Source organism: Rhinolophus sinicus, linkage group LG04, assembly GCF_036562045.2.
Source record: "Rhinolophus sinicus isolate RSC01 linkage group LG04, ASM3656204v1, whole genome shotgun sequence".
Taxonomy (NCBI): Eukaryota; Metazoa; Chordata; class Mammalia; order Chiroptera; family Rhinolophidae; genus Rhinolophus; species Rhinolophus sinicus.
In genome coordinates, this window is record NC_133754.1 from 82,317,181 (window position 1) to 82,461,359 (window position 144,179).

At 35.8% G+C, this 144,179-nt stretch overlaps 1 protein-coding gene and 1 long non-coding RNA gene across 3 annotated transcripts; one reads left to right on the plus strand and one right to left on the minus strand.

Moving 5' to 3' along the window:
- Positions 1-12,734: 12,734 nt before the first annotated feature.
- Positions 12,735-57,106, minus strand: NEIL3 (nei like DNA glycosylase 3). 2 transcript variants are annotated; one of them, XM_019749439.2, is made up of 10 exons: positions 56,839-57,106; positions 44,652-44,767; positions 35,283-35,417; positions 34,734-34,947; positions 32,433-32,507; positions 30,596-30,762; positions 23,128-23,297; positions 21,254-21,668; positions 14,582-14,756; positions 12,735-13,217 (listed from the first exon to the last, which is right to left on the minus strand). In XM_019749439.2, the coding sequence occupies exons 1-10, from the start codon at positions 56,992-56,994 to the stop codon at positions 13,038-13,040; spliced, it is 1,803 nt and encodes a 600-aa protein (XP_019604998.2). In that variant the 5' UTR covers positions 56,995-57,106; the 3' UTR covers positions 12,735-13,037. The 2 variants fall into 2 exon arrangements, with proteins under 2 accessions (XP_019604998.2, XP_074187667.1); XM_074331566.1 differs by lacking the exon at positions 32,433-32,507 and having other exon boundaries at positions 12,938-13,217; positions 56,839-57,068.
- Positions 57,107-57,184: 78 nt separating this feature from the next.
- LOC141571056 (uncharacterized) lies at positions 57,185-58,749 on the plus strand. Its single transcript, XR_012495555.1, has 2 exons — positions 57,185-57,327; positions 58,132-58,749. It is a non-coding gene; the product is annotated as an uncharacterized LOC141571056 (long non-coding RNA).
- The last annotated feature ends 85,430 nt before the right edge of the window (positions 58,750-144,179 follow it).

The window sequence follows — 144,179 nt, forward strand, 5'->3', positions numbered from 1 at the left end:
CTGCTCCTTTTATATATGGAAAACACTGACATAAACTTAGATTCCAGCCCCCCCAATGAAAATATCATGGAAAGCTCTCTTACTCTTTGTAAGCAGTTATATATAAGTTTCCACTACCCCCTCCTCTGTGATGAAGAAACACACTGTAGGAAAAGAAAAGAAAGGAGGCTGGTTTGTTGTGTCTACAAGCCACAGGAGTCATTTACCAGGCATGGTTAGTCCTTGGTGAAGACAGGACAGTCACCCCAGGACGTTGAGATAAAGTTGCCCTGCAAGAATCAAATCAAGAGGATTCAAAATGTAATGGATGAGATTAATTATCTGTAGAAATGACATACCCTAAGGAATAGCCAAAAAGATTATGTGGAGAAATTTAGAAATGCCCTGAGGAATTTGACAATAGCTAAAGCTTGATTATACCCATATATTTCCAGCAACAATCTAATCAAAGTAAATGGATGAAGCTGTAACACAATCAAGCAGTAACTTAATCAGTTATAGTGAATAGATTAAGTACCCTCATCACAATCAATTGCATTGTAACCCACCTGAAGAAAGAACGTGCTACCTGAAGGTGGGGCGTCTGTAAGGAAATGGGGAGTCATGAAACCAGAGTGTCTGCAACTCTAGCTCCCCCCAGTGTAAGAAGCGCAGCCATAGCTCTCCATTTAGCAAACAGCTAGAACCTGGGCTGCTTCCTTAATTTGGATCCAAAGGCTTATTCACATCTAGATTTGCCTAGGAGGAGAGGGAGCACCTATCAGCAAAGCAACAGCCCTTAACAGTTTTTAGGCAAAAGGATTGCATTTTTAGAATTATAATAACAGCCAAAGAGCAGTCAGAAATTGATAAGGTAATAAGATACTATTAACTCAATAAGCATTTATGGAATTCCTGCTGTATTTGCCTAGGAAAGAGCTGGGAATTCAGTGCTGAGTAACAAAAAATCCATGTCTACATGTAGCATTTACTTCAAAAAGGAAGACAGACGCATATTAAGCAACAAATTATACAATAAATTATTTTGTGACAATTGTCATTATTTCTAGGAAGGATTTATTTGAACAGAAAGAAATTGCAGAGGCCCCTGAACTGATTTGAGGTTTTGACAGTTTGTATGAGAATCCCTTTGGTTGATTTTTATGCATATCTTATCAAAGGGGAAAAGATGGGGAGAGCCAAGAATAAGTACAAGTTGGAGTAAAATTAGACTAATTTTACACTAATTAGACTAATTCACAGACTAATACTGTGAATTTTACACTAATTAGACTAATTCACAGAATAATACTGTGAATAAAGCAGGTGACCATAAGTAGAAATGATCTGTGACGAAACAATTACCCATCCACATAGAGACTATTTGAACAGACGACCACTAACGTTCCTTTAAGAGTGGCATCAACAGAAGCTTACATAGAAATCCACATTCCAAAGATGATGTACTATTTAGAAATGAACTCCTCGCAATCTTTTTAGAACAGGTAACAGCTTTGAAGATTTTACCCCATTGACATTGACCACGGATCAAAATTATCTATCTTTGCTCCCAAAACAAAATGAGAGTGATGGAAATGTGTTTCGTCTGCAGCCGCCCCATGGTAAAGCGCTGGACAGGAAGCTACGCAGATCAGACCAATTTGGGGATGCAAGAGCATAAGGCATGAAGGTGGAATGATTGCAAAGTGATGCTGAAATGGAGCAGTCTCCTGTAATTTCCTATCCGAGGCAGAGACGAGTTATTGAAAAGTTTTAGATCAAGCATGCATATGCTCTAAGTGGGCCTCACGGACAGTCAGGCAGAAGCTGCATTACCCAGGCCCGTGTTAGGAGTGAGTGCCAGGACATAAAATATGGAGGTGCTAAAACACCGCATCGTGTAACATAGAAGGGAGGTGCTGGCATATGTTAGCTCCCCAGTCACCGATCATAACGGAAAGCGAGCAGGAGCAGATGAAGCAGCAAATAGGTGAATCGAAAAACTGTACCTCCTTGCAAAAATACAGGTAAAATATTTTGCGAAGAAGCTCCAGCAATTGTAAAGAAAACCAATTTACTGACTGTGAACCGGGTGATAAGGCATTAAGCATTGATTCTTTAAGCATGTATTCCTGAAGCTTTTATTGAGAAATTATTTGTTTGGGGTGTTCTGCTAACTGCCACGGTGGGCGTGGGGTGGGAGTTGCCATCATCTGCAAGATTTGGTGACAAAGCAATTCAGCAGAAAGACAATCAGCACATGAAAACCTGGTCAGATGGAAAGGAGGGAGGGAGGGAAATTCTATGGCCCTATGTATGAAGGGAAGGGTTAAATTCTTTCCCTGGGTCTCATGCTTCTGAAATCTTAGCTTCAGTAAAACCTTGTGTTCTTCCTGGGTCCCCTCCCCTGTGAATTGTTCATTGGACATTCAAGACAGATGTGTCACAGTCCGAGATGAGTGCTATTTGTTTTGTTTTTGTCTAAAAGTCTACTGGGGAATTTTAATCAAGGAGTCTTTACGGAATTAACGTGCAAGAGTATCTCATTTTAAACAATCCTGTAGTGAACCAACCACTGACCCAAAAGAGAGAGGGAAGATAAGCAGGTTTCAAACTGATCGACAGGAAATACAGCTGAGAGCAAGGGTAGGACAGCAGTGAAAACAACCAGCAATCTGCTCAAGTAAAACGGGTATATGCAAATAATTAATGTTAAAACCTGGACAGAACCATGGTATTTTAGACTTGGAAATGGGTTTTAGAAATCTTCCAATACAACTTCCTTATTTTATGTTTGAAGACCCTAAGGTCCAAGAGAATTTCAGTCTCTTGACCGAGTTACATTTTATTTAGTAGCAATTTATTATTATTTAGTGGCTGGACTGGAATTAGAAACCAGGTAGCCTGATTTCAGTCCATTCATTGCTCTTTTCTCAACTTCACATTCCCATTTCATTTCAAATTAATTTACCTAACTATTACAACACATTTCAAAAATAGAGGAATCATGTGTTTATTCTAATTAGTAAATTAAAATGTTTTCTAAAACACATGCAAATACTCTCCTCCAGACCAGGGGCTCACAAACTGCTGTTTGCAGAAGGGTTAGATGGAGGGCTTGTGAAATCAACATTCCTGGGCCTCAGTCCTGGAAAGTCTACCAAGCCTTGAGGTGATGCTGATATTGCTAGTCCATGGTTTTATTGGCATGTGTACTAGCAGTGCTCTAGGAAACAGACAGTGGCTACAGTAAGCCCTCTCTTGACATTTGGGTGAGAACAATTAATAATTTCCCATGCATGAACAGCATGAGAATTACCACTCCCACAGTTGGTTGATTTCAGCTTCAGTTATCTTTCACAGGTATAACACAATAGCCTCTTTCTATGGCAAATAGGCTTTTAACCCCCACACCCACCACCCCAGACCCAGGCTCCTGCTAATCTCTACTGGCAAACTCCTCACCTCCAGCCTGACCACCTATGTGAAGCCATTCTGGCATCTTTCAGGTTGCCATTGCCATGGAAGTCCCTTTGCCTATGTTTTTCTTTGCACCCTGTATCAATCTCTCCATTACAGCTCTCGTCATACTGAACTGTAACTGCAATCGTTCTTCATCTATACTTTCAGCCTAGCATAGCAACAGGCACATAAATAGTTGTTGAATGAATGCTTATAAAAATGAGGATAACTAGAGAGAAAACAAATATAAACTACATCATATAATAGAACTAATTCTCGAAGTGAAATTCATGTGTGTTTGTCTTTGGTTTTGCTGTGTGTTTTTTTGTTTTGTTTTTCAGTTTCAGGTGTACAAAACAACACAATAATTAGACTTTTACATCCCTCACAAAGTGATAACCCCCCAAGTCTACTACCCCTCTGACATCATACGTAGCTATTACAATACCTTTGACTATATTCCCTATGCTGTACTTTATATCCCGTCATGATTCTTAATTATGTGTTTATTGTCTATCTATCTATCTATCTATCTATCTATCTATCTATCTATCTATCTATCTATCTATCATCTATCTATCCATTCATCCATCCTACCTATCTACCTATCTTTCCATTTCATCTTTGGCAGGCCAATAAATAAAATGAAACCTAACTTCTGTCAAGAAACAACACAAAAAATGTGCTAAATGTAAATTCACATGGAACAAAATCTTCAGTGCAAGTATTCAGAAAGTACCACCCAAAAGTTTAGCCCCATAGGTGATGGTACCTTCAGTTATCACTGAACCGTCTCCTTTAGAGGTTTAATTCCTAGAATTTTACCACAGGGGGCCCTTTGATAGAACCTGAAGTCCCTTCCAACTACGTCCACCCATGGAGGAGGTTGGTCACTGAATTTATTTGATGACATCCCTAGAACGACCTAAGCACCTCACAGTGTGTCCATTTCAGTTTTAAGAGCTCTGATTTTGGGAATTTTGTTTTTTTAATTAAAACTGTGTCTCTTAATCCTGTTTTCTTGGACCTATAGGAAACAAACATAACTATTCCTTTTTCATATCAGCCCCTCAGATTTCTAAAGATAGTCATTGTGTTCTGCCCAGCACGCTCTCTTTAGTAAAAAAGAAACAGAAAAAAAGGAGACTATGTTTTTTGTTTTAATTTAAGAAATACTTATCAAGTACATTAATTCGAGTGTAACTATGTATTTACTGTATATATCATTATTCAAACATAGGTCTGAAGATAGTCTCATTCAGAACGGATATATGGGAATGTGCAAATCAAATCTGAACTAAAAATATAAACAAGTATGAATGGTGTTCATTAAAGGAATTTTATTAACTGATTTCTGTATTATCCTATTTCAATTCCAAATTTATAAGAGATTTTTGGTAATTGCTAATATCCTTGCTTTCATATTTTTCACTTATAGAACTACATTAATGTGAACATTATGAGTAATATCAGAAGAAAATTTGAAATGGTAGTATGTCATCAGACGTTAGAATCTGTCCCTAATTTTGTTTCATGGTGACATTCCCACCCAGTTCAAGACATAGCTAATAAACCTCCCTCCCACTCGAAGTTTCCCTGTCTGATAAAAAATGGAATACTTGAGTTTATGCAGCTGTTCAAGAGCTAATTATCTGCAATCATTTCTGATTACTTAATAGGCCATGGTAGGATGTGTGTTTGCTACTATGTTGAGTTTACACATTAGGCTTTAATGTGCTGATATGGTTAATTGTTGTCTCACTGCTGCCTGCTAATAGACCATTCCCGAAAATGAGACCATATCTCAACAGAATTTGCTTGTTTATTTTAAATAAGTAATAACTACCAACTCAGATCCTAGATCCAGTGTTTACCATTTTAAGAATTCACTTTTTAATGCTCTATCATTTCTAATGCATTTAAATTATTAAAGTTTGGAGACAACGAGTTATTAAACTAATGAGTCAATAACCAACTCAGATACTTAGATTTAACATTTTTCCTGCTCCCGTACAGTTTCCTAAATTGTTTTCTGCCATTGGTAGCAAAATAAATTCTTTTTAAATGCTGCCAAACAAGCTGAATGTAATAACATAACAGCGAGGAAAAAATATGTGCGTATTAAAAGCAGACAAGTACGTATTAATATGTAAACCAAGGTGCCAATGCTAGTAACTGGGCGTGACACAAGGACGCTAATATGGAAGGTAGACATGAAGTTGTTGTAATGACACCTCTAATTTGCTTCGCAGCTTGAGATTTGATGACAGCATTTAGTCCAAAAAGCTAGTGTGTACTTTTAAAAATGTGGAAGGCTCTTCTTGTGTGGATTCTCCATACACTTATTTCTGATGGCCAAAAACAGATATAAAGTGTCTGTATAGGTGCTTTAGGTGGTTCTCTTCATCTTTCCCTCTCTGTTCACAAGGTCTAGTTTTCTGTTCTATCATCACTTTTTTCATTTCTTCATCTCTTTTAAACTTTCTGTCTTTTTCCTCCCTCACGACTCTTCTATTAGACAAGCCACTAGGATTCAAATAATAAATAGAAAGTATTTTGACCCCTAAACCCTTGGCTTTCATTCTTTAACTTCCAAGAACAATAGGATCCTTGCATTCTCTGTGTTCCAGGACTTTATCTGCCTTTGTAAGCATTGGATTCACCCATTTTAAAGTAGATTTCAATGAATGGGATCCTGCGGACTGCTTGGGCCCATCACGCTGGGTAAAACTGTGCTTTCCCAGAAACAATGTATTTGCAATGTATCCATGGACTTAAAGCCATAATCTCTTCTGCAGTCAAAGAAAGGGATTAGGATAATTGTAATTAATATTGATTTATACTCCCTCATTGTTGGGAGATGTGATTTCTACCTAGGATGTAATGTATGCCTGGATAACTGAATCTTTGGATCACTCGATTCTTCCTGAATTAAGTCTTTGAGATCACTCAGTGCTTTCATGTTTCTTATTTCCAAATTGTTGATGTGTCACTGGAAACATAAAACTCACCCTAGCATCTTCTTCCTAATACCTTCTTTCTTAAAGTTTGAGACCCTCCATTCCCAAAAGGTAAAGTGTATTTCTTCCTGGGCCCATGCTTTCCTCATATGTCCCCCCCTACCCTTAGTCCCTTCTGTCTGTGGTGACATTCAACTACTTCTTTAAGACTACTCTGAAACCTCACATGATAACAGTTATGACGGTAGTAGGAGTAATATGAATAATACAGATAATACTTGTAAGATGAACTCAAGTGTTTTAACTGACAGAGACTGTGCTAAGTCCTTTAACTGGATACACTTTATCCTCAAAACAGCACTACGAGATGGTACCATTGTGATCACCATTGAACTGATGAGGTAACTAAGACATAGCACATAGTGGCCAAAGCTTAATAAAATAGCATGTCCAAGGTCACATGACCAAGGTCAAGGTTAGGGGTGGGGAAGATCTTTGAACTGGCTGTCTGACTCAATCTTATTCCAGAATTGGAGTAATTAAACCCTATCCATACTTTCTCCCACAACACTGGCAGAATAGATTCCGTTCCCCCTTTGTTCAAAAGGCCCTCTGTTGGCATCATAATCTAGCAAAGGTGCCTGTGTGCTTTGGCTTATTTCTCTGCCCGCGGGCTCCTTAAGGGGAGAGAGTGTCTTACTTACTTTTAATTTACATGCTCAGAACAAAGAACTGGCCCTTCTTAGGAATTCCATTTGCAGCAGCAAAATGGAATTGATTCTTCCTTTACAGATTTCTCTTCCTTTATTTTCTTTGAAGCGCCCTATGATCTAGCCAAGCAGGACTATTTGCTATTCCCCACACATTCTCTGTGCCGTTGCTCTTAGATATCTTCACTTCACTGCCTGAAACGCCCTTCTACATATGCAAATCCTCACCAAGGTGAAATTCCACCTGCTGCCTCTTTCCTGACTCTCCTCTACTCATGAATCAGATGGAGCTTTCCTTCCCTGTCACCGTCCAGTCCATGCTGCTTAGCTTATAGGGCTGTTGTCCCTTGTCATTTTCTACCTCATTTGGGTATTGGCAACATCTTCTTTAAAAATATTTGTCATTGATTTTTTTTTTCATATAATAGATGCTCAATAGAGATGAACTGAATTAAAAACTAAGGAGTTATTTAAACCAGTGGACTTGGTTTCCTGTAAATTGAAGAGGTTCAAACTTGTGGGCGTTGTGAGGAATAGTATTTTTTCTTCTCTGTGTTATTAAATACGGTGTAGCACTAAGGCAGAGTTATTTTTATATCTTCTTTCCTTTTCAGGGAATGCATACCCTTTGATCTAATTAGTTTTGGCCTGTCCATTTGTAAGAAAATTGCTATAAAACTCCAAAAAAGGAGACTTGAATTTAAATTACTAGGAAGATTTAACAGCCTTTAGACACCGAGCAATTTCTTTCTTTTATAATAAAGCAGAAACACTCTTTCAATGACATTTAAGTGCATTCATGTTTGAATAGTGGTAACAAGGTTAAAAATGCTCAATAGACTGACATTATATTAAACCATCATCTATTAGATTCAACAAATGTTTACCAAGTTTCTACTGTGTGTAAGGCACAATACTTGATAAGATGCTGTGAAGAAAAAAGAAGAGTTCTTTACAATACCTTATGTATGTGAACATCAGGAAATGCAGTAGGGCAAATAACGTAACAGGAAGCAGACTGCAGTATATGCTCTAGAAGAGATATAAAATGCTATAAAGATACAAAGAAAAAAGAGGTTACATCTTTTGGGAAACTAATTATAACATTCATTCTTTCATTTCACATACTAACTTGTGGGTAATGATGACCTAGACTATGTAATGACAGGTACTGTTAAAAAAGTACATGAAAAGAATGAATTAAAAGTCTTTAATGAAGTTAAATAAATAAAAGCAATAGAAAGTAATAGAAAGTCAAAATAAATTTACAGAAATTTTAACATTGCATAACTATATGGTGTCAGATGGGTGCTAGACTGATTGAGGTGATAACTTTGTAAGTTATGTAAATGTCTAATCACCATATTGTATACCTGAAACTAATATAATATTGTATGTCAATTGCAATTGAAAAAAATTAAATTTAACATGACAAGTTTTAGAGAAAAAATTACCATAATCTTATCATTATACCACAACAATTTTCATCTGTATATGTCAGATATTTATCCATATCAAAGGCATGCAATTTTGAGTACAGCCTTTTCTTTAATACAAGGAAAGGAGAACAGCCTATTCAGAGTGTTGGCTTTAGAGCTATGCAAACTACATTCAAACCACAGCCTGTGTGACACAGGCATATTTCTTACTAACCTACATCAAGGCAGATTTCCTAAACTGGAAAATTAGAAATAACAACAATAAAAAGCCGATTTCACAGGTGCTCAAGAGGATTAAATGTAATGATCTATGAAAAGTGTCAGCAGGTGTCACCAAATGAGGACTCAAGAAACAGTGCCTCTTAAAATCATTATCGTCCTAATTTCACCATTTATTTTTCTCAGGTTTCCTCCCCATGATTAAAAGCCTTTACATTCATATGACATTGGTTTGAAATACCGAAAAATAGGCAGATAAACTCAAAAAAGATGAATACCAGCAGACCACACAGCATCTTCCAAAATTTCAGTCCAAGGTTGACAAAATGACAGTCCTGTCCTGGTCCTGCTGCTGGGAGACAATGACAGTACCGCTTCCGTCCACCAGGGGGCAGAGGAGCCACAGGTACCGTGGCTTCTCCTGCCCCCACCCCCCAGTAAAAGGTGGCATAGAGGCACCAGGCACCCCAGGAAATCACCTCACGGTGCCTACGGATAGTACCAGAGGGATTGACCAGCAGTCACAGCAAGACTGGAATGAAGCAGACAGGAACCCATTGCCAGGGCTCTGAAAACTAAATTGTCACTGGGACTAAAGCCCACAATGTAAGACAGAACGTACACACTCAACTGAAACAGGATACCGTGTTTCCCTGAAAATAAGACCGGGTCTTATATTAATTTTTGCTCCATTAGGGCTTATTTTCAGGGGATGTCTTGTTTTTTCAAGTATGACAATCTACATTTATTCAAATACAGTCATGTCATCTTCTCCTGGAACATTGTCATAACATACTAAATGCGTCCGTCTGGCTGAGATCAGAACAGGGGCTTATTTTTGGGGAAACACAGTAATTATTACTAAACAGGAGATTTAAATAGGACCTAGAGTCTCCTGACATAATAACCAAACATTCAGCATATAACCAAAAATCACCCATCATGCCCCAAACCAGAAAAACCACAACTGAAGGAAAGAAACTCAACTGATGACAATACTGAAATCAATCAAATGTTAGAATTATCCAACCATAATTGTAAAGCAGTTATCATAAAAGTGCTTCCAAAATCAATTATAAATTCTCTTGAAACCAATGGGAAAAGAAATGGAAAATCTCAACAAAGAAATAGAAGTTATAATAAAGAACCAGTTATGAATTATAGGACTGTAAAATAACTATCATTGAAATTTAAAAAAAAAATTGCTGGATGGTCTCAAGAGTAGGGTGAAAATGACAGAACAGAGTCAGTGAATGTAAAGCCAGATCAATAAAATTTGCTCAATTTGAATGAGAGAAAAAAAGAGGGAGAAACGGACTGAGAAAAATGAATAGAGCCCAGAGATCTGTGGGACAATAACAATCTAATAATTTGATATTGTTTCACTGGAATCTCAGGAAAGGAGGAGGACTAAGAAAGTGTTTGAAGAAATAGTGTGTGAAAATTTCCCAAATCTGGTAATAGATATTACATCTATATACTTACCTTTTTACAATTAGTATTAATATGGTATCACTTCCCATAAAATGTGGAAAACTTGCCATTGTATAGGTCCTGGGACCACTCTGTCCTTTTGCTACAATTGTCATATGTATTATGTCTACATACATTATAAATCTCACAAGACAATGGCCTAATTTTTGCTTTAAATAGTCTTCTGCATTTTAAAGAAACTAAGAGGCAAAAATAACGCTTGTATTTATTTAGATCAGGGGTATCCAAACTGCGGCCCGCGGGCCAACTGTGGCCCGCAATCCATTGTTAATTGGCCCGCAGCAAATTCCAAAAATATATTTAGTTTACTTAAATAAACCAGGTGAGGCAATACTTACTTCACCTCGAGTGAGTGACCCAGCTGTTTGTGTATTTTACCGCATATGGCCCTTGGTAAAAAACGTTGAAAAAAGTTTGGACACCCCTGATTTAGACATTTCCCATTTCCAATGTTCTGTATTGAAAGATTTGAGTTTCTATCTGGTACCATTTTCCTTTAGCATTCACTTCAAAGAGCATAGCTATAATAGCTGCTTAAAATCCTTATTTGCTCATTACAATATCTCGGTCATTTTGGAGTCGGGTTTGATTTATTGTCTTTTCTCTGAAATTTGGCCTTTTTTTTTTCTGCTTATGTTGCCATTCAGAGTGACTCCTGAATATTGTGGATATTATGCATTACAGACTGGATTTGGTATATTCCTCTATTGAGTGTTCATGTTTTTGTCTCAGCAGGCAATTAATTTGGTTGGATTCACACTGCGAGTTTTCTTGGGCAGCAGATCAAATCTGGGTTTGGTTCTTTTATCTTTAGCGTCTCTGTGTTCAGTCTGTCCCACCAATGTGTGTGTGGTTCAGGGGTCAGTAAAGACACGGGCAGAGTTTAAACACAGAACTTGGGGCTCCCCCTATTGGAATGTTTTCTGAAATTTCCCTCTTTCCATTGTCTGTGGTCGCCCAAACTGCCTGCCTGCTGGCTCCTTACGCCAGAAAGTCTGCTGGTTTTCTGTCGGAGGTTTGGTCATCCTGCTCGATACTGACTGTGTTCTGCCCTCAGGATAAAAACTGTAAAAAAAAGGGGAAATCATCTCCAGCTGCTGCCATCTCCCAAATCTTACATCCCTCCAGAATCTGCCTGCTTTTCTTCACTCTCCACGATTGTTTGTGAGTTTGTCTGGAATCTAGAGTTGGGTTCAGCTAGAGCTTAATGCACAATGAATACAGAAACCTCCTTGAGATCTTAATGTGAAATTTTGTTAAAACTCAAAGCTAAGTTTGGAAGAATGTCATTTTTAAAACACCCATCCTTTCTAAACGAGACCCTGTTTTGTCTATCCATCTGGCTCTTTGATGCTTCTCAGTAAATTTTTTTTCATAGAAATCCTGTATATTTCTTGAGATAAGTATCCAAGTGTATCATATTGAAATTGCTTGTGTTACATTCCCCTATATTTTCTTGTAATTAATTTGCTAATTTTTGGAGACTGGAATTTATAGAAGCCTGATTTGCAACAGACCTCTCCCCTCCTTGTTGAACAATTAATTTTCAGTTTCCTTCTGAATGCACACAGTGAACTTCCCATCAGGTCACTAAGATCGTCAATGGTCCAATCGTTTCTCATTTGCCCTGTACAGTCACTGCCCTATTGAACTCTTTGGGTTAAGATCACTGATCTTAGGTTGGTTCTAATTCTGTCTCTTCAGTGTAGAGCTCAAACACATATAAGACTACGAAATATGCTCTATCCTTGCTGGTAACTTCATATGCTGTTAACTTCTAGAGATGTGCATGGAATATTTCGTGATAGAATGGGAAAGGGGTTCAAGCCGTCTTCTGTGCTGTCCATTTTTCTTTAGTAGATTGAACCAGCTCTGAGTGGAATTTTCCAAAACTCTGCAGAAATACCTTAAGACTGAAGTTGTTCTGTTCTTTTGGGAAATAATCATAGTTACCTGAACTAAACTATTAAAACAAAACAAAAGGGAGTTAAGAAAAAACTACAAATTAAAAAAGTAACACATTATTAAGTTTTTGAAGCAGACTTATTTTTTTAAATTAGCATATTAAAATCAAGATCAGAAAAATTTAAATCAAGTTTTCTTTTAAAGATATACAGACAGCTTCTGTTCTTAAATGTCACTTTTATATTCTGAATCCCCATAGCTTTCCACAAAACTACATTTGAAGTATTAGAAGTGTTTGACATATCACTAGCATCTAACAGGAACTTCAAGTTTGCTAAATAAAATTTTAAAAATTAAGAAAATATTCTTTTCCATAAAGGAGATCTCATTTCTTAAATTTAATTTAATGAAAACATAAAGCACTTTTAATCACATGAGTAGTGGCAATACTGGAGAGAAATATTCATTTCAGACAGGATACCTTATTAATTCATTATAATGCATAATCCTCTCCTAAACAACAACAAAAAAATCGCTGCTTCCCCAAAGAAGTTACGAGACCAAGAGCATACTAAAAATACTTTATTGTCATTACTAAATGCATTAAATATACATACTAAAGGGAATATACTGTGTATTTGATGAAACACATATATAGCATTCATCAAGGTAAAAAAATATAACACATAGCCATAGAATGAAAAGATGGTACACATAAAAAAAAAAAAAAAAAAAAAGAACAATTTTCAAATGTTACAGTAACTTTACAATATACCATAGATATTCTACAACTTTTCTCTTAAACAACAGGGGACTCAACATACACAGGGTGAAGAGATTAAATGCCAGATATTCTACAGGAGAAAATATTAGCATCTTGGAATGTTTACTCCTGGCCCATTTTCTGCCCACTGGAAAAAATTGCACTGTTTTTCCTTACTAAGAGGACACACAAAAAAATTCTTTCCATTATTAGGTCCAATCTTCAACACAGTTCTCATGATGGAGCGTTTGCCATGGTTGCAGAATGGAAAGGACAGATCTGCCCACTATGGGGAAAAACAGAAAGACTGTAAAGTATAGATGAAAGTTAGAAGGATGTGCCAGCTAAGCTTAGGTGCATTTGATTAATGCCATACTGTCTTCATCACTCTTACTATTACTTTGACATTGTAAAACAGATATGTCGTAACTCGTTGCCCTCAAAAAAGCTTATATCCTATAAAAAGGACGTCTTGCAATTTTGCTTGAATCACACAGAAAATTGACTTAATTCTGAACTTCCCCTTGTCTTGCTGTAAAGCAAAAACCAGTGTTTCTGCTATAGAAACTTTGTTAAAACTATTCAGATCAAAGATTTGTCATGATTCCATTACTAAACTTCATTAGTCTCTTAAGAATCCAATACAGAATTACTTGAACTAATTTTGACAGATTCCACTGTATTACTCTTATTTATTTTTTCCTCAAGAGAGGTCTAAGAATCCGGTAGTGCTATTATGAATATTGCTAGTCACATTTTCTCCATTGCATCTATAAAAGCTTCTTGAGGAGCCAAGCTGTAAGTTTAGTGGAATAGTCACACCTTGTGCAGGGGTTAACATCTACAATCATTACCAAATTTTCCCAGGGAAATTCCTTCGGAAGATATGTCGAAGACAGCTATTTTCTCTCTCAAGAAGCCCACCCAGAGAATTTTTGCTCCAGCACTGAAGCAGATCAATATTTTGTTTTTTCAGCGATGCACCAGATGAAGCAGGTGGAAGAATACGTATCTTTAACATTAGACTCACACTCAGCAGAGTGAGCTGCTCACACTGAGAAATGCAGAAAGTGTGACTAGAAGGACCCAATTCTTGGCTCCTATCGCACATTCATTTTCAGGGGCACATTCACAGATCAAAAAGGCCTGGGGAATCACCTATATCTACATTGTTTTGGTGCCATTACTTTTCTTGGGTCAAACTCGTGTAGTAGGATTCGCTAAGTTTATACTGCACATCCAAAGCATGTAAATTATCTTTTCTTATATATCTCTATCCAATGTATAAGCAGAAGGTTTTGATGTAGCATTTAAGTTAAGAGGAGCAAATTTGTATCTTGGGTGTTTGGCCACCTGGGGAAAAAAATCACTCAATACCTTTCCATCTTTATAAACTAAGGGCAACACTACTATACTGTGGTTACAAATACGATACACTCTACCAATCTAATAGCTATTATTTGATTAATTTCTATTTTTTTGATGAACCTCCTTGAATTTTAATTTATTCAACATTCAGGCTTTAGACCGAATGTCAATATGGCTATTTAAAATTTAAAGGTAAAACCGGAAAAGGATTGGTATTTGTCAGGTTTTAATAACTGAAATATTCAATTACACTATAGCAAGCTTAATAAATCTTACACTTACTTCAAAAAATCCACATTGTGCTTCTCTAGGTAGAGGACAAGCATAAAACTGCCGGCCCTTGTTTTCGCCATCCTTCCTCACAACTCGGAGAACGCAGAGGCGGTTGTGTTTACTGCAGTGAGGTCTGCAAGCAGTTAATGTACAAGTGCCATCTGTCATATTAAATTGAAGTTCACTGTAATGACAGGTTACAAAGTAACTATAGCATAATAGTGCTAAAGGGATCATTCACAGCTCCTCAACCCCAGGCTAGTATCCTGCTTGTACAAAGAAACTATCAAAAAGGAGACCACGGTCAACTTTAGGTAATTACACAAACTGCTAAGTCTTTTTCGTTCTTGGTTTTTCCCAGGTAATTCAAACTTACTTTCAAAGTGACCTATGTACCTAAAGCACGTCATTTAAGTTTCTAAAGAATGAACAGAGGAATTGTGCATCCAATATGTCCAGTTTCCTTAGTTTCCATTTGTGATACTCAGTTCATCTCTTACCCAAAATTACAGTGTGCCCACTTTTATTTCCTCTAAAAATATTTTCAAGTCCAGCTGCCCCCTCCCACACTGCAAAGTAACTAGAGCCACAGTCTTCTCTAATTAGTTTCTCATTGGTAGTAAACGCTCATCAGTGGCTCTGACTAGGACAAAGAGATCACTCTTTCTACTGTCTGCTTTAAAAACAATTTTCTATGCTTTTCTTTGATCAAGGCTACTATAACAATTGCAATCATATTTCAGCCAGAACAGGCTGCCTGGCTGAGCAGAAATGTGTATTTTGTAAAGCTGGTAAGGAAGCTTTTTTCTCCCCCACGATTAGGATCAAAAATATCTCAGGTTATTCCTGCACACAGTGTACAAAGGCCAGAAGCCAGCCTTCTACTGCAGTTGTGTGAGCGGAATTTTCTCTTTGAAAAGGAGCTTCATGGTTATTTTTAATTTTTTATACTTTTAATATTTTTAACAATGCTTTTATAAGGCATTTAATATTTTTAATAATGCTGTTATCAGGCATTATTAGTCTTTTTAATAAACTAGTTGAAGCGAAAAATAGCTCACATTAATTAAAACCATAAGTCCTTCCCCTTAATGTCCCTACTTTGTAACTTTTTAATGATAAAAATGTTCATCCTTTCTCATTGTTTAATTAATTTCTAAGGAAAAAAATATCATTCTTATATCAAAAATACTTATAAATCGAAGGTAGTTCCTTTTTCCCTGAGTCCTAAATTAGATGCTTCTCTATTTATGATGGGGTTATGTCCTGATAAACCTATCATAAATTGAAAACACTCTAAGTCAAAAATGCATTTAACATACCTCACCTACCGAACTGCATAGCTTAGCCGAGCCTACCTTAAACATGCTCAGAACACTTACATTAGCCTACAGGTGGGCAAAATCATCTGACACAAAGCCTATTTTATAGTAAAGTATTGAATAGCTCACGTAATTGTGCGTATCTCTTTCACACCACCGTAAAGTTGAAAAATTGTAAATCGAACCATCGTTAGGTGGGGGATTGTCTGTACATTCTTCACATACTTGTTCCTGTAACGATGCCTCAAGGCATCACATCTAATTAAACTGTTCACAGATATTTTTCTCTCAGTTTTATTGAAATGTAATTGACATATAAGCGATCTTTTATTTGTGATGAAATTGGTTTAAACTCATTTATAAAACAGATGCTTAACTATGTTACTTTCGATGGACTCACACATTCTAATGCTTGGGATGGACGCAAACATTCTGAGGGGAGTTTCTGAAACTGTCTGTGCGGCAGGCATTTGTAAGAGGAAAGCAGCTATAGGCATCGCTGCGTAAGTCATTATTGTGAAATACTTTGCCGGCAAGTATTTTGCTGGTTAAGTTTTTCAGAGTGGAGGATGGTGGCTTATATTTTAGAATCACGGGTAATACCAACTTGAAATAGGGAAGCTGAGAGGCTACAGGCTATTCTTTTCCACCAAACCTCTACATATTACCCCGCCCCACAAGAGGCAATATTAAAACTTTAGCTTTAAGAGAAGCTAAATATACACATGGTTGTAGGGAAGTCAAGAGATTTCAAAATTGGAGCAAGTGGGTCATAAACAGTGCTTTTACATTTTTTAAAGGAGAAAAGAGGTTAAGAATATTAACAGAAAGGAATGAAATGACGCTCTCATTAAAAAAAGGGACACACGCAAGGACAGTTTTATATATTATTTTGAAAGTGGCTGTGTGAGATAGCAATTAGTTAAACATTTTCTAACCCATTGGCTTCTACCTAGAAACATCCAGGGTTGCACATATCCAGGAAGAGGTTTAGAGTCTCTTACTAGTAAAGCTCTTCTGGGAAGGGGCCTAGGTGGAAGGTAGGCTTAAGGGGGGAAGAAAAGGCCCCAATGTCTCCTACTTCTGTCTTCCATTCCATTTCTTCCTTGGAATAAAGTTAAAAACAGACATATGCCATCTGAGTCCTGTACTCAGTGTGGTCCACCAGCATCATGTGGGAACGCCTTAGAAACACAGGCTCCTGCCCCAGATCCTGGGCAGAATTAGAATCTGCATGTTAACAAGATTCCCAGGTAGTTCATGCGCACATTATGTTGTGAAGCACTGAGGAAACATAACCAAGATCCTGATGCCACCTTGATCACATCGGCTCTCAATATGCACAGCTCATCTGAATTTTGTGATAGACAATATTATCCAAAACAATTAATGTTCTGATTAATTGAAGACATCTTGGTCCCTCTTTGTTTCCATCACTATTTAAAATTTTTCTAAACTATAGCAGAGCATTTCCTTAGGTAAACTTAGCATCTGGAATAGTTTAACTTATTTTAATAATTAGGACTATCACTTTGAATATTAAGACTGGATGATAAATGATCTGTAATATAATAATATATCAGGGGCTGGCAAATCTGTTCAGATAACACATGTTATTTTCTGGTCTTACGTTCTCTGTTGCAACTACTCAACTCTACTGTTGTAGCATGAAAAGCAGCCATAGAAAATATGCAAACCAATGGGATTGGGATGTGTTCCAATAAAAATTTATTTACAAAAGCAGGTGCAGGCTGGATTTGGCCCTGGTGGCTGTAATTTGCTGAGGTAGAGGTCATTAGAACTCAGAGCAATGTTTGATGCATAATAGGTTCTCAATAAATAGTTATTAATAAATAAACCAATAACATTGAATAGAGATCAGATAAAAACAATGATCAATTACCAAGCACAGGTATGTAATTTTAAAATGGATATTATTTTTTCAGTGATCAATCTATCACTGTTTAACTTATTTTACATTGTCTAAATTGTTTTTTTAATGAATCAGTCTCATTAAACGTAGATTTTGTAGTTCAGTGGTATTTCAAGATTAAAATAAACAGAGGTTCAATGAATCATCCTGAATGGTCCCAGGTAGTTCTGAAATCCTTGGGGACTAAACACTCTACAAGGTGACCCGGAAGCATGTGTAATGTGTCAGTGCTTCACTGCTGATTACAGGTATAGCTATGGCAACCCTGATGGCAGCAGACATGAGAAAATGTTACTGATTCTGCTAGTTTGGTTTCACTCATCTACGTGGTGAGTCTTTGTATCAGCTCAGGAAAAAGTTCAACCTGAAACACACGCATTCTTTGAAAAGGATATGTGATTTGCTCTGTGTTTACCGGAAGTGTAACAAAGACTCAAAACTGTACATAGCAGTTATTCTTAGCTTCTTGAAAATTGGTTCAACCATCTAATTTATAATCCAGTAGCTGGATAAACTTCAAGTATATCTAAAGACCCATCCGAAAATATGCCTTATCAACATGTAGTGATGAGATCAGTCATTAAGAGAACGAAAAGCAAATTAATTACCAAATAATTATTAAAGAAAAAATAAAGTGGCTATAAATTCTGAGTGGGCCACCTGCTTTAATCGCATTATGTTGTGAGCTTCTGAAAGGGATCTCGTCCACAAGATGAACACTGTAGCTGCAAGATGAGGAAAAAATGAAATAAATGACAGTAATTTGCAATTTATTCCTTGTAAAGTAGCTGGGTGCAGAAGGGTTGCTGGGTAAGTGTATTTCATCACTTGACATTTATTTTGCTAGATGATCTTGATTGATTTTAGAGTCTTAGTCCTGGGGTTCTTATATTCTACACATACACATGCTGCAGTATTTCTAAGTAATGTTGTAGGCTGTGATTAATCATATGACCCTATTACTAATGGCTTATGAAGAAATCACTTAAATTTAAGGTTACATTAATGTTTTTCTTAAATCCCTAATTTATTAATTAAATTGTCTGGGACTTTCTACAAAGCGCTAAGGAAATAAAAATATGCCAAGATATTTCATCAGGGTATAGCAAATGCCACAATATTTTAAGATTATCGCATCTACTTCTTTCCACTTAAGCTACAGAACAGAAGAGGCTGTTAAAAAAGATTTTCTTACAGGATAGCTGCCCAACTCAGACTCTCTTAACTAGCTCCTTCACGAACTTTTATCATGGGACATTAATTAGGGTTAGAGTGAAAAGTGGTATACTGAGCCACTCAAAGTTTGGCCCTCAGACTTTAATTCAAATGTGTAACATTTGGGAGTATTGTGGACAAAAGTTAAACCAGTTATTATAAATGATTATAAACAATTTTTTTAAAGAAATCAGTCAAGGAAAAATTATCAAGATTAACTAATGGTACACCTGAAACTAATTAAAAAAAAATGTTAACTAATGGCAAATTTGGAGTTGGGATAGGAAACTTGAGATAAAAGCATCTATTGACCAAACCTCTCAGAAATCGCTTGTGACATAAGCTCTAAGGATTCCCAGAGGTTGGTCTGAAAGTGTACACCAAGTGGTTCCTCATCTCACTCCAGAAAGAAGAATCTTTGCATCAGCAGAGGCAGAGATAATCAAGAGAAGAAGCTAGCAATCAGAATCCCTTTAAGATTACTTTAGATCCCCTCCACAGTAACTCTCTCCTTGTCTTCCATTGGCAAGACAAGACACATGGTAAGAAGATTCTTCACCTTCACTCCATTTAAAACACTCTTTATTGCATTTAAAAATGTGGGGTATACAGAACCTCCTTTCTGAAGGAAAAAAAAAAAGGCAAAAACAAAAACAAACAGCTTGGAAAAGAAAATTGTGGAGAGATGTCTCTCTGATGAAGGTGTCCTGTTAAGATAGCTGGGAAGTCCAGAAAAAGGGACTAAACAAGGTGGGGAAGGAGTGTGGGAAGTTTTAGGAGCTGCCAGTAATCATTAAGGATCCTGGAATAACACTGTTATTAAGTTTTCTGTATCTCTGATGAGAGCAGTTGGGGTCCTCTCCAGGATGTGCCATTGGCAATCTCATAAAACATGTCTGGTTGGGCAGTATTTATTAATTGGAAGTACAACTCTAATTTCAGATACAAAAGCAGCACACATGCTCTTTAGGCCATTTTGGTTGAAACAAAAAATACCATCCCAGATGGTTGTTTGAGATATAGCCACTTTTCTTTAGCAGAAATGTCACTAAAAGAATCTCAGATCCCTCTCTTTAGAATAGAAGACACTTACTAAACTGTTATAAATGATAATCTCCCTTTCAGAAGATCTTTTGTTGGAAGGAAATTAAATAGAAATGCTAACAGTGGTGATTGATAACCGGTAAGATTATGGGGGATTTAAACATTTTTCTTTATACTTTCCAAAATTCTGTATTGAGCATGTATATGGTTACAGTCAGAAAAAAATAAATAAATAAATAACTTTTTCCAGATGTAGGAGATTGTGCTTTTCATTGCCTTGCCCTCTCATACATTATAAACTGGAGAAGGCAAGGGAAGCTCATGACTATAATTGTCTCTCAGGGTTTGACTTATTGAACCACAACCAACTCAACTTCCCTACCATGGATGATTTTTCTGCCTTCTTAAAACTTAATGCATTGAAATCATATGGTTCTCCATTTTTTCTGCCTGACTTATTTTGCTTAGCATTATAATCTCAAGATTCATTCATGTTGTCACAAATGCACTATTTCATCTTTTCTCATGGCAGACTAGTATTACATTGTATATACCACAACTTCTTTATCCAATCATCAATCAAAGGACACTTTGGTTGTTTCCATGTCTTGGCCACCATAAATAAAGCTGCAACGAACATCAGAGCACATATATCTTTACGGATAAATGTTTTCACATTTTTTTGGGTAGATACCCAAGAGAGGGATTGCTGAGTGATACGGTAATTCTATTTTTAATTTTTTGAGGAATCTCCCCACTGCCTTCCATAGCAGACGTACCAATCTGCATTCCCACCAAGAGTGTAAAGTTGAGAACCTTTGATTTTGCTGATATGTGGTATATGAAACTGAAAACAACAAAGGAACAAGACAAACAAATGAAGAAACAAAAGGTCATAGACACAGACAATAGTTTAGTAGTTAGCAGAGGGTAGGGGGTGAGCGGGGTGGTAGATGAGGATAAAAGGGATCAAGTTTCTGGTGATGGAAGGAGAACTGACTCTGGATGGTGAACACACAATGTGATATATAGATGACGTATTACAGAATTGTACACCTGAAACCTATGTAAATTTACTAACGATTGTCACCCCAATAAACATGAATTTAAAAAAAACCAAAAAACTTAATGCAAATACCTTAAAGATCCAGGTTAGAAGCATCATACCTGTTAGAGAGTCCACCATTGCAACTTTCAAGACCTGGTGATGAGTAGCGAGTTGTTTTCTGTTTTTTATATGCTGGACTAAATAATTTAGACTGAGAGCAAACTGTGGGTGATGCTGTGTTAGACAGGTGTGTTACATTGTGGGCTCTCTCCTTGGAGGGGTGTGGTGTATCATTAAAACAAACGTTGGTGGGAGGAGCGTTTTGAAATTCCCCATCTAGTATCTGGTTTGGGCTTTTCTTTCTTTCCGAAGTACCAGATTTATTGCTAAAATCGGTCAAGACGAGGGTTGTAGCTCCAAATGCAGTTTTCCTGTTGATCTTTACTTCTGTACTTAGTTTTCCAAAGTTATTACAAGGGTATTTCACCAAGTTGTTAAAGGCAATAGAATTTTCTTCATTCTTGAGTATTGAATCTGGAAGGAGAAATAAAGACTTCTGCAATGTTCCTATAAATATAATATTGACTATTTGAAACATTTTTTTTTTTATTTGACTAAAGCATTTAGTTCACTTATTACAGTGAACTAATATATGGAACTAATAACACAAAGTTAGCTTGGGCAGGTCACAATTAACAACGTTCTGGTTAGGGAATGAAGAATTATAAAACGTATAAAATTTCAACAATTTGTAGGGGCTCAGAGTTGGGGTTTAACAAAGATTTAGATTTGTTTCATATTATGTTTAAGTATTTAAAGGTTATTCAGCTATCACTTTTGTTATTATTAGCCACAGAGTTAAAGCAGTAGTAATTGAGAGGTGATATCTCAAAAAGCTTTAGATCAGCAGTTAGTGGCCTACATCTGAACTGTCAGGAATATTTCTGTGAATGACAAGACAAAGTGAAGGGCTTATTAAAATTAAGAAAAGTTGAATTTCAAAGACTTAACATTTATTACAAATGTTTCAACAAAGCATCCTAGGATTTTGGAATCTGTACTGTAATATATTCTAAATGGTAGTTAAGCTACAGATCCATTATACTCAGAAAAAAAGAACAAGAAAATAGTGAGATGTGTCAAGGCATTTCAGAATGTTGAAATAAATGTGGAAACCTAAGACTGTAGTTTTCCAAAGGCTCTTATTGAATGATACTGAAGAGGGAGGGATAGAAATAGGAGATGTGGTCCCTTCCGCTCCTAACAAAGCTGTACAAGGGGCGAGGCTGGCCCTTCTGGCTCGGAGAACAAAACACGACATGATAGCCAACACAATGTGGGGGTCCCTAAGTCAAGAATGAACTTTCTCATCTCTAATTGAAGAAAGAAAGAACACTCTGAGAACACAATAGAAGCCGCATCAATGAGATGGCTCATAATCACAGGTTTCCTCTGAGGTTTTACATTCTCTGAACGCATGAAATTGTGAGCTATGAAGAGTTATTTTGAAGGATTTCAATGAAATCAGTACAATTGTCTGGGTAAAGATTTTAATAACAAGGGTAGGAAGGATAAAGAAGAGGAAAAAAAATTCAGCAGTTTTCTATTCCACCTGCGAAGATATTCTTACAGAAATCCTCCCTTTCAATTTATGAGACACTTGGACTGAATTACAAACTCAAAAGTTGCTGAAATCTGCATAAAACAAAGCTTTATTGAATAATTCATCAGAAACAGTAGAGAACAGATGTGATCATCTCAGTTTTTTGAGATACAAAGGCACAGACTCTTTTAGCACCAGCATGTTTTCCCTCCCTCTCAACAGATTATTAGTGAGGTTTACATGCAAAGGCTGGCAATTCTTCTAAACCTTTCAGAAAGAAAGCATTTTCTTCAGTTATGAAATATCAGGAGAGAAGAAAATATACACCTGAGTGGGTATAATCAAACTTCTTTAAAAGGGAATGAACTCAAAATCCAAATTCAGTCTTACCAATAGGCCTTGCAGTCAGGCAAGCATCACACGCCATAGAGGAAGGCATGTTTATCAGCGTGCAGCTCACACATGTCCACTGCTCTTCACATTTCCGTGCTACGTCGCCCCTAAGATGATCCCTGCTGCTAGATGTCCAGCTGACGGTGCTGTTTCTAGTTGGCAGCTGCCTATAAAAGAATTTTTAAAGTTAATAATTAATGCTGTTATAAGTGCCTTTTTCTTACACATCCATTGTTATGTTAGAAACTTACAGACCCATTCATATACCCAAAAGCTACCAGTTTATGATTGCTTACAAGTTCTAACTGTCTCAGAATAAAATGTTTTCACTTGGGTCCCAGTGATTGCTGTCAAAGACAAATGCCAAATAAAATATTTTATTCAAAGAGTTGTATGTTTTTTTGTGTTTGTTTGTTTGTTTAACCAATTAAAATTATTGGACATAACCACTAGAAAGCATTTCTCAAAAAAGGTTTTAGCTAAGTGGTACTCTTCCCAAAGCAAAACTGAAATATCTTTATTGAACCAAATTAGGGGGGAGAAAAAGTTAATTAGGCAGAAATTAGAGTATTGAAAGTAAAATGAAAAAAGTTTTAATGTTTACTTCATGTGCCCTGAAAACTTCATGTGCCTCCGGAATTTCTCAACAGTATCTACTAAGTTCCCTCTCAATTAGTTGATCTATAACGATGCCAAGGATCCTTGTGTTATTTCTCTTCAAGGTACAACTGTTTTATGTTGAATAGCTAATTAATGGATCGGTAAGGAAACAATAAAACCAACCCTGACTTTTGGCCACAAACGTAAATCATGATTCTCGACTTGGAATTCTTAACTGTTTCTTGTTACACAAAATGCCTTTACAAAGTTCTGATGTCATCCTGCACGTTAATACGCAGCCCGAAGTCTACAGAGCACATCATGTGGTTAAGCAACCATGACAGTGTCATGGATTCCTTTCATGATTCCAAACATTAATATTGAAAAAAGCTCCTCTGAGAAAGGCCAAGTACCTTACATTTCAGAATATGGGTTCTTTGACTTTCAGAGATAGCCTTGCCTTCTGTAACATTTTGCCCCTTACATATGTAATAACACCAGTTTTAAAATTCAGATCTGTCTGGTAAAATAATAAATAGCCTAGGAAAGTCTGAAAGGAAGACACACCTCGTTATGGTTCTTTATCTTTACTTATCTTGATTTAATGGTGCTCAATAACTCTTATTCCTGGGGAACACCAGGGCTTCTGTAGAATTGATTTACTTGACCTAATCCCTGCCCTTTACTTACTTACTCCAAAAGACAACATGATGCATTTATTCATAATGAAGTAAACACAATCTAACAACCTTCAGATTTTCAATGCGCTCTAACTTTTCCCCATGTTCATCTTCTATCCTTTAGATTTCACTAACTATAAGGGGATATGTATTGTTACATATAGAAGCTTTAAAAGCATTTTTTCCTTACTGTTCTATTTCTTAATCACCTACAAATTAATTCTTTCCTATTTCCATTTGGACATGTAGCAGGAATTTCAAATTTAACGTGTCTGCAGTAGGCTGAATAATGGCCTCCCAAAGACAGCAGGGAATAATACCAGGAACCCAGAAATGTTACTTTATAAAGAAAGAGGATCTTTGCAGATGTAATCAAGGGTCTTGACACGAGGAGATTATCCTGGCTTATCTGTGTGGACCCTTAATCCAAACACAAGTATCCTTATAAGCGAGAAGCAGAGGGAGATTTGAAACACACACAGAAGAGAAGTGTAACCACAAGAGGTAGAAATTAGAGTGATGTGGCCACAAACGAAGGAACACTGGTGGCCACCAGAAGCCAGGAAAGGCAAGGAATGAATTCTCACTGAGATGGGCCAGAGGGAGCACAGGCTTGCTTCACCTTGATTTTGGCCCAGTAAAACTGACGGTGAGCTCCTGGCACCCAGAGCAGTGAGAAAATAAATTTCTATTGTTTTAAGCTATCAGGTTTGAGGTACTTTGTTATGGCAGTTACAGGAAATCAGTGCAAGTCAAATTCATGATTCCCATTCCCCCTCAGTAGGCAGCTCTATTAGTTTGTCTCAATTCAGTAAATGGCATCACCATGCACGCAATTGATTAGGCCCAAAACCTATGAGTCATCCTAACACTTCTTACCCTCCCACCCAATCAGCAAATCCTGGAGGCTCTGCTGCAGAGGCAAATTCACCAGCAGCTGAGGCAACTCCCAGGGGCAGGGAACATGGAGAATGGAAGCAGTACTCTAGCTGCATGCTGGAGGCGGACAGCACTGTCTGTGGCTCAGTCCCAGGCTCTGTCTAAGCAAGGCGCATGGGCTGCCAGCACAATCTCACATCTGCTCAGTGCCCAGGGACAATGTGCCCTGGTGACATCAAGGAGCAGCAGGATTTTAACTTCCAGGACAAGAATCTGAACTAGATGCGGTCGCATTCCTTGCTTACCAGGAGCCATTCTAACCCAGGCTGCAAGGCCACTCAGCACATGCACCACCGTACTACCCACCCAGGACCAGCCTGGTAGAGGCTGGAAATTGGGGCAGCTGAGGGAGACCTAAGGGTTGGGGTTCTCTAAGGTGGTGGTTCTCACAGTAAGGTCCTCGGGCCAGCAATAGCAAAACCATGTGGTAACTTGTTAGACAGACAGATTCTCAGGCCTCTCCACAGACTTTTGAATCAGAAACTCTGGGATATGGCCCAGTAAGCTGTGTTTTACAAAGCCCCCCAGGAGACTCTGGTGCACACGGAAGTTTACGAACCACTGCCCTAGGAGCTCCCTCACAGACAAGAAGTAGTGCTTGAGAAAAATATTACATTATCAATATCCAACTGTGAAGCTAAAGGACAGTTTTCTTGTTTATCCCTAATACAAAATATAATAATATGGGTGGTGGTGTCATATGACAAAGGCAAGGAGGATGCAGTCATAACATGAAGGAAGCCATTAGATAGTTGCATCACACACTTAATGAATAACTTTATTTTTCTGGTGTTTGTGATATTTAAAAATTGTATTTTTTTTTTTATTTCTCATTCTAAAATAGTCACAGTAGGATCAGACTTTGTATTCATAATGTTCATTTGTCTTCATAAAGAAGGTCCCCTAAATTGTATAAGTCTCAGTGCTTAACCCTAACTCAACTTCTAAAAATATCCTAAATTCAACCATTTTTTTGTTTTGTTTTGTTTTTGTCGTGCTTTTTTTTTTACCACCCCACTCTCTTTCAAGTCTCCATCATTTACCACGAGCACTACTGTTGAGAGGACTCTTATGTCACAGCATCACTCTGGTTACACTGCAGTCACTTTTCCACACAGCAGCCCAAACGATCCTCAGACACAGGTCACTTTATGTCACCCCTCTGTTCAAGAACATCCCTTGGCTTCCTAGCTCACTCAACATCAGAACTTCCCACGCTCGCCAGAGTGATCTTTTCATATATAAATCCATTATTTCCCTCTATCTCCCATCCCAAGGCATCACATCATATTCAGAAGAATCTCAAAACGTGTTACCATTGCCAGCCAGGCTCTGCCTGCTCTAATGCCTGCCAAACAGAGCAGACCCCTCCGCACTCATTCCTGATGCTCTGGTCAGTCACACTTGTCTGCTTTCTCTTCAAGGACCACGTCAGAAGCTTCATGCTTCCCAGGCTGTCGCCTTCCTCACGCTCAGACCTTTATAAGTCAGCAGATCTTTTCACAAATCTCCTTGGGGACGTTATCTGACCACCCTATGGAAAATGAACTTCCCTGTCACTATCTGTCCCCTCACTGTGGTTGATGTTTAGTGCACTACTTATCGTCAGTACCTTATACGTACATGTACGTATAAGTTTGTTGCCATGCAGCGGCCTACCCGTCTGTCTCCTCGTAGCTGCCCCTAAAGAAAGGAGAGTCTGTGAGACGGATTCTTTCAAGGACTTCACTTCACCTTTGTGCTTACAACTTATGTCTCCCTGTTTGGCCCCAAAAGATGCCTGGCTAGTCAATGACGGGTAAGATTCCCCACATGGGGGCGGGACAACCCAAGCCAGACACAGCGCATGGGGACCATCTGGGGAACTCGTGGAATCAACAGAGGTGGGCACAGCCCCCCACCTTCCCCCGGCTAAGCAGAGCCTCTGCCTCTGTGGCTGCATTCCTTCCCACCAACTTGCAGGGGAAGTGATTCAATGTTGTGCTCTCCATCTATTCATATGCATATAGGTTTTGTCCCTTGGGGAAGTACTCATCCTGAGACTTGCCACTGCCTGCAGGCAAGGGTGATTGGCTTGAATCAGTTTTAAATCAGTTTCCCATTGTAATGTATGGGATTCACAGATCTTGAGATTGACAAGCTTTACTTCTTTTACTTCCACACCTAATAAAAGCCATGTGTTGGCCCAATTCAGGGCTCAGTCCTTGAAACTTGAGTCCCTTGGCTCCGCTTGCTCTCTACTCTTGTCAACTGTCTTTCTTAACCTTGTGCTGCCCTTCTCGCTTCCCACTGCTCTTGTGCTGGACGCAACATAGGTTTCTCTTAAAAAGATCACCTCTCACTGGATTATAGAATTATGTGAATATTCTATAAATATAGATGTAATGAATAAACGTCATCCCTCCATATCTATTAAAACTACTTTCTGGGAGGTGACCATGATTTCTTCTCAGTTGTCATATACAGTGGCCATGTTCTCGAGCATTCCCCTCTCTAACTCCCTCAAATTTAACCCTCAGTCCTTCTCACCTCTCTTTGACGACCTCCTTTCCTTCTTTTGATCTCTAAAGGGAAGGCAATCTCAAGGCCCCCCTGGAACTTTCCTTGCTTCTCTCCATACATACTCTCAGTGATTGCAAATACTACCAAATTCATCTATAATCTCAGTTACCCCAAAGTGGGTAATAGGGAGGGGCTTGATTCTCAGAAACTAAGGCATAAAAAACAGGTGGGGGATGACAGTGTCTCTAAGGAATCTCTGCCCTTTTAGTGGAGACTAGTTACTGTATGGGAAGCAACTGAATTTTTTTCTTTTTTTTTGTCTAAACAAAACAAATTATTTTGAAAAACTACCAATGTAAATGTTTATAAAACTAAAATAAAGTTATGCAAAATAAAGTAGCATTTAATGCTCCCTTCTCCCAGGCTTCCACACAGCCAAGTATTTCGCTGCGTGTCCTCCTATTTCCAACTATATCATTTAGTTTCCTTTGCTTACTCTTTTCCTCCCACTCTGTAGAAATGGATATTCTCTGAAGTTCAAACCCTGGTTATTGTCTCTATACTTTCTCAGTGAACTGATCCCATTTTAATACTTCAACTAACAACACCATGCCGATTAACCTCGAGCCATTATCTCCCAGCCTGTGCTGTGGCCCATAAGGTATCTCTTACAGATATGCACATGCTACTTCACATCTCCAAAACTCAGTCTGTCTTTTCCACTCTATCCTGACTTTCTCAGACCCATAATGTTAAAATGTCTCTCTATTATTATTTGGGTCCGAAACTTTTGGCATTACCTTAGATACTGAATCTGTCACAATTCTTGTTGACTTTTTAACTTTTTAAAGTACTTATTTTCTTCTCCATTTCCAATATCTGAACCTCAGGCCTGGTAACCATCTCTCACCCACTAAACTGTACTAGCTTCTTCACATGGGATTGCATCTCTTCATTTTCTCTCTTAACTATGCTATAATCAATTAAAACTCCTTAATCCACTGATTTAGGGCAGACATGAACAGTTCCCAGCACTACTAATGATTCCTACTATTTGCTCTCATCCTACTTATAAAACTAGCTTTTACTATTAAACAGCTTAAGTCTTCATTTAGCCTGACCGATGTTATCATCATGCCTCCAACATGCCATGCTTATTCATGATTCAAGGTTTGTGGCCAGGCTGCTTCTTTCCAATTAAATTTTTGTTTTCTCATCTATTTAACCCAAATTCTAACTATCTTTTTAAAGTAAACTTCAAATTACACTTTATGTATGAGTTCTTCCCAACCTTTTCTGTGTGTGTACACACACACACACACAGAGTCTGACAATTAAGTTCTCAAACTTGCTGCAACGATGTAGCTAACCTTTTTTGATATCAGAGAGATTATTCATTATGAATTTGTACCAACTGGACAAACAGTTAACCAAGTTTACTATTTGGAAGTGCTGAAAAGCCTGCGTGAAAAAGTTAGACGACCTGAACTTTTTGCCAACAATTCATGGCTCTTGCATCACAACAATGCACCAGCTCTCATGGCACTGTCTGTGAGGGGGTTTTCAGCCAGTAAACAAATAACTGTATTGGAACACCATCCCTACTCACCTGATCTGGCCCCCAATGACTTCTTTCTTTACCCAAAGGTAAAGAAAATATTGAAAGGAAGACATTTTGATGACATTCAGGACATCGAGGGTAATACAACAATAGCTCTGATGGCCATTCCAGAAAAAGAGTTCCAAAATTGCTTTGAAGGGTGGACTAGGTGCTGGCATTGGTGCATAGCTTCCCTAGGGGAGTACTTCAAAGGTGACCGTAGTGATATTCAGCAATGAGGTAAGTAGCACTTTTTCTAGGATGAGTTCGCAAACTTAATTGTCACACCTACCTCTAACATCCCTGAACTCAGGTAGTATTTAATGTGCTTCAGGTCTGTCTTGATTATTTTGGCTTATAATCACATATACTGACATGCAGCTACTTTACATTGTTAATACTTCTCCCAGCCCTCCCTAAAGGGACCTATAGCCTTTTACCAGGGTAACAGTGCACTGGAGAAAAAAGAAATAATCAAGTGTTTTGGAGACTATAAACTGGTTCTGAACTGACCTAATTCCAGGAGACCCAAAATGTCACTGTTGTCCACCAGTCTGAGGGGGGGCTTATGGAGGTTGGGTGATCAATGGAATTTTAGCTCATGTTCATCTCACAGTGGGTCCAGTGAGTCCCTGAACCTAGCCTGTGGTTATTTCCCCAGTTCTGGAAACCATAATTCGAAGACATACTCAGCTACTGGCAGAATCTCCAATATGTGTTTAATAAATAGTTGGTTATTTCACCAGTAAGACATAAATTCTATAAAGAGATCTTGCTCATGTATTATAATATTATTTCTAAATAAAGTAAGATATAAAAGTTTTGAAGATAGTTGCATTTTTCCAATTATTTGACATATCTACCTCTCCTTGTAATCACTTTATAAATGAGATTAAAGCCAAAGGCTGGATATTAACATCTGAGCTAAAGATTTTCTATTGAATTCAGAAGTGGTTCAAAATCATCCTTGGTTCATTCTGGTTCTTTGATGATGTTATTTACTATTTCCTTCCAAGGGTTCAAATACTTTTGAGTTATGTCCTCTTATTAATAGCTTGATAGTTATTCAGTTATGTTCTCTTATTAATAGCCTTTTAGTTAGAGAATTTGGGCAAATTGTATACCTTAAAATTAGATATCTTACCTTATGTCAACATGTTGAGGGTTTTCTTTTTGACAGTGAGGACAGAAGTATGTCATTCTGTTATTCTCCCCTAAGCGACACACAGTTATTTTGCAGTAGCACTGACCACAAGTAGGACGCTTGTAAACCTTATAGAGTTTAGAGACAGCAGATCCTGCTTTACGGCACTAAAAACAAACAAGCAACATTATAACGTGATCTCCAAAACAGTGTGGCTAAGGAGACAAAGATAAATTCTTGAAAGTCATTTCTGAAAATACTTTTTTAAAAATTTACTCTGGGTGGTGAACACACAATGCAATATATAGGTGATGTATTATAGAAATGTACACTTGAAACCTATATCATTTTACTAACCAATGTCACCCCAACAAAGCTAATAAAAATGTAAAAAACATACATACATTTGGATATATCCATATAATCATTCCTTTCATTTGATAAAAAGTTAGTGACAAGATTCAGCAATATTTGTCAAATATGGTATGTGTGAAATAAGCCATTATTTTATAATTTGTTGGTATTCAAAATTGTTCTTTATATAGCTTTACCCTCTTATCTAAATGGGATATAAGAGTTTCATAATTTAAAATATCTTTCATGCTTTTAAGTTTCTTTAAATTAAACATAATTATGTAGTTAAAACAAAAAGATTAGATTGACTTTAAATCTGATTGTTTTTAGAACACTGAGGCTGTTCACTTTGTTTCAGCAGCCAAAAAATTTATGTCTAGGAAGAAAATTTCAAAAGATCATCTTCTTTGTTGACCTGACAAAGGAGAGCTTTTAGTTTTTAATCTTACAAATTCACTAAAAGAGAAAATTCAAATGCCCTCCTAGCAAATAACATGTTCCATTTTGGTATAAGTTCTGTTTAAGAGACATTTGATATTCTCTGTCACAGCTTTATTCTCCTCACATACATTTAAATCTCCTAGAAAGTGGATATTTTGAGTTTAATATCAGCAGTGTGAAAATTTTAAATATGGCTCACCATATATAAGCTAAAAATTACACAAACAGCTTACATTAATTTAAGCAAAGTATTGTAATACACAACTTAATCTGGATGGAAAATGCTTAGTTGACTATAATCATGTTTCCCTGGGAGACTAAATGAGCATATACAATATTAAAGCATCCATAGTAACTCAAGAGAGATATGTAAAGCAAGAGGATCATTAACACTTGACGCCAGTTAGTGAAGAATTGTACAATACCTGCCTTTCTGAACATAGCAAACATAAAAATTTTGAATACAGAAAATGTGCTGTAGAGAAAAAAAATATTTGTGATACTTTGTTTAAAAGATAAAATGTGTTTATTGAACTCTATACATGCATATATATAACTTTCAAAATTGACCATTTAGTAAGTACTTATTTCATTCTCAGAACAGTCTTTGTGGTAGAGAAATATTGCTATCCCATGTTACAGATGAAGAAACTAAACCTAAAATTATCTAAATAATCTAAATCACAAGGATGTTAGAAAAATCTGATTGAACTGAAGTCTATTTAAAGAATTGAGTCTATCTCTGGATGCTTCCTATATTTTACTTGTATATGTCCAAAAATGGAACAAGAGTCTAAGTCAAATGCTAACATAGTTGTTCCTCAACTGATTATAAAGATAACTTAATATAATTATAGTTAGACAAGATTGGACTGACCTATGACCTAACACTTTAAGATTTTAATTAGGCCCATAACATATCCCTCTCCCTTATTGTACCTCTATACTCTTACCACTAGATGGCTATAAGCAGCTTTAACATTTTCGGTATAATCGAAAGAGAAAGAATTGACATTTTACATAATTGAAAATTTTTTCTTACTCTGTAAAAAAGAATGCTGAAATCACGTATCATTTTCACAAGGTGATGGGTCTGTTCATCTGTTAACTGACAAACCTTAAAACAGAAAAACAACTGAGGATAGTTTCATAATTTGTTCATTACTGCAGAAAAAGAATACCACTTGCCAGTTCTAATGGAACTATAAATAGATTTAAAATATATGCATATCTTCTAGAACTCTATTTATCATATATCTATTTAGTGTCATTAACAGTGGTTTTATTTTTAAGTGATAGTATTACAGATAAAAAATTCTTATTTATAAATTTTAATTCTGAATTCAAATATTTATTGAATATCTCTTCTGTATCAGACATCTTCAAAGTCTGGCACTGTCAGCCACCTTGAAAAATCTTGCTTTGTAAAAAAAAAAAAAAAATCTTGGTTTGCAAAAAAAAAAAAAAAAAAAAGAAGAAGAAGAAGAAAAGGAGGGAATAATAGGCAGGCACAGAAGTAGATGACCAAGGTCATTATCAAGCTTTAAAAAGATATAAAATATATGCATTAATATCGAAGTACTTGTTAGCACATAGAAGTCTTAAACAGAACTTACTGAAGAACATTTTTTGTGTCACAGCCTGGCATAAATTTAAGTGTTACCCTTGCAGAATTAATGATCATTTGACACACGTGGTTTCAATAGTAATTTCAGAAGAAATTCTGTTTGATGACTTACCCTTGTGGTATATATATAAATATATCTATGTCTATATACAATGGAAACTAATTTATTAATGACTATAAAATCTAAAGTCATCTAATCAACAGAATCATTCTAAAAGTATTATTAGATATTTTTCAATTATTTAAAGTTTAAAACTTACGTATTTCTAAAACTCATTTATTTCTTACTATATCTTATATATTGTATTCAATCACACCTTGAAACGTTAAACTACTTTTTGAATAATTGTGCATGTGTTTTTAGGGGGCTAATAACTAAGCTTCAGAAAGGTTATTAATTTTTTAAGCCCTGAGACATTATGGGCAAAGGGTCTTTTACTAGATGAATGGATGGCTGAATGTACAGATAAAAAGTAAATTATCAGTTTATCATAGATAATAATGACAGTCTAGGTAACAATTTTCTGGGTTCTTTTTCTTTATCGAAAACATTTTCCATAGATGTCTAGGTGATTTTTAAAAGCTTATTGTTAAAATTCTGTTTCATTATTCCCATATTATAGAAATTGGATTAACTTGTTCCAAGGGTCAAAAAGCAGAACGTGATCGAGAACTATCATTAACTGTTCCTTTTAAAACTTATTTCCTACTGATTTGGATTTTACAAACACTATCTAGGAATAATTACACAAAATAAAAAGGTAACTTTGGACTCATGTAAAATTGACTTAGTTAATAGATACTATTCGGGTCTAGATAAAAGTCCTAATGTAGATTTCTTTCCTGGAAACTAAAATATATGTATTTGTCTACCTGGTTTAAATTCTAACTTCTTTGACCTTCTCACAACCTTGTCCTGTTAATCACCACTGTTTTCTACAATTTGCCTTTTTCTCTCTACCAGTATTTTTTTTTTTTTTTGTCAACATATAAGTTCACGTCTCTTCAGTTGAAGAACAAGAAAAAAACAACAAAACCCAGTCTTTGCCCTGACATCTTCCTCTAGAAGTCTAGTATTTTCCGTTCACGCCAATCTAAGCTACTCTAATGAGTACTTCAAAATTTGTTTCCAGTTCCTCATTAATTCCTTATTCCTTAGTCCCTGCTACCTGACTTCCATTCTTATCATTCCAGTGAAACTGCATTTCCTAAGGTCCCGAATAGCTATAAACAGGAATCATATGAGTGTGTGTTGAGTGTGAATTTAAAGTGCCAGATACAAAAAGAAAGTTGAGCTTAGTTCATTCATATATTCAACAAATATTTATTTATTGCTGCCATGTGCTAGACACTATATGCTAGTTGTTTGAATCTTCAATGAACAAAACAAGACACCTTACTCTTAAGAGACTGCATTCTAGCAGAGGAGACAGATTTTATACAATAAATATAACAAGATTAGATGATGTTTGAAAGTGATCAGTGGTAGGAGAAAATAGGCAGCAAAGCAAGTTATGGACGATTGGGAGTATGAAGGGGGTGCACACAGTTTTAAAAAGTTTGGTCAGGCTTGGCCTCATTGAGAAGCTGGCATAAGCAAAGACCCCTGAGGACTTTTTGGGGGAATGTGTTACTACAATACAGCTTAAAGTGTTCCATGTTGGTCCCTTAACAGTATTTAAAAATAGAGTCATCTGAAAAATACGTATAACTTACTTTAACCGCTGGGTGGAGACCACTGTCAAAAAGAGCTTCGTTTTTGATAATGTTGCCTACCCCAGGCAACACTCTTTGATCCATTAACACATCACAGAGCATCCGCCCTGTCTGCCTTTTCACTTCCCTTTCCACACGTGAGAAACTAAATTTAGGTGAACAGACATCTAATTCTTCCATCATTCTTATTCTCTGTTGGCTTTCTGTTGAGTTTCTACAGAAAGGAATATAAAACACATAAATCGTAAGTCTGGTTACAACTTCCCAAGGGTCATTTACAATGAGTTTTGATGGAAACTATAAACACTTCATGCTAATCAGGGTATAAGAGTTATATAGCCAAACAAGGAAGACCCGAACAAACTATATTATTTGAAGTCTCTTTTAAAATAGGCTTTACCAATTATAAACCATTTTTTTTTAAATTTCATTTATTGATTTCCATGTGACATCCCAACCCAAATGCAGATCCAACTCTTAGAGTTTTATAGCTGAAGGACTTTTTATTTTATATTTTATTTTATTTTATTATCTTATTTCATTGTTTACCTGAGTTCTACTGATGAGTCAAAGAAACAAATCAAATCTTTGGTGAGCTGCACTTCCAACACAGGAGAAACTCCATTTTTATTTTTATGTTCAGATGGATTAATCATGATGAACCCTTTCATTCCAAAATGAATCCTGAAACAAAATCAAACATGTTTTTGAGTGGCAGAAAGTAGTATGTCATGTATCAAATTTTTGTTTCTTCACATCACTTTTCGGATTATGTGCCAATGTTAGTCAGGATAGACACTTTTAAAGGGCAAACAATGGTAGCTAATATTATTATTATTATTATTTCTATTATGGCTTTGTATCTTTATAAAACTAGAAGATATGACAATCAGTTTTTCAACCCACAAATAAAATAAATTCTCAGAGAAATAATAAGGCCCCCCAAATAAGCCCAAGAAAACACACCCCTGTTTTTCTCTTTCTCAGATGAAATAGCGTTTATTCACAGAACAGTCTAGTGTCTCTCAGCTTTTTCTCAGATTCAAAGGCTTGGGATGTGATGAGGTTAAATTTAAGTTGCCTGTAGTTTGTGTTTTTATAAATTCTGCAATGTCACTAACATTTAAAGTCCTTATTTCTAGCTACAATGGGTTGGAAATGTTTGCCCATTCCAAAATGATATCTACAGTTTGAAACATTTACTCTTTTATTCCCTCCTGCTTCGGTATATGCAGTGAAATGATGTTTTGCAAAATCTTACGCATCAAAAAAAAAAAAAAAAAAGACAAGTCAAAATGATATTGTCTTCAATACTTTTAGTTTTCTTCTACCTTTATCTGTATTGGGAAGAGGGGATTTATAAATATTTACGGTTAACATGAAAGCCACAATGCAGTGATGAAAAATTCATAACCTTTCACTTTTTATAGGATTGATTAGCATGTCCAGTAAAAAAAAAAAAAAGGCAAGAAAGCGGTTCTGTGAGATCTCTGATGATGAAGATCAAAAATGATTCTCAAGATGAAATACTGTGTTCTGCCTTTCAAATCCTTCTCCTTATAGCTTCGTTGAGTTAATAAATATGGCTCTTTTGGCAGCAAATGTTACTTCTCTGTGCTTCTAATTCCAAAGCACTATGTTATAGTATTGTACAAGGTTAACCAGTCTAACTTTAAAAATGTGGGTTTTAAACTCTGTGTGCCCTACTATCAATCACAAGTGCATTTTACATGCTCATAGTTCTTGACAGGAAAAATGTGTGCCTGTAAGTACTCCATAATTTAGTTTATGGAGGTTCAAACCCAGTGAAAGGTGTACAACTGTCATGCCCAGAAGCCATCATATCTAAAATCTTTTCAGCTGCATGGCTCATAAAGTGGATTCTAAATCACTTCCTATAATGAAACTGCATCCACATAAAAAATGTCAGAGGTTAAGACCCAATTCAAATGCAGGAGTAGCCCCAGTAAGAATCCTGAATCAATAAATATGCCTTTTCTGGTCTTATAAATAAATCTATCCAATGTAGGGGAAAATGTGCATAAAATAACTACTTTTTTACTTTATTTTTATTAAATAACTACATGCTATGATAACAGAGCCCCAATAAACCAACAAATTTTCTGTGTTTATTGTTAAGTATCTGTAAATGTAAACTCAGACAGATCTGTCAATATCATGAACATTTTTCAGGCACAATAAACACCTGTACTGTTGTAACAATTGCCATATTGACCTTTTATAGGCTTATATTACATTTACATTCAAGAGTTAGATTTGCTTTTCAAGATTCCTCATTATAATAACTTAGTTTAGGAAAATTTTAATTTGATCCTTGTTTCTCTCTCTTGATGCTCTCAAGCTCCCTGCACACCCTCCAATCCAATTGGCTATTGAGATAATTCATTCTGCATATACAACTCTGCCTGCCAATGGCAGGCATTAAGTCCAGCCTGGAGTGGTCTCTGTCCCTTCTTCCTCAGACACAGGTGATTCAGGAATGGACACCTGATCACACTGGACCCATCAGTATCCAAGCTGGATTCATTCGAGTTCTCCTGGTGAATTTATGGATTTTGGACACAGAGAAATCTGTTTGTTGTTAGTTTGGGGAGAGCTAATATGGGAGCTGTCTATGGAAATGTTTCCTGACATGGACCCAGAGAAGCCAAGAGAGGCCTGTCTGCACAGAGGAAGACCATGGCAGATTTCAGTGAGGAACAGAGTCAAGAAATGCAGAGAATCCGCATAGTGTTTAGTCTTTGCTTCCATTTCTTCCTGCAAACTGACCGCATCATTTTCAGGGATCATAACACACCCCACATTCTTATAATAATTATTGAATTTCTTTGAGTTGAGCTTCTGTCACTTGCAACCTAAGATCTAATATAAAAATTATGTCCAAATTAAAAATTGAAGTGATATTAAGAAATTCCCTATAGTTAGAAATAACTTCCTAAACCAAATCAGCAAATAAGAGCTGATACTACTTGAAACATCAGTCACATTCTTCCAGGCTCCTGCTATCAGAATAATCTGAACATCCTTAAACAGGCACAAATAGCATGAACAATAGTATTGTCACAGGTTCATATTAATGACAACTACACATAAGGCAATTGCTTAAAAAAAATTATCAAGCAGTCAAAAGTGTCCTAGGGATAATAAAGAGTGTAAAAGAGTTGAATGTAATGATTGCGAAACTTATGCTAGGAATTCAAAGACAAAGCTATAAAAAGATACGACGTTAAGTTAAAAAGGAAAAAGGGAGTTCTGCTTGTACTTAGGCTATAGAAGCTAATAGTGCATATAGCTCCCACCCTAACAAGGAGAATTCACATTACTTCTAAAAATCACAAATTTTCTTGAGCCCATCAGAGACATGAAATTGCAGGCAGCCAGGTGAGCTAAATGCCAATGAGTGACAAGTCCTCCATGGAAAGACAGACACACAAATTGTGACATGTGTGGCAGAGTACAGGAAGAGGAGACAGCTACCATAAAAATGGATAGGAAGAAAACAGCTAAAACGTTCAATCAACTTTTAACTGGTATGCTGGCTGGTATGACAGTTTAGAATTCCTGGCGCCCCTAACACAAGGAGAGTATGCACTTTTCCCTGGGTGTCCACATTTAGTTGTACTCCAGAAAGATGTACGTACGTCACAGCAGGGGACCTGAAAGAGCCATCCTCGGTGGCATGGCACCGGTCTGCATGAAACTCTGTCTGCTTCTCAAATACTTCCCTCATGTGAAGCAAAAGTCTTAGAAAGTCTTAAGCTGCTGTAGATGAGGGAGAGGTACAAACAAAAAGCCATCTGACCCCGAAGGAGTAACAGGAAATCTCCTTCCCATACAGTAGGTCTTGCACAAGTAACCAGCATAAGCAGCATCTGCCACTGGGGAGGGCAAGAAACCCTTTGCCACCAGGTCCAAACTAAGTGCACTGCTGCTGACGACGCGCAGAAGCAAAAGCCATCTGTCCCCAGGGATGAAGCAAGGAATCAGCTTTGGCACAGAGTCCTGCAACGATACGAGGAGACGTCTGTTCCCACTGGGAGACAGGAAGGAAACTCTCTGACCTGAGACTCCCCACATATAGAAGGAAGAGTTTGGCTGCCTAGGGTGAAGAGGGACAGTTGCCCAGAGAAAACTGCCACCTGAGGTCCATGTGCACAGGGCCTGCCTGAGAGTCAGGCTGCTCTAGAAGAGTCAGGAAACTCCATTTTCCCCATCATGAACCTCTCACTGAGTAACAGACAATAGCAGTCTACCACTGTGGGGAGTGGCAGTGACAAGAGTGCGGAAAGACTGCCTTATGACATGAATGTGCAGGGTCTGCTGAAAGCTGAGTGGAGCAGAAACACAGGGAAACCACCCCCAGCCACACCAGGCCACACTCAAGCCATGAAGGAGCAGTAGCAGCTGGAGTTTTTGATGCCACTGATGTATCAAAGGCAACTACAACACAACAAATCCCAAACCAAACTCAACTACTTACTAGACTCACTCAACTACACACACTAATGATATTATAGAAGAGGTATACTATTTCTAGGCTTAAATACTATTTACCTTGGTCTCTATTATTCTTGTAAATGTGATCTATGGAATTCAAAAACATTATGACACACACACAAATAAGACAATGATAAAAAAAAAAAAAAATGTCAAGAGATAAAGCAGTCAACAGAGCCAGACCCATAGATGTCCCAGATGTTGGAACTATGAGGCAGGTAACTTAAAATCGATTTAAAAATTGAAATTAAAATTATTAATTGAGAAAACCATGCCAGGTGAGTCTGCTGTGATAAAGTCTCCAACCTTCCACAAGTATTATATTGCTGCACATGGATTTTATGTTAATGTGTTTCTGGGCTTTTATAACCTTTCATAGAGGTATGAATAAATACTACATGATCAGAGCCAAATCTATGGACGGGTCATTCTCTTATTGTGAAAACAGTTCAGATGCCTTTGCTTTCCATTCATGACAGATTTCTATACGCCTTCAAAACAGATTTAAAAAAGCAACAGTAACCAAGATCCAGCAAATCAACATCTAGGAATTTATACTAAGAAAACATCAAAATGGTAAAAAAAAAAAAAAAGAAAGAAAAAGAAAAAGAAAATGTGCCCAAGGATGTAATCTGCAGCTATTTATTAGAGTGAATAATAAGGAAAAATGCTAATCAGTAGTGGCTGATTAAAAAAATGATAATAGACCCATATGTTAGCAAACTCTGCATAGATTAAATATAGTAGTATATATGTATACTTTGACATTGATCAATACAATATGTATATTACATAAAAAGCCAAATATAAATTAAAACTCCCATTTATATAATTATAATATACAATATCATATAATCCATGTATATGTAATATAAACATATGTATGAATGTATGGTACATAAACAATTTATATTTTATCTATGATATTTACAAAAACTATTAAAAGTGCTTTTTTTAGTGTAGCAATTATGGGTGGTACTTACTTTTTCCTTTAGATGTTTTGGGACTATCTTAATGTTTTACAATTGGTTTATATAGTAGTTTTAAAGAAAAATTGCAATAAAATGAAGTGTATTATGAAAAGAAACAAGAAAAGGAAAGTGGCAGAATGAGTGATTCTGTAGGCTGTCAGGTGCAGAAGGCAAATTAATAAATGAGGTAAAGATTTTCATATTTTCTCCAGTTACACATGAAAGCATATGGTAATTGAAATAGAAAATACAAGTTATTATTTCAAAAAATAAAAATGTTTAATTTACTGCCTGTAGATTACTTTCACGGTCAGATTTATTTATTTAAAATTGAGGTATAACTGACATATAACATTATATTAGTTTCAGGTGTACAACATAATAATTTGATATTTGTAAACATTGTGAAATGATCAGCACAATAAGTCTAATTCACATCCATCACCTTCCAGTTACCAAAATTTTTTTTTCTTGTGTGAAAACTTTTAAGATCTACTCTCTTACCAACTTTCAAATATGCAATACAGTATTAATTACAGTCACCATGCTGCACACCCCATGACTTATTTTATAAATGGAAGTTTACTTTTTAATAATGGTCAGATTTCTTCAGTTGCAAGTGATAAGAGAACCAACTGAAAAAGGCTTAGGCATTAAGGAATATTTAGTAACTTACGGACTCATAGGAAGTGTTGAAGAATCTAAAGACAGGCAGGAATGCAGCTGGAACTCAGGAACAGATGGAAAAAGGGACTAAAACGTCTCTGGGTTTTTCTGTCTGCTGTGTGCAGGCTGCTTTTATTTTCTAGCACCTCACACTGTCTTTCCTGACAAGCCAAGTGATATGGCCGTCTACCGGTTCCGAGGCCTTACAACCCCAGCTTCCCTACATCACAGAGCCTAACAACCCTCCTCAGCTCCTGATCAGAAAGTCTCACAGAAGAGCTCAAACTGACCCAATGGACTGTGTATGAGAGAGAAAGATAGTAAGATGAGGTTAAATTCAACTTGAACTCTGTGGTTATTGTGGCTGGAAAAAAAGTTTCCTGAAGGAATGATGTCCCCAAAAGACAAGTAGGCATGCTGGGCAGAAAACCAGTAGGTGTTTACTATTCTAAGGTACAGAAATTTCATTTAGAATCTTTATCACACTTCATTTTTGTCTAACATTGTTATGTGACAGATTACAAAAACTATGTTAAACTGTAAACCCTCCTGTAAGTAGAATCTGATGGATTCCATAAAGACTTCTGAGCAAATTAAAAAGAACTGTTGCATTATCTCTTGCATATCTGTTTAGAGGATTATATCACTGAAACTGCAATAAATTACAAAATCGATAATGTATAAAGCTTCTCTAAAATGGCAAAGCCTCTAAAATATTTCAGATATAGTTTCTGAGTATGTATGATAATTGCAAACAATCAGAGTCATATAAATCACAAACTGGAAACAGCAAAGTGTTTTAGAAAGAGAAATTCATTAAAAAAATATATCTTTTAAAAGTTAGTCCAAGATGTAACAGCTGTGTTCATTTGATTGAAAATGGCAGCTTGTAGGGTGGGTGTGTCTGGATGAATAGACCTGCAGATGAATGCACACATAGCACCCATAATATATGCACTCACAATTTATAGAGATTTGGTAGTGGGATTGTATAAATTTATTCTTGTTCTTTATTTCTCAGTTTGCTCTGATGAGTATTTATTATGTATATAACAAAAAAAATTAGAAATGGCTTTTGTTTTGTTATAGATGAAGAGCTTCTGTAAAGTGTTCAGAAGTAATATAGGTATTAATCACACATAACACAACTGTGCTCCTAAAATAAATGTCTATCAAATAATTTGTAACATTCTATGGCACTAGTGAGCACTTTAGTACTATGATACATCTTTTAATAATAGAAATAATCACTCTCTAATTTGTGTCGTTCTGAAGTGTGAATTTTTAGGTGGCAGAGTCTGTTACAGAGGGCTATGCCTGTATTCTCCTTTCATAAGAAATGAACCCCAGGAAGATTCATGGCCAGCCCTGTAAGAAGCACTCAAAGCCACGGGCAATTTTAATTGTGAAAATCTTCGTCTTAAGGGAAAACTATAAGTGATCATTAAGCACGTTTCCTGTTATATGCTTTCTAAATTGCAGGCCAGCCTCGTGGGTAGAAAACACAAGTCAAAAGCGAAGACCACATTTCTATCTCATGCTCACAGACCTGCAGCCTCACACAACAATCACATTTCTTTGACAGAGTCATCCATTCTCCTAAGAAGCAGAGGTTGGGAGTGCAATTTTTTTTTTTTTTTTTTTAATTATGTTACGTTGTGAAAGGGGCTACAGTTGATTTTAGGTTGCTCAGCTGCTATTCAAACAGCTGATCTCCCATTGACCTCGAACTGTTTTTATCAAATAGTCATTAAGGCTATAGGAAATGGAAAGGAAGCAACCACTGCACTACTCCCCATCCATATAGTGAGATATGTGCTCTCTGGGGAAGGCACTAGTTCGCTTAGTTTGAAGAGGCATTGCCCTTGTTTAGAACTTCACTTCCTGACAGCCCTGCACTGAGAAATGATTCCCCTTTATCAATTTGCTGGGAACACTTAATGAAAACCTGCCTCTTATCCTACAGAAATAAATCTGTACCTGATACCAGAGAATCAATAAGCTATCAATGTTTTCAACTATTCTTACACAGATACCATTGTGTCCCACTCTGTTCAGAGCAAAGAGTTTTTTCAATCACATCAATCTACTACAATAATGCAACCTGCCGTAGATCACAATTGCATGAACCAGAGGCATACGAGATCTGACAATTCTGTGAATTTGTTGCGAAAATGTTGCTAAACTTTTTTGATATCAGAGGGATTATTCATTATGAATTTGTACCAATCGGACAAACAGTTAACCAAGTTTACTATTTGGAAGTGCTGAAAAAGCTACGTGAAAAAGAAGAAAACGACCTGAATTTTTCACCAACAATTCATGGCTCTTGCCTCACGACAATGCACCAGCTCCCACGGCATTGTCTGTGAGGGAGTTTTTAGCCAGTAAACAAATAACTGTATTGGAACACCCTCCCTACTCACCTGATCTGGCCCCCAATGACTTCTTTCTTTACCCAAAGATAAAAAAAATATTGAAAGCAAAACATTTTGATGACCTTCAGGACATCAAGGGTAATATGACTACAGCTCTGATAACCATTCCAGAAAAAGAATCCCAAAATTGCTTTGAAGTGTGGACTAGGCACTGGCATCAGTGCATAGCTTCCCAAGGGGAGTACTTTGAAGGTGACCGTAGTGATATTCAGCAATGAGATATGTAGCACTTTTTCTAGGATGAGTTTGCAAACTTAATTGTTTGACCACGTAAGCTGATATTATCAACTACAGCCATGAAGTGACAGTGGTTTCCAAGGACAGTAGCTGCTGCTGATGAAGAGAGAACACCTCCAAGGAAGGCAATGACATAAGCTCAGAAGTCCTCTAAACTTGCAATAGATTAAGATGCAATAAGTAACAATCATATCATCTCAGATTATCCCAAAGTACAGTCACAAATTATCTCTTTGTGACCATTATTTACCTTTAGTTAGAAGCATGGCTTCCAGTCACAGGACTTTTAAGAAGATAAAGCTGTTCAATATGTTAAAGAACCATTAAAAAGATTCAAGGAAGCAGTGCCAATCTTTACAGCTTGCAATAGCTTAGGCTAAACTCAGAGAAGGCTGAGATTTGATAAACATATTAACCCATAGGCCTTTTTCATTTTCCTGCAAAAATTAAATAGGTGATCATGCTCTGGCAATTACATACATTTTGACATTTTCATCATTAAGTCAAGCAAGGAAGTAGATTGAGTGACCTTCTCTGCCAACATATTAGCAGTGACTTCCCATCAGCACTGTGAAACAGTGGAGAACCTGTTACTTCTGTGGAAAGTTTTTGAATTCTATAAATAAGTTTCCAAATTCCGTGCAAAGCTTCAGAGAAAGAAGATAGAAAAACATAAAAATCTAGAGATACATTTAAATCATGGTAGGAACTGTCATGAACATAAAGAAACTGATGTTTCTAATGCAATAAACATCTGATGAAAATAAAAGGGGAGAATAGCTGTGTAGGGAGTTTGGAGAAGAGCAAAGCAGAGCTGTGCTGCTCTAATATCTTTTGAGAAGCCCTGTGAGCCTACCATATATATTTTTTAAAGAAATAAATTGACTGGCCCGCCGAGTAACAATGACATCACAATTTATTCTTCTACTGCTTACTGCTTTCTACTATAGAATCTCAACCTCTTATATTAGAGCTCTCTTAAAAATGGAGTACTTTCTACATGATTAAATGTGACACCCAGCAAACTGCAGAAAAAGCCTTCTACCCATCTTTAAACACAGAGGATGTATTGTATAGGTTTACCTTACCGTAAAGCTTTTGGCCCAAAGTACATAAAGAGCTCCTTCCCCAAAGTTTCCACGCCACTGTAAATGTGTCCATTAAACAGCCTCAAGAAATTCTGGCTGGAATCTTTATTTTTAGCCTAGTAGAAAAAACATACATACATACATGTAAACATACACACAAACTGTAAACAAAATTATAATTCAATTCTTAAATATATTTATATTACTTCCTGTCCAGGTGCATCCCATTGAGAAGAATCATCTCCAACAATCAAATAATGTTATCAGATGTTTACATACATTTTGTCAAATTACTAATATGCAGTCATTTAAAAAGAGAGAGGTCCAGGGTAGCCAGTTGGCTCAGTTGATTAGAGCGCAATGCTCATAATACTAAGATCACCAGTTCAATTCCCACATGCGTCAGTGAGCTGCGCCCTCCACAACTAGATTGAAAATGACTTGGAGCTGATAGGTCCTGAAAAAACGCACTGTTCCCCAATTAAAAAAAAAAAAAGAGAGAGAGAGAGAGCGGTCCAAAATATTTAAGTTAAAAAAAAAAAAAAAAATGCAATCGGCACCCAATCAAAATGAGTTTCTTCCAGGAACATAAAGCTTTGCACATATGAAAATAAAGCACAGAAAAATGATGTGAATGTTTTAAAACTAGCAACTAGGATACTGTCTTCCATTTCTAGAAGTATAGCCAGGGTCCCCAAAAGAACATTCAGATTGGAAGAGCTAAAAATAGATGAGGGTAAAGGGGTCAAATATATGGTGATGAAAGGAGAACTGACTCTGGATGGTGAACACACAATATGATATGTAGATGATGGATTACAGAATTGTACACCTGAAACCTATGTAGTTTTACTAACCACTGTCACTGCAATAAACTTTAATTAAAAAAAAAAGTATCTAAAATAGGAAAACAAAATATTCTGACCTGCAATGATGAACTTGTAAACCAGTAAGGAACAATAAGAAGCTGAAAACCAAGTAAAAGTGGGAGAGAACCCCAAGGGTAAGCAGCGCCCTATAGCCAGTTGTTATCAGAGAGGCATTTACAGGGCCTAAGGAATGAGAGCTCCAGTTTTAATGGTCTTGTGGGGCATAGGGAATGATATATAGCCTGGGGCTTCCCTATGTAGATAAACCTAGTATGGGGCCTGTTCTCTCTCGCCCCAACACAATGTTAAGAATAAAGGAAAACGAAACTCACTATCCCTTCCCCGCATCAACGTGCAAAACCAAACAACACTGTTGGGATTACAGTCAATGTACTGAACACTATAAAGAAGACCAAGGAAATGCTAAACATCAAGTATCAGCCCTTCTGTGGGCGAGGGAGAGGAATGGGTTGGGTTTAGATACTGGTAATGCCCTTTTTCTCAAGCTAGGCAGTATGTACACTCGTGTTCTTTATATTGCTTTTTTTATTCTTAAGATATATTTTTAAATGTTATTTAGTTTGCACTGAAAATGTAATGAAAAATTTAAAACTATTATAAATGTGTAACTATTACAGAAGATACTATAGGTCTTGTAATTTACACATTAACTCTTAATCTAAGGTAATATCTACACATACTTCTTTTATTTTTCTCAAGTGGACCAAATGATTCTCAGAAGATTCAGGATGAAGTCTTGGTGGTGGTGCTGGTGGGGTGGTTGGTGGGGAGGGTGGTCAGGGAGATCATTATAAACCAGCTTTAGATATAGTCCAGGAGCAAATGACAACTTTCCCTCCACTTAGGAAGATATTGCTCAGCAATTCTCAAACTTTTGGTTTACAGACATGTCACTCTAAATATTTAAGACAATATGTCTGCTCTATTATTTATTTTATTAAATTGGCCCTTGTTTAAAAAGACACAACTGTTGTATTTAGATCAAAGGGATAACAGGTATTAAAAATTTTCTTGAGAATTGCCAGGGACTGAATTGTGTCCCCTCAAACATTCATATGTGGAAGCCCTAACCCCCAATGTATATTTGAAAGAGGGCCTTTAAGAGGTCATTAAGGCTTAATGGGGTCATAGGATGGAGCCCTGATGTAACAGAAGAGACACCAGAGGGCAACCTCCCCCTCCTTCCTGTGTGCTCGGAGGAAAGACCACGTAAGAAGAAAATGGACTTCTGCAAGCCAGAAAGAGAGCACCACCAGAAAACCAAATGGCTCAGAACCTCGATCTTGGACTTCTAGCCTCCAGAACTTTTAGAAAACAAATTTCTATGTTTAAGCCACCCAGTCTATGTATGGTATTTTGTTATGGCAGCTCGAATGGACTAAGAACAGACACTATTTGTCCACTAAATTCATTCACAATTATAATGGCTGCACTCAATGCCAGAATTTCCCTGATTTCAGGAAAATGGCTTTATATCCCTTCTTTACATAATAAGAACTGGGGAATTCATCACAGGCTCAGTGTCCAATGAACAAATGCACAGGAGTGAATAAAAGTGCCAGCCTTCCCGTTTTGCACAAACCACAGAGAATCTGTGGGAGAGTCTAGCATCAAGAACTGTGGATACACATGTCACCATGTCCTGAGAACATCTGCCTCTGGCTTCTCTTCTCTTCCTTGAATGAGCTGTAGGGCCCATCAGTGATTATCAAGCACTGGCATGGCAGGCTTGAGTACTCACTGAGGAAGAGATATGTTTACACTTGCTTGTTTTATAAATGAATATGTTTGAGCCCTGAGTTGAGAAGCACCAAGACTCTTGATGTTTTTCTGTCTAACAAAAGACTTTACTCCAGCACTTATATACACTTCAAGCCAAGTATAGATTAAGATAGTAGGTTTCAAGGTAGGTTTCCATGACAACCAATCAGCGGGCAAAAAGTTCTTATAAATTAGCCAAGACACTTTTAAGATGATGATATACAGAACAGATATAGATCTGTATGAGTAAACTTTGCCTCAACATAAATTCGGTTTTATGTTTTTAGGACCTCGAATTTAACATCTTGGGACATTTAAAACCTTCATTTCTGAATTAATGGGTCAGAGCCTTGTTTCCCCACCACTCCAATGTCAACAATCTCTTGTCCTCTCCCAATATTCTTGACCAGCAACATGCCGTCTGATGTCCTCTGGCTTCTGTTAGGGTTGCCAGCAGAGGCTGGGTAGAGAATCTAATCCCATTTCCTACTCACAGCCCCTGTTACCACAGCAGCTTTCCCTACTTCTTGGTTGGGAGAATCTTTGCTACCACTGTCAACCTAGTGCTACAAACTCCCAAGTTAAATCTAAAACTCAGCATCTTCCCAAGACGTTGAAAAAGGTCATCAGGGGCAGTCTGTCACAGCCGTCCATCCCTGTTACACCCGGAACATTCCCTTTCTGCGAGATAAAGAGCCCTCACAGCCAGTGCTGGGTTTATTGCCTTGTGACGGGATATCTTTTCCTGCTCCAGGTTTGATGTATATTCCTGTTCTGTTTAAGCACCTGCATATCAATGGCCCTCAGGCATGTCCCCACTTTCTGTATTTCAGACCCCAGGGGGAAGGCTCAGGGTCCTTCCACTACAGCACAAAGTGGGGTGCATACTGTCACACTGCCCATGTCCACTGTGGATCAGATCCACTGGCCACTGGGGACAGACACATTGTGAGGGCCTGGATCTTGTGCACTCTCTCTCCTCTTGTTGTAAGTAAACACTGTACCCTCTTGAACTTGGTGTGCACGTTGTCTCTTCTCAGCAACTTGGAATAGGGCACTGGTGTTTCCCAGTGGCTCTTCCCTGCCTTTTGACCTTGGCTACACTCACATTCTATTCTATATTCTTTGGCACAGCCTGACCTCCCCCTGACCTCCCACAATATCTGACAGGCCGATTGAAAACTTCTGTCAGTCACATCACTGCTTCTTACAGTGCTGCCCTATATCTATTTGCCCCATTTTGCTACTTCCCAAAATGGGAAACCACATGACTGAGTTTCTCTCACTCCATTACTTCTCTGTTCCCTGCTCAGATGTCTTTTCCTCTACTGAATTCTGACTTTACTATGTTTTATAAATGGCCCCTGGCAAAGAGACAGACAAGGTAACCTTGAAACAGACAGTGCTGTCGCAACACCTAACAAAACAGTAAATGAGTCCCAAATGTCTTATGTGAACTCTGCTCACATGGCTAAATTAACAACTCTGACAAGAACTTACACCATTTAGTTTAAAACTCACAATCAACAGCTATCATCGTTCATGTCATTCACTTGGCTGTGTCTACAACTTTGACGTTCTCTGACAACAGAGGTGCTATATGCCATCTGGAAAGACATCCATGCTCATTAAAAATGCACCATTCGTGGCTACCTAATTGGATTCACTCATTCAGAAAAGTTTATTGACCTTCCACTAAGTATGAGGCCTTTTTCTAGATGCTAGGGATGTATCAATGAACAAAACAATGAAAAAACTCCTGCCTTCATGGAGTTTATATTCTACCGGGGGGCGGGGAGAGTAAGTAATGAACAGAATAACAGTATATTACGACATTTTGAAAAGAAATTGAGATGAGAAAGAGAGATCAAAATTAGGGGAGGGTGTAGAAGATTGCAATTTTAGATGTGGCAGTCATAATCTCATTGGGAAAATCATATTTTAACACGTCTTAAAGGAGTTGTGAGTGAACCATATCTAGGCAAGAGCAAAGGCAATGCACAGCCCTAGCGCGGAGCGTTTCCTGTGTATGGAGGGACAGTTAACAGGCCAGGTTGGCCAGAGCGCAGTGTGCAGGGACGATGGCAGACAGATGAAATCTGACATAATAAAGATCAGATCATGTAGCCCCCAAGGTCCACTCTAAGGACTGGCTTTTTGTCTGACAGAAATGAAGGAGAGGAAAAGATATGATCTACATGCTGTTTCTGGCTGCTGGGTAGAATTCTGGCTAAGGGGATCAAGGGTAGAAGCAGGGAAAGAATTTGGAGCACTACTGCAACAATCCAGAGAAGAGATAAGGAGACCTGGGTGAGCACTGCTGAACCATCATCTTCCATAACCAATGCTGCGGGTAGGTTAAAATAAAAAAACTTTTTATATCCAGGATTACTCACTCAAGGCATCACAATTGACCTGAAGCAGACATCTATATACTCTCCAAATTACTGCCAACTATCAGAGATCTTACAAAGCCAAGTAGATCTAACCATGGGAAATTGGGCCCCTTAGCAAGAGAAAGTCTCAGTGGCCGGCCCTGCAAAACTTCACGGTTACTGGACCACTTATGAACAAGACAAAGAGGAGTAGGTACATGCCTTTGTAAATAAATTCTGTTGGGCATAAGACAATGAATCCCAACATACAAAGGCCAATATACTTAAAATGCACGAGGCCGTTAAATCTTTTCACACAGCTGTCAGTGCAAAGTGTAATATGTCCTGGCTGACAGAGCCTCAAAAGGAACCGCAAGCCAAGCCGTTTAAGGTGTAATGTATGTGTTACTTTACTGGTGTTTTACCCTGTTCTCCATAATTAAAAACAAACCACAATACAACATTAAAAAAAAAAAAAAAAAAAAAAAAGGAATGTTGAAACAGCCATGGAATTAAAGGCTCTACAAATATTGAAAAAAGACATTTATGGCCTGCTGAAGGTGACCATTACAACATCGATGTCGGCCGAAGGGCAAGTGGAGGAACCGTCACCGGTAGAAAAATAGCCACTGGACACCTACAGACCTGACACTATCAATAACTTCAGCTCAGAAGAAGCTGTTCCTGTTCCAGCTGCTGCGTGACCTTGGCTTCACTATGCTTCAGAATGAGTTTTTTAATACTTGACGAGGTGTTTGGGAATTAAAATGAAATGTTAGTATAATCTCTTCCTTGCTCACATATAGAGCTTGTAATTCTCTTGGTACTAGAATATCCCCACCTGGGAAGTAGAATGATCTTGAAGCTTTCTACCGAGCGCGGGGTTTGCCACAACCACTCTCATAGTGCCTACGATACTGAATAATGCTTTGTCTGGGGCTTGTTTCTCCCTGATGTGTCTATAAGCTCCTTGGGGACAGGAACTGTGGTGTTTAAATAAAATCCCTGAGAGCCCCACACAATGCCTGGGGGTCAGTGAACATTTTTGGAATTAATCAGATCCCTCCTCCTTTCCCTGCTAAAATGGTGTGGCTTTAAAATACAGACTCACTGTCTCCCCACCCACCATCCCTAGCTTGCTTTACCTTTAACACCTCAGTCTCTTATTTTCTAATTATCTGCAATGGAGTGAGGTTTAAATATAAGAGGACCACACTATCATTACTACCAAAAGCTATAATAGATGGAAGTAAAATACTGTATTTACCAGAATCCCCCATAAAGTAAAAAGAACTTTATGGGAAGGTTTCAGAAGGGATTTAGGAAGGAACTAATGTACTTTCAGCAACCAGTCCTAGCATGCCTTGATTTTTATTTGAGATGTTTACTTAGCATTTAACGGTTGCTTTAAAGACATCTACTCTAATACTTCATTTGTGCTTTGATAAAGATATTTTTATTCAGTGGTTTATCATGCAGGCACTTGACCCCAGGCCTGATTCCTAGTACCCTATCATTTCCAAACTAATCAGCTCTGGATAATAAGGACAAAATAAAATTTTAACTTACAATCGATCCTTTCAAGCATCTGCATAGATTTTTAACTGCTTTTTTAAAAACTCTATTTTAGGGGCAAATTCTGGTATACCAGTGACGGTCTGTTCCGTTTATTTTGAGAGCTATTGTGTACGAACAAACTGGGCAAGGTTTTGCAATAAACCTAAGGTTTACAAGATATTCACTGGCCCTGCTGGAGAATCACTTCTTTTTGTATAAGCTTCAGCTGCCCAGACAAATTTAAAAATTAATTTCCACAAGCCTATTGTCTTTGCTATAACTATACGAAATTGCCTGATATATACTTGACTTTTTCATCTTGATCCTTATAATCCTGTTACTATATTATTTGAACATTTCATCCCTTTTTTTTTTCCTGAAATAGAGATGAAAATCTCCTTTGCCACAATTTTAAGTATGATTGAGAAGGGTTCACCTTCCCATTTTCAAGTGGCTTAATAATATGAAATTGTCAAAACAACATGGATCTTCAGAGACAGCATATGACTTACTGTGCTGATAACCATTTATCCTGCCTATCCATGGGTGAAAAGGAAGATGAACTCTTCAGAACAAAATAAGACTTTTCCGTAGATAAATATTTCAACTCTAGTGTAGTCACTTATTTTCCCCATAGAGAAAAACATGCCATATTTACTTTCATAGTCTCATCCCTTTTTTTTCCCTACATTTTAAAATTTTATTTCCTAATGCAACACTTTTCTTAATCAGAGGTCACTTATCTACCAATTTAAACCATCAAAGAGCCTAATTTTAAAATGGTCTCTAAGCACCAAAATAGAGGTCTTTTAGGTCCATTCATCAAAACAGTCTACAATTTTGTAAGAGCCGAACCTTTAAGCATTAACCCAGGGGCTAAATGCTTTGTACATAATTTGAGGACACAAATGATTACAAACTCCTCATGAGGGAATAGGGCGTTCCTCAGATTAATGAGACTGGTAAGAAAGCTCTGATCTCAGAGAAAAAGGAACAATTACTAGAATGTGTCCTTTGTTAGGCACTAAACTAAGAGTTTCAGATGTCCTCTAATCTAATCCTGAGCAAATAAGCAAAGATTTGAGTATAAGCATCTACAGATAAGGAAATAACAAATGAGTTGGAATTCAAAAATCCAACTCATTTGATCAGATATTTTTATCTCTACACTGTACTGAATATGGCAGTGTTAGACTAAAAGCTACAATGAACGTGGAAAATCACCTCCTTTAGTTTTCTCATCTGTAAGACTTACCTGTTGTCAGTTATCTATTGGTCCAAGATTTCATATAATGTTAAATACTGGTAATAATGATCTGAGTCATGAAGGGGAAATCATTATTAGTACCCATGTGAGACGTTAAGAAAGTATGCAGGTATTGTGCATGTTCTACAAAATTTGGAAATATCTTTGGATTTAAAGGAATAGGCTTCATTTAGCTAGAAAATGAATCTCTGTGGATTAGCTCATTCCTTCATATAATGGCAATAACATGAGCTACGATTTTATTTTATTTTTTCCACTATGAAGAAGGGAAAGGAAGGAGGAAAACGTTTACTATGTGGCTTCCTTTTTTCCTTGTTGTAGGAATTTTCATAAAACATACGTAACAAAATACAGATACTAATAATGACAGATTCTGAACTGAATTTATTTTTAAATCCTTAATCGTTTTGCGCTATTCAAAACTTTGCTCTTCTCCACCCTTTCAAATGTTTATTAAATGCTCACTCTGTTCATGACACTGTGAAGGACATGCAAAGATGAATAAGAGTAGCTAGCATATTAAATATGTATCATATCTTAAGGAGTGACAGAATAGCCAGTGGTCATGTTTCAAATGAAATGAATGCTTATATTATACATAAACAGTTTTACATCCTGTTTTGTGAAATGAGTTTGAAATTATATGCAGATTACACAACTGATTTCACTAAAATATTATATCCATCCAACAGTTATAATGGGAGGATGACTCTTTACAGCTTATTAACCAGACATGTTCATTAATATTCCAATATTGCTTCTTATCATAAGGTCCACAAACTCCAACAGAGTTTTATGCAATGTGCTCATACAGTTGCATCATTTTATGCTGACAAGACAGTGGATCAAATGTCAGACATAATATAGTGCACACATGACTAACAGATGGTAGGGTCTTCTATAACCAAGCTTCCTTCTTTAAAATGAGGACCAGTTGTCATATGTAGACATGCATTCAAGTGTGTGCTCTATGAACTTCAAATAGGAGCGAAGAGGACAAAGCAAAGAGATCAAGGAATGGGTTCCTTATGGCAGTAGCTACTTAGGTGAACATTTATCAGTTGATTTTTCAGAACAATGATTATCTGAAGTTTAAATATATTTTTTTAAATGCCCAATTAATATTTTATGATTTTATGTTTACTGCAATGTAAAGAATATATATGCAGTTATTAACTTATTTTAAAATGCTGCCTTGTGAAAACTAGTGATTTCAAGGCCATAGCAGAAACATTTAAACAGCTTTAACTCTCTGGCATAAATGTTTAGGAGACATAGGATCATCTGTTACAGTGATAACAGAGGTTTGTGACAACCTACCGTGTTTTGATGAAATTTATGAATCCAACAACCCTCTACAATACAAAGATAATTATTTTACAAAGATAACCATTTCTTTAGACCAAAGGCCCAGAAAGTGAAGCCATGGCAATATTTAGAACTTTCCCAATAATCACAAAGAGATTATTAATTCCATGTTGATTTTCAAATTCAGTTCCCATGTAACTGGTATGGAATAGGTCTATGGTTCTAATAGATTTATCCCAATGTTTCATACCTCTTTATGTCAAGTTTTTAAACATAATAGCTTTAAGTGCAGAGCTTTTTATTTAAGGAGTATAGCTTGTTTAGTATTGCTTCCAAGTGATGTTAGTAACTGCCCAGGCATTAATGAAGCATTTGTATTATATAACCAAGCTGCACTCTTTTGTGCAATCTGAACATGGGGATGGAAGCCATTAGAAGAGAATTATCAGAGTAGGTAAGAGAATGGACTAAACTAAACAGAACTAAAAATGGTGGCAAACAGCCAAAACCCAAGTTCTCATTTCACTGTTAAAAAATAATCACTACAACATACTGAGCGATATGCTTTTCCTGACATTGAATTAGCCTCTTTCCTTCTGAATCTTTTATAACTGAGAGGGAGTGATGGTTAAGAATGCAGACTTTGGAGGATAAAAGAAGGAAGACCAAACCCTGGCCAACTCCTTACTAGTCATGTGATCTCGGTAACTTATTTAAACTCACTCAGAGCCTCACATTCCTCATCTGTAGAATCAGGTTAATTCTTTATCACAGGGTTATTTTTCATTAACCAAATAAAATGTAAAAATTCTTCAAAAGCACTTTATGACTTGCCACTAGAGATAATCACAACAAACTTCAAGAAAATGTTCATGTTATTTTGGTGGTTCATGTTATTCATTGAATACCAATGAGGTGGTATCTATCGAATACATGAAGTTGGAATCTCTTTATCCTCTTTGTCTTTGTATCCCCAGGAACTAGCATAAAACCTAATACAAAATGCATTAGTGTTTAATGATGGCAGTTATGATATCCATAAATATATTCACATCATATCCATTGCCAAATCTATTGCCTATACTTCCAAAATAGCGATTCTGTTCCCTTCTCTTCTCTACCACCTGCACTCTTGTCCAAAGATTACTGCAGTCTTCTCCTAACTGAGGAAACAGTATCTACTCTGGCTTTCCTACAGTCTTTATTTCTTTATTTTCAAGGTAGAGTGATCGCTTAAAGTGTAAATGGATCTTACTACACTTCAAAGACTTCCACTACTCCTAAGAAAAATACCAAGTCCCTAACCAGGTCTGCAAAGATCTCTGTGGTCTGGCTCAAACCCACCAATCCCAATCCTGTCTTATTTCAAACTACCTTCCTTCCAACTCATTCTCCCTTTTCCAGTCACACTGGTTTTCTTTCAATCCCTCATATACCGGGGGTGCCCAAAAATGTATACAAGTGGTCACTTTGGTCAACAATGCTCAAGCATAATGCTCAAGCATTGCTTCGCCATAATCAGAAGTGTCTGGATGCTGATGGTGACCACTTTGAGCACCTCTTGTAATTGCAGAAGTCAAATGTGACTTGTATGCATCTTTTCTTATTGGTATATATTGAGTATTACAGTTTTAACATAGTTTTCCTTTCTTAAAATGTGTATACATTTTTTTGACGCCCTCTGTATTTGAAACTCTCTTCTTTTGCTATCATTTTGCCAGCCAACCTCCGCCCAGGTGCTGTGTATCCCCTCCTCACCCTTCACACCTCAGTTTGTTATGTTCCCAGCAGAACCTTCCCTGACCTGACTCTAATTCCCTACAGACCCATCAATTTATATTTCTTTCTGTTCTAATTAATTGAATATCTGTGTATCTTCCAAACCAAAGTATAGGCTCCACAAGGGGAAGTATTTGTTTTTGTTCCCCTGGTACCTTGAGTATCTAAAATTTTGTTGAATGAGTGATTATTATAAACATTAATATTCTTGAGAGACCATTCAAGATCCATCTCTGTGATACCCTGAAAAGATTTTGACAGACACTGTATAGTAAGAGAATAGGTGCAGAGTACTTACTGACATATAAAGACAAAATAAAGAAAATGCAAGGGCAATTGGAAAGCGATGCAAAACTTACTATTCTTCCAAGTTTGAAAAATGTATTTTCTCAGACTTAGAACCTCATGTCTTTCAAGTAGCAAGCAAATGCTAATTTCATAGCAGGCAACCTTTTCTTGCAGGACCAAAGACTATGAGGAAGCTTTGCAGGAAAAATTGAAGTACAGCATAATACTGCATACTTCCATGAAATACAACCATTTATGTATCTATAGCGCTTTTAAAGCTTAATCAGAATATTTTTAGTACAAGTTCTAAACTCTTATCAAATGAATGTCACACCATCTGCAATGAATGCCTGAGTGGCAAGAAGCTGTGCTACAATTTACTTTAAAAAGAAAAAATTCACTTAAGGGAACCAGAACTGGGTTTCACTGCCCCTTCATTAGATGGCAATATTAAGCTGAATGGGAAGGTCAGTGATAAATTTTCTACGTACAAGCTTAGAATTATAAATTAGTTGTGATACACTTATTAATTGCAAGCATGTTTGGGAAGCGAGAAACTAGAATTTCGTGCTAAAATCTTACTGTCTTAAAAATGTGAAGAAAAAAACGTGAAGAGGTTGCAGAGACCTGATTAATATTAACAGTAGAAAATGCAGCTATAGACATAAGGACACCATCTTTTGCTGGGTTGTAAAGAAGTTAAGCAAGGTGACATGGAATAAAACACCCTCGATCAATTCCTGCCTGGGCATCTCTGGCAGTCTTAGCCTTCAGTAGTTCTCTATTACGCAGGCGCACTAACACAGATTTACCTCTCCTGTAAAGATAAACCTTGGGTAAAGCAGGGCCCCAGGGAGTCTGGACCAGAGCAAAGAGATGACACTTTGGACCCTGGAAACCTGACGGAGTCTTTATTACATTTTCTCCTGCTGCCCCGTAGCCAAGTTATAGGAGCGGCTCACCTGGGTAGAAACCGCAGCCGCCGAGGCTGCAGGAGGCAACCGGGGGTCCCCGAGGCTCTGCAGAGCGCTTCCCCGCACCTCCATCACCGCCTGGCCGGGGCACACCTCCGCCCGAATTTTCTCTCCATTTAGAGTACAACCTGGTCCTTCCACCATCTCCCAGGCCTGGAGCCCACTAGTTTCGGGCTCTAAGGAGAAAATTGCTGTGCAATTAAACCTCTGCGCGGGCACATGACTCCGCAGAAAGGAAGTTCAAATCTCCCGCGCCTCCAGCCCCGCCCTGGCCCCGCCTGGCCCCGCCTGGCCCCGCCCTGGCCCCGCCCTGGCCCCGCCCACTTCCCTCCTCGTCAGCCCCTTCGCGGGGGCGGATCGGGCCCCCGCTGCGCAAGTGCAGTGTCTCACGCCTCAGGTTCGGGATTTGGGGATTACAATGGTCCGACGTACCGGAGCCGGGTGACTGGAGCCCTTGCAACCTGGCTAAACTGTAAAGTCAGATTGGGGCCTCAGAAACTCCAGCTTTATTTCCTTTGCTTTGAGGTTTTGCCCTTGTCCTTGAGCTACTCAGTACACGCACGTTTTGTGACCTTGTCCTTTTTCTGTCTTAAAATCCAAGGTTGTCGCAGACAGTCTGGCAGGCCTCTGGTTTTTTCCTGCCCTGTTTGGTGGGAGGAGAGGGCACTCAGGAGGATTTTCAGAACAAGCAGCTTTTATTTTTTTCTCCTGCAGGTTTAGCATGCCTTAGAAAATGTGGCTTTATATGCCAACTATTGTTTAGTGTCCACATTAAAAACCCCTTCATTTTTAGATAGTTAAGTGAGTCCTACCCCAATTCAAGCAACCATTCTGTTAGGAGATGACTCAAGATGAAAGCTATTTGAAATAGCTTTGTGAAAGGCAGGGCTCTGTATAAATATGAGGGAAATGCATAGCTTTTCAAATTTTCACAAAGATGTTTACATATAAATACATGAAGCTAATGACTCCATACAAGTTTGTAAAAAATGAAAAATCCATTCCTTTTTTAAAATTAAAATATAGCACATTAAACAGAATGCCAATTTATAAGTGATTAAGTATATCATAGTGCTGTAAACCAGAAGACTATATATATACACACACACACACACACACACTAGGGATTTTAATTAGAATATACTAAAGACAAATTAAAAAATGTGAAAACTACTAAATCTTTCTCTTTGTAGTGAGAGATTAGTGGTTAAAAGTTAGCTGAATCAGGTTCAGGATTCTCTGTATTTTACTCCCTTGTTTAATTGTTATTTACTCTTCTAGGTCAAGTTACTAAATAATCAAGAAAGAATCCTTCCAACAACCCAAATTCAGTCATAATCTCTGCCCTTTGATGGAAGAAAGCTTTCTACGCCTTATTCACTTCTACCTTTTTATTTATAACTTTTTGCTACCTGATGAATTATCTTATTTGTTATTTCAAAGTTTCTGCAGGTCAGGATCTTGGTCTGACTGGGTGGTTCTGGCTCAGCGTTTCTCAAACAATTTCCGTCAAGATGTTGGCCAAGGCTGCAGTCATCTAAAGGCTTGATTGTAGCAAGAAGATCCACTTCTGAGATGGCTCACTTGCATAGCTGTTGGCAGGAGACCTGGGTTTCTCATCTGTGAGTCTCTCCGTAAGTTGCTTGGCTGTTGTCACGACATGGCTGCTGACTTTTTCCACAATGTGTGATCCAAGAGAGAAGACAAGGAGAAAGCTGTAATGCCCTTTATTACCTGGTTTCTGAAGTGACATACCCTCATCTTCACTACTTCCATTCACTAGAATTCAGTCATTCATTACAACCCAAAAAGGGATAGGGGTGGGAAATTAAGCTTTATCTCTTGAAGAGAGGAGTGTCATATAATTTGTGAACGAATTTTAAAACTATCACAATCTTCCATTAGTCTGATTTGATTTATCATGGACTTCTCATTTCATTTCAAGCAGTAGTGCGCCATAATCAGAAGTGTCTGGACGCTGGTGGTCACCACTTTGAGCATCTCTTGTATTGCAGAAGTCAAACATGACTTGTATTCATCTTTTGTTAGCGGTATATATCGAGTATCACAATTTTAATATCGTTTTCCATTCTTAAATGTGTATACATTTTTTTGGCACCCTCTGTATAATCTTTAAGTAGAATAAGGTTTATCATCCCCCAGAGTGCTGAGTAAGAGTTGAAGAGTGACACCAAAGACATTAAGTGACTTCACTGATGTGCCTGCCAGGCCAAGCCAGATTTTGTTTATATGGTACTAGCCTCTGAGACTTTTGATACTTTTCTTTGTTATCCTTCCTTGCATCCAATTAAGAGCAAAATCACATGCATTGTCTCTCTGCAGTATTTATAAAAAGAGTTGCCTCACATACAAGGCAACAAACCTACCTTGGGGCAGGCAGACTCTTGGTACTTTTGAACTATGCTTACACCAAAAAACAAAAATTGCACTTTTTTTTAACCTCCTCTTCATTCCAGTTCCTTGAAACGTTCCCAACCTTTTTGTCCTAATTGAATCCTCTAGGAAACCTTCCATATACAATCATAATCTTCTGAAGTTGGTTCTTTCATAGAATTTACAAAACCTATCTTGCATTAGAATTAATTGATTCATCCTGGTCTCCTACTAGACTAGACTCTCATTCCTTGAAGACAGAAAAGTGAGTGTTCTGCTTATCTTTATACTTCCGTGGCTTTGCACATAATAGATATTCAACAAATATTTGTTGAATTATGATTATTAACTTAAGATTTAAAAAATTGGACCTTTCTGTTACTTCTCATATCTTTATTATAATTTTTATGAATTGAGATCTTATGTTTTCAGAAGTCCCTTCTAAAATAAAAATAAATGTTAACAAAAATAAGTAATATATTAAATTACCCTGTGACATACTTTCTGTGTTAGATCAATAAGCCAGTAATTTTGATGTATTCCTGAGGACTTCAGAGCAACTATATGTGCAGTCATTTGTGTATATTAATCTATATGTATTTGTCTTTACAATAACTCTGTAGTCAGAATAGATAATATCATTAGTATTTTATAGATGAAGACACTGAAATTCAGACTAGTTATTTTCCACGATGACATGTAGGGATCAACAAAGACACACAGAATTTGCAATTGAAATTTTCTGACTCCTAGATCAGTATTCTTTTCACTGGCAACACAGGTGACTGTAGATGAACTAAAAATGTCTAAATCATTGGAAAAGATAACTTTCTTCAGGTCCTCAACTAGCCAATATATATAGCATATAGGTACATAACACTAGTGGGAAAAGTGTTGAAAGGGGTAAGAAATTGCCAAAAGGAGATGGGTGGGAGCTGAAACTAAACATTAATTTTACTACCAAAGATTTTCATTAATAAAAACATACTTAATTTTTGCTCTGTGTGAGGCACTCAGCCAAGCTCTGTGGTATAAAGGGACAGAGAGGAACCTTTGCACATACAAAATCACAACGTTGTTAGAGATACTGACATTTAAAAATGTAATAAAAGAAAAAGATCTCATGCTGTGCACAAAAAAAAAGGATATAGATACTATAAGAATTTGTTGAAGGAACACCTCACTCAGAAGCCATATAGTCTGGGACATGTTCAGAGAAAACATGGGATCTGAGCAGATCCTCTAAATGAAGGCCCTAGATAAGTAGAAAGGTCAATTAAGGGTAAGCAAGAGAAATACAGGAAAATGCGTGATGTATTTGAGCACGGTGATTTAAGCAGAAGTGTCAGGCAGGGGAGCAGTAGTGGATAACATTGAAAAGATTCTTTGGGGAATTCCTATGGAAGAGTAGATTTCATTTTCCTGGGACAATAGGCAGCCAATGAAACTTTTGAGCAGGTGTAGGGACCTCAAGTCTCATAATTCATGATACTTATTTACTAAAACTGAAATGCAGAACTTCATTCAAACTGCGGAGAGGAGTCTCCCTCTGTAGTTTGGATCCCTTCAGAAATAGATGTATCACAGTTGCTCACAGTAGGTAGGTAGAGTTTCTTACACAATGCTGAGTTCGTAACACTTTGAAGAAACATAGGGGTGCATAAATTTTTTCGAATTAGAGTTTTGGAATCTAAAGAAAAGAATGAATGCATGAACTAATCAGAAACAGTCTCAGAGACAGGAAAAACAGGGTTGCTAAAAGGAGTGGGGGGGTGAGCATAAGGGGGAAGGTGAGGGGATTAGAAAGCACAATCTGTAACTATAGGATTGCCATGGGGATATGAAAGACAGTTTGGGGAATGTAATCAATATTGTAAAGATTTTGTAGGTTATCCGATGGACACTTGTCTCATTAGGGAGACCAGCTCAGGGATGATGTAGATGCCTGATCACTGCACTGTACACCTGAAGCTGAACAATAATGAATGTCAACTACAAGTTTATATATATATATATATAAACTATATATATATATGTATATGTATGTGTATATATATATATATATATATATATATATATATATGTATATATATATGTGTGTGTGTGTGCTTACAAGAAGTGGAGTACAGCATTAGGAATAGAGACAGTGGAAATGTAATGGCTGTATGATGTCAGAGGGGTAGTAGATGGGGGGAGGGGGTTATCACTGCGTGACAGATATAAATGATAAATGTTTAACTTACATTGTTTTGTACACCTGAAACTAATAAAAGATGTCAAAAAAAAAAATAACACTGCAGAGTCTTTAGTTCAAAATTTCTCTGCTTTTTCTAGTGTTAATTGAGAATTTCTGTGTGCCAGCCAGTGTTCAAAGTTTTGCAAATACAAACTCTTCAATCCTCACAATAATTCTCTGACATTAGTACTATTCTTATCTTCAGTTTACAAATGAGGGAACTGGGGCACAGAGAGGTTAGGTAATTTGCTCAAGGTCACAGAGTTGGGATTTAATCAGGCATGCTATGGTCTTAGCCAAATATTTTCAGCAACATTAATTATATTACACTGGCCCGCAATCAAATATTTTGAGCAATGATTTAAGAAATGTTGGTTTAGAGGAAAAGCAACCTTTCAGTCAGACATATGTGGGAATTAATCTAAAAACCTTATTTTAGCATATTAAGTTTTGACATATTTTGGATGATGAAAGTTTGTTTTTATCCTTCCTATAAGGTCTGTGGGCAGATTTTTAGCTGGAATGATAAAAATGTAGCATGGGGGAAATTTCTTCAATTTCTGTGTTTTACATAAATTACCTGAATATATTTAACAAGTAGAGAACATCCATTGTCTCTGAACGTCCTCTTAATTTGAGCTCTGGGTAGAGGAAACAGTCATTAGAGAACGTTAAGTGCAGGTGTTTTCGGTGGTGTTTACTAAAGAGTCTCCAGTTTCTGCCCATTAAGAGAAACTTTTAACACTAGACTACCAGAAGAATAATAAAATGCACAGCAACAGAAACCATTTTGACATTTTTATTGTTTGAAGCATATACCAAATGTTGGGACTTTGCAAAGCAGTGTAATTTGTTCCATTGTGAAGGCTGGAAGTGCCAGGTGACAGTTTTCTGCCTGCAATGTCAAAATCTTAAATTGCAGCATAAACCATAACCTCCTAGGTGATACACAATCGCTCTGACATTTCTAGCCTTTTCGGAGTGCTGTAAAATCTAGGATTGTGATGTTTTAATTCTAGCTGTGTGTTGCCAAATCCTCTGTGGAAGGAAGTTTTCTAATTTATTTTTAATGTAAGCATATTAAGTAACTAAAGTTAGCTTCTGAATATGAACTTAATTCAGGGGAAAATAATGAACTAAATAGTTATTAGGCATTCACAAAAGACCCAAAATAATCTCCTTGTGAGGGGTTCTCTCTATAAGAGCATGGGAGAATTAGTTTATTTTCTAGCAAGTTTTTTTGTTGTTGTTAATTAGTTTGTTAATATCTTGGAGCAACTTTTTTTTCATCAGTCTCATTCAAGTTTAGGCATAAAATCCAACATTCATTCATCTATTCAAAAAACAATTTAAGCAACTTATATGTTGCAGAAAGAGTGCTAGATCCATCGATACAGATAAAAGAAATAAAATAGCTCACAGGTTAGTGCAGTGAAAAGAGATAAAACCAGCACTCTGATAGAGGAAAGTTTCACTGTGCTCTGAGCAGACCTAGGGAGAGGACCTGGGTTACCAGACATCTCAGCTAAATTTTGAGGAGAAGTAAGTGAAAGTTCATCCCATGAAGAATAGGAGACTTTCTAGCAGATCAAAAAATACAAAGCGAGGAGGTTTGAGAGAACTCCATATTCTGGGGAACTACAAGAATATCTGGAGAACAAGAGGCTAGGAAGTGAGGACAGATGGGGCCAAGAGAAATAGGCAAAGCCAGGTTATGTAAAATCTAAGATGATATGCTAAGAAATGTGGATATTATATTGAAAGTAGTGGGGGAACAAAGGATTGTGTGCAGGAGAGTCACATGATTAAATTTGCTTTATTACATGATCATCAGAACAGTGTGAAGCAGTTGTCAACCAGGGTGATTTTGGACACAAGTAGGTGAAAGTGGGTGTAACTGGCATCTAATGGGCAGAGGGGGCAGGGATGCTACTAAATAGCTTACCATGTACAGGACATGCAACCACAACAGAAAATTGTCCAGATGAAAGTGTCAATAGTGCTAATGTTGAAAAACCCAGCTGAATAATGCACCCCTCCTCCCAAAAAATACCATCACACTCATCCCTGGAATTCGTGAGTATATTGCCTTACATGGCAAAAGGGACATTGCAGATGTGATTAAGTCAAAGATCGCTAGGTGAGGATTTTTATCCTGGACTATCTGGGTGGGCCCAATGTAGTCACAAATGTCCTGAAAAGAGGGAGGCAGGAGGGCTAGAAACAGAGAGGGTGGTACAAGGACAGAAGCAGAGTCAAGGAAAGAGGTGTAATGAAGCTAAGCTGATGCCTTGGAAGACTGAAGAAGGAGCCATGAGCCAAGGAATGTAGGCGGCCCCTAGAAACTAGTGGGAGTGAGGAAACAGATGGTCCCCTTAGAGCTCCTGCTCTAAGGAGCCAGCCCTGCGCACATCTTGACTTCGGCCAGTAAGCCTGATTTTGGACTTTGACCTCCAGAAGATTAGAGAATAAATTTGTGTCATTTAAAGCCACTAAATGTGTGGTAATTTGTTACAGCAGCAATAGGAAACTAACATGTCTGTTTTGGAGGATGGGATAGATGGGAAGCAAATCTTGAGACAAAATGAACAGTAAAGGTTGTCAATATTCCCAGGCACTTATCTGATCATTGGAGATACAACAATGATCAAGACAGAAAAAAAAAAAAAAAAAATCCTGTTTGCTTGAAATTTATAACCTAGTGATTAGTATGAGTTCTTGTTATGTTCCAGAACATAATCCTATGCATATAATGCTAATTTCCTTTCCCAGTCCATCATACCTCAGCTAACTTTTTCTCTCTTTTTTAATGATTTATTTTTTTAATAGTTAGACATTTATCATTTATATCCCTCACACAGTGACAACCCCCTCCCCCCATCCACTACCCCTCTGACATCACACATAGCCATTAAATTTCCACTGTCTCTATTCCTAATGCTGTACTCTGCTTTTTGTAACCATATATATATATATATATATATATATATATATATATATATATATCTCAAATTGTAGTTGACATTGATTATTGTTCAGCTTCAGGTGTACAGTGCAGTGATCAGGCATCTACATCATCCCTGAGGTGGTCTCCCTAACGAGATAAGTGTCCACTAACTTTTTCTCTTGAATAGAAGTTTTACTTTTGATTTATTCAAATTTATCAGTATTTTACATTATGATTTATACCCCCCCAATCCAAGTTCATCTCAATGTCATAAAAATATCTCTCTACATTTTTTTTCTATTAACTTTATTAGTTTGGGTTGAGATTTTGAGTGGCATCTTATCACCTATTCTATTTTTAGTTGTTTACTGTGTAAGACGCTGGCTCCAATATGAAATGTGCACGCCTGATTTGGGAAGAGAAAAAAATATTAGCACTTTCACATATGCTTTTTATTTTATTTCAACATTTTTATTTTTAAGTACATAGCATCTAGTGTATTAATTCAGTAGTTCTGTAATAAGAAGAATAGCTAATTTTTATGAGACACCAAATTTGTGCTTTCCAAGTATTAATTGACTTAAACCTCACAATATCCTAAGTGGTAAGTATCATCATCTTCATCTTCATTTTACAGATAAGAACCATGAGGCAGAAAGTGGTTATGTAACTAGCCTATAACAGAACCAAGATTTGGACCCCAGGTAATCTTTCACTATGTTGCATGCAACGTACATAATTGCAGTTTTTAAATAAATATTGAGGTAATACTAGGCTGATTAAATGAGCTGGCTTGCTTTTTCATGATAAGGATTATATGTGTTTTAAAGTTTTATGTATCAACTTTCAGAGGAACCAATATTTTAAGACTAGTAGTGTAGAAAAATGCTATTAATCTTCAAAGTTTATCTTGTATCTGGCAATTTCACGTAATGGTTTTATTAGGTACACTGATTTATACTAATTTGTCATTCTCTTGGGTTTTCTATGTAGATAATCTTATCATTTACAAATAATGATAGTTTTATCTCTTCTTTCCCGATTCTTATCATTGCTAATTATTTTCCTTTTCTTACTATGTTCATTAGGGCATTCAGTACTGTATTGAATAGTAATGGTAATTAAAAAAAAAGATATCCTTGTCTTCTTGAGTTCAAAAAATGTTGTTTTCAACTTCCAGGATCATTTATTTTTCCTGGAATCTGGATATAATTAACTGTAGCAAGACAGTGCTCAATACGATTTAAGCCTCATTTTAGGTTCTTTGAGCTACCTCACTATTTGTAAATGTGAAAATTCACATTCCAATAACTGAAAAACTAAAATTTGACATACAAACAAATTTACTCAATATTGATGTAACTATACAAAATTTTATATGAAATATGTGGACTGTTACAGAATTTGGCCTTTGTAAACTAGCTTACACATCAACAAAGTTACTCTGCTGATCTGTCCTAACCCTATGAAGCGTTTCACCAACAGACTTCCTCTCACAGCTTTTTACTATGTAAATGGGTAATTCCTCCCCTAAAGACAAGGTGAAAAAAAACAAAGTTCCTACCCAGAAAAAATGTTAACCCCAAATTACGAAATTCTAGTTTCAGCAGATGTAACACCAGAAATAGGTGATGGGCAACAATTTAAGTTTCTTATAAGTAGTGCTATGGGAAGTTCCAGTGTTGACCAAAAGAACACAAAGGCTTCTCATTAAATTTTGTTTCAATGAGTCTCAAAATTCTGTGACAGAGTTTTGGTCAAGTTGTTTCCATTAAAAAGTACTGATTTTGAAAACTAATAACTTAAAAACTGCCACACAAAAAAACCAAATGGTCCAAAAAAAATTCTCCTTTCCTTCTGAAAGTTTTACAATGCATTGTAATCATTAACCAGTCTTTTACTATTAAACTTACATGGCCAATTGAGACAAACAGTTCTGAGACCATTCTTCCCCCACTGATTAAAACTGGGGTGGCAGGTATTGGGGATTCATTTAGCTTCCTGAGCTTTCTGCGCAGACTTGGTGACCTTGCCAGCTCCAGCTGCCTTCTTGTCCACTGCTTTGATGACACCCCCAGCAACTCTCTGTCTCATGTCACAAAAGCAAAACAGCCCAGAGGAGGATAGAGAAACTCTCAACACACACACCATATTAACAATGGAACCATATTAACAATGACAGCATCACCAGATTTCACAAACTTTGGGCCATCTTCCAGCTTTTTCCCAGAATGACAATCAATCTTCTTCAGCTCAGCAAATTTGCAAGCCATGTGAGCTGTGTGACATCCAGTACAGGTGCCTATCTAGCACTGCTTTGGCCTGGATGATTCAAGATAAGCACCTGAGCTGTGAAGCCAAATGCTTCCATTGGTGAGTCACTTTTGCTGTCACCAGCCACACTGCCATGATGAACATCTCTGACACACACATTCTTGACATTGAAGCCCACACTGTCCCCAGGAAGAGCTTCACTCAAAGCTTCACTGTCGTGCAGGGCGTCAGGCAGGGTCTCAGCTCCCGCTCCCCACATAAGAACGCAGGATATGGTGAGGTCAAAAAGGAGCACCCACGGAGCCATAGATAGGGGAGTCATACCACTATAGCCTTGCTGGCGCTGGGTTGGAGACACAGGAAGCAGGAGCCACAGAATCCGCAATCCACACTCCGCAAGCTGCTGTCCACTTCTCTCTGCCAACCAACCTCACTTGCTAGCTGCAATCCGCACTTGCTAGCTCAGCCACCATCTTCTTGCTAGCCCCCATTTGCTGCTAGTGTAGTCTCAGCAGTTATATTAGTGGACAATGGCTCACTGGTTGCAGTTGATGGCCATCCAATCACAGTTGATTGCCATTTACTACCTGAGCCAGCACCTTTCCACGTGAGCCCGAGAACCTGGAAACTGCACTCCTGGCTCTGTCCCCATATTCATGGTGCATTTCAACAGACTTTACTTCAGTTGTAACATTGACTGGAGCAAAAGTGACCACCTTGTTTGGTTTGAGAACACCAGTCTTCACTGGGCCCACAGGGACAGTACCAATACCACTTATTTTGTACACATTCTGGAGGGGAGAATGCAAAGGCTTGCCAGTTGGCTGAGCTGGTGGCAGGGTACAATCCAGAACATGATTCCACTAGCATTGCCATCTTTATGGTGACTTCCCATCCCTTGAATCAAGGCATGTTAGCACCTGACTCCAGCATGTTGTCACCATGCCAACCAGAATTTGGCACAAATGCTACTGTGTCAGGGTCGTAGCCAGTTTTTTTAGTGTATGTGATGATGTCCTTAACAATTTCTTCGTATCTCTTCTGGATGTAAAGCAGCTCAGTGGATCCATTTTGTTAACTCAGCAAATAGTTGTTTCACACCCAGTGTGCAAGCCAGAAGGGCATGCTCACAGGTCTGCCCATTCCTAGAGACACCTGCTTCAAATTCACCAGCACCAGCAACAACAATCAGGACAGCACAGTCAGCCTGAGAGGTGCCTATAATCGTATATTTGATAAATTCTGTGTCCTGGGGCATCAACGATGGTCTCATAATACTTACTGGTCTCGAATTTCCACAGGGAGATATAAACTGTAAACCCACGCTCACATTCAGCTTTCAGTTTATCCAAGACCCAGGCAGACTTGAAGGAGCCCTTTCTCATCTCAGCAGCCTCCTCCTCAAATTTTTCGATGGTTCTTTTGTCAATCCCACATTTGTAAATCGGATGACCAGCAGTGTTAGACTTGCTGGGATCTACATGTCCAGTGATGACGATGTTGACGTGAGTCTTTTCCTTTCCCATTTTGGTTTAGATTTAGTGGTGTTTTTCACTAACTTTTTGTTCTGGCGGCAAACCTGTTGCAAAGAAGCCAAAATTTCTTTAGTAAGCACTATCTAGCAGTCTCTTTTAAGTAAATACTTTTTATTAAGTTAAAGACACCATATTTATTCCCAGTTTTCTTAGTGTTTCTTTTGTTTTATCCTTAAATAAGTATAAAACGAATTAAATGTTTTTTCTCTATATATTAAAATTTATTTTTTTTTAGTCCACAATTAGGATGAATTGCATTGATAAAGTTTTGATCAGTAAACCATTGTAGAATTCCTGAGATAATCCTTACCAATTCACACAGTATTCTTAATAGATTTTGAATTTGTTTGGCTAATATTTTATTTATGAATCGTATTTTCTTACCTGTGTTCAGAACTAGCCTAAGGCTATTTATATTCCTTTTTTCTTTTATATTGCCCTTATCCAATTTTAATGTCAAGATATTAAGCTCATAAAATGACTTGTGCAGTCTTTGTTTTTTCTGTAAAAGATTTTAAAAGGTAAAATTGTCTGCCTTTAAAAGTTTTATTTATCAATCTCTATTTTGACTAACTGAAGTATTTAGTGAGGAAGAACAGGAGAGATATCAAAGCTATGTTGTGGCATTTTCTAGAGGAAGCTGAATTAATCAGTTAAATCTTTTCAGTAATTAATCATAAGATAAGTGAGCTTTAAAGCTTCACAGCAGAACTTAGGAATTTGGCAATTTTGGAAACGATTAAGAATACTAGCATTTTCGCATATTTACTTCATACGGTGTTGTCATTTTGGTTGCCAACCAGTTTTGAAGACAATTCCCCCCGTAATTCCTGCCAGATGATTAATGAAATGAATAAAAATAACTATGTCAACATGAACTATATTTTATTGGGCAAATTGAAAGACAAAAAGGAATCAGGTCTCAGAAGGCAATTACTATAAACATTATTTTCTAATAGGGACCACATTATTTTTCCAGTGCAAAGATACATCAAGGTAATCATTCTTCAAAAATGCAGAATTCCCATTTGAGGCAAAGGGACAATTATTAACTGCCTTGATCAGATCCAAATGTGGGGGGAGGGTTTCATGAGGAGCTCCCCTTTAAGAAATAAAAGCTAAGAACAGAAATCTTAATAGCTGCCAGCTATCATCTCAGGCAGGGACTTAGTAAATTTCAAGCAAGAGGTTTGAAACTATAAGAGGTTTGAAATTTTTTTACTAGCAGAGTCATTGTTATTTTTAATGATTGCCGGTTTCACATATTGAGTAACTGGAAAATTCTTATGACAGTCACAGGCTATATGCTTGTTTTCAGGGGCAGCAAGGCATTTGGAGAAAAGGAAGCTGTTATAGAGTGATAGGTGGCAGGTGACAAGAAGAGCAGAGACTAAGCCAATTCCTTCTGGTCACTACAAAGAAGAAAAAGAGCCCACAGGACAGGCCTTGAGCCTGAGAAAGGAGCTGGAGTTTAAAACAGAATGTATGACTTATGTCATTATGCCATATTATCTACTTTGTGGACATTTCCAAGCTCAGCTTGGTTGTGTCCAGGCATGATTTGAAGTAAGGAAACACCGAAATTGATAGCTGTGAAATGACAGCACAGATGGATCGTGGTAGCATGAAGCAATGAAAGGTGTACAAAGTTTAAGCAAAAATACTCAATCCTGAGCTTGACAGACCATATAGGGGCAGGTTATATCATTAACTAAAAGTCAGAAATAAATATAGTGAGCTTGTTTAAGACAGTTGGGCACGTTCTGGCCTTCTCAATCACATTTACATCCTTGGGAAATAACTTGTCATCTCTATGTGTATCCATCTCTATGTAATAGACCAAGTAGAAATGTGGGAGGTAATTGAGTCCAATCTATTGTATGTAATGTCTTAATGAGAACACAATGGTTATAATACATTAAAACAGATTTACGAACAGAACAGAAGGGTCCATTTCAGCAGCCAAACACAAGATCATTTCTTGCGTAAACTTTTAGCACATTTTAATCAGCTACTGAAGTCAACAGAAAATCTCAGTCTTATATAATTTGTAGATGTCTTCAAACCTATTAATTAAAACAAGCACAATATTTTGATATTGTTCATTTTATGCGGATAGGGTTCAGAGTTTATCTTTTAAGTCACAAGAAGGATTCTTTGGTATTTCTGATCTAATTATTATTGACTTAGACTCAGTTTGAACTGGTGATTAAGCCACAATACATTCTATTTTCCATTATTAATCTCTTGGACTTGAAAGGTTTATCAGACCCAAAACTATTAAAAGTTTAAATTTTTGGACTTTTTGCTCACTTGCTAAATAGTGAAACCTGGGTTGTTTTTTGTTTTTTGTTCTTTTCCACTTGTGAAGCAATTGGAAAATGCTAAGAGGTGTGTGTGTGTGTGTGTGTGTGTGTGTGTGTATGTGTGTGTGTGCGCACCCATGCTCTCATGCACTCACATGTATATGCACATGTACACATTCGATAGTCTTTCAGGGACAAGCACTCACCTTTATAAAAGATTCTAATTTAGATTAGCAAAGCTGAGAAACACTGTATCCTATTCACATGTTGACTCAGCTAGGGCATCCAGAGCCATATCCTAGGTGCCGACTAGAATTGCCATCGATTTTAGATGTGGAAGTTTGCTTCAGTAGATGTTTCTGTGACAGCCTGATTATAATTAGTTTTGATTAATATTTCAGCACATGTATGTTAGAACTTGCTTCTGAGTTGGAGTGCTAATGTGAAGGGGATTAGCACTGCACATTGGGAACGTAACCCCCCCCCCCCAAAAAAAAAGGGGTAAGCATGACTTCAGCTCAGAAAAAGCCAAGGCAGATACAGAAACACATTGGCAGAGATTCTACATACAAAAATAATTTTGTACAAATTCCTCCTTGTAATGTCTTTCAAACTGTGTAGGAAGTTGAATTGTTTTACAAAAAGGCAGTCAACAATTTTCCTCAGTAATGCCTGGGCTGAGTGCTTCATTTTAGTAAAAGTAGTGATATTTCAGAGAGAAAAACACTACTTGGAGGACTTCTGATCACGAAAATGGTGCATAATGGGGGAAAGTCCACACTGAGTTTTTTACATGATAACATAGAACATTTTAAAGCTTATGCTTTATAGAAACTATGCTAGAAGTGTAGAAAATGTGAAAGTGTAACTCTCAGGCAGAATTTGGATTTGGCTTTTGATAGAGTTGTGAATTTCTTAAGACTATCTCTTTTGGTATTAATTAGGGATTACGTTCAGCTACATACAACAGAAACACAATTATGGTGGCTTAACCAAATAGGGGTTTCTTTTTCTCATATATTAAGTTTGGACCTAGGTAGGCAAAGTTGGTATAGAGGCCTCATGATGTAATCAACATCTTGGACTTCTTTTGTCTTTTTGTTCCTTCATTCTCAGGGTTATTTCGTGGTTATAAGACGGTATTCTTAACTGCTCTTTTGCATTCCAGGCAGGAAGAATGAGAAAGCAAGGAGGAATGGCTGGCACCTATGTCAGGAAAGCAAAACTGCGTAGGAATTCCTGGTAATTTTCAGTGAATCTCATTGACCCAAACATGTCGACTGGTCATAGACACTAGTCTGAGAAATGGTGGGTTTTTTTGTTGTGTTTTGTTTTTTCCTTCATTGCCAGTAAAAATTAAATGAGGGTTCTTTTAGTAAAATCAAAGCAGAGAATGGATATTGGGTAGGCAAGCAGCATGTTCCACCATATATCACTTCAAGGTACTTACCAGTGTCCCATTCTGATTTGGCAGTGCCATGACATTCTGATCCTTATTTGGCACATCACGACTTCTTGTCCTCCTTCTTTTGCTTGATTAGACATAGATTTGTTCAACCTAGCTTTGGTGCACAGAGATGTTCTCATGGAATAATGACACCCTGAGAACTTATTGCTCAAGAGGTCATTCCTGCACAGTGCTCCAAAACAACAATGACAGCCACCACCACCCAACTATGCATGCATGCAGAAAGGTTAGGCATCTTAGGTTGGCAACACTGGATACAAAATCAAAAGCTACTCTGGCATCACTCTTCATATGGTGGCCCTAAAGAATAAACTATGTTGATACCTAAAAGCCCAAAGCCAACACTGGTAGAACAAATAGGAGAAATAGACAAATCCAGTGGAGATTTTAATATTCTTTATCAAGTGTGTATAGTAAAATTTCCAAGATACACCATACGTTAGGAAATGAATCATATTTAATAAATTGAAAATGCTTGATGTTTTTTCAAGCATAGCTTAAATAAGAAATCAATGATAAATCTAGACAAGCCCAAACACTTGAAAATTTAAAAATTCCCTGCTGCATATCAAAGAGGTCAAAGAAAAAAAATCACAAAGAAAGTGAAAACTTAATTTGAACAAAATTATAATGAAAATATAGCCTATGAGAATTTGTGGGATGTTGCTAAAGCAGTACTTAAAGGAAAGTTCTTAAATTAGGAAAAAATTAAGATCACTCTAAATTTCTACCTTAAAAAAATAGAAAAATACAAGGAATTGAAAGCCAAATATCTAAAAGGACAAAAATAATAAACATAAGAGTGGAAATCGAGAAATAAAAAGCAAACAATGGAGAAAGTCAACAAAAGTAAGTTCCCTGAAAAGCTTAATATAATTGATCAAACTAAAACTAGATTGAAATTAAAATGAAAACCCAAACTATCACTTTAACGAATAAAATGAAAAGTTTGGGGTTTTTAAATTATATATTATGGATATTAAAATAATAATAAGGGAATATTATGAACAACTTTATTTCAAAGTAATGACAATTTAGAGGAAATGGATAAATTCCTTGAAAAACACAAAATTGACATGATAGAAAATCTGAGTAGTCCCATAATAATAGAATTGAATTTATCATCAAATCTTCCTACAAGTAAAACTTGAGTCTCAAATGGCTTTATTGGTGAATTCTATCAAACCTTTACCAAAAAAACAATGCAAATGCTTCAAAAGTTTTCACTTATAATAGAAGAGGAGGTAATAATTGCCGACTTTTTCTATGAGACTTATATCAGGCCCCGCCTTTGATTTTACCCCATTTTTAAGCTGATACGGTAGCCTATTGCTTGCTTTTTCATAGATTCTGGCTGAAGACATGAGACTCTTGAATCAGAGACAAATGACTTCATTACTGACAGACAGCAAGCAACATGAACATCATCTTGATTGTATCTGTTCCCCTTATTCTTGAGTCCCAGAGAAGTGACAGAAAGGGCCCCCAAATGGATGCTACACATACAATGAACTGGATACAAAAGAGGGAGTTTGAGTCTGGAGAATCCACTGACTTATGTCTGTCTGGTGACATAGAGACCTGACTGAAAATCAGGAAAAATGATTTTTGGTTTTACCCCAGCTATGGACATAGTCCCAGCACAGGACAAATCACCCGTGTTTTGGGATCTCAGCTTCATGGTCCATAAAATCAGAGGATTAGGACAGGTCATGTCTCAGGTCCCTTCCAACACTATAGCTTTTAAGTGTCTATGTCTATAAATTAAAGAGGTTTGAAAAATGTTGACTTAAATTATTTTATGTAATGAAATTCAGAGCATGAAATTAAAGACCTGATGAACTCCTTTGGTCAAGTTTTGGCCTGTAAAAATATCAGATCCCACCCCCTATGATTCGTACATCACCTAGGGATTTACAACTTCCTGACATTTCTATTTAAGGTTTCAGATTTACACTGCTCATAATATAGTATTCTTTTCACCTGCATTTAAAAATATCTCTTGATGGTGAGAACAAATCAAATAAATATACACAGGTATATCTATCTATCTATCTATCTATCTATCTATCTATCTATCTATCTATCTATATACATATATATATACACACACACAAATGCCTATCAAATACCTAGATATATGAATACATAATTATATACATATATTTGTGTATGTGTGTGTATATATATATATATATATATATATATATATATATAGAGAGAGAGAGAGAGAGAGAGAGAGAGAGAGAGAGATACAGCGAGAGATACATATATGTGTATGTGGATGTATATAGATGGATAGATAAATAGATAGATAGATATGTGTACATGTTGATCAATAATACTAGTACAATAATCTGACATTTTTTATAACCATCAGGTGTATCTACAGTCCTTAAAAAGCTACCATTTTCTACTTTTGCTACTTTTAGAACAGTATCATTTTACAAAAGAACATTGCTCATATGCTCCAAACTTCTAGTCACTGTATGTTTCCTCTAAAAGTCAGATTTTTAACCATGGGATTTTCTAAACTTTGAAAATAAAAGGTGATATTTAACTACCTAGAATAACATGGCATCAAATATATACTTTGTGTTGAAACTTTAAGTTTTAAGTAAAGTTTAGGAATCAAATGCCTACTATCTAATTCAGGATCTTCCTTACTAGTTTTGAACTTCTTTGATCCAGTAGTTAAAACTTTATTTATTGAATATACTATAGAGTTAAGTCATCCTGACTCTTGCCTGAAATCAACAGGCATTCTCCTTCTCACTGATTTTAAAATTTGACTTCAGTCTTTAGGTTAGAACTTTCCAAATTCCGTTCCATGGGCTGTTATTTGAAAAAAAAAGTACTCCAAGTAAAATGAAGTTTTGGGAAACATTGGGTTAAATAAAGGTAAAGGTGATTTCTTTTGTGTGGATTTCTAAAGATTTTAATTGCTCATTGTGGACCTCCAAGGGGAAAGTATAAAACACTGTTTCTCAAATCTATTTGACCATCTAAAAGTGTTCCCAGAAATACACTTTGGGAATTCTATTTTGGGTTCTTCAGGATGAAGCGTTGTGATTATTTTACAGAATTTGCAGAAAGTCTGCCTAATTAAAAAACAAAACAAAACAAAAAAATTCTTAACTTGCCCTTTTCCCATATTTATCAGCTAAGAGATTTGTGTTGCCTTGTCCTTCTGTGCTTTCTTGTCATTTATCTAAATAAGATATAGATAAATGAAGGAATGGGTAAGAGAACAGTGGACCTACTTAATGGGGGCTTGAACAGAAGAACAAGCCATGTTGGCATAACCAGGCTGAAGTGGTGAAGAAGGCAGATATTTAGAAAGGCCAAGGAAAATCGAGGCTAGTGGTGAATGGCAGCAGTCAATGTGAACTTTTCCAAGGAACAAAGTCAAGGCAAAATGAGTAGATAAGGCATGATTGAAGCTTGATCAAATATGATTGGAGCTGCAGATAACATAGTCTCTTGGAGCACTTGGGTTTCAGTACCCCCACCCTAGGGAGGAACGAGTTCTATCACTGCCTGGCATCTGAAACAAATGGCTCCTCATGGTGTCTCAGATTGTTTCTCTGGTTAAATCAGGCAGACTCTTTTTGGCTTTGAAGGACAAGGGTTTTCGGTAGAAGAGAGTAAAGGGAATCAAATATATAGTGATGGAAAGAGAACTGACTCTGGGTGGGGAACACACAATGTGATATACAGATGATGTGTTGCAGAATTGTACACCTGAAATCTATGTAAGTTTGCTAACAATTGTCACCCCAATAAACTTTCATTTAAAAAAAAAAAAGGCAAGGGTTTTTGAAGCAATCTGCAAGAGAGGGCAACACTATATCCTTTACAAGGATTTTAGACCCAAATAGAGTCAGTCACCTGTTGGATGGGTAAGGACTGATTCCTGGGGCCCATGAACTTCTCTTCTTTTTCCTCATGGACATGGTCCTTTTACTAGAATCTTGACAAAGTAAAACTCTCATTAGAGCTTATTCAATCCAGTCAAGGCTCGTATGTTTTAAACTTAAAAACATTTCCACCAGTAACACATGCTATGCGTGACATCATGTTTAGCTTTGAGCTACAGAAATCCGGAAAAACAGTAGCTTAAACACAGAAAGAGATTATTTTTCTGAGGAACAGGATGGTATGGAGGTGGGTAGTCCAGGACTGCTGTAGCTGAAGTTCTGCAAGATCCTCAAGGATTCCAACTCCTATTTCCCTACTTCGCCTACTTCAGTGTGTGGTCTTCACTCTCATGTTTGCAAGACGACTATGCCCCTCCACGTATCACATTCCTATTCCAGGCAGGAAAAAAGGGGAAAGGTCCAGAAACCTTTCCCATAAGACTTTTGTTTTGAGAAAGGATGCTTTCCCCAGATACATCTGCCTATGTCTTACTGGCCAGAAATGGGTCACAAAGCTTTCCCTAGCTGCAAAGTTATTTGGGGAAGTGGATATATTTACATAACAAACTAGGAATATTGATAATCATCTCCAACAAAATTGGATTTTTTTTAGCAAGAGAGAAGGGGAGAATAGATAGTGGCATGGAGTTTCTGTCAAATGCCTACTGTAGAAAAATTAGAAAAAACAGAGAAACATTTCTCAATTGTTTCTGTCGCAGTTATTTTTTCATTTGTTTAGCTTTTCTCCCTCTTTCTCCTGATCAATACCTTATTTGAAAACTGAGACTTTCTTGGCCTTACCTCAGATAGTTAAAACTTCCAACCTATGTCCTTCAGTTGGTAGCTTTCTGATACAAATAACTTGCAGAAAATTGTTTTTTTGTGTTTTTTTTCTGGAGTGAACTTAGTATCCCTAAGATAGAACCTTTAACAACAACAACAACAACAACAACAAAAATGTAAATAAGGATTCAGGGAAGAATTGAAAATGGTTTCATGACAGATTGTCAGCATTTTATTTGGGTCACAAAACAGGCCATTTCCTGTCTCAAAGCCCTACACTTCTTAAATCACTGACCCATAACCCAGTGTGTGGAAATGGACTCAGTCAATGTCACCGAGGCAGCAGCCTTTCTTCCTAAGTGCATGGCTTTTTGCTAATGGCTCTAGACACTGATTGCGGGGTCTTGTCCTGTTCATCATTGTCATAATCATGACGGATTATAGTTTTGAGTGCCCACAGGAACATGTACTGTGCATAATGTTTACTGTCCTATTTCTACTTCTGAATTGTTACATGTTTTGTTCCCACTGAGCTTATCACTGATTACAAGCAATACTGGTCACTGTTGTCAGCTACCCAAAGTGAAAGCTTCCCACTGTGGATGTTTCCTGAAGGAATCTGATGAAAACATGACGCCACCACTCTTTAGCTAAGATTTTTCATCATGAATGGATTTACTCAACGTGCCTATTGATAGGTACAATTTTCTTCATTATGGAGCTTGGTGATGACATCGCTGAGTTCCATGTTTGCCAGAACCTTCAGGATTTGGAGGAAAAAGAGATAGTATTTATCAATCCTGGGAACAGTCTTAAGTGCTTGATATTTCATTCTTAAGTTATCTGTCAGGATGCATAATTAGTACATGTATTTTGTAGATGAAGCAGCTGATGCTACAAGAGTTTAGGTTAGTTGTCAAAGTCACAGGTGCTGGAATAGATCAAAACTGAACTTGAACCTGGATCCTAATTTAATGATCTTTCAACTACATTATATTGTCCTTGGAGAAGTGTTATAATATTTCACCAAGAGGTCACAAAACCCAGCCATCACTACTGAATTCAGTTCAACTTAAACTAAAGGATCCACACCTCTTCTTGACATCAGTGGTTACTGTGCATGAGGAAGAATAGCTACTTTCACAAGGTAAGTGAAGGTACTTAAAAAGTCTACCAGGATTCAGGAACAAAGCATATTATTTTCCTCAGGGTATATTATGTACTATATTCTTTTAATGCAGTAGAACTGAAAACAGTCTATTCTTGTTTAATGTGGTTTATTTCCCTTGTACATACTTACATCTTTATTTGCTTGCATATTTTATAAGTTAGTCCTCCATCATAATGATAGTTTTTCTAAAGTTTATCCTTGCTCTTAACTCTTTTTGTTTTGGCAGCAATTTCTATTGTGATGCTCTATTTGACACATGCTTTCTTATTTTTGTTGAAGGGCTTTCATAATGTTCATGCTCATTTACATCAACCTCATTCTTCTCTTGCATTATTTCTGAATGGTCCTAACTGTACATTTGTTTCCTGAGTGTATTTTAAAATCTTCCGTCTCCCCTCTGTATTTTACAATTGCAGATGGCTTTTTGTAGTGTGTCCATACTCTCAAAGTCTATGCTTGTTAAAGCTTGATGTCCCCACTTACTTCAATAATGATTCAGTGAGAACCTGAACGTTTGCCAGTTGTGATTGCTGTTGAATCTAATTGTGCCTTCTACCCTGTTTCCCCGAAAATAAGACCTCGCCGGACCATCAGCTCTAATGCATCTTTTGGAGCAAAAATTAATATAAGACCCAGTCTTATTTTACCACATTTTACTTATTTTACTATAATATAAGACCGGGTCTTACATAACATAACATAACATAACATAACATAACATAACATAACATAACATAACATAACATAACACCAGGTCTTATATTGATTTTTGCTCCAAAAGATGCATTAGAGCTGATGGTCTGGCTAGGTCTTATTTTTGGGGAAACACAAAGCACAAAGAAGTAGTATTAATCTCTCCTGTTTCCCATTCCACACTCTCTGACCTTTGACCTACCTGACAACATGAGATACACCACGTGTTTACAGTTTTTCAAAGCAGTTTTCATAAGCCTCGTAGTCTCTTGATATTCAGGCATTGACTTTGACAAGGACGATTATTTAATGTAATATTTTGGCACATGTACTTCCCTACAAAAAGTGATCAGTTATGTAATAGCATCTGATAGAGACTAGAATAAAATATAAAAATAGATCGAAACATACCTTTGAAATAAATAGACCAAGTGACATAAAACAGGCTTTCATAAAAAAAGAAAACATAAAACTAAATATAAAGGAATAGTAAAATAGCAGCAGTGGTCTATAAAATACATGGAAATTAAAGTCAGGCTATTTGGATATTTTTATCACAAAGCATAATACAATTTTTACACATTTGAAAGAAAACCAGCAAGCATTTATTGTAGAATTATCCACAATAAAGGACTGAATAGAGCTGGAAAAAGGTAGCCTAAAATATGATCAACCTGCCCATATCAAAATGATTGGTAAGACAAGTTTCCAGATGTACAAGGCTGAGATAGATACAGAAGAGCAGCACTGGGGACCCAGTATGGGTGTGGAAACCTGTTAAGGCAAAAAAGGAACAAGAAAGAAGGGGCTTAGGATGGGTATAAACGTGTAATTCTGAGCATGTGTGTTTAAAATATTCTGGGGTAAAGCAGATCTGTTCCATTTGCTATTGATTCTGCTCATAAGAATGTAATTAATAAAGTGCATATTTGGAAACTACATTACATCACATACGGTTATTATCAGTCACCATGTATGTCATTCACACACCAATGAAGGGTTACAGAGAAGGTGGTTTATGAATCAAAACAGTTTGGTAAAGACAATCAATCTACATGGTTTCAAAATTTTGGAAATCCTTGCCCTGACATTAGGAAGGTTTACTTTTCTATTTTATGTCAATTTCTCTTTATGTCAATTTGTTTTTGTACTATTTCTATATTAATATGAACATTTAATCACTTCATTCTACTACATTTAAATACTTGATGACAATTACATTTCCCATTCCTTGTGCATTTTGAATTTTTAAGCCCCTTTTTGTGTCTTCTTAAAAAATAATGTCTCCCCACCTACAAGGTTTTGACATGTCAAATAGTGACTATGATGAAGAACTACACTCTGAGCAAGAAATACTCAAGGGAGTGGAGCCCCTGTTCGGAAACCGATCCCTCACATAGGCTCCCAATTAGACATCCATTTATGCATAAATATTTTCTTTAAAAAGAAAATAACCCTAGAAAGATTTGATTATTTTTGCACTTAGTATAAATTCCCTAATCAGAGTACTACTGGCTCTCCCCTATCTCACAATTTTTTTTTCCTGTAGTCCTTCCAATCATGACACCAGGTGACCAGAGGCGATAAAGAGCCTCTGAAGCTAGTTGGAGTAGAAATGTTTCAGGAGTCATTCTGAGAGAAATAGCCCTCCATTCTCTTGTTACTGCCTTTCTCTGTTACTGCCTTTCAACAGCTCCATCCACGGCTCCCTTCCTCAAACCATGGCAGCTAGTTATTCATGGCTCACTTGCTCACGAATAGTTGTTTCTCAGGTCTTGAAGAAAATATGGTACAATAGCAAAGGATTCACTCATGTAGGCTGCGTGCTTGCTTTAGAGAGTAAACCAGTTAGGGAGAGCCAGGACCCTGTTGGACCCTGGCATAGTCTCCCTGGTCACCTGCACTGGGTGATCCAGGAGTGTCCCCTATGTGGGTTATATGTACCCTCCTGCTATAGTTAAGCCTTGATTGCTATTGATATTCAGTGGGTGGGATTGGCCCTCAGGCTGATTGGCTGTGGGGTTTGGCCACATCCACAGCTTACGGGCTGCTGTGCAGGGAGCTTTCCCTACTGAGTGAGATTTACCCCAGCAGACTCTGGTGCCTGTTGAGACCACACTTTGGGTGTGCTGTTTGTGGGGTTAATTGGGCAGTGCTCGATTGTAGTATGAAGCCAACTGCTAAGTATGTTTGTTCTGGGGTCCCTTGGGAGGTTCTCTGGTGCAGGATCAGGTCACCCACTGCCAGTGTCCAGCTGGTGACTACCTGGTAGGAGCTACAAATGATCCGCAGTTGTTCACTTCCTGTGCTAAACGTCGAGGCATGCGAGAGAGGTCACACTGCCAACTGAGGGCATCTACCACAAGTACTCAGCCTGTGGTAGCTCCACAAAAAAGCCAGGACAGCCAAAGACCTGCTGCCTACTGTTGGTTCTCTTAAGGTTCATCCACTGATAAAGCCTTGTGTGGTATGCAAGTTGGCTGAATTAGGGTCACAGGGAATCACTAGAATGGGAAGATTTTGTTCACCAGGTTAATGTAAATTCCGGTTTGGTACCAGGGTTGAGCATGGAGCTACTCAGTAAAAGTCTCAGAGCACACTGAGGCCAGTTGCCACCTGCCTGGGGTCCATAGACTCCAATCATTTTCCAAGAAAGAGTGCGATGCAGGCAGGGCTGGCTGCCTCCTGTGTTGGGGGAGTTGGATAGTGCATGTTCCCAGTGAGTCAGCAGGGTGGAGCAGCAGAGCTCACTAGACCAATCAGATTTAAATTTGACCTGTAGGGGCAGGCTCAGCACAGGAAAGATGGAGCCCACCTGCCATCTGCACCGGAGGAGGACCTCCTCATAGGGAAATGGTGACTGTCCTCCAGCCCTACTTCCGAAGCTACATACCTCAGTCTTCCCTCCGTATACCTCTGATGTCCCCGAGTCACCATCCCTTTGCCAGAGTCCAAGGTGATTGTCTACGAGTGAGTGAGTCTGTGTGTGGGCCCCTTAAGAGGACATCTTTGGTTTCCCATAACCTTCTGTCCCATCTGGATGGTCGGAATCCTCACTGTTTTTCACAGCCCCCATGTTGTGGGGCCTCCTCTTCCCGGCACCAGTACTCCAGGCTGGGGAGCCTGGTGTGGGGCTAGGGTCCCTTGTTCCTCTGGGGGGATCCTCTGCAGCTGAGATATCCCTTCTGATTCTCAACTAGAGTTTGGAGCCAGCCTGTTTCTCATCTCCATTCTTGCTACGAATCTCAATGTGGCTTCTTTAGATCCTTAGTTATAAAACTTCTGTTTGGCTAGACTTCAGATGGTTCTCCAGGATGATTGTTCTATAATTTAGTTGTAATTTTAATGTGTTCATGGAAGGAAGTAGGCACAGTGTTGATCTACTCTGCCATTTTGGATCTCTCCAAATATTTCATCTTTTAAAATCTTTTCACACAGAGAGGTATTGCTAAACATTAATGTCAGTATAAGAGCATATAGTTTTAATTGAGCATATTATTGGGTGGAAGACACATAGAATTCTGTTATATTTTTCTCTTGATATTTGATTTTAGCATGTCATTACATTGCATATTAGTAACTTCCAAAGGAAGATTAGGTGGAAGCTCCTCAATTGAACAGTTAATTAGATTTTGAAATATGGAGGGTTTTTTCCCCTTAGTATTTTGATTAAGGTCTGAAAAGTGCTGCTGGAACTATACAGTTTGAACTTGGAAAATACATCTACTGCAAATTTGTGTGGGAATAGATATCTTGTTTTTTTGTTTTAACTTTTAATAGTACATGGCACGTATAAAGCAATTTTACATTCTTTCAAATAGCATTAGTTGTCATAGGAATGACTTTACTACAGTATGATATATATATATATATATAGTACTCTTTTACCTTGTAAATTTATGTTGAATTCATTAAGAAACATTATCAAGTTGGCACTAAAAGCTAATTTCCAACCATTCGTGTTTGATAATAGTAGTTGAGGGAAGTACTTCCAACCAGTTAAAAATGAAAAAGCCATTCTCTGCTGGTGGGCTGTACAAAAACAGTTGGTCGGCAGTATCTGGCTTATGGTCCTTGGTTTGCCAAACTCTGAATTAGACTGATAGAACCCCTGGAGTCAGATTCCTTACGTTTGAATTCTGGTCATACTCACTTATAAACCTTGTGATTTTGGGCTAATTATTTAACCTGTCTAAATCCTCTAAGAGAGGATAAGAGTTCTCCCTCTCATAGACTTGTAAGGATTAAATGAAAGGAGTGCATAACATAATAGAAACAATTAGTAAATACATTTTAGTAGTAAAATAAAAACCCACCATAATTCTATAAATGGATCAAAAAATTCAATCATGTAAAATGAGGCAGGGGTGGGGGGAGCAAGGAATGGAGTTGTTCTTATCTCAATAAAGCTAATGAGATGAACTTGGGTAAGTCTGCTGTGGAGGGTGTAAGCTAATCACCAATTACCTCCTATCTGAATTCATGTTATTGAGGGATTTCACTGTATTAGGATTACCACATTTTGGCATTGTGTAATGCACTCTCATGTACAAAGCACACCCGTGTTTTTGCCCCAAACTTTCAGGGGAAAAAATCTTTCATTTTAATTTTTTAATTCAAGTTTTTATTTGTTTACATTTAGGTGCTTTTTTTGGTATTATAAAGGAATTTTAGCATTTATTTTTTAACATATTATGGTACAAGGCATTTTATGTAACAAATAATTACAAAACACAAGAAAAGATACAAGGTAGAAGAAATTTCATGTACCAGTAACAAATTTATGATATTTATGCATCATACTAGAAGGCTAAGAACTCTTCATCGTTACAAGTTCATTATAAGTTCAACAAAACCGATGATCACATTTCACGGTATTATTTTGCATACGGATGTTGTTATTGATTTCTAGAGTTATGCTTTTAACTCATAAAAATAAATAAATGACTTAAAAACATTTACATAGATGCAAAATTAGTACGATCCACGTGTAATACTCATCCTTATTTTTCCCTCACAAATTTGGGCGAAAAAGTGCCCATTATACAGGGCAAAAATGGTACTATTTTATTAATATTGCTATCATGGCACTCTCTTTTTAATTCTTTATAACCACTTATAAGGTAGGCATTAATACCATTTTGTTAATGGTATTAATAAAATGCCTTGAATGTATCCAAGTCATCTTCCCCTCCAGTCCATGTTCAACTAATCCATCTTCACCAGTTCTGTGCGGTGTTCCCAGCTATTCCTAGTCCTTCCTTTCTTCAGCGTATCTACAGGTAGATAGGACTTTGTATATGACCTGAGTGTGTGCCTATCTCCTTCAACAGTGGATGATCCTAAAATGTCAGGGGTGTATCTTATTTATTTGTAAGTATAGAGATGAGTACTGAGTAGTTATTCAGAAAAAAAGTATTGAATCAAGTAACAAATGAATGAACATTGCTATATAAAGGAAATAGTGTTTTATTATTATTCCTCACTAATTGCAGTGCTCTTCAGTCATTTATTTCATTGTGCTCACTATTTTCATATTCTTCTCTACATTGTATTATTTATTTATGAACTAATAGAAACCTGTTATAGATGGAACACATGGATTAACACGTGTTCACATTCAGACCCCAAGTTTGATTGAAAAGCTATGTGAATGTATGTAAAAATTTCACTTCTCTTTTCTTTTATTTCCTTATTTAGAAATTAACTTTAAGATCAAATTTAATTCTGAAATTCTATGATACATTTTAAAGCATAAAGTTTAGTTTTGATAATAGTTCTGTATTGTTTATGTTTTTTGAAAAATAATTTATAAATTAGGACTTAAAAATATCTCAACTCTACATTATCTTTTAAAGGGTGAACAGTCTCCTCTTATCTATTTATTTATTTTTGGTAAAAAGACTTCAAAGAACATATTTGGTATATAGTTACTAAGTTTTGCTAAACTGTTTCCTTGAGTTTTTAAAATATATCCTGTTGGCAATCTAACGATGCATAGTTGAAATTCAACATTGGGCTTTTAAAACCATATTCAAATTTCACTGCCGATAAGATCAGTATCTTAACTGTGGCTTTCTCCTTATGTAGTCAGTAACCCAAACTGAAAAGGACTGATCAGACTCCAGCAGGAGGAACCAAGTTAATTTCTCTATCACCCCCTAGAAATTTTCTTGATCTGAGGGACCTCATATAATAAACAAAAACTCTAATCTGGTGTGTATATGCATTTTTCTTTTAACCAGCTCAATACTGAGTAATGATTTTTGTTATTCATTACCAGAAGTGGAATTACTTGGTTATTGCTCCACACCTCCAACGCGTTGCATCTTTCTTCTTGTGATAGTATCCAACAAGTGTAGATTGCTTCAGTTTCCCAAGCACTTCTTCTTGCATAAGGCAAGGATGACTGCCTTCTTCCTATCTTATTGCCAGCTTCTAGCTTACAGCCTGACATGCAAGGCCTGACTCAAATACATGTTCACTGAACGAGAGAATGAATGAACGCGTTATCACGTTTGATGCTCACAGCATTATCCCCATTAGACAGATGGAGAAAAGAAGGGTCAGACAGGTTAATTAAGGAATATTTTTCAAGGTCAGAGAGATAATAAGTGATAGCCCTGACTTTAAATGGATCTCCTAACTTGAGAGCCATTATCATTTCAATTACTCCAGGCTGCTTCTACTGGCAAATCATTAAAGCTGTACAAGTATTGAGAGCCTGACCTATGAAATCATGTTATTTTCAGAAGATTGTATTATGAATACTTTCTACTTCGTGTCTAGCACGTTTATAATGTTTAGAATCATGAAACAGCCTTATACTTCTTCAGCACGAAAGCATCAGGAAGGACAACTGAGAAACTTGCCACAAACTTTTAATGTGCATCCATAGGGGATTAGGCTTTCCATAAATATTTCAGAGCACTCCCCAGGGAGTTTTGTGGGACACTAGTTCCCTCAACTGTTCAGAAGTTTCACAAAGTTAGGAACATTTTTGTGATGCTGAGGCAAGTATGGCATTTCCAAGGTCCAAGGAAAGAAAATGTTGGTGATGGAAACTTTCTCTAGGGGCTTGGTCTATAGAAAGCAAGTTTATCACTTATCACAGGCTAATCATTTCTAAGAGAGAAGCAATTTTGTTGACTACATTTACAGACAGAATGAGCAGTTCCCAAATGCAATTTCAGTTTTCCAAAGGACAGTTTTATTCTCTTTCAGAACTAGCTTGGTGATTGCTTTTGTTCTTTTGTTTTGCTTAGAAGCGCTGCTTAGTGCGCTTCTTTAGTCAACATGAAAAAGAAAGAAAAGAACAAGTAACTGAATGATCCTCTAATAGCCTCAAGGCAGTGGACTGGGAATGTCTCTTAAATAAAAACGGGTACTCTAGGTGAGACTGGTAAAGACCTTTGAAATCGAGCTAAAATACTTTTTAGTGTTAAAATCAGGCTAAAATACATTTCAAATACTGACTCAGTCAGATTAATTTAGATTAAATGTTTTCTTTTTCTTTTTTCCTATAGAATGTCTATTTTCCAGTGTTTTTAAGAAATCCCTTTAAAAATACTGACATCTAGGTAACAAGATATTAATCTCTTACATAAAGTATTAGATTAAATTTACTTACAGCAACCAGTCTTTGGTTCTATTACATTCAGCATATAAATTATTTTCTTTTGACAGCTACTGTTATTAAAATTACTGACTGTATGCTTTCTAAACTTCTGCTCTTAAGGCCTTAGTGTATATATGTGTGTATATACACTAAGAGAGGAAATGAATAAAAATTTAGCACCAGGTCCAGCAATTGCATCAGTATATTTTTAGGACAGTTGTAAAAATATTTTTCCCTCTACCCATCTGAGTTCTTAGCTGAGACTCCTGTGAGAAGAGACAGATTAACACGAGTAAAGCAGATGTTTGATTAACATGTATACCTCATGTATACCTGGGCGATGCCCAAGGGAAAATGAGTAACTCCTCAAGGTGGGAGAGGGGAGAGGTTAGAAAAGGCTTAACTACCATCTTAATGGAGAAAGAGGAGGAGGTTGCAGGACTCTTAACGAGAGGAAATGATTTTTAAGAAAGATGAATGGGCCTTAGAAGACCAAATAGAAGGTATGATAGCTTGTGACAAAATGTGTCTGACTGTGGTGTCAACTTCTAGTCTTCTGTCCCATTACAAGAGTCAAACTTCCCTGGTTGATGAAATTCCTTGTAAGGGAATTTGTGACCAGTGAGTTCCTTTCAGAGGATCTGTCTTGACCATATTAAATTTCAGAGAAAGCTTCTCCCTACATTTGTTGTTTTTCAAATGTCTACAGCTCCAAATAATCACTGTACCAAAGTGACACATTTTGGGGTGGCGTATTCTGCTACCTTTTACCTGCTTTGCATCTTTCATATTTCTTGGTAGATAGGACAGAAATGCTTCAAATATGTATAATTCCATGGAAACTGTGTGATTTTCCCAGCTAAATTAATAAGTTTATAAGTAACTTTGTGACTGCTTTTATCTATATCTGTAAAATTTATATTCTAAAATTGCAAAAAAAATATTTTCAGGATATTTACTTTGGGAAAATGAAAAGTAGGCTTAAATTTGGGGTTTGTTATTTTGAGCATCTTATTAAATTATGAACTTTTCTAGGGACTATATTCTGTATCATTTATGGCTGTATCCTCAATATTTAGATGACTGACCATATTAAATATTCATTAAAGTTTTGTTAACTAACTGAATGAAAGACAACTAAACCATACAGACCATGAGTCTATCCAGGGCTTGGCAGACTAGGGTCAAATCTGGCCTTTGGCCTATTTTTGTATGCTCTGCAAATCTAAAAACAATTTTTACATTCTTAAAGGGTTATAAAAAATAATAAAGAAGAATATGTGATAGATGCTATATACCCACAAAAACTTAAAATATATTTACTATCTGGCCTTTTACAGAAAAAATGTTTGCCAACCCATCTTTATTTTAAAATATATACCTATTTTTTTAATATAGTACTCCTCACTATCCATGGTTTTGCTTTCCATGGTTTTAGTTACCAGTAGTCAATCATGGTCCAAAAATACGAAATGGAAAATTCCAGAAATAAACAATCCATACATCCTTTAGTCAGAACTCAGACCAATTTGTGAAGTGAGGCTACCCAGAGAGTTAGACCCTAGTAATTGCCTATTTAAAGTAATTCTCCCCTTTTATTAATAGAATTTCTATTTTGTTTTATGTAGATTGTACCCACCTCTAGTGATGAAGGTCAAAGGTAGGTCAAAGCCGGTCTTGGCAATCCCATTCATCGTTACTAGTTATTCATCTGAGGTAGACTGAGTCCTGAAGATGAAACAGGAGAGAAAATATGCTGGGAAGGATTTTATTAATAGTCCTCTTTTGGAGCAAACGTATGAAAAGAAATATACATGTTTGGTCTCACTCCCTTCTTTCTTCCTTGGGATTTTGTTATGTGCTGACATGTTTTGGATCTTTGGCAATCATCTTGTGACCATGAAGAAAAGACCAAACAACTCATAGTGATGCTGACATGCCATTCTATTACTGTGGGGATGCTGGACTGACCTCAGATCCATTTAACCCCAGTTTTCTTGTTATATGGTAAAACATGATGGCTTTATGGTTTAGACCATTGTGAATTATATATTCTGATACATGCTGTCAAAATATCCTGAGTCATTCGGGTTTTAAATCTGTCCTAATAATGAGGTCGATTAAATTATTAAATGTTTGTTTGAAATGAAGAGCTTTCTCAAATATTTGGAGCAATGATTGAAATTCTAGTATGATTCAGACAGCGATTAATGTAACCTGGTATTGCATAATCTTGCAAATAACTATTTGGGCTTAAATTTGTGTGACAAGTAACCACTTAGAGAGCAGAGTGGATTCAACCACGAAAAATCAATTTAAATTTCCCATCTGATTAAGAAGTGTGTGTGTGTGTTTATGTTTATGTGCATGTTCTATATGAACATGGAATGCCTACACTACACTTAACTAGATATTGTTCAGAATATATTGGATTGGAAATTAACAGGGAAAATGTATGTTACCTCTCGATAAAGATGTTACAAATCCATGCTCTAAAGTTTATACTCTTGAATTTCATTAAGAATCTCCAAGTTCCTTGTCTCAGAATGGATAAAAATGCAATGGTGTTGTGATATTATTTTACCTTATTTCTTTATATTGACGCCCCAACTTGGTAAATTGCATTTCACTGCCATATAGGAAATTTCCCATGTCTCACAAGTTCAGAATAATACTCTTTAGACTTCTGTTAACTCTACATTAAAATTGTTAACTATTGCAACCTAGCTACAAACTAACATTAATTTAATCTGATTGAATTTTTTTTCAACCTTTCAAGTAATTTTATGATTGACATCATATTTTTCTTAATTGTGTGCAGATCTTACTGATCTATATATGACACAAAAAGCACTGTGGGTGGACATTCCATATACTCATCCATTTCTGACTTGCATTACCTTCTATTATTGCTTAGATAATCTATGACATTTCATGTATTATTCTATTTCTGTCCGTTCTTGAGAGCTTTTAACTACCTAGCAGGCATCTATACTTCCTGAATTTGGAAAGATACAACTCCCTGCCTCCCACCAAGCCACTTTCATATAACAAATTACGGATAGAAAACTTCTTTATCTAAAGGGGAAAAAAAAGGTTGCAGTTTCCATAATGAAATTCTAACATGTCCATAGTGCTTTATAATATAAAGTTCATTCATATTTTATATTTTACCCTCATAAAAACTCTTTGAAATCAACAGGTATTGCTTCTTGTATCCATTTCATATTTAAAAAATAGAGGTTCAGAAAATTTAAGAGGCTTGCTCAAATTACTTTCCTTTCAAGAAACAGACTCTGTCACTAAACTCGGGTCTCCTAAATCTAATCTCTCTCAGAAGTAGGGCATTAAACTTTCTTCTTTTTTTTCTTTTTTGTATTGCCACCATCTTTTTGAATAGTTTTTTTTAATAATTAATTTTTGAAATAGAATTTTTGTCAGATGTAGCCAATTAATTAGGCTGGCTGACATCTGACATTTTCCCTGAAATCAGTAAGCCTGTTTAAAAAATGTTACCATCAATTTCTCTTTTAAAAAACATATATTCACCACATTTTAGAAATACATAGAAATATTTTGGAAATATCTGAATACTGTGTATAAAATCAATGTAGTAGACAACTACAAATTCTATTAGTATAATGGCAGATATCAATGTCAATTGAAGATTGTAATAAATGTTTGTAATAAAAAGTTTAAACATGAAGGTCCCCAGTTAATTTATAATACTATCTTTTTTCACTTGTATTCTCAGCAGATGACAGAATTCCATGTACCTAACCATCAGACTTTATTAGTGGTTCACATATGTGCAGTATTCATTCCATTTTAATTAACCTCAAGACTCTAGTTTACATAGCAGGGCTGGGCTCCCTAATTATTTTCATAAAATTAGTAATCTGCTCAGAAATGAAGGGTGAGAGAAGATGTAAGCCATCACAGCCATTGCTAAATCTCACACAAATAGGCATAGGTACTGGAAAACTACTAAACAAACTACTATTTTTCTAAAAAATGACTCTCTTTTATACTATTAACTTTGTTGAATGGTATTATATTTAACTCTAGAAATGACTAGAGAGCTAATTCTCTTTTTAACATCTGTCTATTAATGTATATGTGTATATATATATGTATATATATATATATATACATATATATATATACACACACACACATATATTAATATATGTATATATATTTTAAAGCACATTAAACAAAATATGTCCTATGGTAATATTTTTCATCTTCATAATGTATGTGAAAGAGTATTCTTGCTTTATTCTTTAAAAATAACTAAGACTAGAAATTGAATTCATTGTTTTCACATGCTGGCCTTGACAGAGAAAGTCCAGGATTATCTTCAGAATCAAGGCTTCATTATTGAGATAAAAAGAAAGAAACTTTACCATTCTTTATGTAATTAAATGCAATCATTATGAAAATTTTTCTGCACAGCTGTTAGGTTGAAAAAAAATTTGCATTATTAGTAATCCCTTTATATCTTTTACATGATTTATAGCTCCTCAGATATTCCCTGGTCTGAAAATGAAATAGAATTTGAAACCTTCCATAGGTAAGTATTGCTTATTTGTTGCCTACATAGTGATTCTACACTTTTTAACCATTCAAGTGGTTAATATGCCACGTCTTGAGAATTTATACACCAGTGACTCATACATAAAGAGTCAAATGGCCAAACATGTCATAAAATAGTCAATTCAGATTAATCTCAAACTTTTAGACAACTGAAGTAATTAATAACCACCAGTAAGGCTATCAATTAGGCCACTCTAATGTAATGTATGTGTGAGAGTGGAGATTATATTGTGCTCCAAAATAGGGACCTGGGTAGGGCTGTGGTTAGGGACTTGGGGTGACTGGTATATTACCTAATCTGCTTGACCATATCTGACAAAAATTCTCCAATATAATTATTAACACTAAACATATATTTAATCTCCTTTGTCTAAATCTCAAATGATTATGAAGTTAGGCAGAGAAGATAGAGGTGCACTATATAGGGGTCCTTAAAATCCCATATATTAGTCCAAGCACAGATCAGAGTCTGGGAATTTCCTATTTCAGTCCTATGGTATGTGGCTCTATGTCCTTTGGGGAAAGGCTCAAAAGGAGATTTAGCAATGTCACAAGGTCCTTCCTTAAGGGAATCTGTCTGACTCTTTATTTGAGAGACTCTTGGTCTTGAGAAGTGGTTAATGTCAAAGACTTAGATGAGGTGGTCTTCTACTTCTTTATGATGTCAAGTCAGGCTTCTTCTTACAACACTAAATTTTGTGTGTTTGTTTATTCAGATCAAGTTGGACCCTAGTAGTCAACCCAACTATTTTAGTCTAAGAGATACCATGTCTAATTAGCAACCACTAAACTTTCCTATGGGGCAAATTATTCTCATTATCTTTCTGTCCCTGCTGCCTAATTTGTAATCATAAGCACCCTGTTTCTAGGAGTTAAGTGCTATCACTTAGTCTTTTCTACTGTGGGATCCAATCAACCTCAATGAACTTGGGGAACCTATTTCAATGGCAGCATTTCCACTTACCTGGCCCCCTAGAAATAGCCACTATAGCATCTTTCAAGATGCTGAATGTATCTTTTAATAAAAACATATTTTAAAAAATTTTGTGTGGAAATAATTTCAAACTTACAGCAAAGGTGCAAAAATAGGCAAATACAAAGAACAATGATATGTCCTTTACCCAGCTTCATCTACTGTTAACAGTTTGCTCCATTTGCTTTGTAATCTCCCTCTCTCTTTCTCTCTCTCTCCATCTCTCTCTCTCAACATTTGGGAGTAAGATGCATACCTCTTGGTCCTTTGCTACTAAATAGTTATTTCCTAAGAAAAAAGGTAGATGCTCATGTAACAACTATGCAGTTATCAGCTTTCGTAAATTTAACATTAATTCAACACTTTTGTTTTAACTATCATCAAAATTCTAATTTTGTCAATTTTCCCAATATGGTCCTTTATTGAATGTTTGTACTCCAGTATGAATTGCAGTCTAGGGTTAGGTATTGTACTTGGCTGTCATGACTTTTTAGACTAATTTAATTTGGAACATTTCTAAAGCCTTTCTTTGTATTTTATTACATTAGCATTTATATACAATATAATCCTTCCCCCCTTTCAAAAATAGAATGTTCCTCAATTTGAATTTGTTTGCTGGTTCCTCATGATTAGATTTAGGTTATGTATTCCCAACAAGACTACCACATAAAGTACATTGTCATTTGGTATTATTCTCAGGGCATCAAATCAAGAGGCATACAAATGCCCTTCTACAGATTTATCACCCTCTTAAAGTTTTGTCTGATTGCTCCGCTGTATAGTTACTGTATTTTGCCTTGTACTTAATAAACTATCTGTAGAAGGACAATTTAAGTTCATACAAATATTTTGCTCCTTATCAAAATGTATCCCCCTATTTTAGCATCAACTAATGATTCCTGCTTATACCAATATTCATTTATAATGATGGCAAAATGATAATTTTTTCCAACTCCAGTACTCCTGCATTTACCAATCAACTTCTGGTATTCATGTAAAGCAAGAGCCCCCATCCTCTTCGAATGTATTTATTTTGTTGCTAAAAAGAAAAAAGAAGAAGAAAGGAAACAACAGGCCCAAAATTGAACCACTTGTTCTAAGCTCCACATCAGGAAACCAAGATTTAATACCTAACCTGAATGCAGTTTTAGCCTTGCTGAAGAATGAAGCCTTTAACCATCCCATCTGGAATTACCTGGTCAGTAGTAGTGAGGTAATCTGCCTGATAGACACCTTCCCTCCCCCATAGAAAAGTGAAACAACCTTGCCTGAAACAATCCACTCTTTACTAGAATAACTTCCTTGCCTTGTCTCCTTCTGCCTAAATGTCTTCCATTTGGGAAGCTCATTGGAGTTCCTTTCTCTTTGCTGGATGGGATGCTGCCCGATTTATGAATTGTCGAATGAAACCAATTAGATATTTAAGTGTACTCAGCTGAAGTTTGCTTTCTAAAACAGATTATGTAAGTATATATGTTATATAGAAAATATATATAAGTTCACATCAAAATATATAAGTATACATATATATGAAGGTAAATACATATATATTTTTTGGTATGGACTCATAGTTTCCGATCCCCCCCGCCCCCAATGGTTTATAACATACTTCTGTCTTTAACTATTTTATTTACCAATTTTTTTCTAAATGTCTAGGTATAGGGAGGATCCTAAGAACCTACTCAGGAGAAATTCAGATTGACTGATTTAGAGGCACATAAAATAAATCCATTCCACTTTTGTCTTTCTAAATTTTAATATTCCTTCTTTTATTTTCCACTAATAATTTTAGCACATTACCTTCATTCAGTTCAGGCTGCCCACCAAGTCTAGATTCCAGTCAACTAACCAAGCCAAATTTAATGCCATATTGCGAAGCTTGAGTTGGCACATTGTGTATATAATCTCTAGTTAATACACCCATATTGATATATTTGGCTTGATCTATAGTTATGTTTCTTTTTCCCTGTCTAGCTCTCTTAGAACCCATACTCATACATGTTCCTCAGCTTTCTGCTAATACATATCAGCCAAATCATGGATCTATTTTGATATGCAGTATAATTTATTTCACGTTAGACTCCGTATTTGTCTCTCTGGGTCAAGCTGGGATCCAGCTCTTGTCATAAGTGTAGTGTCTATGAAGTGCAGTGGAGGCACAGTTGGGGGGAGGGGTATTGTCATCTTTTTGAAAGGTGAAGTCCTTACAGGGTCTCCAAGCAAGTCAGGGTTTGTTTCATCAGAGTGGGGAGAAAGAACTGTTTCTTCTGGCAAAGGGATATTCACCGTTCTTTGGGGATATAAAGTGATCAGGTTCATCTGAGTCCACCAAAATGTCCTGTCAGAATTCCACTTTCTCTTAATAAATGCTCAAGTTTTGACCTAAGAGGCATGGCAAGTTTTTGAATTCAAGTTATGTTGTGATTTAGCAAATTATAGGAACTGACTCTGATTTCTGCCAATGTCAATTTTGTGGCTGCAAAATAATCATGATAGATGTTCCCTAATCTTCTAACCATGTCTTGAGTTGAGAATTTTAAACCCATAGCTTGCCCTATTTTTTCCTTTAAACTCTCCAGTTTAATGATAAATACCTAGAGTTATATATTCTTCATTCCCTCCATAATAGTTTATCAAAGTAGACATATGTTTTGCCAAAACTTTTCCTTCATTGGGCACTTTATTTCAATTGACTGAATGCGATGAGTAACTGTGGGCTGTGGGCTGTGTGTTTTCAAACTTTAAATGGTATTGGGAATCATGCTTTCTTCACACCCAAATGCATATCACAGTCACTCCCAAATTCCCATCGTTGAGGATTTTTGCTCAAAACTACTTCTAGTACTAGGTACTATATTAGTCAGAAATCTGTGTAAACACAGGATCTACCCTAAATATTTTAAAGAGGAAATGATTAAGCACAGAATTATAGGCTTATATTAAGTAAGACTGGAAGGACTGATTCCAGTTGAGCCACAGAAGTGACTTCCACAATCAAGAACAGATCTGCAGGGGACCTATCCACTGAGACAACCACTGGAACTGAGAGTGGTTACTGTACAGAGAGAAGGAATTCAGCATTAAGAAGCTAATGCTACTTCTGCTTCTGACACAACTCCCTATGGAAACAAAAGGAGCGGAAAAAGGACAATTATCAAGGCATAAAATCTTCAAATTTCCATAATCTTGTTCACCAGAAAAACATCAAAAGGGACAAGAAAACCGTTTGGGCCTCATTTTTGTTTTCCAAATCTTACTTAAGTGTATTTAATCTGAGGAACCTAATTTACATCCAGAACCCTAGCTGCAATGGATAGACATTGTTTTCAGTTTTCCAAAATCTCAGAGATAGAGTTGAACCATTCATCCAAACATTTAACATGACCCACCAGTCAGAATTGCCACACTTAGACTCAGGTGCAATCAAACCTATTTATCTACTTTTAATGAGAGTTAATTCTCATAGTTTGTATTTAAAAACCATCTGTTGTGAAAATCATAATTCTGACTCCACAGGCTGAAGTCTATGACACATATTTTCCTCTTTTGTTTAAAATTCCTAAATCAAGAAAACAAATCTTTAGCTCATGGCTAAAGTGCTTTTCATACATAGTTTGATCCTTTTTAAAAGTTATAGTTGAAAGACAATATTATTGTAACTTCAGGTGAACGACATAGTGATTCAACTTTACGTACCTTACAAACTAAACACCATACTAACTCTAGTAACTATCTCTCACTGTACATAGTTATGATATTGACTATATTCCCTGTACTGTATATTACATCCCCATGACTTCTTTCTTTAAAGATTTTTATTAAACTATAATTAACATACAGTATTAGTTTCAGGTGTACGAAATAGTTATTCAACATTCATATACTTAAAGAAGTGATCCCCATGATAAGTCCAGCAATGATCTGACACTGTACCACGCTATCACAATGTTATTGACTATATTCGCTATGCTGAATGTTATATCCCTATGACTTATTTGTTTTATATCTGGAAATTTGAACCTCTTATTCCCCTTTACCGCCCCCCCCCTTTAATTTCTCAACTACAGTTGACACTCAATATTATTTTATATTAATTTCAGGTGTACAGCATAGTGGTAGACATTTATATAATTTAAGAAGTGAACCTCCTGACTAGTCTAGTGTCCACCTGGCACTATATATAGTTATTACCATTATCATTGACTATATGCCCTGTGCTTTACTTTACATCCCTGTGACTATTTTGTAACGATCAATTTGTATTTAGTAATCCCTTTACATTTTTCACCCTGTCCCCCAACCACCATCCTATCTATCATCCTGATAAATCTAGTACCCAACTCATACCATACATAGTTATTACAATATTATTGACTATATTCCTTATGCTATAACCTATATCTCCATGTCTACTTTGTAACAACCAATTTGTGCTTCTTAATCGCTTCCCCTCTTTAACCCACTCCCAAACCCCTCCCACCTGGCAACTATCAATATGTTCTCTGTATCTATGCATTTGTTTTTCTCTTGCTTGTTTATTTTGTTCTTTAGATTCCACATATAAGTTAAATATTATTGCATCTGTCTTTCTATGTCTGACATACTTTCCTCAGCACAATACCCTTGAGGTCCATCAATGCTACCACAGATGGCAAGAACCTATTCCTTCCCCTGGCCAAGCAATATTCCATTGTATATATGTACCACCTCTTCTTTATTAATTCATCCATAGACAGACACCCAGGCTGCCTCTGCATCTTGGCCAATGTAAACTGCTGCAATGAACATGTGGATGCACACGTCCCCTCAAAATAGTGTTTTGTGTTTCTTTGGATAAATACCCAGGAGTGGGATTACTGGGTCCTTTATTTGTCTCTTGTTATAGCCTTTGCTTTAAAATCTATTTTGTGTGGTATAAGTATTGTTACCCAGCTTTTATTTTATTGTTTCCATTTTTGTGAATTATCTTTTTTCCATCCCTCTACTTTTAGTCTGTGTATGTTTATCAATATGAAGTGAGTGTCTTGTAGGCAGCATATATGAGGGTCTTACTTTCTTATCTATTTAGCCACCCTATCTTTTAAGTCGAGCATTTAATTCATTTACATTGAAAGTAATTTTTGATGCGTATGTAGTTATTACCATTTTATTATTCATAGTTTTTTCCTTTTTATTTATTTATTTTTTTCATCTTAAAGAAGTCCCTCTCACATTCCTTGTAATACTGGTTTGGTGGTGATGAACTATAGTTTTTTCATGTCTGGGAAGCTCTTTATCTGTCTTTCAATTCTACATGATAGCTTTGCTGAGTAGAATAATCTTGGTTGTAGGTCCTTTCTTTTCATTACTTTAAGTATTTCTGCCAATACCTTCTGACCTGAGAAATCAACTGACAGTCTTATGGGAGCTCCTTTGTAGGTAACTAACTGATTTTCTCTCATTGCTTTTAACATTCTTTCTTTGTCATTAAACTTTGGCATTTTAATTATGATGTGTCTTGTTGTGGGCCTCTTTGAGTTCATTTTGTTTGGTACTCTCCACTTCCTGGGCTTGTATGTCTATCTCCTTTGGAAGGTTCAGGAAGTTTTCCATCATTATTTCTTCAAATTGGTTTTCAATTTCTTGCTCCCTCTCTTCTCCTTCCCCTATGATATGTATGAATGTTGTTATGCTTGATGTTGTTCCAGAGGTCTCTTAAACTATCTTCATTTTTTTGGATCCTTTTTCTTTTTGCTGCTCTGTTTGGGTTTTTTCTGCTACCTTAACTTCTAAGTTGCTGATTTGATCTTCTGCTTCATCTAATTTACTTTTGATTACTTCTCATGTATCTTTCATTTCAGTTATGGTATTCTTTATTTCTGACTGCTTCATTTTTATGTTTTATATTTCCAATTTTATATTTCCTATCTCTTTGTTGAAGTTCCCCCTGAGATCACTGAGCATCTTTGTAACCAGTTTTTTTTAACTCTGTGTCTGGTAAATTGCTTACCTCCATTTTGTTGAGTTACTTTTCTGGAGCTCTGTTCTGTTCTTCTATTTAGGACATGTTTTTTGTCTCTACATTTTGGCTGCCTCCCTGTGTTTGTTTCTATGTATTAGCTGGGGTTGCCATCTCTCTTAGGTAGAGTGGCTTTATGTAGTAGATATGCTGTGAAACCCAATGGCACAGTCTTTCTGGTCACCTGAGCCATGTGCTGCAAGTGTGTCCCTTATGTGGGTTGTGTGTGCCCTTCTGTTGTAGTTGAGCCTTGGTTGCTGCTTGCACATCAGTGGGAGGGATCAATCCTCAGGCTGATTGGTTATGAGGACTGGCCAATACTATAGTGGAGGAGCTGTTGTACAGGCACTGACCCTATAGAGCAGGATTCGTCAAGTAGGGCTCTGGTGCATACCCAGTGTGCCTTTTGGGTATTTTGTCCCCAGTGGCAGCCGGATGATGCTCTGTCTGTGTGTGAAGCTGGCCACCAGGCAAGCCAGCCCTGGAGCTTCTGGAGGCTGTCCCACACCAGGCCAAGTTCAGCCTCAGCCTGTGCTATGCCTGGGGCCACCTGGCGTGAGCCACAAAGCAATCTGCACAAGGTCACCATCTGTGCTGGGCTTGGAGATGCCTCAAGGGGCCAAGCTATGAACCAAAGCTGGCTATTGCTGGTGCTGAGTTTAGGGCTGCTCAGCCAGAGGATGGGATACACCAAAGCCAGGTGCTGCTTGTTTGGGTTTTGTGAAACTTTGAAAGATTTTAGGAAAGTCTGCAGCATGGCAAAAATAGGCCATTTATAAGGAAAAGCCACTAAAAGCATCTTTGGAGGTCCTGAAACTTGGGTGGGATGGGATCTCAGGAAATTAGGGCAAATGAATGGGGATAGCCAGGTTGATGGAGACTCAGATATGCAGCCCCCTGTGTCTGCACACTGGAAGAGGAGAGAGCTCAACAAAGAAACAATGGCTTCTGCTTGCTCCTTTTTCTAAGAGAAAGCTGCCCCTTCAGCCCTTGACCTGAGCCAGACAATTCAATTCTACCCTGTATGCCCCTAGCACCATTCAAGCTGTTTCCCCAGCGCTGGAGCTCAGAGTGAGTGAGTCCATCAGTGAGCAGTCCATGCATGAGCCCTTTTAGACGAGTACCTGGAACTGCAGCTGCTTTTATCTCACTCAGTCACAATTTCTGCTTGTTTTCACAGCCATAATTTATGGGACTTCTCTTCCTAGCACTGAAACCCTGGGCTAGGGAGCCTGCTGTGGGTCTGGGACCCTTTGTTCCTCCAGGGAGGACCTCTGAAACAGATATCCTTCCCAATTTTTAATGGTCACACATGGGTATGGGGCCAGTCTGTTCCACATCTCTGCCCCTCCTACCAGTCTTGAGGTGGTTTCTTCTGTATGTCCTTAGTTGTAAGGCTTTGGTTCTGCTAGACTTCAGGTTATTTTCAATAATGATTGTTCATGTAGTTTAGTTATAATTTTGATATCACCATGAGAAGGGGTAAGCACAGCATTTACCTACTTTGCCATCTTGACCAGATCCTCCCCTGTGACTTATTTTCTAACTGGTAGTTTTTCCTTCTTAATCTTCTTCCCTTTTTCTGCCCCCCCGCCCCCCCATTTGTCCACTCTGGCAACAATCAATTTTTTCTCTATATCAATGAGTTTATTTCTATTTCATTTTGTTTTGTTTTTTTATTTGTTTTGTTTTTTAGATTCCACATATAATTGACATTATATGGTATTTGTCTTTCCCTCTCCAACTTATTTCAGTTTAGGATAATATTCTCTCAGTCTATCCATGTTGTCATAAATGGCAAGATTTTATTTTTTTTATGGCAAGATTGCTTTTTTTTTTTTATGGCTGCATAATATATATACAGAGGGAGACAAAAAAAAAGTATACACATTTTAAGAAAGGAAAACTATATTAAAATTGTAATACTCAATATATACCAATAACAAAAGATGAATACAAGTCATGTTTGACTTCTGCAATTGCAAGAGGTGCTCAAAGGGGTACCATCAGCATCCAAACACTTCTGATTACAGTGAACTACTGCTTGAGCAATGTTGACCAAAGTGTGCCCTATGCATACATGTATAAACATATATATACACATACATATATGTATATGTATACACACACACACATATATATATATATATACACATACACACACATTTATATACATTTATATGTACATTATACATATACATCACTAACTCTTTGGTGATGTTAATACTTTCTTTTGTGATTTGTTTGGATTCATCTCTATTTTTTGTGTATCTGGTTTCCATGAGTTTCATACATAACAAGCTATGCTTATTGCACTCCATTTTAAGTTGATAATTGCTTAAGTTTGAATGAATTCTAAAATCACTACATTTTTTTGTTCACACCCCTGTTACATTTTGACATTATATTCTATATCTTATCTGTGTGTATATCCCTTCATTTATTATTATAGGTACACATGAGCATACTATTTTTGTCTTTTAATCTTCATACTCACTTTGTAATTGATTGATCCACTACTTTTACCCAATGTTTGCCTTTATCAGTGGGATTTATTCTTTCATATATATATACATATATATATATATATCTTTTGACTTTTGGTTTTGGCCATTTATTTTCCCCTTAAAGAAGTCCTTTTTACCATTTCTTGTAGTACCAGTGATGGACTCCATTTGTTTTTGCTTGTCTGAGAAAATCTGTCTCTCCTTCAATTGATTAATAACCGTGCTGGGTAGAGTATTCTTGGTTGTATGTTATTTCCTTTCATCACTTTGAATATATTTTGACATTTTCTTCTGGCCAGCAAATTTTACACTGAAAAATCAGCTGATAGTCATATGAGGAATTACTTGTATGCTTCTAGCTGCTTTTCTCTTCCTTCTTTTAAGATTCTCTCTTTATCTGTGACTTTTGGCATTTCAATTATGACATGCCTTGGTGTGGGCATCTTTGGGTTTATATTGTTTGGGACTCTCTGTACTTTCTAGATTTGGATGTCTGTTTCATTTACCAGGTTAGGGAAGTTTTCAGCCATTATTTCTTCAAATAGGTTTTCTGTCCCTTTCTCTCTCTCTTCTTCTGGGACCCCTATGATGTGAATGTTGGTATACTTAATGTGTCCCAGAGATCCCTTAAACTATCCTCATTTAAAATACATATTTTTTTTGCTGTTCCAATTGGGTGATTTTCATTACCTTCTTTTCCAGGTCACTGATTTGTTTTCCTGCATCATCTAATCTTCCATTGCATCCCTTTAGTGTATTTATTATTTCAGTTATTGTATGCTTTATTTCTGATTAGTTCTTTGTTATATTTTCTGTCTGTGTTGAAGTTCTCACTTAGCTCATCTACTCTTTTCCTGAGTTCATTGAGCATCTTTACTCATATAACCATTGTTTCGAACTCTTTGTCTGATAGATTGCTTGTCTCTTATTTAGTTCTTTTTCTGAGGTTTTGTCCTATTCTTTCATTTGGAACAGATCCGTCTGTCTCCTCATTTGGGCTGTCTTTCTGTGTGTGTGTGTTTTATATGAATTAGGAGAAACAGCCACCTCTCCCAATCTTGAAAGATTGGCCTTGTGTAGGAGCTTCCCGTTGTAGAATGCATGTGCTGGGTGTCTTTCACAGGCCAGCTGGAGCTGGAGTTACTGGGGGTAATGCATTTTTCATTTTTAATAAAGCCTTGATATATTGAAGTCAATTAACCAATAATTGCACATGACTCATTAATATATTTGCATTTTGGGCATAGCAAAACCAAGCTGTTTTTTTTTTAACAATATGGTATGGAAGATCCCATCCACCCCAGAGTAAGGAAGAGTCTGATCTTCTCATTGAGGTAATTGGGACAGACTGAGTGTTCTGACTGTATAGCATACTCTTGATTCCTAGCTAGCAGAATGGTTAATTTGATGTATTTGTTGACATAAGTCCTATGTAAGCATTGTAAGCATATCTTTTTAAAAAATTTTTTTTGCTTTTTTTCAGTAACTATTTTTTACTAAAGTAGAAATTCATAGGGAAAAAATAAAAATATAACTGTAGGCTAATTGGCTTTGAAACTTGGGGGATTTATTTTATTATGGGAGATTCAACTGAAAGATAAATGCACATACACAGCATGGAAAGTATCGACCACATAGAAACCACAGGAGAAAGCTCAATTGGCTTGCAGTGCTATCTGCTTCAGAGGTGTATATACATAAATTAACTTTCATTGTGTTCTTTTTATTTATACTTGTTTATCTCTTCTTAGCAAAGACTTACTCATTATTTGAAAAATAATTCAATGAAAGGGACTAAGATAGGAGAAGACACTGTTTTAAAAAATATCTTTCTGATATCTTATTTGAAGGTTTTCATTTTGTGGTAAATTATTTTGTTGTATGTTCTATTTTAACTTATGCTTGCAAACTTTTATTAGTTCATACATTTACCTTTGTAATTTGTGCCTAAGAATATTTATTCCCCAAGCTTTGATGTGAGAATAGTCTTCTCTATCAGGGTAATAAGAAAATAATGTGGCTACATATTAGAGTCAAGTTTTCAATTAATAGCTGGCCTTTTCTGTAGGAGTAAATGACACATTAAAATACCTTTCCAAGGCAAAGCACCTCTGACTGCTTTTAAGCAGGCAACCCATATTAGGGTTGCAAATACCAATGGTATCACAGAGACAAAACGTTTTCACTTGTGATCAAATGTCTCAAAGATTCACTTCACTCTCTATACCTCTGAAATATGTAAATTAATCTTTGGAAGAGATGACCTTAATAGATATATGGTACAAAATTTTAAAGAATATTTCACATAGTATTTTCTAATTTACTGAAAATAAGTATTTCAATGATTTCACAAAATCAGAATAGGACCCCTACTACAAGATACAGAATATGATACATGCAAAATATCATTGTAATGAATCAGAAGAGATATCTAATTTTTGTTGTGACAGATTTAGATCTATAGTGTATGTAACTGTAAATTGCATTTCTAGAGTGATAGAATTGGATGCCCAATAGAACTAAACATCTGTGTTGGCTCTTGAAATTAGCTATGAAAAGACATACTTTATCTAAGTTAGTACAATGATTACATTGGACTTTATATTTGAAAGGATGACAAGTATTCAGAGGATAAACTCACATAAGGCTTTAATAAAGGTAAAAGATAAAGATCAGAAGCAATAAGTCATGGGCAATCATCAATCATAGAGGCATCAAAATATTTCCAGGCATAGTCCTTCAGTGTCTTTCCTCAGCTACACAGAATGTATTTCATCTTTGCCTATGAACCACCAAGATACATATGAGGTATCTCAGTGTCAGGTGAGTCGAAGCTCAAGTTTACCAGGCAACTTTTATAATGCTACATCATGCAGGTAAAGCCAAGATGGAAAACTAGTTGAACCTGGAGCAAACTATCATCCTGTGCCTGCTTTATAAACGCTACGAACACATGTAACCAAATCCTCATCATTACCATTTTTGAAATATTATTTCTCTAGTCTTGATTCCTAATATACCTATATTTCTGGATTCCTGACTTCTATTCTCAAAACCATTTACTTCCTTGATCTTTTTTTTCCCATGAGCACTGGCCATCAGTCTAGTATAGTGATTTGACAGAGAAAACAAGATGAAAGACATAAAACTTTGCAGCTTTTCTATAGGTAAAATTGCTTTTTTATATTATAATATTTGGTGTGGTTCATTTGGAGGTTTAAGTTGATAGGATGGGAATTTGGGGGTAAAGAATTTAAAATGATTTATTTGGGAAGAACACAAGAGAATAATTGCCTTATGTGATATTTAGATGTAGGGCATTCACTGTAAATTTATCAATTATACAGAGGGTGCTAAATAAATATATACACATTTTAAGAAAGTAAAACTATTAAAATTGTAATACTCAATATACTGATACCAAAAAATGAATACAAGTCTCGTTTGACTTCTGTAATTACAAGAGGTGCCCAAAGTGGTTACCATCAGTGTTCAGACATTTCTGATTATGGCGAACTACTGCTTGAGCAACGGTGACCAAAGTGTCCACTTGTAACATTTTTTTGGCATCTCCGGTATATGGAAAACAGATTTTGATTAAATAACGTTCACTGTGATAAGATTATACCTGCATTTTCCATTCCTATGTTCTTAATTTTGGAGAGAATCTAAGAGATCTTATTGGTAATATTAGAGCTCTTGACTAAATATAGCCATCACTGTTATCATTTGCCACATAAAACATACGCAAGTACATTTATTAAAATATCATTGAGGTTGTCTGGGTTGGAACAGGATTTTCCTGTCGCTGTAGTGGCCTTCAACACTCCCTTGTAGCATGGATGTCTGATTTTTATGCAATTGCCTTTCTTACAACAGTTGATTCGACTGCCTGTTGACCCAGGGCTTCTTTTGAAGTTGCCAGAATAACTTAATTGGCATTTTCAGCATGTTTAATGTCCTGATGAAGTTCAATATCTCTCATGTGTGTTCTATAGAAATCAATTGCTGGAATAAAGACTTTGTTGGTTCATCAGGAGACATATAATAAGGATAACAATAACAAAATTAACATTAATTGAGTACTCACCATGTGTCAAGTTCTGAACTGTACAAATTATACATATTGATTTGTTAAATACTCAATTTTATGAGGCAATAACTGTTATTATCCCCATTTTTCTGATGTGGAAATTGAAGCATAGAAAGGTTTAGTAATTTGTTCAAGTGCATACAGTAGGAAAAGACTGAACCGGTATTTAAACAGATATATTAGTGACAAAAATCCCAGAGTCAACCGAAGATGAAACAGAACAAAGCAAGAAAAGCCACAGTAACAATAAATTTAAAAACTTTTCTTAACCATTGTTCTTCATACATGGATTGTGCATTTGGAGTAACATTCATTGCTACAGTGCACTTTGAGAAACGCTTCATTAATTTCGATAGAATCTCTATGGCTGTACTTCCAAATCCCAGATCAGCTCTGATGTTCCCAAGTTGCTTAAGGAACCTTGAGTAAACAGGTCTGAAATTTTCCAGAGGAGAAGAGAGGGTTCAAGATATTTCATCATTTATTTTAGAAACCCACAAAAAATTGGACCTAAGCCAAAAGGTTTCCCACTGTGACTGTGAGCATGTTCCATAAAGGCAGAAACTTCTGTGTGTGGTGTTCTTTTCATTATTCCTCACAGTTAGACTAGTGCGTAACTTAGTAGGTGCTCAAAAAATACTGGATGAATAAATGAATTAAATAGTCTTCATGGACCATAACCTTTATATATACCAGATTTTTTCTAATCTCTGGAGTAGAGCAACAGAGAGGCTGGAAAAGTAGGATGGAAAGTGACTTCAATGGGCTTTCATCTGTGTTCCCGGTCCCTCTTATTTTTAATCCTCACTCTTATTACACAATAGTCCAGAAGGTTAAGATCCATGTCCCAGTGAACTGATAGAGTTCCTTCATTTCGTATATAGTTTTCTATGGTGGAAATGAGGACAAGGAAAGGATTTTCATTCACTAATTCAGATGATGAATACATTTGGAGGGTTTATTATATGGTAACCATTGGATATACAGTAAAGAAGAAAATACCATATAAGCACTTACATAGTAATTACTGTAGGCCTTTTATAAGTTTTATATATCTATATCTATATCTATCTATATCTATCTGATCTTTGCCACATTTTACATATGAGAAACAAAGGCCACAAAGCTAGTAATTAGCAAGCTGGGATCAGGAACTTAACTAGCCAATCTTTAGAAGCCACATTGTTAACCGGTAGTCTATGGTCCCTACTCCAACTCTAGTGGAAATGAAAGACACATAATCACACAAAGTCTATCAAAAATTACACACGTAACAAGTGCTGTATAGGAACTGCAGAGGGTGTTATGAGAGAGTGTAATGGAGGGAGAATCAGGGTAGGACTCTGAGAAAATGATATTTAAGCCGATATTGAAAGGAGAGTAGCAGTTGGCCAGGCAAAGGGTGGGTGGGGGCATCCTAGCTAAGGGGAGTTATATGCAAGAGCCAAGGCAGGCCAGGCATGGTGTTTACTGTTAAAAAACTGAGCAGAAAGCTTTGTGAGCTTAGGAGCTGGGAGCAGGGCAAGGAAAAGGAAAGTAGGACACATGAAGGAGAGGCTGGAGAGGAAAGTGCTATATCGATAATGAGGGACTTTGCAGACTGTGTGAACTTCTGTGTACCATTGCTATCTCAGTGGAAGTCATTGTAAGATTTTCACAGGGATGTGACATGATCTTATTTCTGTTTTCTAAATATCACTCATTTTGCTTTGTATACTTTTATAGCAATAGTCATGATGATGAAGAGCACATTTTTGACAGACTATTTATTCCTTTTAACAGCTGTTTCCTTCATTATTGTTGCTAGTTCACTTGATCATAGATACCATGTAGAAAATGCTTTTGAACAGAAACTGTATTTAAAACTACTTCTAATCAAGATGTTTTAACAAATAAATATGATATTTATAACAAGCAAATTGAGAAGAATTGTACATGTTACTATGAATTAAAATAAAGAAGATCTGTGGCTGAGGTACTAGAGAGTGTTTCACAGCATTGTTAAAAGTTACTAAGAGTAACTTTTCCAAAGCTACACAATGCTCACTGTAGGTTATGTACATGATAAGTAACATTAGTGTATCTAGATATTTAGACAATATTTGCTATAAGGAATACACATGCAACAACATATAATTATAATTATATAATTATAATGTAAACTATTAAAATTATTAATACATATTTCTATAATAGAATTAAACTGATTTGGGTTTACTATTTCATCCACATTTCAAATATAACAAATTAAAAGGCAAAAAAGCCACTATTTTAATGAAATTTAGTAAAAGGAATACTTATATTGGCTTGTGTAATGAGGAACTGCTAAGACTAACAGGTTTGCACTGATAGTGTACGTTTTTTGCAAAACCACAACCTAGGAAAAAAAAAAAAAAAACTAGGCTACCTTTAGGGTGTTCGACGTTTATATCCCATTTATATAAACAAGCTGTCTTGTGGAATCAGAAGTAAAAACCGTGGCCTATAGCACTGGTTAAAAGCAGGCACTGTTGCTCTAACAAAGAATATTTCTCTTCCTGGGCTGGTTGGAGATTAGCGGGAACTCATCTGTAAACATCCAAAGTGGGCTCACAGTCCAGCAGCGCCCCCTGGAGGATAATGGCAAATTTGCAGCCTGTCGGGCGTCGAGAGTAAGGCAAGGTACCAGTTACCCTGACAGGCATTTCTGAGGAGTGGGTAAGGCAGGGAAGGGACCCCCTGCGGAGATCACCGAGGTTAGGCAGCAAAAGAAATGGTACAATGCAGAGTCAGTTAATGATTCTAGCAGCTTTCAACCCCTTGAGAATATTTCAGTTGGTAAGGGAAAGTGGCACATGTGAATTATCTCTTTATGACAGGGAAATCCTCCTAAGATTTGAATGTTCTTCCCTATCAGGGCATGTGAAAAATTTGGATTGTGATAATAAAGCATTAATGCCAGTTTTTGAAAGGCTAAATTATTGAATCTACTGCCTGTCAAATTTGAGAATGCAGATGAAAAGACACCTATGAATACAGCCTAGACTATGTACAAGTAATTCTATTGTTATGGGGAAAGGCTGCCCTGTTGGTTAATTTCCCACTGATAAAGTTTTGATACAGCCAAATAATCACTGGGCTCTCACCAAATTGCGAGATTGTTCATTTCTATTTTAAAGTGACCTAAAAAGGCATAATAGTCAAAAGATAAGTGGAAAATATTATTAGCCAGATAACCCTTCTCTTAATTATGCACAGATGCTATTATTTTTTTAAGTGGAGTTGATAAGAGATGCTTCTCAGGTACAGGATATTCTACAAATGTAAATGATGAGTGTTGGGGACAATTGTGGTTTATCAGTAAGAGGCTCTGAATAGTAATTCATGTTTTCAGGCCATGGCAAGGAGGTGTAAAGAGGTGCGCTGAACTCTTCCTGCCTCCGGATTTCTGTGGGTTTGTGGTTCCTGCCCTTCACGGTGTTGGGGCAGCTGGTAGTGCACCTTGAAAACAACATGGCATGACTTCTGCTTTTATCTTAGAGCCTCTTGTTGAAAGTGTGAGTTAATATTAGTTCTAATACTTGATTTATGTTAAAGGCTGTTAAAATAAAATAATACCAAAGCAAGTTTGTCTTTTTCACTTACAAACCATAGCCCAGCTTCCAAAATGAATTAGTTTTACTTAAGTGGTTGTGTAACTGCACACAATATAACTATTTAATAGCCCTAAAGTAATATTTTATGGAGCATGTACCTCTCTGCCAGGCATGAGGCACTATGTTAATAAAGCAGACATGAAAATTCCCCTTCATGAAGCCTAACTTCTTTGTTAAACAATAACTTAGTAATTATACAGCAGTCATCGATTTGGTTAATTTCTTGTTTGTGTTAGAATTTAGAAAGAAAAGTTTAAAACGTTTAAAAAGGATTGGACTGAAGTAGAAAGTTAGATGCCTGCAGGTTATTTCAGGCAAGTGCAAAATGAAGGAGCCTCTGGTAATAACTGAGATGGAGCCATCCTAGGTGAGGGTGGGGATGTGTGGACCATCATTATTGGTCAGCACTACCTTAACCGCTGGAGCGGTTCATACAATTTGATCTTTACATCGTCAGATACAGTAGATATTCTTATTTTCCACTTTAGTACTCGGGGATCTGAAGTTGAGGTGCAATTAAATCACTTGCCCAAAGTCCCACAACTAGTAAGGGCATATTTTGGTATTTCTCACCTAATTAAAAAAAAGGAAAAAACAACAACTAGAAAATGAAAGATTTTTATAAAGAAATTTTGAAAATAATTAGGTCTGTAATACACACAAATAGATATTAGTAAAAGCACAGAGGTGCCAGTGATAGGCATCATGACGGGACTCAATAATTTTGACCCTCACTTCTCTCTGTATACAAAGGTCTGACAATTAAGTTCGTGATCTCATCCTAGAAAAAGTGCTGCATACCTCATTGTTGAATATCACTATGGTCACCTTCGAAGTACTCCCCTTGGGAAGCTATGCACCTATGCCGGTTCCTAGTCTACCCTTCAAAGTAATTTTCGAACTCTTTTTCTGGAATGGCCATCAGAGCTGTTGTCCTAATTACCCTTGATGTCCTGAATGTCATCAAAATGTCTTCCTTTCAATATTTCCTTTATCTTTGGTAAAGAAAGAAGTCATTGGGGGCCAAATCAGGTGAGTAGGAAGGGTGTTCCAATACAGTTATTTGTTTACTGGCTAAAAGCTCCCTCACAAACAGTGCCCTGTGAGCTGGTACATTGTCGTGATGCAAGAGCCATGAGTTGTTGGTGAAAAGTTCTGGTTGTCTAACTTTTTCACACAGCATTTTTGGCACTTCCAAAGAGTAAATTGGTTAACTGTTTGTCCAGTTGGTACAAATTCATAATGAATAATGCTTCGGACATCAAAACAGGTTAGCAATATTGTTGCAAAAAGTTCGCAAACTTAATTGTCAGACTGGCTATACTTGGTTTTATTGCTGCTAGAAACCACCAACTTTTTCCTGCTAATGTTCATTCCAGAAAGAAGTCTTCCAAATATTATAATGATTAGGCATGAACCTGAAAGGTTGAATTGTCTGTCAGGAACAATCTCCTGGTTTTCAAAAAAAAGTTCTTTTAAATTGTTTGTACACAAATCATTCAGCTGAGAGCAAGACATCAGAAATTCTTAGTGGGAGGTAAATGGGAGGTCAGAGAAGGTTATTGCAGCTAGTGGACACTCAAGTAACAGAAGCTTATAAAATGAACAAAACAAAACAAAACAAAAAGGCTTTTCTTCCTTTTGCTCACAATACAATGCTGACACAACGTTAATTTTAGTTGTTATAAACCGTGCTGTTGGCCCACTGCTTCACCATATGGGACCTAGTACCATAAATATATTATATATTGGTTCTTAGGAAAGGAAAATTCAGGATATACTCTTTGTAAGAATCATATTTTTATGAGCCTGCTCAGAGTAGCTGAATGTTGAATCAAATCATGAATTCTCGAGACCACCATAATCAGAGTAGGCAAAGTATATATTTGCTCAGGGAAACATCTGTTAAGAAATTTCTCCTGAGTCTCATCAGTCGTTGGCAAGCTTTATTGCTTTAACTTAGTTTTCATTATTGGCCTGCCTGCAGAATAGTTTACACTGGTTGTACTTCTATCATGAATTCACCAGTAAAGAAACAACCATCTTAATGGCCTGTTGCTTACAACAAAATTTAAATTAAAAAAATCACTCACTGATTTGTATTTTATTCAATTGTATTCTTGTATTTTATATACATGCCAAGAGCTCTGAAAGTAATGTAAACAGTACCGTAATGAGTGTGAATCAACTGGTGTTTATATTTACAACTCAGCTACTTTTGGAATATTATGTACAGAAACGGTGTTTTTACCTTATAATGATTTGTTCACAGTGATCACACCATCATTTCTAATACTTCACACTGAAATTATTGAAATTGGCAGAATCATATACATGGAAAACACTTTATAAGTCTAAGTAGAGGCGCTTTTCCAGCAAAATATATTTTCATCAAACTCTCAAATCAGTAACAGGAAATAAAGCATTTTCTGGAAAAAAATGCAAACAAAACCAGAAAATCATCTTCTTTGACACATTTATCTCATAGGTGTATATTACGTGTGGCATACACAAAATACATCATGGACTTTTGGGGATATGTTTGACATTAAATACATATATGATCAGGATCATGCGATTTTCTTTCTATATTGCCATTTGGTACTTACCATGTGTCATATAGCCAATCAAATACTATCTTGATAAACCCATTTATATACTGTTGCATAATGTTTACAGTTCATCTGCAACTGATTAATTTTTAAAAATTGTGGTAAGAGCATTTAACATGAGATCTATCCTCTTAAAATTTTAAATGCATAGTACGGTAGCATTAACTATAGGCACTGTGTTGTACAGCAGATCTATAGGACATATTTACTTTGTATAAATGAAATTTTATGCTCATTGAACAACTCCCCATTTCCTCCTTCCTTCAGCCCCTGGCAACCACCATTCTTCTCTCTCTGCGTGTATGAGTTTTACTACTTGAGATATCTCATATAATTGGAATCATGTAGTATTTGTCCTGTGACTGGCTTATTTCACTTAGCATAACGTCCTCCAGTTTCATCCATGTTGTTTCATATGGCAGGATGGAAGGATTTTCCTCTTTTTAAAGACTAAATAATATTCCATTGTATGTATATGCCACACTTTCTTTTCACATTCATCTGTTGACGGACACTTAGGTTATTTCCATATCTTAGTCACTGTGAATAATGCTACAATAAACATGGGAGTGCAGTTATCTCTTCGAGATCTTGATTTCTATTCGAGGATGTAGAGAAACTGGAACTCTTGTACACTGTTGGTGGGGATATAAAATGGAAAACAGTATGAAAGTTCCTAAAAAAAAAAAAATAGAACTACCCTATGATCCAGCAATCCCACCTCTGGGTATGTATGCAAGTGAATTATTTTTGATATGGTACTTATCAAAATACCATATAATTACTAATATAGAATAATATAAGATTGCAATTTAATCTAACATTTTCTCTGGTCAAAATATTGATCTATCTTGGTCAACAATAAACAGGGACAAGAATGAAAGTAGTATTTCTGTTTTGTGCAGTCGCTGATGCTATTATTAAGTTTCAGTAATTGTTTAGGTCATCAATCTCTGGCAAGAACCTTTCAGAGTGCTTGATGATAGCGCAAGCATCAAGCTGTGCTACATTAAAAAATGATGAATCTCTGTCCACGTGAAGCTCTGCCCTTTGGCTATCATAATGTATCTCCATTTTGTTTACAAATGGGTATTCACTCTGCTAAATGGAAACAGGATACATGAGATTTTATAAATAGATGAAATGTTGGCACTAGCTAATACCAGAAGTTATGTATTTGAAAGTGCAATTGGAAGTCTAGGGGAAATAATCTTGGTTACCTGTAAAATAAATGACTTTGGTAAATTAAAATCATTGTGATCAGCTATTTAAGTAAAGATTACTTATTTAAAATAGGCTTTTCATAGAATAATTCAATTTTAACTGTCAATTTTCAGTCTTAAAAAATAAAACCGATGTTTCCTACTTAAACGTAACTTTATGTCATCATATGTAAATTTGATATTTTATAAATTTCAAAAGAATCTTTATCTAATCTTTGCTGTTATAGTCATTAAGACATCAGCCATATTTTGCCAATGTTATTTTAGTTTTGGACAAGAGTCTTTTATTTTTTATAAGAAATTTATTTCCTGAACACACAATGAAATAACTTTGTCACCTCTTTTGCTGATTGGTTTATAAAGGCAGCAGGATCACTCCTTTGTCTTTCCTTATTAATCAAAGGGGGCATTTTACAGATGTATAGGAGAAAAATTGTGCAGTGCTTGCTGTAACTTATTTTATTTTATGTTTTTGACTTAAGTATTTTGTCCTGTCTCTGTGTTTTCTAGAATAGTTACATTAGTTCTGGTTCAATTGTCATTCTTTATTCAATGAACATGGTAAAAACCTCCGTTTTTATCAGATAATTTTTTTCAAATATACAGAAAAGTATGGAAACAATATAATCATCACACAGGAAAACACCACTAAACTCTATCAAATTTTTAAAATTTTGATATATTCAGATTTTTAAAAAAGAAACAAAAGATTCCAGAAAGATTTTCAGTACTTGGCTACCCTTCCCAGACTGCATTTCACCCCTCCATTTATATCCTGTTCATCAGGATGTCAATTTCATGTACATGTTTATACTATTGCTGCACAAAGATTTATCCGTAACACTACATGAAGTTCTGTATATTTTCAGTCTTTATACAAATAGTCTGAGACTGTGTATATCATTATTTAACTTACCTGTAATTTTGAGTATTCTGTTTTTTTTGAGTTTTCACCATACATAGTATCCCTGGTTCATTCATTTTAAGTACTGTGTGTTATGTTATTGATGGAGTACATCACAATTTATTTAATGAAGAGTTAGGCTGTATCCAATTTTTCACTATTATAAACATGAATTTCCCACCATATGTCTGCATGCCATTTGAGCTAGAGTTTCTCTAGAAGAGTATATACTTAAAAGTTCAAATGTGCATATCTACAACTTTACCAGCATATTTCCATATTGCCATCAAGGGTATTGTATAACTTTACACTTTTCACAGTGTATAAAAGTTCCCTATTTTTCCACAGGCTTATCAATAATTAATAGCAAATATTTTCAATTTTGTCAATCTGATGGATGTGAAGTATTTTAGTATTATTTTGTTTTTCATTTCCATACTCAGAAATGAGCTTGAGTATATTTTCATACATTTTTGGACATTATTTTGTCATTGGATTACCTATTCATATCCTTTTCTCACTTTTTTGGTTGTTTGCCTATTTTCTTATTAATGAGTAGGAGGTCTTTATATATTCTGTAATTAATCCTTTGCCAATTACATGAATTGCAAATAGCTTCTTCCAATCAGTAGCTGGTCTTTTCCCTTGTGTATGGCTGCTAGTTGAAGAGTTAAAAATTTAATGCATTCAAATACATCAATTTTCTTTTTTATGTTTTGAGCTTTGGGATCATGTTTAATAAATCTTTCCCTGCCTTGCAGCCATAAAGATATTCTACTATGATTTCTTTCAAAAACTTTACAGGTTAGGTCTTTCATTCATAGCATTCATACAGATTAGGTCAATCATTAGAATGATTTGTAAGGTATATCTCTAATTTTATTTTTATTACATATAACACAATCTTTTATAGTAACATTTATTGAAAAACATACTCTTCATTTATTTTAATGCTTCTTCTCTCATGTATTCAATTTATAAATATTCATGGGTCTGTGTTTGTCCTCTCAATTCTATTACATTTGTCTAATTTACACTTTTATACTAAGGCTTGGTATCTGTTAGGACAAGACACCCTGAGGGATGGCAAACAGGTGGCACCATTGTTCAAATTACAAAACTATTCTTATTCCTCAAAATGGCCTTGGTGACCCCTCTTGTCCTACCTTCTTTCTTTTTAACTTTTTATTTTTGTCTCATTGCTCTCCGATTTGAATTTTAGGATAAAACTGTCAAGTTTTTTGAAAATAACCCATTGGAATTTGGTTTGGAATTTATTGAAATTAATGATTAATTGGGAGAGAATTATATTTTAGTAATATTGTGACTTTTCAACCATGAGCATGATTTATTTCCATTTATTCAAGTCCTCATTTATATTATTCAACATGTTATTATAATTTCTGTTAGAAACATTCCTGGTTATTAGGGTTGCATGGAGGTTCTGTTAGGCTTTGATATTTGGCTAAAACCAGTGATTCAGTGTGGCTTCAACCTTGGTCTTCAGAAAACTGAATAGCTGCAAGCCAGCTTCAGTATAATTTCTGGCATCCCTGAACTCGAATATGATCAATAATGGTGTTCTCTCAAAGGTTTTTATTTAAACAGAGGTACAACATCAATAACACAAGTAAGACATGTTATTTGTATTTATTGTGATTATCTGAGTGTTCATTTACAAATATACATAAACATTCTAGACGTTATTCAGAGCAAAAATTCTCCTTATGTTGCTTTTGTGGTGAAAAATGTGTTATTTTGAAATGAAATTGCTTATTTATTATTGCAAAAGTGCAATGCTATAGTAACTAGTAATGACTATAAAGTGTTAATAGCATGAAAAAAACTGTTACAAACTTTCAAATAGTTAAATATGTAGGACAATAAATTTGAGGATTAAATTAGAATTTTAGAGTGAAATTAAGATATTAACAGAATATGTTAGCTACTTAAGAAAGAATGTTCAATGCTCTTTGAACCAACAAATGTTTATACAATTTAAATAATATAAGGCAGAATGCTGGAGCTTGTATGATAGTACTAATCTTTGTGCAATTGTTCTGCATACAGTATTCAAAAATTTAAATGAAGGAAACTAAATATTCTAATGTTTAGATGTTTAACTCCCTTTAAGGAGTGTTTCTCCTTATGCAACATCTACCTAAAAACGAATGTCCATTTAATGGCACATATGTTCCATGCAGTGACCGCACAATCTCGCAGATGAAACTCTGGAGAAATAATATTTCCTGCATTATGAAACTTAAAAGATAATTTTGAGAACAACCTTTTAAATAATATAAATGATAATATATTTTTTTTAATGAAGTTTCAGCTTTATTCTTGTATTCTGGGAGTTCATCTATGGTAGTCATATTTGGCTTTGTCTCAACTGTGGTTAAGTATTGATTTTAATATTGGTGCACTTGGGCACTTGGTCTTTCACCAAAATATGCATGTGGTGTACCAATACAAGACACTAGAAATAGTATTTAATAACATTTACTAGATATTAGATGTATTGACTATAAGGGTTAATATTATCTTTTCTTTCAATTCATTTCTAATAGCTTATTAGGATACTATTGAACCATATGTTGATGTTTTATCTAGAAAATTTGATGAACTCATTAATTCAAGTAGTATGTAGATGCTCTTGATTTTTCAATGTGAAAAATACTATTGTCTGCAATTAAATAATGATTTGTCTCTTTCTTTTTGAATTTATATACACGGTTTATTTTTCCATGTCTATTTGTAAAAATGGCAACAGAGGATATATTTGCTTTGTTCCTATCCCTGTAGGAATTGAAAGCTTTTTGCCCATAATACAATGATTACTGTGAATTTTTGAGATATCTTTTTATCGGCTTAGGTGAGTACTCCCCTATTTCTAGTTTGCTGAAGTTTTGTTTGTTTATGTCAGGAATAAGTATTGATTTTGGTGAATGCTTTTTAAATATTTATTGAAGTAAATAGAGCTCTCCTTTAATTGACTAATATGGTTTATCCAATTAACCTATTTTTTATGTTGAAACATCCCTGAAAGTTTGTAAATGCCTATTAATTATCATGTATTTTTTAAAAAATAATGTCCTGAGTTCAATTTAATAATATTTTATTTAGAATTTCTCCATCTATATTCCTATAGGAGCTTTCTCTAAAATGTTCCTTATTTTTGTATTATTTTTGTCTATTTTGAATGTCAAGTTAATATTGGCCTAATTGGATTTGTAGAGGATCTTTCACTATTTCTTGATTCCTTGGAACATGAGGTATAGATTACAAATCATTTGTCTTTTAAAAGCTTGGAGAAAGTTTCCTATAAAACTGTTTAAATCTTTTTATTTACTTGTTTTTTTGGTTGTGATTTTTATGGGGGAAAAGGCAAAATGTTTAATTACCTTCAGTGTTGTTAGTAGTTCTTATTCATTTATCTTTTAAATTTCATACAGAAAAAAATGGTAATTCATATATTTTCTAGAAAATTATCACTACTGTTTATGTTTTCAATTCCAATGAAGTTGTTCCTTGTATTTCTTTACAATAAAAAAATACTAATGTATCTGTAGTTATATTCCCTTATTTCTACTAATAATTTGGTCTATTTCTCTTTCTATAACAAGTATTGCAGGAAAATATTTTACTTTCCTTTTCAAAAATCCTGATATTCCCTTTATGGATTATTGTCAGAGAACATGTTCTCTTTGACATTGACTTTTTGAAATTTGTTGAGAATATTCTCTGTACACATGGAGGAGTATATAGATTTTATTCTTAATTTTTCAGCAAACATAATTATATATTTTAAAATAAAGTCTAAAGTTATTTCTGTCTTCTCTTAAGCAAGATAAGACCACATTATAGTCAAATAGGCATTGCATTTCCATGTCCCCATTTTGTTATTATTATCTAGACTCGGTGATGAACAATAGAACTTTCTGTTATGGTAGAAGTGTCCTCTTATCTGCACATCGAACTGTCTAATATGATAGCCACCTATGGCTACTGAGCTCTTGAAATATGTTTAGGGTGACTGAGGAAATGAATTTCTAATTTAATTTAATTTAAATTAATTTAAAATTAAACTTTAATAGCCACATTTGGCTAGTAGCTAAAATATGGGACTACACAGGTAGAGTTTTAATTTTCATTTTATCCCTATCAATTAAACAAGAGATAAATCATGACATGTCTAAGCCATTTTATTTGGAGTCCTGTCTGTCTTTCTCTTCTCCTATGATAATCCTCATTTTTCAGGATCAATCTTAAATCACATTATCATTTCATTTATTATCCTCCTTTCCTCATGAAGCCACAAACTATTCTATCTCAAATCATCTAATCTAAAGTCTTTATTTGACAGATGGGGGAAAAGAAAATAAGAGAGTTAAATTAAGATTATTAAGTTTATTTAGTTTTATCGGACATTTCATATTCTGTCCTAGTTACTTACTTTTCAAAAGTTAATTTCAACATACTTGTATAATTTGACTACATTAAATATTGCTTATAATAACTGTCTATTGATTAAGGATTATAAATATTCTTTTTTGTATTGAGATTTATTTTATATTATTTTATTCTCTAAATCTGAAAGGAAGTGCTGAAATGTACCATGTATTAGTGGTGGTAGTATGTTAATCCTCATTTATGAATGTTAAAATAGTAGAGTGAAAAGATACCGTTCTCAAAATAAGTTCAAAGTGCTTTTTATAAATACTAGGTATTAGTAAATATTATATGCTTGCATTTGCTTTGTTTTAGTTTGATATGGTAATCTGGCATAAAATACTATAACATCCAATTTAAGAGAAAAAACAAGCAAAAACATTCCAACTCTAAAGATTTAGCTTATGTTATTCATTGCTAGTTCCACTAAAATAATGAGTAATATGACATAGACTTTGTGAAGACTAAAAACATTAAAATGACTGAAAAATTAGCATATTTTTGTGTTAGAGTGCATAAAGGTTTATGTCTAAGCATCCTGAAATGCTGACCAAAAAAACTTTTTTTGACAAGAAAAAGTGCTGTGTGGTAATTTTTATATACATTTTTTAAGGTGAGTAAGAAGTAAGAGCTTTAAAAATTTAAATCTCATTGGACTAGAATAGAAATTTAGAGCTCAAAGAGACCTTGGAAAATAATCAAATCAAATCCTTTCACAAGTAATGACACAGAATTTTAAGGATGTTAACTCACTGCTCTTAGAAAACACAGTGAATTAGCCAGAATCAGAACTACAACTGAGGTCTCATGTTCCCTGTCAAGTATGCTTTCCACTAAACCAGGCTTTGTCTCTAAATGTCATGCTTATTGTGAATGTATTTTAAAGAATATGAGATGATACTTTCACTACAAGATTCATTCTGCAGGAAAGTTCATGTAGCTTTTGCTCAATGTGTAGGATAGAATGGAATGTATAGCATCTCTGCATCATCATTCCTATGGGCTAAATGAACTCTGTGTTGCCACTTATCAAAGATAAAAGGAGGAAATATTATCATTAGTGAACTGCCTTGGCCTCTACAATGCCTTCACTTCCTATTTTAATTATAATAGCCCATTTCTCTCTGTCATTTGACTGTCATCATCAACCTGTGTAGAATTTTTCTTCATGAGAGGGTTTATTTATTCAATGAAATTTTGTTAAGCATCTACTAGTGACTAGAAACTGTACTAGGCACTGCAGTGCCAAGTAAAATAAAATGGAGAGATTCATGACCTTCATGTAGATTGCATCTTGTAGTAATTGTAATCCTTACATATTCCTTATGTTAGCAGCAAAGATAATGTCTAGGGACACAGAGTAATCAATAGAATCAATAGGTCAAAAGACACAAAGATGTTAATTAAGTGAAAACAGAGAAGGACTGATTAGTTGGGCAACATGAAAGCTATTGATAACATTGATTTGAAGAATGAGGTGAAATGATGGAATAACTTCGGAGGAAATTATAATGGCAGCATTGAGTGCTCAGCTGAGAACTGAAACTGAAGCTAGAAGGCAGTTGATGGTTTGCAAGAATAAAGTGGCCCAAGCATTGGAAGTCTTACTGTAGAGGAAAAACAACTGAAATGGAAGTTAAAAAACGAGTGATCTGGAAATGTGCTTTGGTCAGAGGGAGCCATTTGGGAGTTTAGATCCCAGGGATGATAAGACGCATTCATCACCTTTCTCCAGAGAAACAAAACCACTAGGATATATATCTGTGTGTGGGGGCGGGGGGCGAGGGAGGAGGAGGAAGAGGAGGAGGGGGGAGAGAGAGAGAGAGAGAGAGAGAGAGAGAGAGAGAGAGAGAGAGAGACACTATGGACTGAATTGTGCCCCCACACCCACACCAATTCCTATTTTGAAGCCTTACCACCCGTTGTGATAATATTTGGAGATGGGACTTTTGGGAGGTAATAAGGTTTAAATGAGGTCGTGAGAGTAGGATCCTCATAATGGAATTAATGCCCTTAAAGAGGAGACAGCAGAGAACTTGGTCTCTCGTTCTCTCTGCATGTGAGGACACAGTGAGTAGGTGGTGCCTGCAATCCAGAAAGTCTTCACCAGGAGCCAAATCCTGCTAGAACCTTGATCTTGGACTTCCCAGCCTTCAGAACTGTAAGAAATAAAATTTCTGTTGTTTAAGCCATAGACTATTTAGTCTATGGCATTTTGTTATGGCAGCTCGAGCAGACAGAGTGAGCCAGAGAGAGCACACGAGGTTAAAAGAATTGGCTCATGAGATTGTGGGGTCTTGCAAGTCTGAATTATGTAGGGCAGACCAGCAGGCTGAACACTAAGGTGACAGTTGATGTCACAGTCTTGAGTGTGAAATACATAGGGTAGGAAGGCAGGCTAGACACTGGATGTGTTGTAGAAGTAAAAACAAACATCTGCCTTTGAGGTTGACCATGAGCATGTGGAGAGCTACTCTCTTGGATAATTCATGCACGGAAGTCAACCATTTGTGGGTGTTACTAGGTATGTGATGTAAGTAATGTACCTTTGTCATGCTTAGAACACATTCAGAATCTTTTTGCATTTTATCTTTTTGATGGCCCAAAATATATCATGAAGATTTCATAGTTGTGACATTTTCAGTGTGTCTTCAGCTTAGTAACTTTGCTATACATTTTCAGTGACAATTAGTATATTTAATGTTGTCACATAAGTTTTTTATTGTGGCCTAACAGTAGATTATTTTCTTAAAAATACATTTCCTACTGCCAATACTCTTGTCATTTCAAATGTACTGAGTGGTTAGGAAATATCACGGTATTACATGTAATTAGCCTCATGTTCCAATTAACAACTTCTGATATTAAAGAAAATTTGGTCTTATTATGTCTTATAAAATCTAAAAGACAAAAGTAATGTGCAGATGGTTATGCAGAGGGAGCCCCTGCTTTGTATTTGCAAATCCATAGACACAGCATATGCATTTCTTTGTAGCTTGAAAGTAATTAAGCTGGGTGGAAGCCACTTATTTGTACTGTGGTAAACTGTTCTCCATTTAAATACAGAAAAGCTCTTGGCTTTCATACCAGATTGACAGTAGCCTTACTTGAGAAAAATATAATAGTGAATCCAAAAGAAATACTGACATAAAAAAATTAAGTGTGTAAATCTTATCCATAATAAAAATATAAAGTTAAATTGTTTTCAGAGCAATTGAAGGAATGCAGTGCAACTATTACAATGCTGACTCTTTTATACTGTATATGTGTTTTAATAAAATATAGTGATCCAACCAATAAGCAGTATATTTCCATCAGCTCTATACTTGAAAAATATCCACTTAGTTTTTATACAGCAGGTGCATTTTTACTTTACATAGTATCTTATAAATACTGGTTTAAAAGTTCATGAAACCAAAGGATATTTTTTTTAAGCATGCCTACTGGAACATTTTTACTCAAAGAAAAATTTAAAAAGGGCTTGTATGTTTTATATAACTCTCATTCTGTAAATAAAAAAAAAAAGAAAACTGTTCAAAGATTGGTTGATTGATTATAACTGGACTTAATAGGGTATCAGCAAGGAGTTCCAAAGCATCACATCTTTTATCTCTCAGCCTGTTCATTTATTTGTTTTTATTTTTAATTTTTATTAAATTTATTGGGGTGACACTGTTACTAAAATTATATAAGTTTCAAGTGTATAATTCTATAACATATCATCTATATATTGCATTGTGTGTCATCTCTCAGCCTGTTTAACCTCCACCTCTGGGGCTCAAATGCACGAAGTGAAAGAAAGAGGCCCATCGAAGCACATTTTGAATATTTCACAGTTGCCTTTCCTTTTGTATGGTTCTTTGGATTACATTAAATATATTGCTTGCACCTATACCTAGCACTTTAAGAAATTGCACTCCTTGCTCCTGCTTGATATACTTTTATTTTGCTGCGAATGAGTTAGACTTCGGATACTTTAAATGTATATAAAAGTTGTATATACTGTACGAAAGGTCGGATAATTAAGTTCATGAACTTTCCACTGTGTAAGTGCACAGTGGAAAGTTCGCCAACTGAATTGTCCGACCTTTTCGTATTTATTGCAAAGCTCCTGGTAGATTGAGATCCTGGTACATTAAAAAAGTATATGTGAGTATCTTTATAATTTTCCTTGGAAATTCTTTCATATCCATTGAGCTAATGGCTGAATTAGCCAATACATACATTACAGGAGTTACGGAAGGTGCTTGTACTCAACAGAGGCAAATGGCCTTGAATGACTGATTCATGCCCTGAGGTTTCTTATCACCCAGATAATGGATAATGTGACACCCTAAATTCAAATGAATCTCAATTGCTTTCTGACAGCATAATTATCTTTTTATATATATAAAATATATTTGAGATAGATAAGCAAATATAGATTAGGATGTATCAAGAAACACTAGAAACCTGGCTTCGTTTTCTTTTCAGGTACAACTTAGCATTTTGAAAGCATTCCCCTCCTTTACCTCTGTGTCTTTTGTCAACATTTGGAGACAGCCAGTGTACACTTTCATTTATTTTACTTAAGTGTACTTGTAAGTATTTCAACATTTTCTCATCAAGCAAGTGTAAATGTTAAGAGCAGCTCGGCTGCTTCCAATCACTGCTGAGTGGCTATGAGTTGCTGGGTTTATCTGGATGAAAATATCAAAGAGGGTGTAAATGTTGTTGATATTTCCCCTAAGGTTTTCTTTAAGAAAATATTAAAAGTTAGAGGCACAAGTTCTGATATTTGATTGACTTATGTTTCCAAGTTATTCGCTGAACAATAGTCATCACATTTATTTGCTCTTCACTTTTATATGTCCTTCCTCTTTATTAACGAAAGGTGCTGATTGCTCAGAGTTGAAAAATTAATTTTGAATTCCATATTAATAAGGTGTGTTCTTTAAAAGATTTTGTAATATTAATTCAAATTATAAATAGATTGAGATACATTAATTGACTGAATTGAATGGATCAATTTCTGTCTTCTAAAATAGCCTCATGCCATGGTTTGTTTTACATTGTGTTCTTAATTTGGTGCACATAACCATCAAAGATTATTTTTGTGTAGTATTGGGAATGCTGATCTACCTTGTGTAACAATAACATTGCTTGAAGAATGACCCGATAAAGTGACTTTGAAAGGAAGTTATGTGGCCTGCAGTGTCCTCCTCCCGCTGGCTGTGATATATAAGGTCAGACAATTAAGTTTCACGAACTCACCCTAGAAAAAGTGCTACATACCTCATTGCTAAATATCATTATGGTCACCTTCAAAGTACTCCCCTTGGGAAGCTATGCACCAATGCCAGTGCCTAGTCCACACTTCAAAGCAATTTTGGAACTCTTTTTCTGGAATGGCCATCAGAGCTGTCATCGTATTACCTGGATGTCCTGAATGTCATCAAAATGTCTTCCTTTCAAAGTTTCCTTTGTCTTTGGGTAAAGAAAGAAGTCATTGGGGGCCAGATCAGGTGAGTAGGGAGGGTGTTCCAATACAGTTATTTGTTTACTGGTTAAAAACTCCCTCACAGACAGTGCCCTGTGAGCTGGTACATTGTCGTGATGCAAGAGCCATGACTTACTGGCAAAAATGTCAGATTGTCTACCTTTTTCACACAGCCTTTTCAGCACTTCCAAATAGTAAACTTGGTTAACTGTTTGTCCATTTGGTACAAATTCATGATGAGTAATCCCTCTGATATCAAAAAAAGGTTAGCAACATCTTGCGACTATGTTCACGAACTTAATTGTCAGACGTCATACAACTAAGAAACTGTTGTCAAACACCTTTGACCAGTGTTGGGTGTCATGTGTTTGGCATCCTCATCATCTGAGGGTGGGAATCCTCCTTCACCAATGGTGTGAATAAGAGGTGATGAAAACAGAAAGATACCTCCAAAGATCAGTGATTAATTCCACATCGGAGAAATGAATGCTGAGTAGCCCATAAATCACTCAAGTTAATTTCAGTTTAAATCCACAATTCAATTTAACAAATATTCTCTGCACCTGAAGCTCCTGGTAAAAAGAGAACAAAACTAACAGATCTTCCTAGAGATTTGAGTATACTTGGGAGTAACATCATTTCAACTGGTAACCCCTTACTTGGCACAGGATTTTGAAAAGAACTAGTATAGGACCGGTTTTTCTAATTAGTGAAGTACTGCAAATTATATGTTTGTTTATTTTTGTGGAAATTCACTACCTCATTAATGTTTTAAGGCTCTGATAAGTACTGTAACAAAAATATCTAATCAATATTTTGTATCAAGAATTTCTCAGGAATATTTGGCTCAGAGTACATTTTTCATATCATTTATTAATATTTAGTGAAACTAATAGGATATAATACTTTTAGGGAATGTGATACATTTTTTATCTATGGAATACTATGTTTTTAATACCTTGATTAGAATGCCACAGGAACATCTTAAATCTTAATAATTTTAATAATTCTACTGAATATAATCATTAGAAATATGTATTGTATAACATCTGAGAATTATTTATGTGATCCTATCTTTAAGAGATTTACACTGGAAGGAAGATTAGACTTAGATATCTCAAAGTATATCACCTATTTAAGTTGAATTTTAGTTCTTTCATTCATTTCTCTTGATCCTTTAAAGGCTGTTTCTTCTTTAATATAATTTGGGAATGTAAATCCAATTCTTATAAAACCAGAAAAATTGCTGAGATAGTTATCTCTCTTTTTATCATAAACCCTTGGGGGAAAATAAGGTTAACCTTAGACTTTCTGACCTAAAATACTGACATATTTTAAAAGACTAATATTTCAAATACTAATTTCTTCTTTGAGCAAACTATGAAAAAAAAAAAGCAAACCTATTTGTCTTCTGTGGCCTTCAGCACATATCCTCCTGAAAAGCATATTAAAAAAAATAACATTATGTAAGTTATGATAAATGGTTCATATAAATTTTCGGTACATTTCTTGTTACACAACAAGGAATCAATTATACCGGTAAAAACAATAACCCACGATCCATACATGATTAACTAGTGCAGATTGGTTGTGATTTTAAGTATATTTTAATTTTATTTGAGCATGACAAATAACAATTGTATAAATATTCTGAGTTAATCATCTTTGTTATTTGTTATTTTTAACATGTATTTTGTAATTATGCAGAACTTTGGTAGTCTTTTCAATGTGACTAGTTGTCAGTTAGGGGAATGGTCTTATTTCTGAAAATAAAAGCAATTATGATAGTTTAGATATAATGGGGAAATACAAAAGTAATTATTGTTGTTTCTGAAACAATGTTGCCTTAAAATTAGTAAAGTAGGTAAACTAATTTTAAGTCTTATAGAAGATAATCACAAATATTTTTGACCATTTAAAAATAAAATATTGTAGGTGGAAAGGAGATTAATTATATCCGTTATCATAGCATTCTGACATGGGGGCAATAAATGGAGATTTGGCGATATCTCATATTAGATATTGAAATATTACAAACTAAAATTTCATAAGATTCTCCTTGGTCCAGAAAATTTATTTTTGAAATCTCTACTAGTAATTTTTTTCTTTTTTTTTTGAAATCACATTTGAATCCTCTTTAGTTTTACATTGATAATATAGACATAAGTAAGGTATAGTTACAAATAAAATGACGTATTCAAACATTTCCACACTGTCACTTCTCTTCTACCAATTGTAGTTTGAATGTTTATACATGATACAAAATCAAATCCTCTTGAAATGTAAACAGATGACCCACTCTGTGTCTATAACTTTCAGCCCTTGGTAAAAGTGTGTGTATGTGTAAATATAGTCCTCAATCCTTTTGCCACGGGAAGCAAGAGTATTAAAGCACAGGTGACTATACTTCTCCTTAGCACCTGCTATAGTTATAAATATGTGATGAGTTGTGTATTTGTTATTGTCTATCTCTTCCTCTAGACACTTAAGCAATGTAAATGCAATAGTACTGGAGTACTGGAAAATACTTACTATATACATATACGTATATTATACATATCACATACATTCATGTTTTTGCTGTTGTAATAAATTACTGCAAATTTACCTGCCTATAATAGCACAGATTTACAGTTCTCGCTGGGCTACAGAAACCTTACTGGCTACAATCAAGGTGTTAGCAACCTCCTGGAGGATCTCAGGGAGAATTTATTTCCTTGTCTTTTCAAGCTTATAAAGGCTACTTGTCTTCCTTGGCTTCTGGCTCCTTCTCCCATCATCAAAGCCTGCAGTGTGGTATCTTCAAATCTCTCTCTGACTCTGACACTCTTGGCTCCCTTTCATAAGGATGCTGTGATTACATTCGCCCGCCCAGATAATCCAGGACAATGTTCCCATCTGGAGATTCTTACTTTAATCACATCTGCAAAGTCCAGTTTACTATTTAAAGCAATGTATTCATAAGAGATTAGGATGTGGACGTCTATGTCTGGAAAAACATTATTCTGTCTGCTACAATGTGTATGTGTCTAATGGATGTAATTCTCAGTGTGCAAATATAGGATTAAAATAAATATACTTTTGTTTATTTTTCATAATTCAGTTTAATTTGCCTTTTGATCACTGATTTTATTAGGGGCTCAAAAACAACTTCAGTTAAGTCAGGATTGTGTCCATAAAATGTCAAAGCCTAGAGTGCAAGTGAATGAGGGGTGTCCAAGAGGCACCAGTGCTCCAGTCCATATAGGTTTGCCACTGAAATGTCCCTCATTCTTATTAGAGACGGCACATTATTTGTACAACAAGAGGTCATCTAACTCCTATGTTACATGTATTCATCATCCATCCATTCATTCAACAAATATTTATTGAGTGCATATGTGTGTTGGTCCCTGTACCCTTGGAATATAAAATATGAATAAGGCATCCTCCCCAATCTCAAAGGAACTACTGTCTACTTAGACAGACTCATAAATAAATAACTGTAATACATTCTAGTAAGTGCAATGACAGAAATGTGCACAGGTATTACGTGAGTACTGAGAATAGGAATCCAATCTAGTTTGGGAGTGGTTTAAGTGTGATTAGTAAAGTTTCCTAGAGTTGCTGATAGGTGAGCTGAGACTTAAAAAATGAGAGTTAGCTAGAAGCACATAGGTACTGCTAGAGCCAAACCTCACAGTTCCTTGAGGACTAGAGATATATTTTCAATTCAACTCAACAAATAATTATTGAACTGTGGTGCATGCTAAGGAGAATTACGATGACCTGTGAGAATATTTAATACCGATACTTCCCCTTGTCAAAGGGATTAGGGGGAACTTCTCTGAGGAAGTTACAGGCATTAAACAAATAATTACAAGTGTGATGAGTGCTATGGAGCAATGCCATGGTAATGCAGGGAAAGCTAATTTAACCTAGTTGAGGGTCACAGACTGCCACACTAAGAAATTGATATTTAAATTGAGACCTGAGGGATAAGCAGCATTTAACCAAGGAAAGGAGGAAGGCACAAAAAGTGGAGTGGTGGACTGTCCTGTTTAGTAGGACTGTAGAGAAGAAGAAAGGGAGAGGCTGAGTGCAAGGCTTTAGGAATCAGGCTGGGAGTTCTACTTTTATCCTTGATTCGTTGGGGAACCTTTAAATTTCAAATCTGGAAATAACATGATCAGTGTGTTTTTAAAAGATCCCTCTGGCTGTAGATGTAGAGCTTAAATTAGATTTGTGTATTGGAGGAAGAGTTAGGAAGCTGTTACAGCATCCAGACAAGAGCCTGACTTGGCCGAATGGTGTCAGTGGGTATGGAGTTAAGTCAAGAAATATTGAGGAGGTAAAATATTTCTGAAGTTCTTATGTTGAAGGCACTATGCTAAATTCTGGAGCTACTGAAATGAATGGCATAATGCTTGGCACATAGGTGCCAAATATTTTAAAATTTGTTAATGTTTGAGACAGAATAGCAAGAAACAAAGATTTGGGCGAGATCATGGAAGTTGTATACTCCATGTGTCATTCCAGTGTCTTAAACAAGGGTAGACTGACATTGTGGCCTTTGCATTTTATTTGTCATTTAGTGCCTATTTGGAAGATTAATTTGAGGGGGCAAGAAACTAGATATGAATAGAAGTAAAAAGATCTTTGAAGTAGTTCAGGTAAATGATGATGGGACCTGAACCCAGATAGCACTAGGAGATACAGAAAATGAGAGTTAGCTGGAAGCACGTAGGTACACTAATGAGAGATAGTTGGGAGGCAAAATTAGAATTGGTGACTGAGATAGAGAGAGAAAAAACAACAACAACAGCAAACGACTCAAATATGATCCCCTAGTTTCCAATATCAAGATTTGGGGGACAAACAAGATATAGGTGGCCGGCACAGAGTAAGCATTCCAGGACTACTTATCAATGACTGACATGTAATTCCCTGGATTATCCTGCCAATTTAAACCCAGTTGTAATCCTGATTTAATTTTTACCTGACTTTTCCACATGATAAAACCGTTTTTATTTTTATTTAAATTATTGATAATAATTGATTCACTATCAGTTTTTGTTTTTCCTGATGCTTTAATATAATGCATGTGGAGGGGTCCCCAGAAAGACAATTTCTTGGGATAAAAAAATATTATTAGTATATTCATTTTTTTGCAGTCAATACACTTTCTCCCCTGTGTGTAAATTCTTCACTTCTCTAAACATTGGAAGAAAATACTAAATAGTTGTTTATTTTGATATGAATAGCTTTCAAACTGTTTACTGATATTGATCGAATTACAATAAAAACTGCACATGCACTTCCCACAGCGGTCTTATTCTCACATGGTCACCACCCAAGCAAAATTACATTCTGGGTAAAAAGGAAGAAATACATGAAACATACACTCTTGAGACCAACAACAAATAATTACAAAATAACTTCCAAATCCCACACTCTCGGTGCCATGCAATATAACTCATGCCCGTTGGAGTTTTTCCAGCACTTTACTGGTTATTGTTGAATACATTTAGTCACACATCTTGTGACACATCAATCTTTGAGGTCATAAATTTTTACTTTATTTTATAAAAGACATAATTTTATTTTAATAATAATATGGATATTGTCTGTATTCACATCAAGAAAGAACTGCCAACAGAAGATTCAACAATGAAAAAGAAATACCCTTCATAGATGTGCTTAAGTTTCCTGTTCCCCACTCCACTTCTTCCAAAAATCATCTATTCATTTATTTTTTTTTTAGCTCCATCTTGAGTTGTACAAAGCTTGATTTGCTGTTCTTCCTATATACTGTGTTGGCTTCAATCTCATACTTGATTGATTTATAGATATATTAGAATTTTTTAAAGACAGAATTAAAAACATGTAAATGTTTATCATAACATGGATAAGAGAGAATAATGAGCAACACATTTTTTACACAGAATTTTTAAATTTAATTACATTTTATTTCATTTTGTTTTTTTATTAGTTTCAGGTGTACAAAACAACAAAATGATTAGACATTTACACCACTAACAAAGTGATAACCTCCCTCCAAGTCTGCTACCCCTATGACACAGTATATAGGTGTTATAATACCATTAACTATATTCCCTATGCTGTATTTTACATTCCATGATTATATATATATATATAAATATATATATTTATATATTATATTTATATATATTTCTTTTATATTTGTTATGTATCATGCATTATGTATTATATATTATATATTACATATTATATATATAATTATTTTATTAGTTTCAGGTGTACAAAACAATGTAATACCTAGACATTTACACCCCTCACAAAGTGATAATTTCCCTCGCCTAATCTACTACCCCTCTGACATAGTATATAACTGTTACTATTCCGTTATTTCATTGACTCTATTCCCTATGCTGTACTCCACCTCCTGTGAGCATATATATAATTATTATATATATGTGACCATATATATTATTATGTATAATTTAATATATATATATATTATTACATTACAGTTGACATTCATTGTTATTCAGCTTCAGCCTCAGGTGCACAGAGCAGTGGTTAGGCATCTACACCGTCCCTGAAGTGGTTTCCCTATTAAGACAAGTGTCCATCTGACACCCTACAAAATCTTTACAACATTATTAATTGTATTCCCCCAACTGTCTTTCATATCCCCGTGGCAATCTTGTGGTTACCAATTGTGCTTTCTAATCCCCTCACCTTCTCCCTCATCCCCACACCCCTCCCATCTAGCAACTCTCAGTTTTTCCCTATATCTCTGAGACTGTTTCTGATTAGTTTGTTCATTTATTCTATTTTTTAGGTTCCACGTATAATTGAGATCATATGGTATTTGTCTTTCTCTATCTGACTTATTTCACTTTGTATAATGTTCTCTAGGTCCATCCATATCATTGCAAATGGTAAGATTTCATTCTTCTTTATGGCTGAGTAATACTCTATTGTGTAAATAGTTTCTTAATCCAGTCATCTACTGATGGGCATTTTGGTTGTTTCCATGTCTTGGCTATTGTGAATAATGCTGCAATAAACATAGTGGTGCATAATTTTTTTCAAATTAGCATCTTGGATTTCTCTGGATAGATACCTAAGAGTGGAATTGCTGGGTCATACATAGTTCCATTTTCAGCTTTTTGAGATACCTCCATACTGATTTTCATAGTGGCTGCACCAATCTGCAATCCCACCAACAATGCACGAGGGTTCCCTTTTCTCCACATCCTCACGAGCACTTATTGTTTGTTGATTTATTGATGCTAGCCATTCTGACTGGAGTGAAGAGCTATCTCATTGTGGTTTTTATTTGCATTTCTCTAATGATTAGCGAGGTTGAGCGTTTTTTCATGTCTGTTGGCCATTTGTATGTCCTCTTTAGAAAAATGCCTCTTCATGTCTTCTGCCCATTTTTTAATTGGGTTGTTTAATTTTTTGGTGTTGAGTTGAATGAGTTTTTAATAAATTTTGGATATTAACCCCTTATCAGATGTATCATTGACAAATATCTTCTCCCATTCAGTAAGATGCCTTTTTGTTTTATTGATGGTTTCCTTTGCCTGTGAAAAAATACTTCTTAGTTTGATGTAATCCCATATGTTTATTTTTTCTCTTACTTCCCTTGCCTAAGGGGATATATCAGTAAAAATATTGCTAAGGGTAATGTCTGCAAATTTACTTCCTATATTTTCTTCTAGGAGTTTTATTGTTTCAGATCTTACATTTAGGTCTTTAATCCAATTTGAATTTATTCTTGTATATGGCGTAAGGAGGTGGCCCAACTTCATTTTTTTTGCATGTGTCTGTCCAGATTTCCAAGCACCATTTGTCAAACCTTCTTTACCCCAATGTAAATTCTTGCTTCCATTGTTATAGATTAAATTACTATACAGGTATGGATTTATTTCTGGGCTCTCTATTCTGTTCCATTGATCTATGTGTCTGTTTTTATGCCAGCACCATGCTGTTTTGATTACTATAGCCTTTTAGTAAAAATTGGAAAAGAGGAAGTAAAATTGTCATTATATGCAGATGACATGATACTATATGTACAGAACTCCAAAAACTCCACCAAAAAAAAAAACCTCTTAGAACTGATAAATGAATTCAGTAAAGTAGCAGGATACAAAATTAATATTCAGAAATCAGTTGTATTTGTATACACCAATAATAAACTATCAGAAGGAGAAATCAAGAAAACAGTTCCATTTACAATTGCTTCAAAAACTATAAAATACTTAGGAATAAATTTAACCAATGAAGATCTATACTCAGAAAATTATAAGACACTGAAGAGAGAAATTAAAGAAGTTACAAAGAAATGGAAACACATACCATGCTCATGGATAGGAAGAATTAATATAGTTAAAATGTCCATATTGCCTAAGGCAATATACAGATTCAATGCAATTCCTATCAAACTACCAAGGGCATTTTTCACAGAAATAGAAAATATAAACCTAAAATGTATATGGAACCATGAAAGACCCTGAATAGCCACGGCAATCTTGGGAAATAAGAACAAAGTGGGAGGTATTGCGATACCTGACATCAAATCATGCACAGAATTCTTTTAAAGTACACAAAAAAGAGAACCATTTTCATCCAGTCAAAGTTGCCAGCCCTGGTAATTGATCTGCATGACCTCCAGTCCCTGCAGGCTAATTACATCCACCTCTGAAATGGATTAAAACAGCAGCCACAGAAAACCATACAGATCTAGCTGGGTTTGGGAGGGGGTGGGGTAGGAAGGAGGGTTTGAATGAAACTGACTCATTAAAAGTGATATTTAAGAAATCATTATGCTAAACAGAAGCCATTTGTGGAAGTAAACTATTGGAAATATCTTGTTTCTTTGGAGCTTTCAAAGATAATGAAAACATCTAAATCTTGATCAGGCAGATGTGAAAAAAAAAGTCTGGTTTATTATCTGGTAATGACTTAAAAAAAAAAAAAAGAAATCTGAGGCACGATTAAAGTCCCTCCTTTGAGACAAAAACTTTCAGGCCATCCATTGTTACAGCTTGTCATACGGGGAGGAGAATCAGATCCTTGACTTGATAAACATTCCCTCCTATGCTTAAAACAGTTAGGGTATTGACAATGTGCCAATTGTTTGAGAAGACAGTATTCCCAGCTGTATTTTAGCCTTTTCTTTGTAAGGAAAACGACCCATTTTAACAGTTCCCTGTAAAAGTTGGCCCCTAAAATACAAAGTTAAGGTTCTCTAGGGTCTCCAAGTCTTTATTAAGAGGCAATCTGTCAGTGTCCTATTGAAAAGTTTCCTCTGTCTCCAAGCAATCAGTCCTGATTACTATTGTCTTGTGAGATTGAAGGAAGAAAGAAAGAATGAAAGAAAGAAAGAAAGAAAGAAAGAAAGAAAGAAAGAAAGAAAGAAAGAAAGAAAGAAAGAAAGAAAGAGAGATTGAAAGGAAGAAATAAATAAAAAGACAGAAATACCTCTACCAGGGGCGCCAGAAAATGTATAAAAGTGGACACTTTGGTCAGTTTTGCTCAAGCAGTAGTTCACCATAATCAGAAGTGTCTGGACACTGATGGTAACCACTTTGAGCACCTCTTGTAATTGCAGAAGTCAAACGTGACTTGTATTCATCTTTTGTTATCGGTATATATTGAGTATTATAATTTCAACAGATTTTTCCTTTCTTAAAATGAGTATACATTTTTTGACACCATCTGTACTGAAGGGTTCACTCTTAGTGCTGTCACTGTTGTCCCCTGCCAGGACTCACAGGTCTGATGTGGACCCTGTAGCAAGTGAGGCTTATGCAGCCACTGAAATGTTTTGGCAGACTGGTGGGAGCTGGCTGAAGGTTCTCCGCAGAGGAAGAAGAGTGTCTCTTTCCCAGTATAATTTATAGGTATCGATCACCATGCCAAAAATACTGGTGCCCCAGTGTTGACTTTTTATCAAACTGCGATTTGAGTTGCTCATGAGCACAACCACTTTCTGTAATTCAAAAGCTGCAGCTCAGAGGTCTGAGGAGGGGCCAGAGTCAGCTGCTCCACAAATCCAGAAAGATAGCTCTGTAACCACCCAGTCCTAGCTTCAGGGGCCATCATATTCTCTGGATTCATTTTGATTCTGATGGGGATTTTATCTTAGGAACTTGTTGCCCTTCACCGTGCTTCTTGCTTCGTTACCTCTATGTTTTGGAGAGGGCCTTTTCCATCCACCCCAACTTGCATAAAAACTCTCTTAGGTAGGAGATGTTGAGTTTTGATCTGTTCCCTTCCAGAAGGCTTTGGGGTTTTATTAAAATCCATCTCTTCATTAGTAACCTTCAAACTTTAATTAGTAATACTTTATTTGCAATAATAAAGATCTCTCTTACCAGGTATATTGCTACAGCTGTGTAGGTACCCTCTACCCGGATCTGTATCTGTACCATACTTGTGTCCCTGATCTCTCCCTTGTTCTATTTTCATCTCTATCTCCATCTTTTCCCCTCTTTCTCTTTATATATCTCCAAAACAACATATTTTCCAACTTTTCCTCTGCTTAGTTCTGTTAAATTTTACTAGCAATAGTTCATTGATAGATTAATAGATTTGTGTATTAAGATCTCAGTGGTGATTTGGCTTGGAATTTCAGTGGTGACTGGAAAAGAAATCTGGAAAAGAAATTAAGGTTGATGAAAAGCAGACATCAAAGATGACTCCAGGCATAACCACCTGATTGATTTAAAGAATACTTATAGAATCAGTATCATTAGGAGAGTTCCTGATGAACTATAGAGGCAAAACTCCTCATAAAAATATAAGTAAAACAAATTCAACAACACATTAAAAGGATCATGCACCACAATAAAGTAGGATTTATTCTAGGGATGCCAGGCTGGTTCAACATCAGCAAATCAGTCAATGTGATAGACTACATTAACAAAATAGAAGATAAAAACTGTATAATTATCTCAATAAATGCAGAAAAAGTATTTAGCAAAATCCAACATCCATTTATAATAAAAGCTCACAAAAGAGGGAGTATACACGAATATACCTCAACATACCATGCTTCCCCAAAAATAAGACCAAGCTGGACAATCAGCTTTAATGTGTCTTTTGGAGCAAAAATTAATATAACACCCAGTCTTATTTTACTATAATATAAGACCAGGTATATAATATAATGTAATATAATATAATATAATATAATATAATATAATATAATATAATATAATATAATATATACTGGGTCTTATATTAATTTTTTCTCCAAAAGATGCATTAAAGCTGATTGTCTGGCTAGGTCTTATTTTGGGGGAAACACAGTAATAAGGGCCATATATCACAAACCCACAGCTAACATCGTACTAAATAATGAAAAGCTGAAAGCTTTTCTAAGATAAAGAATAAGACAAGAACGCCCACTCTTGCTATTTTAACTCAACATAATATTAGAACATGTAGGCACACAAATTAGGCAAGGAAAAGAAATAAAAGGCACCAAAATTGGAAAGGAAGAAGTAAAACTGTTAATTATTTGCAGATGACATGATATTATGTATAGAAAACCCTAAAGACTACATCAAAAACCTGTTAGAACTAATAAATTCAGTAATGTTGCAGGATACAAAATAAACAGGCAAAAATCTATTTTGTTTTTATACACTAATAAAAAAACTCTTATTATAGTTCATACTGCCCAAAGCAATCTGTAGCAATCCAATGACATTTTTCACAGAAATAGAACAAATAATCCTAAAGTTTGTAGGGAACCACAAGGGACCCTGAATAGCTAAAGCAATCTTGAGAACGAACAAAGCTGGAGGCTTCACGCTCCCTGATTTCAAACTCTACTGTAAAGCCATAGTAATTAAAACAGTATGGTATTGGCAGACACATAGATCAATGGAAAAGAATAAAAAGCCCAGAAATAAACCCATGCATATATGGTTAATTAATTTTTGATAAAGGAGCCAAGACTATACAATGAAGAAAGCACAACTCTTCAATAAATTGTGTTGGAAAAAATGGACAGTTACATGCAAAAGAATGAAACTGTACCCCTGCCTTACACCATGCACAAAAACCAACTCAACATGGATTAAAGTCTTGAACAAAAGACCAGAAACCATAAAACTCCTAGAAGAAAACACAGGGGGCAATCTCCAGGATATAGGTCTTGGCGATAATTTTTTGAATCTGACACCAAAAGTAAAAGAAAAAATTAAAAAGTGGGACTAAATAAACAAAAGGAAAAAATTAAAAAGTGGGACTAAATATATCTAAAAAACTTCTGTACAACAAAGTAAACCATCAACAACACACAAAAAAAACAGCCAAGTGAATAGGAGAAAATATTTGCTATTCATATATCTGATAAGTGATTAATATCCAAAATGTATAAAGAACTCAAACACTCAATAGTAAAAATAATAAAATAATAAAATAAAAATTTTAAAAATCTGATTAAGAAATAGGCAGAAGATCTGAATAAATATTCCCCCCCCCAAAAAAAAATACAGATGGCCAACAGGTATATTGGTATATGAGGAATATGAGAAAATGCTCAACATCATTAATCATCAGGGAAATGCAAATCAAAACCACAATGAGCTATCACCTCATACCTATTAGAATGGCTTTTATAGAAAAGACAATTGTTGGAGAAGATGTGGAGCAAAAGAAACCCTGGTGAAGTGTTGATGGGAATGGGAATATAAATTGGTGCAGCCACTATGGAAAACAGTATGGAGGTTTCTCAAAAAATTAAAAATAGAGCTATCATATGATCCAGCAATTCCACTTTGGGATATTTATCCAAAAACAAAAATACTAACTTGAAAAGAGATATGTACCCCCATATTGATTGTAGCATTATTTAGAGTAGCCAAGATATGGAAACAACTCTAGTGTCCATTGATGAATGAATGGATATGTATATATGTGTATACATGCTTATATAATAAAATATTCAGCCTTGAAAAAGAATGAAATCTTGCCATTTGCAACAACATGGATGGACCTTGAGTGCCTTATGCAAAGTAAAATAAGTCAGACAGAGAAAGAAAAGTACCCTATGAGCTCTCTTATATGTGGAATATAAAATAAATAAATAAATAAATAAATAAAATGTAAAAACCAAGCTCATAGATACATAGAACAGATTGCCAGAAGCAGGGGAGGGTAGGAGAAATGGATGATGGGGGAGAGGGGTCAAAGAGTAAAACAAAACAAAACAAAACCACCTGTGGAATGAATATGTTGGCTGAACTGCAATCTGAATCATCTGTTATAAAAACCAAGAATACAGAATTGACTACTCAATCAACTTGCATTCAGTAAATATCATTTAATATTTTAACCTAGCATTTTAATCATAATCCATACATGTAGCTCATGAATGAATAAACATAAAGTTAAATATATCGAGACAAAATGATAATCTCCAGTCTACATTTTTTTCTGTTGAGAATAAGATCAGTTTTCATGCTCAGCAATTAAAGTATCATATTATTTTATGATTACCCTTCTCTATTTTTAATAGATTAACAGCAAATCACTTACTTATTGTATAATTCTATAACAAGTCCAAAAATAAGTGTATTCTTGAAAAACAAGATAAAGAGTATTGGTGAAATCAGTCATTAGGAGAGTGAAAAGACATGTGTCATTTTGTTGGGAAAACATAAATTTAGTTTTACATTTATCAAGTTAGAGAGTACATTTTGATAGCTAAGTGGGAAACACCATCACACCAGTAGAATTTCCAGAACCAAAAATGATTGCAGTAAACCTTCATATCCTGGCAGTATCTATGTCACTGTTCACAGAGGGTAAAATCTCTCTTTGATACTCACTTAAAAGTAAAAGAATTATGATCATTGAAAGTACAGTTCTGCTCTCTCAAAATATGCAAATGCTAAAGATACCAAGAAGTTTCTCAAATATTTTACATGAAGAAACATATAGTGTTTACTGAGCCTTAGCTGTCTTCTGTGATTCCTTGTTCAGGAGACTGTGAAAACTGCTCGAGGCCAAGGAAACTTCAGACACATAAATCAGGTCATGGGCATGTCTTATCAAATTTGAAAATCTAAACCTGTTCTAAAATATCCTGGAAACAACATGTACCAAATAACTTCATAAACCTGGCCCTAGTCCTAGTCCTAAAAAAAGGAGGAAAAGGAAAATTTGCTGGGGCTGTTAGAAAAAGGAAATCCAATACGCTTTCCATCAACCATTCTCCTTTTAATAACCTTGTTTTTTATTTTGAGATTTATGGCCAGTCACATGTTTGTGTTTTCATAGGCAATTATGATAAGAGATTGTAGAAAAATGGGGCTGGAAGGAGGAGGGGCATAGAGTTTTATATATGGACTAGTTTGATAAAATGTGAGCCAAAGAGAATTTTACATGGCACATCTAATGAAAAAGCTTTTGTGAGTCAATTATATAAAATACTTCTTCTACTTCTTTTTTGCTTCTTTTATGACAAAGCTTCACTAATCATGCATTTAGTACCTGAGGAAGACCTTAGGTCTTTTCATACACCAGAATGGTACAAAACTGGGTAGCCCAAGGCAAATAAAGTAGTCAATATGACCTGGAGCTTCCAACCGTATTTCCCTGAAAATAAGACTAGCCGGACAATCAGCTCTAATGCGTCTTTGGGAGGAAAAATTAATATAAGACCCAGTCTTATTTTACTATACTATAAGACCAGGTTTATAATATAATATAATATAATATAATGTAATGTAATGTAATGTAATGTAATGTAATGTAGTATAGTATAGTATAATATAATATAGTATAGTATAATATAATATAATATAATATATATAGTATAATATAGTATAATATAATATAATATAATGTAATGTAATGTAATGTAATATAATATAATATAGTATAATATAATATAATATAGTATAATATAATATAATATGATACTAATTAAAAATTAAAAGTTAAGGAAAAAAGAGAATTAAAGGTTAATATTTGTACACTTTTATAAAGCAACAGGAATCTAATATTTTATTCTGATATTAAATTTTTGTGTTTTATGCACAAGACAGATGGGCTGCAGTTTCCTCATCACTATTCTAGACTCTTGCTGTTGGGGTAGAATAGAATCCTTAAATGAATGTAATATAATATAATATAGTATAATATAATATAATATAATACCATTATATTAATTAATGTTTGCTCCAAAAGACGTATTAGAGCTGATTGTCCGGCTAGGTCTTATTTTCGGGGAAACACGGAATTTTCAGCTTGCTATTCAAACTTATTTTTCTTTCAGCAGTTATTGATGTGGGTAAACTGAGTAACACCATTCTCAAATTATCTGTATAATTCTTTTCTTAACCTCTTATGATAGAAGAAAAACAAAGCTGTAGTTCAAACTTTATAAAACATTTTAAGAGGATATGTTCCCATACACTCTAAAATGTCAATATCTGTTTCTATACATACAAAATTTAAAATCTTTCTTTTTTTTTTGTCTTCAAAATTGAGCTGTGCTTAGAATTTATCTACTCGCAAACTCTCTCATTTTGCAGATAATAAACTAGAGGCCAAAGATGTTAAATGACTTGCCCATAGCTATTGAGCTAATTAGCACTGAGTCAGAGATTCTCTAGTCATAGAGGTGGTGGTGATTCAGAACTGATCAAATAAAAGCTGAAGAAAATATACTATAGTCAAATTAACTCGTACTCTCAGTTCTTCATATCACACACTTATTACAAAGGCAAATGAAACAATAACAAGTGTAGTGTGTTTCCATAGACTTTTAAATATTTTTCTTACTTAAAAATCATTGTCAGACCACCAAACTGAAGTGAACTTGCAACATTTTTTGAGGTTCACACAAGTTCATTATGTTGACCAGAAATCATGTGAATGTTATTTTAAGCTTTGGCAGAAACCACTAGAAAGAAAAGTCCCTCGAATGTCAGAAATGACCCTTTTCACTCCTTCAATTAAAGTTTTAAATAGTGGGAATGTTGAGGAATTAACATTTGTTTAGTATTCTTATGACTTCAGGCTGGCTGTCACCACTGGTTACTGCCTATCTTAGAAGTTAGCTCTTCAGATTTTCTCGTCCAGTGAGTTAGGAATGTGCAAGTCACTTTTGGCTTAGTACTCCTGCTAATTCTCCCTTCCCTGCCATTTCATGGACTGGAAACCCTCCTCTTCCTTTTTATTTAATGAATTTGAAATAAATGTCAGAATTTTAGATTAAGAAGGTATCATTCAACACAGTATGGCATATTCAGCAAAGTTTACCTATGAAAAAGCCAATGCTACTAATAATAGTAGAACAAGATACTATTATTTCATATTGAACTTTGCTCTCTTTTTTCCTTCTATTTTTATATGCTGTTTTCTGTAGTGATGAGAACCAGGTATTTCCCTCAAATCCTCACTAATGAATATGTGTTGAAGCATAACACTAAGACTGCAAGTAAAGTCTGCATGTATAGAAAGCTTCACATGCTATTTTAGAAATTCCAGGAAGTGGAAATTAGGACTATGGAGGGTTTTATATACATAGAACAATGCTCCAAACAATGCAATTATGAAATGCAACATACAGTCTGCTGAATGGACATTAAAAGTGTCTGGACTTATCCCTCTGCTTGTATTAATGTGGTTCTTCAGCATGGTGACCTCGAATATTATTATAGATTGGGATTATGACTTCTGGAGAGGGCCCTGTTGCTCAGACAGACGGAGTTGCTGTCACAGCACACCTGTGACATTAAAGTTCTCTGATCAATTGAGCTGAATGGGTTAGTGTATGGTAACCATGAATTCAAGGTTGTGATCCTTCCCGGCTTCTCAAAGAAAAAAACTGCTCTGCAACCACAAACTGCAGTCCTTTCTTCAGCTGTGGATACCGGCTTCTCTTCCATTGTAATGCAAACCTAGCATTTCTGCCACAGGACAAAAGTAATATTCGCAGATAAATCATGTAGCCTTTTGGTCAAGTGCATTGGCTTGGAGCTTCATCAGCCTGCATTAGACTCACAGCTCAGCTCGTTAGCTGTGTAACCTTGTGGAAGCAGTAAGACTGTTAGAAGAGGTCAAATAGGATATTTAACTCACCAGCTTGCTGGGAGATTTAATGTGCCTGGCAAATAAGATTCAATAAACATTAGCTATCTTTATTAATTATTTCATTTGTGTATACACATGGATGGTTTCATGTCTACTATTCCAGTGAAATGGTCAACATTTATTCTTCTGTTGAGATAACTCTAGAAGCACTTCAGCTGTCAGCTTCTATATATAATTTGCATTATTCAATGCATTGCTAAATTGTTTTTTCAAATGCTCTTCAGTTATCTGTTCTTTCCACAGTACTTAATAAAATTTATTTGCATCACAATAAAGTCTCTTCATAGAGACTGGCTATAAATTCTAAACAAGTGATGAGTACCCTTTAAAAAAACTTTTCATTTTGAAATAATTTTAAACTTACAGAAAAAAATGGCAAATTATGCAGAATACCCTTCACTTAGCTTCCCCTGATGCTTAAAACTTACATAATCAGTACAGTTATAAAAAATGAAGACATTATCTGTGATACAACATTGCTAAACTACACGTTATTGGAATTTCACCAGTTTTCCCCTTAATGTTCCTTTTCTCTTCCAGAATTTTATCCAAGATCCTCCACTACATTTAGTTGTGAAATCTCTTTAGTTTCTTCTGATCTGTGTGATAGTTCCTCTTTCTTTTCTTGTCTTTCATACCCTACAGATTCTCGGTAAGAACTAGTCAGTTATTTTGTGGCATGTTTCTCAATTTGGGTTTGTCTGCTTTTTTTTCTCATAACCAGATTTTCTGTATTTTTACCAAAACAATACAGAGTGAGTCTGGGTCCCTATCAGAGGGTACATGATCTTGATAGGTTTTATTAGTGGTGATATTCACAATGACCACATGAATAGGGTAGTTTCTGACGGATTTTTCCACCATAAAGTTGCTACTTTTCTCTTCATACTTGATCAATAATTTGGGAAAGATTCTTTGAGACTATATCATGGTTTTCCTGAAATTTTTGCCCACTAATTTTTAGCATAACATATCATCTTAGTGGATTTTGCCTCCAACAATTATTATTGTCATGGTTGCCTAATGGTGAACTTCCCTCATCCCATCTACATTTATTAGTTGATTTTTTTTCCTTTGAGGAAGAGTTATCGCTTTCCCCACTTATTTATTTATTCAATTATATTTTTATATCAATACCAACTCATGGATATTTGTTTTATTGTACGTATGATAATTTAATACTACAATCTACTTGTTACTCAAATTCTTCCTTCTTTGACCATTGGGGATCGTCTTCCTTTTGACAGGACTTCATACTTTTTGAACAGTTCTTTACTTCTGACACAAGAAAATAATCCATGTTCATCTTGTATTTTTCCCTGTCCAGCCAGCCATGGAATCTGCCATTTCTCCAAGTAGCTCTGGTTCCTTTTACTGAAGAATGGTACTTAGAAGCCAAGAACTGGGTGCCAGATGTTGAGCAACTTTTTAAAAACTAAGTGTTAATTCAGAAAAAAACAAATATTTTGTAGAACATATTTTCTCTCCTCAAAATAAAAATAGCTTTATGCAGTTCTATAGGGGAATGTATGTTCTCAGAATATATGTTATCTATGTGATTGACTAGACTAATGTTGGTGAGAAACTTCACACTGATATTAATTAAAAATTAAAAGTTAAGGAAAAAAGAGAAATTAAAGGTTAATATTTGTACACTTTTATAAAGCAACAGGAATCTAAAATTTTATTCTGATATTAAATTTTTGTGTTTTATGCACAAGACAGATGGGCTGCAGTTTCCTCATCACTATTCTAGACTCTTGCTGTTGGGGTAGAATAGAATCCTTAAATGAATTAATGAATTACCTTCAATAATTCAATTCCATGGTCTCCAGATCATCAGTATATGTCTTGAGTAGTAGGTGGGATCTCTCTCCTCCCCATGATCTTCTCTTTCCACCCTTTTCCTCAGTCTCTCAGGATGTGAATATAGCCCTCCTGCTGGGAGACTGGTCAGGGAGATAGACTCCATGGTTTCTCCAGCTGGATCTGCCTCTGCTGGTAGCTGCTCTTTCTTACTCTTCCTAATGATCGGGAGAAAAGGCATTCCCTTTCCCTGCCTGTCCTGGATATCCGCCCCCAGCTCCCTCAGATGCAGGAAGATTAAACATTTATTTCAAGAAAGGGATTTGTTAATGTTTCCCAAACCATGTAGCGTTTAAATTAGGTGTGGGGGAAAAGAAGGGAGTGGAGGGGAGAAAATCAGCCGATATGCCTCCTTTGTCTAGTACTTTTGTTCCCAAAGCCTCTGTAAATCTCTTAAGGCCAGGTCAGGGCTGGGGTGGGAGGTAGAGGTGTGTAGGTGCTCCCTGGCCTCTCTCTGTCCTTCTCTGGATTAATTGACATGACTATCTTCCCAAGATCCTTGCTTTTCTAATGCTCCCATGAAAGAATTCTTATGTCACTGAAAGAAAGGACAACCTCCACAAAAACAGAAATAAAATACATATAAATTGTGCCATGTGCTATAAATAAAACATAGAGAAAGGCATAACACTTCATATAAGTAATCAAATTTTTACTACTTTTTCTTGGGCTTTATATTTCATATATTTCATGAGTATATTATGTGTGCTTCATCACACCAGTGACAGATATCTCTTAAAGTTAAATTTCTTAATGCTATTCAAGAAATGTAACTGTAAAAAAGAAGTTATAGCACAGTATTCTAGTGAATCTCTAGCAAATATAGTCTGGATAAAGAAATACAATGAATTTTGAAGTTATATTTATTATTGTATTGCAAGATCCATGTTGTCACTGATTTCTATCTTTATCTAATTTACTCGTATGTGGACGGTATAGTTAATTCCAGTTGTTGTCAAGTTATGCTTTATTTAAGTCACACGACATGCGCAGAAAATTTTCAAATGCATATGTAATACATATAAAGTAATTAAAACATTGAGAAATAAAACCATAGGGTTTAACACTATTTTTGGGGTAAAATCCATTGATACTAAGTTGTACCTTGATGCAGTTCTTTACTTCCTAGGAGTAATGGAGTACAGTTTTCATTTGTTATTTTTTTGAAATAAAATAACTTAAACTCAGTTCAGTTCTTCATCTGAAGCTAAACTCAGTGTCAGTTAGCTATTGAAAGTTCAGAAAATACTTTATTAGTAGTTGTAGTCAGTAAAGTTTCCTATTGACTCCATGCTTGAATAAGAAATTTACGTCATCTACCTTAGTTAAAATAAGGACTAAAAGAAATAATTATACTGTTGTATACAATGTGACTCTTACCCCCATTTTTACTTATTTTTTGGTTTTTAGCTATGATAGAATATGTCTGAAATGATGGACTAAGTAAACATACTAAGTATGGAGGAAAATAAAGTTGTCAAACTTCAAAAGAATATAGATTACTGCAGACAGAATAATATAGATTACTACAGACAATGCAATCATAACTGGGAAACATAAATTAGATCTTCCCATCAGACGCTTTAGATCAATAAACCATTTTAAAAGCTTTCAAAGCCTAAACTCTTGGAAGCTTTTAAGACGCTCTGAATCTGAAAATGTATGTTTTACAATGACCTGAGAGCATCAGTCCAGATTTAGGAGAATGATTCTTAAAGATGGATGATGTATTAAAATTGTGTGACAATACTATATGAATACATTCTCATACATTTTTAAAGGCACTGAGATAAAATATTGGGTTGTCTTAGTGTGCTGTTTTAAATAACAAAAGACAACAGACAAGATAAGCCGTGGGCTAAACCTAAGATTTTTTCTGATTTGAGGATGAGTGAAAAATAACTAATTTCTCAGCAGAAATTCAATAAAAAATAAAGTCCTTTATATCTTTTTTAACGTGGACAAAAGATAAGCTGTAAAAGATGGTTACAGCCATATTTTAGCATTTACAGTCAGACAGCTGAATGCATAAATTCTTATTTGGGGACATGAGAATTTATACTACTAGTTTCACTGCTTTCATTTAGAGACTGAACAAAGATTACTTAATGAACCTCAAATTTCAAGATTTTTAAATAGAAATACTCAAAATATGCATTTTCAGTAAATCTGAACAAAAAATCTTGGGGGATTTCGTTTCTTTATTTTGTTGTTATTGCAATTATTTCTTTCTGTTTTATTGAAATATGATTGAATATAACACTGTGTAAGTTTGAGGTGTACAACTTAATGATTTGAGATATGTTTATGTTGCTAAATGATTATCATAATTAGGTTAGTTAACACATCAGTCACCTCACATAGTTATAATTTTGTTGTTGTGGTGAGAACTCTTAAGATCTACTCTCTTAGCAACTTTCAAATATACAACACAGTATTGCTAATTATAGTCACCAGCTGTACAGTACATCCGCAGTAGTTATTCATCTTATAACTGGAAGTTTGTACCCTTTGTCCATCTGTACCTCTTCTGCCCCCCTTCTCCC

What these genes read in the sequence shown, in the direction of transcription:
- NEIL3 (XM_019749439.2), bottom strand. Translation starts at nt 56,994, where the DNA reads ATGGTGGAAGGACCAGGTTGTACTCTAAATGGAGAGAAAATTCGGGCG. An exon ending in GTCTCCACCCAGCGGTTAAA is followed by an intron (nt 32,508 to 34,733) that starts GTAAGTTATACG and finishes TTCTGTTTTAAG; the next exon opens with GTTTGTCAGTTAACAGATGA. An exon ending in CCTGACTGCAAGGCCTATTG is followed by an intron (nt 21,669 to 23,127) that starts GTAAGACTGAAT and finishes TTCTCCTTCCAG; the next exon opens with ATTCAATACTCAAGAATGAA.